Here is a 132,128-nt window from a genome sequence, read left to right on the forward strand (position 1 = left end):
GAGATAATCACTTAAACGTTATGCCGATAAATTGATTGTAGAGTGAAGATTGATCTGTAGGTACGAACACCTCCATTTGTTTATAATCACAGTTTGGAAAACGCTTGGATTGTTACGTTTGATTTTCGCCGCGTCATCAACTTTCAAACTGGCGTAGGGGAAGCAACTCGTATTTAAAAAAAAGGCATTTCATGTAATTTTAAGTATTAAAACGATTAAAGTTATTTTTACACAAAAATTAACAAGTATATATAGTTTTACGGTAATGAAGTGGTATATTTAGTTCAAGATAATGTGTTTAAATTTTGAAGCGAGGGCGAGAACCGCCATATTGCACCATAATAAAATCTACTGACCCCCTATAAAAGTGATAGGGGGTCACCACGTGACGGCTCTCCGCCAATCATTTGGGGACATTTCGGTCCGAGGTGCGATAAAATGTGATATCAGCCCGTTAGTATTTATTTACACCATTGTATAGTGCATTCTTCCCAATAGTTTTGTATGTTTACGGATTAAAATGCATAAAATTCATAAAAATTACAAAACATCCAGTTCGGAGTTTATTATATCAATTCTTGATTAATTAAGCCTATAAAATTGATTTATATGATATCGTGTACTCAGTTTATTCATATATGACATATAGTATCTATTAACACACTCATGAAGTTTTATCCGTATGTATTTTATTGATGACGTAACGTAAAAGCAATGAGATACAGACATATTCAATGTAGCGCTAAACATGTAGAATATATCTGTATCCCATTACATGAGTTCACACCACTTTTAACGCAATCAAAACACTGTTCAATCAATATATTTACATAAATAAGTCTATTTTGACATGTTCGTGATCAAGTTTTAAACTATGTCGGTTGCTAAGCTGGGTAACTACGGAAGTCAGTATGGCCATAGCTGATATAGTTGTATGTTATAGCTGCTGTTTGATTTGAAATAAAACAATGACGCCTTTCAATCATTTTTAAAATATGTTTTTTTTTTATTTGATCATAGATCAATAATGTAAATTTCGAATAAAAATTGAGATAACCTAGCCGGAAAACTCCTGGTATGTATCGTTGCCTTGTTAGTGATGCGGTTCGAAGTGGAGCGAGCCGCCATATTTGATTTTCAACTGAGGAAAGTTACTGTATAGTAAGTATAATATAGCTTATTGATGGCATGGCCGTTGAGCTGCTGATTGTTTGTCATGTATGTATAGGTCTACGAACGCGATATAGACTAAATTCTTTATATTTGTAACTTTTATTTTATTGCACGGAGGATATAAAAGTGTTTGCAAGGTGTGTGTAGGCCTATTTTGAATGCAAAGACGGGGGATAACGCTGATTATACTGTTTTGGATAGGCTACCTGTAATGTTTTCTGGAAACATGTACATGATCTGTTAATCTATTGTTCGCTTAGACGCACCCAGATTTGTTCTCCGACAATCAGATGTTCTGTATATTTAGGTGAGAGTAGTGACCGTACACACATACCGACGTAACTATGGAATTCCACGAACATTCATGAGGAAAGCCCCCGTTTGTAGCCCCAACCAGGGTTTCATTTTGTTGTTTATTGCCGTTAGAATGCTTGAACACATATTCTGTTTTGATGACAAATACATATTTAATTGGATCTAATAACAACTCTTTATTGTTATTTTGAAACCCGTCAACTAGGACTTTGTTTACACCATATACAGTCGGCCTACTGTCAACCGAGTACTGACAAGCATATTGTCTGCGCCGCCTAAGGATTAAGACCAAATGAAGACCGATATCGTGTTTTTAGTTTATTATCTATTCAGAGAAAATCTGTCATCTATAAAAAGGTAAAATGTAAATTAAGCAATTAAAAGTTTAATTAGATTATCATATGACGCATTGCGATTACGCTAATTTGAACGCAACTCCCCTCCCGTTGACTATATAGGGACAAATGTAAAGATAGGAAGTACCAAAATAAAGACCTGGAATAGAAGGAGTTTAACTGCTATTGGCAGAGTTCATATTATCCAATCTCTGCTTATTTCACAGTTTAATCCTCTCTTTTTATTCCATTTCCAAATCCTGATAAACAACGTCTTTCAACAGTAAATTCTATTCTAAGACTTTTTGAATTCCTTTGGAACAGTAAAACAGATAAAGTTAAAAGAGAAGTTGTCATCCAAGACTATTTAAATGGTGGCTTAAAAATGATCAATTTAAAAGCATTCATAGACCCATTAAAGTTGTCTTAGATTCGAAGGCTTCTTCAAACCAAAAACAAAATCGCAACTTATTTTGAAAAAAACTATGTGACTATTGATTTACTTGTTTATTGCAGCAATAATTATGTGCAGAAATGTCTTAAAAATTGTAGTAATCCTTTCTGGGTAGATGTTTTTAAGGCCTGGTTCCATTTGATTTTTTTAATTGAAAAGAATAGTCTTAATGATGATTCTGTGTGAAAATATACTCATTGACCACAAAACAGTCTTTCTAAAAAAATCCTGATTACAAACGACTTAATATCAGACCATTATACTGGAAGTTTTTACAAATTCCAGGAAATCATTCGTTTATGTAAAGTAAAATCTAATTTCTTTCAGTACCACAGCATTGTGTCAGCAGTTAAAAAGTTCATATCATCAAATGAAATCACTAAAAGTAAAGTGCCATATCCATACATACCGATAAACATTGAACTATTTTGTATGCTAAAGACTTTTATGATATTTTCATCAAGAGCAATACTTAGCCAACTGGTAAAAAGAAGTGGAATGAACTTTTTGATTTGGATGACACAGAACGGGCTATGATATACAAAGCTCCTTTCACTGTCACAAAACATACCAAGCTGCAGTGACTTTAATACAGAATCAATCACCATATCCTACATTGTAACTACTAACTCCTTTCTCTTGAAATCACATTTAGTTATATCGCCTTTATGTATTCTGTGCAACTCTGAGAATGAAACTGTTCCACTTGTACTGTGGGAATGTGGTGAAGTACAAAGTTTACTTAAAATCATTAGAATTTTATGATACGCTCTTTCTATCCCATTTACTTTCAATAAGCAATCCTTTATTTTTGGTCTGATATCTGAAAACTGTAAAGCTGAAAATGAAATTCTCCTCATTATAAAAGAATATATCTATAAAATGCGGTGTTTTCATAAGTCACTTACCATAAATGAACTTATTTGTGTTTGAAACAATTTTTTTTACGATTTGCAAAAATATATTGCAAATGGTAAAGGTGATTTGGAAAAGGAAAAATTTAAAAAAGAATGGGAAACATGGGGAAAATTATCTAAACTATAGATGATATTCATCTATACTATAATTACTATCCAATGCTACCACAGTGTTGCTGATCCATCTTTTATGAATAAGGAAAGGTTTATTATAAATTATGAAGTTAAATTTGTATATATTAATATTGATAGTACCATCCTCTTTTTTCCTTCCTTCTCCTCCCAGATTTACCCCCCAAACTCCCCTTCCTCCCCCCTTTTTTTCTCTTTCTCTCTTCCCCCTCTATACTCTAATATACAACCAAAGAAATGTAATTAAAGGAGTAAGAAATGATGATTTTACTTTATAAATTATATATAATTACTTCTCACTACAGGAAGAGGAAAGTAATAGGTTAGGTGAGGCATTCTTGTCAGCCAATAAATACATTGTCTGGAATTTAACTGTAGTTGAGAGGTAAAATTGTGTGTCCATGTATTTGTCATATTTATATTATACACAACTGTATTGTACAAACAAACATACCGGTATTCATGTGCTTCTTAAAACAGGGTTCAAGCAGTCAAGAAAAGGCAATTAAATTCAGGACATTTCATATTTATACAAACCTTTTTGAAGGATAGTTAGTTCCATAACAGTCCAAAAATTAACATTTGTTTACGCTTAACTCTATCTCAGATCATCTGAAACATTATAGCTTAATATGCCTCAATTTAGAAATAGGCCTGGGATTACAAATGCAGTATTATGAAGTTTCAAGATTTTCTTGCTTTTATTTATTTTTCTTCTGCTTGAACCCTGCATTTTACAACGTGCCTTTTAAATCTAAATATAAAAGCGTAAAAGTTGCTAGTTGAATGGATCACATTCACGTGTAACAATGTACTGTACACATACATTCACATGCAACAATGTGTATTGTATTCATTCACGTGCAACAATGTGTACTGTATAATTCACTTGCAACAATGTGTACTGTATACATTCACGTGCAACAATGTGTACTGTATACATTCACGTGCAACAATGTGTACTGAATACATCCACGTGCAACAAAGTATACATTCATGTGCACCAGTGTGCTGTATACATTCACGTGCAACAGTGTAATGAATACATTCAAGCGCAACAGTGTCATGTATACATTCAAGTGCAACAGTGTACTGTATAAATCACGTGCAACAATGTGTACTGTATACTTTTACGTGAAACGGTGTACTCTATACATTTTCGTGCCACAGTGTACTGCATGTTATCACTGTATAGAAGTCTGGCCCGCCCACCTGAAGCCAGTGTGTGCTACAGTGACGAGTAGATCATTACCTGTAGCATGGCTACAGTACCCTCTTCCTGATACACTGCCTGTCAGAGCCATACCTCTCAGCTTTATTGAATGAAACAGAGATGATCATGGAATAAGTTTCAACTGATAGATATCACTGGACAGGCCGTCACCAATACAACTGATTGGACTAGCGGATCTACGCTGTATCGGAGTTCGTCCGCACGCACTGCCCGCTCGAACATTCTACATCACTTAATGAACCAAAATAAGGAATAATGATCCATAACCCTGATTGACACGTCCCCCACTGGACTGCCCTCACATTTCTATTGACGGTAATGTGTAAGTTCATGGAATTGGTCGGTGTGGTAACTGAAATCGTTAAAAAAAACTAAAGTTATTCTGGTTCTGTGTTACCAATTGGACATTTCAGAAAAAAAAATTCAAGTCGCGTTTGATCTTTCTGCGTTTGTGTGTTTTTATAGTTTTACACAGCAGCCAAGAAACACAATCATGTAAAAACAGTGAGAGAGGCAAGTGTCACGACTAATTAGAAGGAAGTAATACATATCTGACGGAACACACGCCATGTTGACACAGGAGTCCATTCATTCACAGTATCAAAACCAACCGGAATAATTACACAGTTGTGAATTGTTAAAACAGTTAGTGTTTGCCTTCCGAGGGGACATCGATACTAGGGATTGTTCTCTTGGTAGTGCTGTGTTTATTCAGCATCGGTTCGTCAATAAACTACATCCTATTGTTGACGTACTCTCAGGAGAGGTTTCCAACATTACCTCAAGGTAAGCAACAGTATAGTAGATCCATACATCTGTAGTACGAACCGCCATCTTGATCACACTTAATGGTTATAAATCAAATATGCATCAAGCCTGGCGGGATCATTTCAGGTATTTGTGCCGGGATGTCACTCGGACATGTCGTGTTTCCGTGTGAATACACTAGTTTTCTGTACTTTCAGTGATATTTATACGAATGAGCAAAAACAATTGATTTAACCTTAATAATGTTATAGAGATAGAGTGAGTGTCACCTCCATTGACCAGACCAGTCTAATGGGTAATGAAACGTTGACCAGAGACCTACTCGCCATCCTGAACAAAGTATGTGAATCAGGTCGAGGGAGGAAGGAATTAGATTTCATCAAGGGCCAATTGAACCTTACTCAAGGTTCCATTCTGATTACACATCAACTAAACCTCACTCGGAACTCCTCGAATTCTTCCATGTGGAACTCCAACAATGACCACGGCGCGGTGATGTATATTGTGGCAGTACTGGTGTTCTATTCTTTAGGAATCGTGATAATGATAATCAAATACTCTAAAACAGAGAAAAAGGAGATGGACGAGGAGACAGCCATGGACCATTACTTCAAAGGTATGCCCTCTGGGAAGAGCATTCACGAACATCGGGTCAACGATATGGCCATCAAAGCATTCCATACCCTGACAACATCATCGTACGAGAACAACCGGTACCATCACCATCACCACAACCACCAGGACAGCAATGGCAAGGTCAAACTGCTAGAGACAGATCTATAGTGATAGCTATAAGGTGGTTGCCAGGGTTACAAGTGCCGAAAAATGAAGTAGCCATCCCTAGTACATTTCTGTTTAATTTTGGTTTATCATTGCAAGTTGTGTTTATTTTGGTTACCACCATATATATCAAGGTATATTCCACACTCACAATAATTCCATACAACTTAATACATCGCCTATTAAATCATTGTGACGTGGGATGAAGCAGTATTTTAGTGTATATGGTGCCGAGAGAGACGATAAAACATTGGAGGACTGTGTAATGTAATCAATTGTCGATTTATTTTTGTTACGAATTTGAACCCTGAGAGGATTGTAACCATGGAAATATATTGTGATTATATGTTTGTAGGCAAGTGATTATTTAATCAGATTGGAAGTACGGGATGCTCGCCATTTGTCTTAATTACAATGTGTGTGGACGACTGCCGCGAGACGTGCGACATGTACCTTGTCACGTGACCTGTGATGGCGCGGGGGATTTCCGCATTCTTTGTGATATATCTCCCACAGACATTGGGCGTCACGGAGAGCCTATAGATGGGGGTTTAAATTCAATTTAGCCAAGATCATAATTAGAATCCTGGACGTAAAACATAGACAGATGCATGTGGGTTTCTGTTAGAAAGTCAGGACGAATATGACGCAGTTTAACTCAATGTTTTATAATGTAAGCGTTATATACCGAGTTACTGATACAAACGATAATCACATAACAGGTTACTTACCTTGTGTTGCCAGGGTTACTTTAAAGAACATTATAAGTTGTCTTAATTTTCCTCTGGCCTTTATCAATTGATTTTCAGACCTGAGGCGGCTGAGAACGATAATTAAATCGGAATGAGCGAGAGTTAAGGTGAAGACTTTCACTAGTATGCAATCAGACCTGGGTCTGATAAATGGTCCCCAGTAAACAACACTACAGTTAAACAATCGATGCCCTATTTGTTTATATGCACGAGTGAATGTTGGTTACGAGTCTTGTGTGTATTGCTCCTTTCTGGAATCACAATGCCATCATCAATGTTTCACGTCATATTCACCTGTTTCGATTACGTTGAACAATACGCGTGGAAGGAAGTTGATCGGAACATTGCTTGATCTGAATATTTTATCATTATGTTAATTTCATATTTTGACACAAAGTGTTTCAATTTTTTCACTTTGTAATAAACTTTTCTCCGACAATTTTGCGTTTTTACTTATTACAAAAGATGCTTGCTGAAATGTGAATATGATATGCATATAGGACAAGCTTTTCTCTTTGTTTATAGAGGACTACCAATAAGCTGTTTTATGTTGGTTTTTTCCGTCGGCTACATGAACCAACATGACGTAACCGTCTATAATGTCTTCCTTGCTTTTCCAAATCAGCCCCTTTTTGCCTACTTTTTTTTACAGTACAAATATTTCATCCCCCCCCCCCCAGTTGTAGAGTGATGTGTATATACATTTGTGGCATTGCAACAAATATATATATACACACATCAGTGTACTTTTAGTATTAAATGCGATGCAACAACCCGTAAATATCACCCAGGATGGGTAAAATATTTAAAATATCTACGTGTAATTCTTGCATACTAAAAACACTTTGTTTTTGCGTTATTCACGTCTTATTTATTTTTAACATGTTCGGGAATATATAAATTCGCGATTAAGGACTCTTACCGACAATCATCCATACATCTACTTTAGGTATATTACAATTATTCGGGAAATATCAAAATTGGTGTTTGAACTCTATCGTAAAATGATACGAAAATTTGTATCTCGCAAAAAAGTGGTTTAATTAATTAATTAAACATAACATACATGTACTATGTTGCTATCATAGGTTATGCAAACATAATTCAAATTACCGATATCTAAATGTCTTGGATAGCTTATTTAAGTCATATTTTTCACCATCACAAACTGTCATAAAACACACAATGTGTCTTATGGATGCTTATATGTAGTGGGTTCTGATACATAAAAGAATACGTATGTTTCAAACTTTCGGGTAATATCGGAAAACAGAGTTACATCACGTGACTAACATCGACCAATAACCCTATAGATCGGAATAGATCGGATTAGTTCGAGGATCCCCGAGCTATTTTATACGTGTACACGTGAAAATCAATATTTTAATGTGATTATTCAATAAATTTGAAATGCGTTTTCTATGACAAAATGAGAAAAAGGGATAAATTATACAACTTTAAATGTGACGAAACATTATATGATGTCATACAATATTGTTCAAATCAAATCAAATTTAAAAAGACAAACGTTCTTGAATTTAATATGTAGACAATCCTACAAAACAAAGATTATTTGGTGTCATCTCTGATTGTTAAAATCAAATTCAAACGTCATATAGCAATATAAAATGACATTTAAGAATGGTGCCATCACATTTACAAGACTTGGTTCTAACATAGAAAGCATCAAACAATCTATGATGCTCTCTTCTAAAGATGTTAGTTCTAAAGACGTTTTTCCTAAGATATTCAAAGGCGATATAATGTTTTATAATATCACGAAATTCCCGTTGAATAATAACGTCAAAGTCATCGGATGGTGGGACTATTCGACGGTAAATTGTACTTTACCCACGTCGTTTTGGAATCTCAAAACCCCCGTTTTGTTTCTGATGCTTTTCTTTGATGTTTTTTTTATGAAATTTACTAAATATTTAAAATGTCATAATATTTAGCATTTTAGAATGGTGTAACCATGTAAACCATTATTTCGATAACAAAATATCATCAAAATTTATCAAGTATATAATTAATGATCGAATGTTTCAAATACAATAGCTTAAGTTCTAAAAATAAAATTAGTACATATTTTGCGACTCAAACCAAATTGATCCTTTCAGGCAAACATCTATCACCAAGAATTTTGTGCTGGATTTCTATATTTGGAAATCGTTTGTAATTTGCACAAAATATTAGGATTCATCAGATTACCATAGCAACAAGAACCCGGATGTCAACAACGGGCGTAGGACCCTCGCTGTTTATCAAATGTGAAGGAATATTGAGACTGTGTTCTTGTCACTGTTAATTACGTATCTCCTGCTGACAAGCCCGATAGTTAACTACAACTTCGTGTGGAAAGCTGCGATAGATATCAGTTAGACGCCTGGCAGAAAAAAAAAACATAAATAAAATAAAATCAATACCAAACCTACACGGAGACAAAGTCATGATCGATGCAGCAGTCGTTAAAAAAACACTTCTACGTTTCAATATTATACAAAAAAATTCATATCGTAAAAATAATGCAAAAAAAATGTACAATCTTTTATCTGGAACAAAAAAAGAAAGATAACCTTTGAGTGTATTTTAAGGAAAAATGTTAGTTACTGTTATGATATGACATTATACAGGTCGTGTGTTTATTACATTTGTGATAAAGGTTCCTCCTGATTCGTGATAAAATGTACAATGTTTTACTTCCATTGCGACGCCACACGTGAGGGTTCCTCTCGCGCTGTAGGGAGGTAACGGACGCTGGCATTTTATCAACATTATATCACGTGATAGAGTGTAGAGGTTTCGGAACTTCCTCATTACCGCCCGGATTTAAACCTTGTGAATTAGGAAGGATCGCTGGCATACCTGCAGAGATGATTTGTTTGGCAGCTGTCGAGTGTCTAATAATAAACTGGCATTCATTCTGTTTCCCCGAGTGTAACGAAGGCTAGGCGGTATTAACAATGATGGCGGGGAGAACGCTGCTCATACCGGAGCAATGTACCTTTAGATCTTGATATTGGAGATAAAAATACGGAGGCAACCATTTGGTAACGACGTAAGCATAACACGGGGATAAATACAACGATCAACTCGTTTGCACTTTAACCCTTCGATGATTCAGACATATCACCTGCATTGCAGCACGTGAACTATAAGAATGCGTTAACTACCATTGTATATGGGTATTATAATGAAATATCTCGGTTGTGATATAAGAATATATATGATTGATGTAATATGGAGCTATAACACAAACACAAAGGTTTACATTTATCCGCTGGTTTATGTTGAGAATGATGTTTGTGTTATGGAAAGAGTTCTAGTCACGTTAAATCTTATAAAGTATCAGCTAATTAGAAGCGAGATAGCCGATGAGTATGCTCGTCAAAGGGAAGATTGTCTTATAACCGTGGGAATTTAATGTTTCTTTCAGCTGATTTCATCAGTGAAGAAGTACAGCGCGTGTCATGGCAATGGTTTTTTTTTGCTGTTTTTTTCTGTATATGTCAAAAAGTTGTACAAAAGCCCTTTTAATCAGAGGTGGTAGCTATAGCTCAACACACGATATTGCTATGTGGTTTACGTATTCTAAATACAGCGGCTGGTTGTGTGTTGTACTGTATTTCATGGTGCAAATTCAATTTTGTGAAAAAGAACTTGAATAAATGCGTCGACTCTGAACTTTTTCGTTATGTAGGACCCTTATACAGATATGCATATGATTTGTATTTTTAGGTCACCTGAGACGAAGTCTCAAGTGACCTATTCTAATCGCCTTTTGTCCGTCGTCTTCCATCGTCCGTCGTGCGTCGTGCGTGCGTCGTCCGTCGTATGTCCGTAAACAATTTACATTTTCAACTTCTTCTCCAAAACTGCTGAAGCAATTTCAATGAAATTTTGCACAAACCTTCTAAGGCATAAGGCCAATCAAAATTGTGAATTATATGATTCTCACCCCCCAGGGAGCTATGGGAGGGGCCAAAAGGGGTAAAATTTACTAAAATTTCAAAAATCTTCTTCTCCACTCACAGATGTTATGGAATTAAATTCTCTTCATAGATAGAAAGGTCCTAAGGTCCTTTACAAAAATTGTGAATTATATGACCCTGGGATCTCAGGTTTCCCCCTGGGGAGGGGGTTAAGTTTACTATAGTTTATATAGGGAAAACACATTTTTGAGTATTATTTGATCATTTGTAATAGGAAATGAGTCAAATATTGTCAGAATTATCAGTATGAGATGGCTATTGAATCCTATTAACCAGTTTTCCATGACTGGCCCCCAGGGGCCTTAGGGCGGGGTCGGGGTCAAATAGGCTATAACTTCAAAAATCTTCTTCTGAAATTCTGGAAATGGTAGAATCACATACTCTTCATAGATGGAAAGGTCTTGAGGTCCTTTACCAAAATTGTGAATTATATGACCCTGGAGTCTCACGTTTCCCCCTGGGGAGGGGGTCAAGTTTACTATAGTTTATATAGGGAAAACACATTTTTGAGTATTATTTGATCATTTGTAATAGGAAATGAGTCAAATATTGTCAGAATTATCAGTATGAGATGGCTTTTGAATCCTATTAACCAGTTTTCCATGACTGACCCCCAGGGGCCTTAGGGGCGGGGTCAAAAGGGGTCAAATAGGCTATAACTTCAAAAATCTTCTTCTGAAATTCTGGAAATGGTAGAATCACATACTCTTCATAGATGGAAAGGAGGTCCTTTACAAAAATTGTGAATTATATGACCCTGTGGTCTCACGTTTCCCCCTGGGGAGGGGGTCAAGTTTACTATAGTTTATATGGGGAAAACACATTTATGAGCATATTTTGCTCAATTTTCATAGAAAATGTGTCAAACTTGTTTAGAATTATTAGCCTGAGATAACATTTTAATATCATATATCTATATTGGTCCTGGTCAACCCCCTCGGGGCAGAGGGGCGGGGCCAAAAGGGGCAAATAGGCTCAAACTTTAAAAATCTTCTTCTTAAATACTGGAAATGGTAGAATCTAATACTCTTCATAGATGGACAGGTCTTAAGGTGTTTTATGAAAATTGTGAATTATATGACCCTTGGGTCTCATGTTTCCCCCTGGGGAGGGGGTTAAGTTTACAATAGTTTATATAGGGAAAACACATTTTTGAGCATTATTTAGTCATTAAAATAGGAAATTAGTCAATTGTTGTCAGAATTATCCCTATGTGATGGCCATTGAATCTTATCAACAAATTTTCCATGACTGATCCCCAGGGGCCTTAGGGATGGGGCCAAAACGGGTCAAATAGGCTAAAACTTTAAAAATCTTCTTCTGAAATACTGGAACTGGTAGAATCAAATACTCTGCATAGATGGAAAGGTCTTAAAGTCCTTTACAAAAATTGTGAATTATATGACCCTGGGGTCTCATGTTTCCCCCTGGGGAGGGGGTCAAGTTTACTTTAGTTTATATAGGAAAAACACATTTATGAACATTATTTGCCTATTTTTCATAGGAAATTAGTCAAACTGGGTTAGAATCATTAGCCTGAGATAGCATTTTAACATTATATCCATATTGTTCATGGCTGACCCCCAGGGGCCAGAGGGGCGGAGCCAAAAGGGGTCAAAATGATAATTTCAAAAATCTTTTTTTTTTGAATTCACAGATTTGATGGAACCAGATACTCTTGATAGATTGGAAGGTCTTAAGGCCCTTTACAAAAAATTGTGAATTTCATGGTCCTGGGATCTCAGATTTTCCCCTGGGGAGGGGGTCAAATTTACTATAGTTTATAAAGGAAAACACATTTAGGAACATTATTTGCTTAGTTTTCATAGGAAATTAGTCAATCTGGGTTAGAATTATTAGCCTGAGATAGCATTTTAACATCATATCCATATTGGTCTTGGCCGACCCCCAGAGGCCAGAGGGGTGGGGCCAAAAGGGGTCAAAATGGATAACATTTTAAAAATCTTTCTTCTGAATTCACATAATCTTCATAGATTAAAAAGTCTATTTATAAAATCACTGACTGACTTCAAGGGCCTGATGGGCCAATATATAGTGTTTATATGCATGTCTTTAATTTGTTTCATTCTGTATCTGAAATCAGGTGACCGTTAAGGCCCATGGGCCTCTTGTTAAAAGAGTATTCTTCAAGGTACTTCCAAGCCATAATAGTAAAAAATCAGAACATTTCACAAATTGTCACAATAAAGGGGTTATTGCTGATTCCAATCTTAACCAAAATGCAAAACCTGTTTTACTACTCCAGAAAAAAATCCAAATACATAAATGAAATAAATTAAATATATATGAAATGAAAAAATCGAATATCATAACCTTCTCTTGACTTTTGGTACATAGTGTACCGTACATGAATTTGACAAGGGATGTAGGTTAAGTAACTGATTGTTTTCAGGTTACATGTACTAAAGATAGACAGAGGTTTTCATGTGGGTAGATTTGACAGGCCTATCAATCGTCTAGACGACGTTACGTATAATTGTCTATGATAAACACTACCTCCTGATGAGTATATTATAATGCATTAGTACATCACGTGACACACTTGACACATACTGGATTCTGATTGGCTACACACATGGATACTATTTGCAATAGTGCCCGGGCAAGCGGGCACTATTGAAGTGGCGCGAAATTGAACGTGAATGTATTGTGACGTCACCATAACATGAAGTCATTAACGTTGCGGTTCGACCAAGACGTCAAGATGGCGGACAGGCCGTTGTGTGCGGGGATGGAAGCAAATGTTGCTTTTCTACAGAAGACAGTTCACTAATGTTCTACATTGTTCTACTTTTAATTTTCATGAAGCTGAATCCCGTTTTTATAGATTCCCATATTTATGCGGCAATTTATATGATGTACTTTTAATGTAACAACGTGGTGTGGAAATAAAGATAGCGTTGCGAGGTATCGCTTGCATTGACGTGCTTCTATTACGATGACGTGAAAAACGATCTCATGTCTGGATGATGTACTAAACCCATTATGGCCTGGTTGAGAGGGCACTATTACCTCATAGTATTGTCTCATGATGGGATAGTGCCCTCGCCTTCGGCTCGGGCACTATTCCATCCCTCGACAATACTATGAGGCAATAGTGCCCTCTCAACCAGGTCATGATAGGTTAATATGTCTCTGCTACATGCACGTTATCACAGATTACGTATCTGACCTACAATGATCAGTGTTACATCACTAAACTGACATGAAGGTTAAACAAAGACATATTAAACAAAAACAAGAAAAACAAACGTGGACCATTGACGTCATTAAAAATACAAAACTGATTATTATCGTAGTTGTAATCCCCGTTCGGTGGGAAATAGTTAATTTTTTAATCATACACGCGCTTCTAAAAGCGTGATGTAAGATACACTGTGAATATTTCAGGAAATATGAAGATTTTCCAATTTTTATTGGATACTCAATTACACATGGGTCCACTGTGACATTTTTTTAGGAAAGCCTCGGGATGCTTCGAATAAACACTAGTGCGTGATGTTAAATCCACTGTGACATCTTTCGGGAAGCCTCGGGGTGATTCCAATAAAACACTAGTGCGTGATGTTAAATCCACTGTGACATCTTTCGGGAAGCCTCGGGATGATTCCAATAAAACACTAGTGCGTGATGTTAAATCCACTGTGACATATTTCGGGAAGCCTCTGGTAGCTTCCCTTAAGCACTGAGTAACACGTGATGTCAGGTCCATGGGGACTAGTGACAATTTTTGATTGAATAGAAGCAGTCACCTAGATCCTGGACATCGTCAGGGAGAGGGACATAAATCTAATAAAATTGTAATGACTGCCAGGCTTGTGCCTCGCCATAGTTGATGAATCGATTAGATAAACATTTTAAAAACGACTGTATTGAATGTTTTTTAAATGTAACCATTTTTCGAGATTTTTATCGAAATGTATCATTGCCTGCAACAATTTGATTTATATCGATATTTCACACGTACATTTATGTTTAACAGTCAAAGTGTTTACAATTCATTTGGTGACATTTTTTAATTTATTAAAATTTGATTCTGCATGTTTTGTTAGAACTATTCACAATAAGAATATTGATTGTATTTAACCTAAGTAATCTAGCGGTAAACGTTCATCATTTGTAATGAAAACGCGCCTTATTTGTGTAGATGAGGCAGACGATGAAGATATTTATAGTGAAAGATCTCCTTGAGGGCACAAATAGGGCGTAGACAAATTTATCCCGACCATGTAATCCAGTGTGTGTGATTTACATGTCTGGGCAAGTATTCTAGTCCCGTTAGGATGGTAATGGAATTACGGCACAGGTACGTCTATATGGTATATGTATTTTATAAGCTATTCAAAAGTACCTAAAATAGCTAAAAATGTACAATCAATTATGAAAATGGCTATGTACGAAATCAGACAGTCTAGTATTTGTTTTGATTTGTATCGCCTGATGTATTGTCAGTAACGTTTTTCTATAATTTGAAGATTGTTTTTCCGTCCCCATTTCACTGGTAATTAATCTAGAAAACAATCCATTCCAGAACTTAACAATCGCCACTTCATGAAAATACAACGTACCAAGAATTTCACAACCTTTTCACTTCCGGCGTGTGACAGACTTCCGGTCTGTGACTATTGTCGAAACCATTGATATCGAGGCTTTTTATCAACTTCACACTTCAAGCTGTTTGATCGAGTGAGCAATAAAGTTACAGAATTAGCATGCGTTTCAGGCAATATCGATCAAAAACGGGACGTTCCGCCCCTCTTTGCATATTGTATTGAGAATTTGAATCACGGGAGTAATCTAATCTTTTTACTTCAAACGACACTGCTTAAAAACTATTTTTTGGTGTATGAAGTATTACAAATTACATCATTATCCAATGCTAATCTCAAAGATGCGTGACGAATGCAAACTATGATTGTTCGGGTATCGATTTAAGTATTTTTTGTTGTTTAAGAGCACAAAATGGATAAAAAAACATGCACTATTTTACTTCAACCATGATATTCACAACTGTTACGCAATTCTTTGACCAGGGGTAGTCAATGTAGATTTGTTGTTGACAGATCCGCCAAAGAATGTAGAAACAACACGAAATATGAGTCTTTCTAAACGCATGTGCATTAGTTGTGTGTGCGGGTCTAATGCTCTGGTTTTATAAATGTGACGAGAATACAGAATATATCTGTTGCGGTGAAGTTTCCGTCACATAGAGAACTTTTAAGTGGTGGAGTATTGGCTCAGGCTCTGCGTCCATGGCGAGCACGCAGGCATTGGGTTGTGTTGTACTGTATACCACGGGTAATTAGCGAAACAGTAATTAGTGTCCGACTAATCATGATAAAATAGATATTCTTATATTACAATAAGACGTAATTACACTCAGAAAGGACAAGGTTACGTGAAGTATAATTAAGGTTGGTAATGTTGCGGAAAAAACAACAATTATAAGCAACTCTCTAGGGCTGTGTCGACGTAATCCATACCGTAATACGTATAGGAATGATTAACTTACTGATCCTTATGTATTTACTACCTACGGGGCTACTTCCACTGGAAGGGAAGGGCGCGCAAGTAGGCCATTCGGGATTAACGGGAAATTACGTTACATCATTATCTTAGAGAAATCAGGAAAGAAAAAAAAACATGTAGTCGTCTATGCAATATCGCTCTACATGTATAAATGCTAGCACAGCAGATAGTCTTGGTTTTGTTTTTGTATTGTCTAGCAATTGCGCATTAGACAAATTTAACTAAATGTAAGGATTGGCTGAATTTGCATATCCACAGTATAGTTGTGATAGCATTATTCGTACTGGAAATGCTGACAATTCAATATGTGGTTACATTAGGTACTTTCGGTACATGACACGAGAACTAATGACGTGGGTTTACGATTTCCGAGAGCAAATCTTTAAGAGGTACACAATCAGCCAGGCTGGTAATTAAAAGTGTATTAACACACCGACAAAGAGAGTTTGTAATGGGACTACATCCTTATACCACACACCGTCGTATTACTGCTCAAAATCAGCGTTAAAATATTAATCCGCCTTTGACATAGAGTGAGATGTGAATGTGATTATGAGTCGGTCGATAAAGGACTTTCTGTAATGACACTTTAGATATCCATGGTAATAAGAGTGTGTTAAATCGTCAAGGTCAGATGTTAAAACAATGACGATCTTGGTACTTAATGTCGTCCATATTTCTTACGGTATGGCTTTGGATGTACTCTCTGCCTTTAGTGAAAGCTAATTTTCCTGCTCAAAAGCGTTTTAATAAACTGGAAAAGCAAGTTTGACTATTTTCTTCCCGAAAGTGGTATTGTCCTTTATAACAAGGCTTTTTACTTGATAAAGAGTATTATCATTAAAATGGAAAGAGTCTATGTTTCACATAAATTCAAGATTCGCATAAATGATTCGTGATTTGTTTGAACAAGGTGCATGATAAAAGAGAGCAATATTAAAAGTGAATGTCTTAAATCAACTTTATTTTATGCACGCTCTTAATCAGTGGATAACCAATCAGTTAGATAACTATCTTGAGTGTACCATTCAAATTTGTGGCGTTTTTTTTCAAGATTTTCCCAACCTTTTATACATTTAGGTTTTTAATTGATTGATTCACTGTCATTTAAAAAATGCTAATTTTTCGACAATATATGCCTTTAAGTTGTTTGTCAGCATAAAACCTAGCAGATTTCACATGTGTGCTACTCACAGGGGAGTAGAGTAAAACAAATGGTATAACCAATCAGTTGCATATCAACACAACTCATTCACATTAAGTAAGTCAATTTATCAGGACTGCCATCGGCTGAGCATTTACATCAAGTAGACAGAAACATCTTGTATGTTCAAAATGTATTTTGATGAACTCTCATGGATGTTTTTGTTTATCATTTGTGTACGAGTTGCGCTTTCGGCTTTCTGTAGACCGGGGTCATTCCATGTGTTGATAATACACGTGTAACAAAACATCTCATTGATAGTCATCCATAATAAATTTTCTTCTTAATTAAGATAAATCTGAGAAGGAACTTTTTTCTGGACTGTCTGCATGAAATTTGAATGGAGATGTCAAAACATTCGCACGAATGAAAACAAGATGGCTCTGACTTCTTTAACTATTTTTTTATATAGATAGATATGAACATAAGTGTCTGCACCGATATACAATAATTCTTAAATATGTACCTAGACCAAATATATATCGCATTATCAATGAAATTACAACCTCGGTTATATGACCGATAAAAATATCCTGGTCTGGGTAAAAAATAAAGGTCGTGACCTCTGTATATATACATAATGTCCTGATACTCATTCGGATGAGGAATTGTGACGGGTGAGATACTGTGTCGCAATGACAGTGGGTTAAGTATGCTCCCACTTAACGTCCTAGTTGTACCAGGGTAAGAAACTGTGTCGGGTGAGAGATCGTATCGTTGAAATTTCTCTGTCTATCACCAAAAGGGATTGTCTTTATACATTTTCAATTATAACCTTGTTATTACGACCTTTTTAGGTCATCTGACCCGAAAGGTCAGGATGACCTATTGTCATCATGCACCGTCCGTCGTCGTGCGCCGCGCCGTCCGCCGTGCGCCGTGCGTAAACTTTTCATTCAAACGACTTCTTCTCAATAACCGAAAGGCCCAGGGTACTGATATTTGGCCTGTAGCATGCTGGGATGAAGGGCTACCAAGTTTGTTCAAATAAATGACCTTGACCTTCATTCAAGGTTACAAAGGTCTAATAGGCTAAAAATCCTTTAACGGCTTTGTGCAGTCAAAAATGATAATTTCAGTTTATGCTGGAAATGGCCTTATTAGACCGTGTAGAAACCTCTCCGTGCCGCGCGCGACCGGAAGAACCTGTAAACCGCCCATATCGAGGTCAAATTTTCACACCGATGATTGATCATGGTGACCGCCTTATATCCCTACGGCCCAATAGTCCGAAGGCCCGTCAGTCCGAAGGCCCATTAGTCCTAAGGCCCGTTAGTCCGAAGGCCCAATAGTCCGAAGGCCCGATAGTCCGAAAACAGATAATATAATTGGGATTTGTATGCGAACAGTACTTGAAATGAAACAAACGTTTATTACAGTTTTCGATGCAAAAGATTTGTTGTAAACTTGCTAAGGTATACTTACATGTATGTGACTATAAAATTGATACGGAAAATGATATGAAACAACGAAATGTAGCGTATTTTCAAAAAGAGCATTATCTTGAAATACATAAACGTATCTGATATTAAAGAGTATTATTTTTTATATGTACAATGCAATTCTGTTTAATATTTCCCCCAAAAAATATCATTATGCGGACCATTTCCATCATTATGGGTAGAATATATTGTACAATATAACGACGTTTACAGGTATAATAAAAGTCATTTTTCGGTAAGATTTGATTGTAAGATAATCCATAGAATGTATGCTTGTGAGATATCCTATAAAATGTAAGATGCTATTTTTATTTTTTATTTTTTTTATTATTTTTTTTTTTTATTTTGATGTAATTTTGACCTGGCATTGCTCCATGAAGAAATGACAACTTGCTGTCCATAGAAATTGTCAGATCAGCAATGCCGAAAAATGTTTTCGTAAAAATATGTAAATTATAACAACTCTATAACTTGCAATATTTACTAATTTTCGGAGTAACGGGCCTTCGGACTATTGGGCCTTCGGACTAACGGACCTTCGGACTATTGGGCCTTCGGACTAACGGGCCTTCGGACTATTGGGCCGTAGGGATATAAGGGTGTCACCATTTATCATTACAAACATTGTGTTTGTGTTGTGTGTTGCTAACCGAATAAAACGAGACACATTTATTACAATACCGTAAAACGTTTCAACATGTGGTAGAAAGAATTTACTTTTGATATTACATAATTATAAAATATCAAATAATTGAGATATAAATACAAACTATTTTTTCAGACCGTGCGGTCGCTTTCAATTTTTAATCGATATACGAGTAGATACCGATATTATAGATATATAATTAGCCATGCCTTTGGTTTGAAATTCGAAATTCTTTATTTCCGTAAGTATACAACTTATTGGAATATTAACATAAAATATACATATATACAATCAACAAGGGTAAACATTAAATTATCATAGACAAATTGAAATGCACATATGTGATTAAGTGATTCTGCTGTTGTTTGCCTCAATTATGTACTTGCCTAATAAATTAAGATCTTTTATGTTATGTGTATTTAGCAATTCAATAACTTTGTAAACAGATGGCTTTACCCAAAAATAGTTTTTAATGTATTTTCTCCGAATATCTGAAAATTTTGGACAAATAAATAAAAAATGATATTCATCTTCTATTTCGAAGAGTTCACAGTTTCTACATAATCTATTATTCCTTTCAACATTTCTATATCTACCTGTCTCGATTGCAAGATTATGAGCTGAAAGACGGAGTTTGGATACAGAAATTCTACGTTGTTTTGAAAGAGACTTCGTTAAATAAAATTGTAATGTTACGTCATCTACTAGATATCTAAAGAGATCACATTTACTGGAAGTGCTTATTGTTGCCAACAACAGTTGTTTTGTCTGATCATCAATTCGTTGTTTAATTAACGGAAGTAAAATGATATCATCAGGAGACTGCCTTAACCATATATAACCTAACCCAAGTCAGATAGTTTCTGTTTAATAAACACTAAAAAATTATGTTTTGGGTGTACTTTTTCAGTTTCCTTAAAAAGAACTGATATATTTCCTTCAAAATACAGTTATTACTATTCAATAGTTTAAACCAATACTTGAAGGCTTTGAAGATTTGTTGATTTACCAAGGGAAAACGACCAAGTTCATAATAAACCATTGCATTACAAGTTGATTTTTTTACACATAAAATATTTTTACAAAATTCTATATGAACCTTTTCAACTTCATCAGCTTTAAATCCCGCCCATGTTTCACAAGCATAATGAAGGATGCTAACAATATATGTATCAAATAGATGTAATAAAGTTTTAATATTGAAATTTACTTGATTGCACTTTGCCCGCAAGGCAAAAACGGCCTTGCGAGCTTGACTAGCTACGTGTTTAATAGTGGTTTTGAACTTGTTATTAAATCGTAGTAAAACGCCTAAATAACAAAATTCATCAACAACTGAAATACCTTTTCCTTCATATGTCCATGATTCCGATTCCTTAATATTCCCACCATTTCGAAAAACTACAATTTTGGTCTTTTCAGTGTTAACAGTTAGCTTCCATTTTTTAGTGTAATCACATAAAACAATTAAGCAAACTTTGTAAACCTTCGACAGATTCAGAGAAAAGAACCAAATCATCGGCATATACAAGTAAAAATAGACTGAGATCACCGAATTCGTATGTACTTGCACCATTTTCAATAAAACTATTTTCAAAATCATTTATAAACATGGAAAAGAGTAGAGGGGATAAGATTTCCCCTTGCATCAATCCAATATGACTAGTAAAAAAATCAGAACATTTCCCATTCACAAAAACACATGATTTTACAAATGAATACAGACCCTTAATAACTTTCAAGAATTTCCCTCTGATGCCCAGTTTGATTAACTTATACCATAAACTTACTCTATCAACAAAGTCGAATGCTTTCCGAAAATCAACAAAACAGCAATATAATCTTTTTTTGGTTGATAAAGATTTGGAAATTATAGATTGTAAAGCAAAAATTGCATCAACTGTACTTAAACCCGATCGGAAACCAAACTGCGCATCCGTAAGAATTTCTTGATCAGAACAAACATTTGCAAGTCGTTTGTTAAGAATAGAAGTGAATAATTTACACAAACAGCTTATTAAACTTATTCCTCTAAAATTGTTAGGGTCTGTAGTAACACCCTTTTTATGAATAGGGACAATAAGTGCTGACGACCAGTCTGCTGGAAAGCATTCAGCTTCTAAGATATTATTGAAAAGAGTGTGTAATGATGGAATCAGCATATTTTTACAGAAGATAAAACATTCGTTGAGCAGACCATCCGGACCATGAGATTTACCCTTCTTAAGATTAGAAATTGCAAGAGTTATTTCTTCGATAGAAATTGGAGAATCTAATTAATTAAAGATGACGTCATTTTCGAAATCGCTGTTATCAGTATCGGATACGAAATTACCATCTTCATTACCGTGACCTGCTACGTTTTTGAAATGATCAAAAAGTTGATCCATTGGCATTTGAGGTTTGATGGTTATGTAATACCTGAACCAGGATGTTGTTTACCTGTACACAACGCCATTCATCGAACTCACCTGTAATTACCTGGCAATTTGCTATTCGGTGGACTGTATCGGGTATTTGCTATTGTCTTACTGTCAATCAGGTTAGGTCATTCGTTAATTGGATTGTGATTTGAATTATGGAAACCCCGTACATCTATGCTCTAGGTTTTTTATTGTCACCTCCATTTTTAAAATGAAGATGTAAAAGCAAATGGAAATAAAATATACCTTATCATACCTAGGGATATATATTACATACACATATATATATGTCGTACACAGGTAAAACTAAAATGGAAGGTGACTTATTCAGAAACAAAAATGGTTCTAAGAACTATTTCAACTAAAGGTTTAACCTTAAAAATTATTCCAGTCTAGTATTGTATATACGGAATCGTGGCATATAGCAATCTTCCGTAACTTCTAATGTATTAGTAAAATTCTAAGCACGTATTTTCACCGTTTCGAATCTAAATGCACTTGTATAGTCATACAAGAAGGGTTACAACATTATCACACTAAATATACTTATTTAAATATCACTTAGTATATTTTTATGGGTCATGTTGCTGCTGAAGATAAATAATGTGCTACTGCTATTGTAAAAAAATTATACATGTATGTGTTAAGTCTGTATTAGGGCACAACAGTGCGAACAAGTATATGTATAAATGCATGTAATATATGTGTGCTGGTATAGGAAAATGAGAAATAGAACAATTGTTTTTAATTGCACATATGTCGAGTGCTATGGATATATATGTAGTGTTTGTTTTTTGGTTGCTTTTTGTTTGTTTTTCGTAATGTCTAAAGTCATGTAGTTCATAATGTAAGTGTGCCATACATATATGTATTTTTAAGGTTCCCAATTGATGATTGATACTGTACCTAGCGTCTCATATAAGCAGTTATACTTTATATCAATTGATCCTATCTGTTTTTGGTTTGTTTAGTTTTACGTCCTAATAACAGCCAGGGTCATGTAAGGACGTGCCAGGTTTGTTGGTGGAGGAAAGCCGGAGTACCCGGAGAAAAACCACCGGTCAGCGGTCAGTACCTGGTAACTGCCCCACATGGGATTCGAACCCGCATCCCAGAGGTGGAGAGTTGTGGTAATATGTCGGGACATCTTAACCACTCGGCCACCGCGGCCCTGATCCTATCTACAAATGTTACAGACTTGTCTGATTCTTTTTCAGTGCTCAGTTCTATGTCACTAAAATTTTAAAAATTGTGATATCAAAATCAAGGAATATGTGACATAGCATATATATAAATGATTACATGTATGAAATAAAAGAGAAACCCTCTCACTTATTTTAAATTTGTAGATATATATTCGTGCTCAACTTTATGCCACAAGAATTTTAAAAAATATGATGTCATAATTAACAAATAGGTGACATAACATAAATAATATAAATGGTTACATGTATGAATACAAGAGAAACCCTTTCACTTAATTTAAAGTTATATATCTATATTTGTATTTGTATGAATGAGTTTGGAGAATGAATGGAGCAAATCAAATGTGATGAATGAAAGCGATCGAGTAAAAGGAGTGAAAGAGACCTCCTGTGAGAGGCTATATGTTGTAAGAGGGATGAACCCAGGGTCCCAACCCTGGCATCCCTCTAATTTGATGGGGAATAAAATCGATTTTGAAACCTTAAAAAAATATATTTTTAAAAAGGTACAAGATATTATATCTATTTATAATGCCTGTACAGGTAATTTCAATTTTCACTTGAACACTTTATGTTGTTTCTTTTTGGATTATACGATAAATGTTCATATATTATTGTATGTCATACTATTAAATATTGGTATTATTCAAAACGGTCGACAATGAATATACTGTAATTTAGGAACCTATATCAGAAACACCATTGATGTATGATAAAGTTTCAAAGGCAACAATATAAATATACATATTATTTTCGGTATAAGTTCGGTACTGTTATCCAATATCACATAACTGATAACCGTCCACATTTTATTTTTACTCAAAAACTGTGCCGTGTTTGCATCGTTATAGCAGAAGTTTGAAATAAAACCACGGATTCTAGATATATTCATGCTAAATTTTGGGATTTTACTCGTAAAAAGATAGTGTAACATTATACTGTTTATTTATTACATTGAAATTTACATCATATGCTATCTCAATCTCATCTCAGTCCAGACTGATCCGAACATTATTTTGATATCGCTATCAAATTGGACTGATTATCTAATCTAAAGTATAGATATATACTTGTTTGAATTTTTGAAGTGGTGTAAATGAAATGTTTTGAAACTGAAAATATCTACATTATAAAGCTAGAATAACCATTTACTCGAAAAACTCAATTTGTAGATCTAACGTATACGTATATATGCTGTATAGATGTATAGTACTAGGCTTACCTTGTGTAGCCGCGTACTACTCTGACATAACAAGACCACGTGACCACCTAGCTCATTATCTCTGAACCGTAGTCGACACTTCCCGTAAATCACGACCAAAACCAACCGATAGCGCTAAAAGCTAGGCGATTCGTTGGGTGGGACTTAATTTTCATTCATACAAAGCAATATCCTGTCGTATTATAGAAAAAAAAAATTGGCTGCACAAATCCTTTAAACAACTTCTTGTGAATAACTAAGAGGCCTAGAGACCTGATATTGGGCCCGTAACATGCTTGGATGAAGGGCTATCAAGTTTGTTCAAATGAATGACCTTGATCTTCATTCAAGGTCACAAGGGTCAAAAAGGCTAAAATATTTAAACAACTTCTTCTCAAGAACCAGTAGGCCCAGGGTACTGATATTGAGCCCGTAACATGCTTGGATGAAGGGCTACCAAGTTTGTTCAAATGAATGACCTTGATCTTCATTCATGGTCATAGGGATCAAATATGCTAAAATCTTTAAACAACTTCTTCTCAAGAACAGAAAGGCCCAGTATATTCATATTGGGCATGCAGCATGCTGGGATGAAGTGCTACCAAGTTTGTTAAAATAAATGACCTTGACCTTCATTCAAGGTCACAGGGTCAAATAGGCTAAAATCATTTAAACAACTTCTTGGGAATAACTTAGAGGCCTAGAGACCTGATATTGGGCCTGTGACATGCTAGGATGAAGGGCTGTTAAGTTTGTTCAAATGAATGACATTGATTTTCATTCAAGGTCACAAGGGTCAAAAAGGCTTAAATCTTTAAACGACTTCTTCTCAAGAACCAAAAGGCCCATGATATTCATAATGGGCTCGCAACATGCTTGGATGAAGGGCTACCAAGTTTGATCAAATGAATGACCTTGACCTTCATTCAAGGTCACAGGGGTCAAATTGGCTAAAATATTTAAACGACTGCTTTAGAATAAGTAGGAGGTCTAGAGACCTGATATTGGGCCTGTGACATGCTGGGATGAAGGGCTATCAAGTTTGTTCAAATGAATGACCCTGATCTTCATTGAAGGTCACAGGGTCAAATTGACTTAAATCTTTAAACAACTTTTTCTCAAGAACCAAAAGACCCAGGATACTCATATTGGGCCTGCAGCAATTCAATTTTTAAATGAATGACATTGACCTTCATTCAAGGTCACAGGGTCAAATATGCCTAAAATCTTAAACGCTAATATGTATTTCTAATTCATTTTACAAAATTATATGATATGCCAAAACCGCTAATATAATCCGATTATATCCGCTATCACCACATTCAAAGTCGTTTTTCCGATTTACATTTTTTTAAAATCTTTATCACTATTTCCATGTTAACTTGTTAATACGAAATTGAATTAATTTTCAAATTGGTTTAAGTCATCGTTTTGTTCTTTATGATTAATTTCAGATTCCATTTAACATTGGGTCTAAGATTCATGTTGTTTCCATACAAATTAGAAAACAAAATATTGAAAGGTTTACCCACTTATGTACTCCCGATACCCAATCAAAATAGAAAATATAGTGTTTATGTTAGTAAAATCATACATGTAGCTTTCCAGACAGAGCGAGGTTCACCTTCTTTGTTCTGTGTGTTTCTGTGCCAGGTAAATATCTCCTACGTGTAATCCACAGACACTTGTAGTCTACGTATGCCGTGTAGAATCATGTATTTTCTCAGAATTATACGTAATAGGTCTGTGGTTAATGTTGCACTACAAAGAAATATTTAGAGTGATAATTAGTTTCTCTTACATCCAGGTTTATCCTTCCAGACTTTGCCGAGTCAGGTATTTGCCGAGACATGTTTGCTATCCTCGCCATCGATCTCTGAAATCTGTCTGGTGGTTGATCATGATGGGACGGCGGGAAGCCGATACCAATCAGGGGGAAACATACAACGGTGGCTACAAAACTAACGCATCGCTCCATGATTATATTTCCTGTTAGATGCATTTTTTCATTAGGCGGATCTATCAATGGGGAAACCCTTACAGGCATTTATATAGCGAGTAAATTACAGTCATTGAAGCGGTTATTAGATCAGTGGCTATACTCAGCCAGGTATACTATCTGATAATCAAAGGTAAATGCCAATAAAATACCGAGTCATGGAATGGTATTGGTATAGGGAGGTATAACACAGCAGTTACAAATGCACCAACACTAATGAACCACTACAAATGCTCCATTCTCGCTTTCATGTGTCGCGATCATACTGTGTACTCAACCATGATAATCTCAAGGACAGAATATATTACATACAATATCAGAAGAATGGGTTTTTATCACATAATCCGCCATATGCATATATCCAGTGATTTCGCCTGTGTAATATTTTCGCATATGTCACTATTGTAATATGACTTGAAACTATTTTCATTGGCTGGAAATTCTAAATGACGTCATGAAAGAATAAAATGACATTAGAAAATGACGCGACATCATGATTTAGAGGACGGCGTGACAAAATGGCAGTCCCCTATGGATTTTTGCAATTAAGGGCTGGATCTTCCTTTGGTCGATTTCATGGGGTGATTAATTGAGATCTTTTTGAAACAAATTAAATGGGGTGCGAGAGACATAAGAAAGTTGTCCGTCATTAGAAAAATATTACAATTTGTCATACATTTATTTAGAAATAATTATTTCATCAGTAAAATGCAGATGAAAAATAAATTTAGAAATGATTACTAAAATCGTTCGCCAAAGCTGCGGAAGGAAAATGTCTAGACAGTGTGATACGCTTTATATCCCGCTTCGAATCAAATTTTATAACATGAAGTGTTCGTTGTGTAGAATTTAGATCCTGTATATAGTGTATAACATGAAGTGTTCGTTGTGTAGAATTTAGATCCTGTATATAATGTATAACATGAAGTGTTCGTTATGTAGAATTTAGAACCTGTATATAGTGTATAACATGAAGTGTTCGTTGTGTAGAATTTAGATCCTGTATATAGTGTATAACATGAAGTGTTCGTTGTGTAGAATTTAGATCCTGTATATAGTGTATAACATGAAGTGTTCGTGTAGAATTTAGATCCTGTATATAATGTATAACATGAAGTGTTCGTTGTGTAGAATTTAGATCCTGTATATATAGTGTATAACATGAAGTGTTCGTTGTGTAGAATTTAGATCCTGTATATAGTGTATAACATGAAGTGTTCGTTGTGTAGAATTTAGATCCTGTATATAGTGTATAACATGAAGTGTTCGTTGTGTAGAATTTAGATCCTGTATATAGTGTATAACATGAAGTGTTCCTTGTGTAGAATTTAGATCCTGTATATAGTGTATAACATGAAGTGTTCGTTGTGTAGAATTTAGATCCTGTATATATAGTGTATAACATGAAGTGTTCGTTGTGTAGAATTTAGATCCTGTATATAGTGTATAACATGAAGTGTTCGTTGTGTAGAATTTAGATCCTGTATATAGTGTATAACATGAAGTGTTCGTTGTGTAGAATTTAGATCCTGTATATAGTGTATAACATGAAGTGTTCGTTGTGTAGAATTTAGATCCTGTATATAGTGTATAACATGAAGTGTTCGTTGTGTAGAATTTAGATCCTGTATATAGTGTATAACATGAAGTGTTCGTTGTGTAGAATTTAGATCCTGTATATAGTGTATAACATGAAGTGTTCGTTGTGTAGAATTTAGATCCTGTATATGTATAACATGAAGTGTTCGTTGTGTAGAATTTAGATCCTGTATATAGTGTATAACATGAAGTGTTCGTTGTGTAGAATTTAGATCCTGTATATAGTGTATAACATGAAGTGTTCGTTGTGTAGAATTTAGATCCTGTATATAGTGTATAACATGAAGTGTTCGTTGTGTAGAATTTAGATCCTGTATATATAGTGTATAACATGAAGTGTTCGTTGTGTAGAATTTAGATCCTGTATATATAGTGTATAACATGAAGTGTTCGTTGTGTAGAATTTAGATCCTGTATATATAGTGTATAACATGAAGTGTTCGTTGTGTAGAATTTAGATCCTGTATAATATAGTGTATAACATGAAGTGTTCGTTGTGTAGAATTTAGATCCTGTATATATAGTGTATAACATGAAGTGTTCGTTGTGTAGAATTTAGATCCTGTATATAGTGTATAACATGAAGTGTTCGTTGTGTAGAATTTAGATCCTGTATATATAGTGTATAACATGAAGTGTTCGTTGTGTAGAATTTAGATCCTGTATATATATGTGTATAACATGAAGTGTTCGTTGTGTAGAATTTAGATCCTGTATATAGTGTATAACATGAAGTGTTCGTTGTGTAGAATTTAGATCCTGTATATAGTGTATAACATGAAGTGTTCGTTGTGTAGAATTTAGATCCTGTATATAGTGTATAACATGAAGTGTTCGTTGTGTAGAATTTAGATCCTGTATATAGTGTATAACATGAAGTGTTCGTTTGTGTAGAATTTAGATCCTGTATATAGTGTATAACATGAAGTGTTCGTTGTGTAGAATTTAGATCCTGTATATAGTGTATAACATGAAGTGTTCGTTGTGTAGAATTTAGATCTGGTATATAGTGTATAACATGAAGTGTTCGTTGTGTAGAATTTAGATCCTGTATATAGTGTATAACATGAAGTGTTCGTTTGTGTAGAATTTAGATCCTGTATATAGTGTATAACATGAAGTGTTCGTTGTGTAGAATTTAGATCCTGTATATAGTGTATAACATGAAGTGTTCGTTGTGTAGAATTTAGATCCTGTATATAGTGTATAACATGAAGTGTTCGTTGTGTAGAATTTAGATCCTGTATATAGTGTATAACATGAAGTGTTCGTTGTGTAGAATTTAGATCCTGTATATAGTGTATAACATGAAGTGTTCGTTTGTGTAGAATTTAGATCCTGTATATAGTGTATAACATGAAGTGTTCGTTGTGTAGAATTTAGATCCTGTATATAGTGTATAACATGAAGTGTTCGTTGTGTAGAATTTAGATCCTGTATATAGTGTATAACATGAAGTGTTCGTTGTGTAGAATTTAGATCCTGTATATATAGTGTATAACATGAAGTGTTCGTTGTGTAGAATTTAGATCCTGTATATAGTGTATAACATGAAGTGTTCGTTGTGTAGAATTTAGATCCTGTATATAGTGTATAACATGAAGTGTTCGTTGTGTAGAATTTAGATCCTGTATATATGGTGTATAACATGAAGTGTTCGTTGTGTAGAATTTAGATCCTGTATATATAGTGTATAACATGAAGTGTTCGTTGTGTAGAATTTAGATCCTGTATATAGTGTATAACATGAAGTGTTCGTTGTGTAGAATTTAGATCCTGTATATAGTGTATAACATGAAGTGTTCGTTGTGTAGAATTTAGATCCTGTATATATAGTGTATAACATGAAGTGTTCGTTGTGTAGAATTTAGATCCTGTATATAGTGTATAACATGAAGTGTTCGTTGTGTAGAATTTAGATCCTGTATATAGTGTATAACATGAAGTGTTCGTTGTGTAGAATTTAGATCCTGTATATAGTGTATAACATGAAGTGTTCGTTGTGTAGAATTTAGATCCTGTATATAGTGTATAACATGAAGTGTTCGTTGTGTAGAATTTAGATCCTGTATATATAGTGTATAACATGAAGTGTTCGTTGTGTAGAATTTAGATCCTGTATATAGTGTATAACATGAAGTGTTCGTTGTGTAGAATTTAGATCCTGTATATAATGTATAACATGAAGTGTTCGTTGTGTAGAATTTAGATCCTGTATATATAGTGTATAACATGAAGTGTTCGTTATGTAGAATTTAGATCCTGTATATATAGTGTATAACATGAAGTGTTCGTTGTGTAGAATTTAGATCCTGTATATAGTGTATAACATGAAGTGTTCGTTGTGTAGAATTTAGATCCTGTATATAGTGTATAACATGAAGTGTTCGTTGTGTAGAATTTAGATCCTGTATATAGTGTATAACATGAAGTGTTCGTTGTATATGTATAACATGAAGTGTTCGTTTGTAGAATTTAGATCCTGTATATAGTGTATAACATGAAGTGTTCGTTGTGTAGAATTTTAGATCCTGTATATAGTGTATAACATGAAGTGTTCGTTGTGTAGAATTTAGATCCTGTGTATATAGTGTATAACATGAAGTGTTCGTTGTGTAGAATTTAGATCCTGTATATAGTGTATAACATGAAGTGTTCGTTGTGTAGAATTTAGATCCTGTATATAGTGTATAACATGAAGTGTTCGTTGTGTAGAATTTAGATCCTGTATATAGTGTATAACATGAAGTGTTCGTTGTGTAGAATTTAGATCCTGTATAGTGTATAACATGAAGTGTTCCTTGTGTAGAATTTAGATCCTGTATATATAGTGTATAACATGAAGTGTTCGTTGTGTAGAATTTAGATCCTGTATATAGTGTATAACATGAAGTGTTCGTTGTGTAGAATTTAGATCCTGTATATAGTGTATAACATGAAGTGTTCGTTGTGTAGAATTTAGATCCTGTATATAGTGTATAACATGAAGTGTTCGTTGTGTAGAATTTAGATCCTGTATATAGTGTATAACATGAAGTGTTCGTTGTGTAGAATTTAGATCCTGTGTATTTATAGTATGTATAACATGAAGTGTTCGTTGTGTAGAATTTAGATCCTGTATATAGTGTATAACATGAAGTGTTCGTTGTGTAGAATTTAGATCCTGTATATAGTGTATAACATGAAGTGTTCGTTGTGTAGAATTTAGATCCTGTATATAGTGTATAACATGAAGTGTTCGTTGTGTAGAATTTAGATCCTGTATATATAGTGTATAACATGAAGTGTTCGTTGTGTAGAATTTAGATCCTGTATATAGTGTATAACATGAAGTGTTCTGTTGTGTAGAATTTAGATCCTGTATATATAGTGTATAACATGAAGTGTTCGTTGTGTAGAATTTAGATCCTGTATATAGTGTATAACATGAAGTGTTCGTTGTGTAGAATTTAGATCCTGTATATAGTGTATAACATGAAGTGTTCGTTGTGTAGAATTTAGATCCTGTATATAGTGTATAACATGAAGTGTTCGTTGTGTAGAATTTAGATCCTGTATATATAGTGTATAACATGAAGTGTTCGTTGTGTAGAATTTAGATCCTGTATATAGTGTATAACATGAAGTGTTCGTTGTGTAGAATTTAGATCCTGTATATATAGTGTATAACATGAAGTGTTCGTTGTGTAGAATTTAGATCCTGTATATAGTGTATAACATGAAGTGTTCGTTGTTGTGTAGAATTTAGATCCTGTATATAGTGTATAACATGAAGTGTTCGTTGTGTAGAATTTAGATCCTGTATATAGTGTATAACATGAAGTGTTCGTTGTGTAGAATTTAGATCCTGTATATATAGTGTATAACATGAAGTGTTCGTTGTGTAGAATTTAGATCCTGTGTATATAGTGTATAACATGAAGTGTTCGTTGTGTAGAATTTAGATCCTGTATATAGTGTATAACATGAAGTGTTCGTTGTGTAGAATTTAGATCTGTATTATGTATAACATGAGTGTTCGTTGTGTAGAATTTAGATCCTGTATATAGTGTATAACATGAAGTGTTCGTTGTGTAGAATTTAGATCCTGTATATAGTGTATAACATGAAGTGTTCGTTGTGTAGAATTTAGATCCTGTATATAGTGTATAACATGAAGTGTTCGTTGTGTAGAATTTAGATCCTGTATATAGTGTATAACATGAAGTGTTCGTTGTGTAGAATTTAGATCCTGTATATAGTGTATAACATGAAGTGTTCGTTGTGTAGAATTTAGATCCTGTATATAGTGTATAACATGAAGTGTTCGTTGTGTAGAATTTAGATCCTGTAGAATTTAACATGAATCGTTGTGTGAATTTAGATCCTGATATATAGTGTATAACATGAAGTGTTCGTTGTGTAGAATTTAGATCCTGTATATAGTGTATAACATGAAGTGTTCGTTGTGTAGAATTTAGATCCTGTATATAGTGTATAACATGAAGTGTTCGTTGTGTAGAATTTAGATCCTGTATCTGTATTAGATCTGTATATATAACATGAAGTGTTCGTTGTGTAGAATTTAGATCCTGTATATAGTGTATAACATGAAGTGTTCGTTGTGTAGAATTTAGATCCTGTATATAGTGTATAACATGAAGTGTTCGTTGTGTAGAATTTAGATCCTGTATATAGTGTATAACATGAAGTGTTCGTTGTGTAGAATTTAGATCCTGTATATAGTGTATAACATGAAGTGTTCGTTGTGTGTAGAATTTAGATCCTGTGTATATAGTGTATAACATGAAGTGTTCGTTGTGTAGAATTTAGATCCTGTATATAGTGTATAACATGAAGTGTTCGTTGTGTAGAATTTAGATCCTGTATATAGTGTATAACATGAAGTGTTCGTTGTGTAGAATTTAGATCCTGTATATAGTGTATAACATGAAGTGTTCGTTGTGTAGAATTTAGATCCTGTATATAGTGTATAACATGAAGTGTTCGTTGTGTAGAATTTAGATCCTGTATATATAGAGTATAACATGAAGTGTTCGTTGTGTAGAATTTAGATCCTGTATATAGTGTATAACATGAAGTGTTCGTTGTGTAGAATTTAGATCCTGTATATATAGTGTATAACATGAAGTGTTCGTTGTGTAGAATTTAGATCCTGTATATATAGTGTATAACATGAAGTGTTCGTTGTGTAGAATTTAGATCCTGTATATAGTGTATAACATGAAGTGTTCGTTGTGTAGAATTTAGATCCTGTATATAGTGTATAACATGAAGTGTTCGTTGTGTAGAATTTAGATCCTGTATATATAGTGTATAACATGAAGTGTTCGTTGTGTAGAATTTAGATCCTGTATATAGTGTATAACATGAAGTGTTCGTTGTGTAGAATTTAGATCCTGTATATAGTGTATAACATGAAGTGTTCGTTGTGTAGAATTTAGATCCTGTATATAGTGTATAACATGAAGTGTTCGTTGTGTAGAATTTAGATCCTGTATATAGTGTATAACATGAAGTGTTCGTTGTGTAGAATTTAGATCCTGTATATATAGTGTATAACATGAAGTGTTCGTTGTGTAGAATTTAGATCCTGTATATAGTGTATAACATGAAGTGTTCGTTGTGTAGAATTTAGATCCTGTATATAGTGTATAACATGAAGTGTTCGTTGTGTAGAATTTAGATCCTGTTATATAGTGTATAACATGAAGTGTTCGTTGTGTAGAATTTAGATCCTGTATATATAGTGTATAACATGAAGTGTTCGTTGTGTAGAATTTAGATCCTGTATATAGTGTATAACATGAAGTGTTCGTTGTGTAGAATTTAGATCCTGTATATATAGTGTATAACATGAAGTGTTCGTTGTGTAGAATTTAGATCCTGTATATAGTGTATAACATGAAGTGTTCGTTGTGTAGAATTTAGATCCTGTATATAGTGTATAACATGAAGTGTTCGTTGTGTAAGAATTTAGATCCTGTATATAGTGTATAACATGAAGTGTTCGTTGTGTAGAATTTAGATCCTGTATATAGTGTATAACATGAAGTGTTCGTTGTGTAGAATTTAGATCCTGTATATAGTGTATAACATGAAGTGTTCGTTGTGTAGAATTTAGATCCTGTATATAGTGTATAACATGAAGTGTTCGTTGTGTAGAATTTAGATCCTGTATATAGTGTATAACATGAAGTGTTCGTTGTGTAGAATTTAGATCCTGTATATAGTGTATAACATGAAGTGTTCGTTGTGTAGAATTTAGATCCTGTATATAGTGTATAACATGAAGTGTTCGTTGTGTAGAATTTAGATCCTGTATATATAGTGTATAACATGAAGTGTTCGTTGTGTAGAATTTAGATCTGGTATATAGTGTATAACATGAAGTGTTCCTCGTGTAGAATTTAGATCCTGTATATAGTGTATAACATGAAGTGTTCGTTGTGTAGAATTTAGATCCTGTATATAGTGTATAACATGAAGTGTTCGTTGTGTAGAATTTAGATCCTGTATATAGTGTATAACATGAAGTGTTCGTTGTGTAGAATTTAGATCCTGTATATAGTGTATAACATGAAGTGTTCGTTGTGTAGAATTTAGATCCTGTATATAGTGTATAACATGAAGTGTTCGTTGTGTAGAATTTAGATCCTGTATATAGTGTATAACATGAAGTGTTCGTTGTGTAGAATTTAGATCCTGTATATAGTGTATAACATGAAGTGTTCGTTGTGTAGAATTTAGATCCTGTATATAGTGTATAACATGAAGTGTTCGTTGTGTAGAATTTAGATCCTGTATATAGTGTATAACATGAAGTGTTCGTTGTGTAGAATTTAGATCCTGTATATAGTGTATAACATGAAGTGTTCGTTGTGTAGAATTTAGATCCTGTATATATAGTGTATAACATGAAGTGTTCGTTGTGTAGAATTTAGATCCTGTATATAGTGTATAACATGAAGTGTTCGTTGTGTAGAATTTAGATCCTGTATATAGTGTATAACATGAAGTGTTCGTTGTGTAGAATTTAGATCCTGTATATATAGTGTATAACATGAAGTGTTCGTTGTGTAGAATTTAGATCCTGTATATAGTGTATAACATGAAGTGTTCGTTGTGTAGAATTTAGATCCTGTATATAGTGTATAACATGAAGTGTTCGTTGTGTAGAATTTAGATCCTGTATATAGTGTATAACATGAAGTGTTCGTTGTGTAGAATTTAGATCCTGTATATATAGTGTATAACATGAAGTGTTCGTTGTGTAGAATTTAGATCCTGTATATATAGTGTATAACATGAAGTGTTCGTTGTGTAGAATTTAGATCCTGTATATAGTGTATAAATGAAGTGTTCGTTGTGTAGAATTTAGATCCTGTATATAGTGTATAACATGAAGTGTTCGTTGTGTAGAATTTAGATCCTGTATATATAGTGTATAACATGAAGTGTTCGTTGTGTAGAATTTAGATCCTGTATATAGTGTATAACATGAAGTGTTCGTTGTGTAGAATTTAGATCCTGTATATAGTGTATAACATGAAGTGTTCGTTGTGTAGAATTTAGATCCTGTATATATAGTGTATAACATGAAGTGTTCGTTGTGTAGAATTTAGATCCTGTATATATAGTGTATAACATGAAGTGTTCGTTGTGTAGAATTTAGATCCTGTATATATAGTGTATAACATGAAGTGTTCGTTGTGTAGAATTTAGATCCTGTATATAGTGTATAACATGAAGTGTTCGTTATGTAGAATTTAGATCCTGTATATAGTGTATAACATGAAGTGTTCGTTGTGTAGAATTTAGATCCTGTATATAGTGTATAACATGAAGTGTTCGTTGTGTAGAATTTAGATCCCTGTACATGAAGTGTTCGTTGTGTAGAATTTAGATCCTGTATATAGTGTATAACATGAAGTGTTCGTTGTGTAGAATTTAGATCCTGTATATAGTGTATAACATGAAGTGTTCGTTGTGTAGAATTTAGATCCTGTATATAGTGTATAACATGAAGTGTTCGTTATGTAGAATTTAGATCCTGTATATATAGTGTATAACATGAAGTGTTCGTTGTGTAGAATTTAGATCCTGTATATAGTGTATAACATGAAGTGTTCGTTGTGTAGAATTTAGATCCTGTATATAAGTGTATAACATGAAGTGTTCGTTATGTGGAATTTAGATCCTGTATATAGTGTATAACATGAAGTGTTCGTTGTGTAGAATTTGTATATTTTAACATTGTTTTTATGGTTGCATTTGACCTGATATAAAACAACGATAACATGTATGTTCGTTATGTAAATTTTCTATCTGTTATTTATATGCAAACCACGAATATTTCTTCTCACGAAATGAAAGTTCCAAACCACGACAGAAAGTACCTACGAATATTTCATGTTATACAGTATGTATGTGGTCCTATATCATTCTTTGTGAAGTATCCATCATGATCATGATGTCGAAGTTCCGAATTCGTAGTCAGATATAGATATTTCGATTTTAAGTGATCGTCACTATTTTAGTGGAAGGGTTGAATCATACTTTCGCGTGCGATTAACTTTCGCGAATTTCGCGATCCAAGTCAATTAGCGAAGGTTCATATCCGCGAATTAACATCTACATCACTAATATAGATAGGAAATTCCATGAAATGTTTAATTCCGCCATTTCCCTTTTTTTTTTAATGGAAATCGCGAAATTAGGTAGCCGCGAAAGCAAATTGGTTTATTGTATTGGAATCGAAAACAAAACTATTATCAGGAAATTCAGCCAGAACTTAGATTAAGTGATACTAATTCCAAATGAGGATATTGAATGTTTAACTCCTAGTCTATGTGAGAATATTCATGTAGATCGTGTAATTCTATACAGACTGCAGTATATTTACAATGCAGTGACAAGGCAATTAATCCAATGGCATGAAAATGTCGGAACACTTTATCAAGTCAGCTTGCAGTTTCCGATCGACAAAAGATAGCACACCAGCTCCAAAACAAAACATATAAAAAAGATACCTAAATTATTTTAAATTTTATTACCGACGGGCTCTAGGATATGTGGATATTTTCTTACCGCACAAAAAGAACGCGTACCTACCATATCATAAACCCACAGCAGGGATTGATACTAGCGGTGGTCCTGTGGCCCGAGGCCACAAGACAAATGGAAGGACCACTAAGTCATTCTTGATTGGTGGTCCGTTGGACTACCTAAAATATTCATGATATTATTACCTCTTTCAATCGTTTTTCTAATTCACCATTCCAAGTTGATAGTTTTTTTTTTGTTTTGTTTTTCTTGTTTTTTTTCTCTCTCGTAATTTCTAATATTGACCAATGCCGTAAATCGTAGTACCGGAACTCTCTAACGGATGGAGAGTAAAAATATGTCCTTTATGCCAATAAACGGTCATGAAGACAATGATGTTATGTATTTGTGCTTTTTTTTTTATTACATGTTGGAAGGACCACCTGAAATTCAGAAGGACCATCTGCGCTAATAAAAGAGGTATCGTTATGGAAATGATATCCGAAGAATTTTAGTGATATAGAGATTTATTTAATGCGTCTACTTTAGATGAAAACGGATAACAATGTAGCATAAAATAGCCGTCGAATGGCTCAACGGCACCCACTGCTAACATTTACGGCCATTTCGCCCATTTCGATGTAGGCGTATAGGAATATAATCTAGACGATCGAAGTCAAATTTGAGCTTAAATTGTCATTTTATACTTGTATTTTCATATCACAATAGTATAAATAACAAAACACAGTAACTAGGATTTTAGAGGGAAAAACCCTAATTTTGTACCAAAAGGGGTCGTGTACCAAATGGGGTACGGCGACGTTAGAAAAAAATAGTTGGTGGTCCTGCTGACCACCTCCTAAAATAAGTTACTATTTAACCCTGCCACAGATAGATTCATCATTTCTAAATATTTACAGTCAGTGGTGAATTGATAATATAAACCCGTTGATTTCAACCAAAGGCTACTCAACTTTATTTCTCGATAAATTGAGTATATCACGCGCAATTTGGAGCCGCGCGGATGAATTTATGATGGTCCAAATCAGAAACTTTTGGTGTTTTCAGTACCGAACGTACGTTCGATGAACATGTACATGTATCAAAATAGGTTTGAACACATATATACATGTACGTGTGTAAATACAAATGTAGAAAAGCTACATTGTTTGTGTTACTAACGTACCTCTCCGTGCGTATGATAAATAAACAATGTTGTACAATGTACAGTTTTGCACATTCCGATGACGTCGCAATGTTTACATGTTGTGTGTCGGTGAGTCTGTGTTGTTCGCTACAACATGTAGATCTACATCCTATTTGTATTTTTAATATCTTTGGTTGTACGCAAATGGATAAGATATTTCAGGACAACACCAGTCTTTGAGTTGCATAAGTTTAACCAAAACGACCTAGCACGATAATGCATTTTTGTTCGCCTCGTAGCTTAACAATACTTGTAATAGATATCTCTAATATTTATTGAAGTGTTTGAAACAACAATATAAATATATGCTAACATTTTGAGAGCGGTAAACGTTTACAGTACTTAGTGGGCCTACCTGTGTTTGTACATGTTCCTCGAAACGACGTCCGATACATTTGAAAATCTCCAAAATCCGGAAATAATGACATGGAACTATTTAAACATCCGTGTATTCAAGTAATTTCAAACGTGAACTGATTAAGTAGAACTCAAGTGATCACAAATTTGAAGAAACTCTCAGTTTGTCACACCTCCTTGACACAGGCGGTTTGAATCGGACGCCGCGTCACAACTACGTTAAATATCCTGCCACGTTATGAATTGTGTAAGCGTGTGTAATCAAACGAAGTAAAAGATAAAACTTAAGTGCTTTGCACCATGGTGTTTTTAACAACAGATAAATAAAACGAGTTATAGTTTCATACCGGGAAATCCCCAGATATATGCTTCATGAGACGGAACTCATTTTATTTGTATGTTCATTGATAAATTGGCGGGAATTTCCGCCACTTCGAGTGGCTGTTCCAAATGCCTGTCGGAACCAAACGATATAATTCAATTTTAGTCTTATAAATGCCATAAACACTATTAAGGGTAAATTTTGAGCTATGAAAATAATACTTAAGACTGTAAATATAAGGATTAAAGTCTCTTTCTGGTGGTTCTATCGAAGGATAAAGTTGAGTAGGGTATCGATATTTGGTCGCGGTCCATTCCTCCAAATATCGATACCCTACTCAACTTTATCCTTCGATAAAACCACCAGAAAGAGACTTTAATCCTTAAAAGTATTATTGTTTAACATAAAGAAAATCATACGTTATCACTGATGACATGATAATGTAGCGTTCTACCATACTGTTAAATAAATATCCACACCTCCAGAGCACTTGTCTGTAAATAACGAGTAAATCAAGTAAATACTGGTGTGGCTTTTCTATCCACATTTGTATGGATGTCTGTAACAATCAGGTCGGAACCATACACTCCGTACAATAGTTTATTAATAAAGCATCAATGTTCTTTGTATTGTCCGTGTCTACTTTACTACTCATGCCTTCGACTCATTCGGAAAACGTTCGAGCCAGGCCCTGATTTCGTGCGGTTTGTAGTTCTGTGGTCCGACATCTCCAAAGAACACCACTGTATTGTCGTACAGTATATAAAGTCGTTCTGAAACTGCTGCAAATTTAAGTCCGTTCTGGTTATCAATGGGATCTACCAGTATTGGACACTTGAGATCGAATTCCCTGAGCACTTCCGCGGCCTCCACCCTGTCCTCCAAGGTAGATCAAACAAGGTCTGTTACCTTGGCAACATTTTAGACAAGTAACTTTGATTTCTCTTTTAACCTTTCAGGAATGTTATAGTTTCATTGCAATTTTCTGAGAAACAAGGAAATAAATAAGTATATATGTTGTCATGAATATGTCAGAGATGTCAACCTTTGAGGAGAAGGAGGGATTGTTCAGCTTACACTTACTGTAAACCATTTAATTTCGCGGCTATAAAATTTCGCGATTTAAATTTCAAAACAAGTTTGCGAAGATAAATATTCGCGGATTTAACAATTGAATGATAATTCTAATCAATATAAATGACGTAGATATTGATTCGCGGAAAAAAACTTTCACGAATTAACTTGGATCACGAAATTCGCGAAAGTAAATCGCACGCGAATAAAGTTGGTTTCCAGAAAGTTTTTTAAACGCCTAGCACTAAAGGAAACTGAGGGGAATTTAGAGGGTTGTCTGCACTGGCGTGTGGGTATTGTTACGTCATGGTTTTTAGTAACGTCAGATTTTTCAGAGGAACTGATGTAAATTTCCATCACATATAAGGATTTTACAAATCAATAAAGGAAATATTTCTGTATTTGTATATAAGGAATAGATACGACCCTATATACTTGAAGTATTTCTTCGGGTAGGAAAATGTGCTCTACATGTAATTAACGTTTCGCGCCACCGATTTGTTTTTCGCTTCGGTGCACCGTACCTACACCAGAACAAAGAGACTTTGTACATACAATTAATAAACATGACCATATCGCTAAGAAATGAAAAGTCATTTGGTATGTTTAAAGATGGAGCTGCAGTAAGATATAATTATAGATCAACTCTGTCGAGGCTCTTTATCAAGGAGTTGTCAATATGGCTTCATGATCAACAAATGGTCAACTATCTTGATAACAACAAAAACACCAAACAAACAATAATAATCAACCGAAACTTTATAACCACAGTCGAACCGTAAACATTCATGCATATTGTCTTATCCTTAAGCAGGATATTAGGCTACCATTAGCATACCACACTAATAGATTCATCATTTCCATAGGTGTTATATTTTAACCTAAAGAAAATCATACGCTATCTGTGTTGTCATGTTTTTGTAGCAAAGCCTACCATTGTATTGATAAAACATATACATACATCTACGATCACGTGAAGTTAAAATGTAACACTAAAAAAGTCACTCTCCTGATATACTAGAAATGAATTCTAATGAGTTTATAAAAAAGTACCACAACCTTCATCGTTTACATCAACATTGGCATCACTACCCTGTCTAGGACTCCTTCCGAAAACGTTGGAGCCAGGCCCTGATTTCGTGCGGTTTGTAACCATGTGGTCCAAGACCTCCTAAGTACATCACCGTATTGTCGTACAGTATATAAAGTCGTTCTGGAACTGCTGCAAACTTAAGTCCGTTCTGGTTATCCATGGGATCTACCAGTATTGGACACTTAAGATCAAACTCCCGGAGCATTTCCGCGGCCTCCACCCTGTCCTCCAGGGTCTGGTGATCCTTCATGTCCTGGAAACGGTGTCCGAAGATCTGCCATCCTTCCACGGGATGTGCCTCCCGGATGTAGATGGTCAAGAAATCGGCCACGTCAGCAAAGTCTCGGACGATCGTCTTGACCTCCTCGACCTTTGCTATAAACGGAGGTCAGGAACAGCTTCCAAAGTTCAACACCAGAGGTCGTCCTGCCTTTTGGAAATCGTATAGGTTCTTGTAAGATTTCGTATCCATGTCATACAGACTAGTGTTTGGAGCTTTACGACCTAAGTATGTCTCCCGGCGTAACATGTCCGCCAAAATGCTCTGGGAGCTCGAGATGATTGCTTTGGTTGATACATTTATATCCAAATTTTGAGTTCCAGGTAGAGAATCACGTCTCTTTGTCATACGTCGTGTGATAACATTTTTTATGAAAGGAATTTTTGAGAAGACTATGATAGTGCCAAAAAGAAGCACATATCTCAAAAGACCCAGCAAGCTGCCTGCTTTTTTCACCCAAACAAAAGGGACTTGGTCTGTCCAGAGTGCATCTGGCTTCTTCATGGTTTATCCTGAAAAAATAACAAGTACATTCACAAAGGCTGATCCGGACATTATGCTTTCTACTGATAAATAATTGGAGCCATTAACTCGACCCCTACAATGATAAATACTATTCTTCACTAGTATGTGCTACGTAAATGGGCTACGTAAATATGCCGAGTGAATTTCACTTGATTAAGTTGACGCCATCCCATTTTTGGATCGGACTACATTTTACAAGGCAATATGTTTGTATAAATGGTTAAAGGGAGGTAACCTAGTGTTCGGAGAGTGTTGAAATAACACTCTATTTACCGAGTAACACAATTTAAACGTATTCATTTTAAAATTATTGCCAAAAATCTTAAATCAACTAGTTTATATTAAAAATAAAATGTAGCAGAGTCCAAGTATTCACCCAATTATGATAACTTGATTTGCTTTGTTCTTTTGTCCGGTTTGCACCTTATAGTATTAACTCTAAGGTCATTCAAGAATGTGCATTTTAAGTTGTTATGGCAGACAGCTCAAATTATTAAATAGATTCCTACTTTCGATCAGAGTATACAGCGTGCATTGACGAGAAGATTCCTTTTTAGGTTTAAAACAATCATATATCACCTTGTGTTCGCCTCAGTCGGTACAGAATCCTGGCTATATTACACGTGCAGAAATCTGTCACCTTACCATTGATTCTACTTACTGACATACGGGGCGTTAAGGTTTTTAAACATATTCTGATGTTTTGCTTAGAAAAAATACAGCGACTTATATTGACTTGCAGAATATATCAACTAAACCAAATAGATTTGTTTAACAGGGCTTTATTAATATCTTTATAATCGTTTTCTCGTACTTGTTTTACGAACATTTAGATTATTGCGGAATCTGTCTTTTTTTCTACGCTCAGTTGTAAAAATGTATGTAACCTAATGAACGACGACCAAACACACTATGTAAAAGGGGAAAGCGTAATCAGCTTCCATCCAAACTAATGAAAATAAAAGACTAAGGTTTTTGTTCACTTGATCTGAGGGTGGTCTTCACACAGGAATTAAATGAAACAATACCTAAATGAGCATAGCATCGAGTAAAGGGTATAGAGGGAATGGTCATCACTTTCAATGTTGATGTTTAATGTTTCATTGAATACCATTGCAGTTTCACACACACACACACACACGCACACACCCTCTCTCTTACACACATACCCACACCCACACACACACACACACACACCCTCACACATATATATATATGAATATATATACTCTTAAACATTGCAAAATATCAATATATCTCTGCAAAACAAACATGCTTAGTGAAAATACAGATTAAAACGATGTTATAGTGCACAATGTGTAATATTTATGCATTCTAATTTCTGACACTAACCTAACCATCATGCTTGACAATACACGGGGACGTATACGTAGATGTATGTCACACGGGTATCCATAGCAACGTATTCTACATACCAAGCATAAACTATAACGAGAACATACACTCAATTATCACAGTTACTCATCTACCGAGTTCTCGAAACAAACAATACAGACCTAAGTCAAAACTTTTTCTCTTTATGTATTTGACTTCAGTTTGTTTCGAGAAATCAGGGGCTGATTTCCACCACACATTGCCATTAAGAATAACTCAGATGGACACTACTAGTGTCTCGTCAACATACCACCATATTCAATAACAATGCCCTTCTACATTTTAACAGGAACTACATCTAGTACATATTAATCCCCTCCAGGTGAGTAACGGACCTCTCACCATAAACAGGTGAGTAACGGACCTCTCACCATGAACAGGTGAGTAACGGACCTCTCACCATGAACAGGTGATTAACGGACCTCTCACCATGAACAGGTGAGTAACGGACCTTTCACCATGAACAGGTGAGTAACGGACCTCTCACCATGAACAGGTGAGTAACGGACCTCTCACCATGAACAGGTGAGTAACGGACCTCTCACCATGAACAGGTGAGTAACGGACCTCTCACCATGAACAGGTGAGTAACGGACCTCTCACATGAACAGGTGAGTAACGGACCTCTCACCATGAACAGGTGAGTAACGGACCTCTCACCATGAACAGGTGAGTAACGGACCTCTCACCATGAACAGGTGAGTAACGGACCTCTCACCATGAACAGGTGAGTAACGGACCTCTCACATGAACATGAACCATGAACAGGTGAGTAACGGACCTCTCACCATGAACAGGTGAGTAACGGAATTCTCACCATGAACAGGTGAGTAACGGACCTCTCACCATGAACAGGTGAGTAACGGACCTCTCACCATGAACAGGTGAGTAACGGATTCTCACCATGAACAGGTGAGTAACGGACCTCTCACCATGAACAGGTGAGTAACGGACCTCTCACCATGAACAGGTGAGTAACGGACCTCTCACCATGAACAGGTGAGTAACGGACCTCTCACCATGAACAGGTGAGTAACGGACCTCTCACCATGAACAGGTGAGTAACGGACCTCTCACCATGAACAGGTGAGTAACGGACCTCTCACCATGAACAGGTGAGTAACGGACCTCTCACCATGAACAGGTGAGTAACGGACCTCTCACCATGAACAGGTGAGTAACGGACCTCTCACCATGAACAGGTGAGTAACGGACCTCTCACCATGAACAGGTGAGTAACGGACCTCTCACCATGAACAGGTGAGTAACGGACCTCTCACCATGAACAGGTGAGTAACGGACCTCTCACCATGAACAGGTGAGTAACGGACCTCTCACCATGAACAGGTGAGTAACGGACCTCTCACCATGAACAGGTGAGTAACGGACCTCTCACCATGAACAGGTGAGTAACGGACCTCTCACCATGAACAGGTGAGTAACGGACCTCTCACCATGAACAGGTGAGTAACGGACCTCTCACCATGAACAGGTGAGTAACGGACCTCTCACCATGAACAGGTGAGTAACGGACCTCTCACCATGAACAGGTGAGTAACGGACCTCTCACCATGAACAGGTGAGTAACGGACCTCTCACCATGAACAGGTGAGTAACGGACCTCTCACCATGAACAGGTGAGTAACGGACCTCTCACCATGAACAGGTGAGTAACGGACCTCTCACCATGAACAGGTGAGTAACGGACCTCTCACCATGAACAGGTGAGTAACGGACCTCTCACCATGAACAGGTGAGTAACGGACCTCTCACCATGAACAGGTGAGTAACGGACCTCTCACCATGAACAGGTGAGTAACGGACCTCTCACCATGAACAGGTGAGTAACGGACCTCTCACCATGAACAGGTGAGTAACGGACCTCTCACCATGAACAGGTGAGTAACGGACCTCTCACCATGAACAGGTGAGTAACGGACCTCTCACCATGAACAGGTGAGTAACGGACCTCTCACCATGAACAGGTGAGTAACGGACCTCTCACCATGAACAGGTGAGTAACGGACCTCTCACCATGAACAGGTGAGTAACGGACCTCTCACCATGAACAGGTGAGTAACGGACCTCTCACCATGAACAGGTGAGTAACGGACCTCTCACCATGAACAGGTGAGTAACGGACCTCTCACCATGAACAGGTGAGTAACGGACCTCTCACCATGAACAGGTGAGTAACGGACCTCTCACCATGAACAGGTGAGTAACGGACCTCTCACCATGAACAGGTGAGTAACGGACCTCTCACCATGAACAGGTGAGTAACGGACCTCTCACCATGAACAGGTGAGTAACGGACCTCTCACCATGAACAGGTGAGTAACGGACCTCTCACCATGAACAGGTGAGTAACGGACCTCTCACCATGAACAGGTGAGTAACGGACCTCTCACCATGAACAGGTGAGTAACGGACCTCTCACCATGAACAGGTGAGTAACGGACCTCTCACCATGAACAGGTGAGTAACGGACCTCTCACCATGAACAGGTGAGTAACGGACCTCTCACCATGAACAGGTGAGTAACGGACCTCTCACCATGAACAGGTGAGTAACGGACCTCTCACCATGAACAGGTGAGTAACGGACCTCTCACCATGAACAGGTGAGTAACGGACCTCTCACCATGAACAGGTGAGTAACGGACCTCTCACCATGAACAGGTGAGTAACGGACCTCTCACCATGAACAGGTGAGTAACGGACCTCTCACCATGAACAGGTGAGTAACGGACCTCTCACCATGAACAGGTGAGTAACGGACCTCTCACCATGAACAGGTGAGTAACGGACCTCTCACCATGAACAGGTGAGTAACGGACCTCTCACCATGAACAGGTGAGTAACGGACCTCTCACCATGAACAGGTGAGTAACGGACCTCTCACCATGAACAGGTGAGTAACGGACCTCTCACCATGAACAGGTGAGTAACGAATCTCACCATGAACAGGTGAGTAACGGACCTCTCACCATGAACAGGTGAGTAACGGACCTCTCACCATGAACAGGTGAGTAACGGACCTCTCACCATGAACAGGTGAGTAACGGACCTCTCACCATGAACAGGTGAGTAACGGACCTCTCACCATGAACAGGTGAGTAACGGACCTCTCACCATGAACAGGTGAGTAACGGACCTCTCACCATGAACAGGTGAGTAACGGACCTCTCACCATGAACAGGTGAGTAACGGACCTCTCACCATGAACAGGTGAGTAACGGACCTCTCACCATGAACAGGTGAGTAACGGACCTCTCACCATGAACAGGTGAGTAACGGACCTCTCACCATGAACAGGTGAGTAACGGACCTCTCACCATGAACAGGTGAGTAACGGACCTCTCACCATGAACAGGTGAGTAACGGACCTCTCACCATGAACAGGTGAGTAACGGACCTCTCACCATGAACAGGTGAGTAACGGACCTCTCACCATGAACAGGTGAGTAACGGACCTCTCACCATGAACAGGTGAGTAACGGACCTCTCACCATGAACAGGTGAGTAACGGACCTCTCACCATGAACAGGTGAGTAACGGACCTCTCACCATGAACAGGTGAGTAACGGACCTCTCACCATGAACAGGTGAGTAACGGACCTCTCACCATGAACAGGTGAGTAACGGACCTTCTCACCATGAACAGGTGAGTAACGGACCTCTCACCATGAACAGGTGAGTAACGGACCTCTCACCATGAACAGGTGAGTAACGGACCTCTCACCATGAACAGGTGAGTAACGGACCTCTCACCATGAACAGGTGAGTAACGGACCTCTCACCATGAACAGGTGAGTAACGGACCTCTCACCATGAACAGGTGAGTAACGGACCTCTCACCATGAACAGGTGAGTAACGGACCTCTCACCATGAACAGGTGAGTAACGGACCTCTCACCATGAACAGGTGAGTAACGGACCTCTCACCATGAACAGGTGAGTAACGGACCTCTCACCATGAACAGGTGAGTAACGGACCTCTCACCATGAACAGGTGAGTAACGGACCTCTCACCATGAACAGGTGAGTAACGGACCTCTCACCATGAACAGGTGAGTAACGGACCTCTCACCATGAACAGGTGAGTAACGGACCTCTCACCATGAACAGGTGAGTAACGGACCTCTCACCATGAACAGGTGAGTAACGGACCTCTCACCATGAACAGGTGAGTAACGGACCTCTCACCATGAACAGGTGAGTAACGGACCTCTCACCATGAACAGGTGAGTAACGGACCTCTCACCATGAACAGGTGAGTAACGGACCTCTCACCATGAACAGGTGAGTAACGGACCTCTCACCATGAACAGGTGAGTAACGGACCTCTCACCATGAACAGGTGAGTAACGGACCTCTCACCATGAACAGGTGAGTAACGGACCTCTCACCATGAACAGGTGAGTAACGGACCTCTCACCATGAACAGGTGAGTAACGGACCTCTCACCATGAACAGGTGAGTAACGGACCTCTCACCATGAACAGGTGAGTAACGGACCTCTCACCATGAACAGGTGAGTAACGGACCTCTCACCATGAACAGGTGAGTAACGGACCTCTCACCATGAACAGGTGAGTAACGGACCTCTCACCATGAACAGGTGAGTAACGGACCTCTCACCATGAACAGGTGAGTAACGGACCTCTCACCATGAACAGGTGAGTAACGGACCTCTCACCATGAACAGGTGAGTAACGGACCTCTCACCATGAACAGGTGAGTAACGGACCTCTCACCATGAACAGGTGAGTAACGGACCTCTCACCATGAACAGGTGAGTAACGGACCTCTCACCATGAACAGGTGAGTAACGGACCTCTCACCATGAACAGGTGAGTAACGGACCCTCACCATGAACAGGTGAGTAACGGACCTCTCACCATGAACAGGTGAGTAACGGACCTCTCACCATGAACAGGTGAGTAACGGACCTCTCACCATGAACAGGTGAGTAACGGACCTCTCACCATGAACAGGTGAGTAACGGACCTCTCACCATGAACAGGTGAGTAACGGACCTCTCACCATGAACAGGTGAGTAACGGACCTCTCACCATGAACAGGTGAGTAACGGACCTCTCACCATGAACAGGTGAGTAACGGACCTCTCACCATGAACAGGTGAGTAACGGACTTCTCACCATGAACAGGTGAGTAACGGACCTCTCACCATGAACAGGTGAGTAACGGACCTCTCACCATGAACAGGTGAGTAACGGACCTCTCACCATGAACAGGTGAGTAACGGACCTCTCACCATGAACGTGAGTAAGGACCTCTCACCATGAACAGGTGTAAGACTCACATGAACGGGAGTCTAACGGACTCTCACCATGAACAGGTGAGTAACGGACCTCTCACCATGAACAGGTGAGTAACGGACCTCTCACCATGAACAGGTGAGTAACGGACCTCTCACCATGAACAGGTGAGTAACGGACCTCTCACCATGAACAGGTGAGTAACGGACCTCTCACCATGAACAGGTGAGTAACGGACCTCTCACCATGAACAGGTGAGTAACGGACCTCTCACCATGAACAGGTGAGTAACGGACCTCTCACCATGAACAGGTGAGTAACGGACCTCTCACCATGAACAGGTGAGTAACGGACCTCTCACCATGAACAGGTGAGTAACGGACCTCTCACCATGAACAGGTGAGTAACGGACCTCTCACCATGAACAGGTGAGTAACGGACCTCTCACCATGAACAGGTGAGTAACGGACCTCTCACCATGAACAGGTGAGTAACGGACCTCTCACCATGAACAGGTGAGTAACGGACCTCTCACCATGAACAGGTGAGTAACGGACCTCTCACCATGAACAGGTGAGTAACGGACCTCTCACCATGAACAGGTGAGTAACGGACCTCTCACCATGAACAGGTGAGTAACGGACCTCTCACCATGAACAGGTGAGTAACGGACCTCTCACCATGAACAGGTGAGTAACGGACCTCTCACCATGAACAGGTGAGTAACGGACCTCTCACCATGAACAGGTGAGTAACGGACCTCTCACCATGAACAGGTGAGTAACGGACCTCTCACCATGAACAGGTGAGTAACGGACCTCTCACCATGAACAGGTGAGTAACGGACCTCTCACCATGAACAGGTGAGTAACGGACCTCTCACCATGAACAGGTGAGTAACGGACCTCTCACCATGAACAGGTGAGTAACGGACCTCTCACCATGAACAGGTGAGTAACGGACCTCTCACCATGAACAGGTGAGTAACGGACCTCTCACCATGAACAGGTGAGTAACGGACCTCTCACCATGAACAGGTGAGTAACGGACCTCTCACCATGAACAGGTGAGTAACGGACCTCTCACCATGAACAGGTGAGTAACGGACCTCTCACCATGAACAGGTGAGTAACGGACCTCTCACCATGAACAGGTGAGTAAACGGACCTCTCACCATGAACAGGTGAGTAACGGACCTCTCACCATGAACAGGTGAGTAACGGACCTCTCACCATGAACAGGTGAGTAACGGACCTCTCACCATGAACAGGTGAGTAACGGACCTCTCACCATGAACAGGTGAGTAACGGACCTCTCACCATGAACAGGTGAGTAACGGACCTCTCACCATGAACAGGTGAGTAACGGACCTCTCACCATGAACAGGTGAGTAACGGACCTCTCACCATGAACAGGTGAGTAACGGACCTCTCACCATGAACAGGTGAGTAACGGACCTCTCACCATGAACAGGTGAGTAACGGACCTCTCACCATGAACAGGTGAGTAACGGACCTCTCACCATGAACAGGTGAGTAACGGACCTCTCACCATGAACAGGTGAGTAACGGACCTCTCACCATGAACAGGTGAGTAACGGACCTCTCACCATGAACAGGTGAGTAACGGACCTCTCACCATGAACAGGTGAGTAACGGACCTCTCACCATGAACAGGTGAGTAACGGACCTCTCACCATGAACAGGTGAGTAACGGACCTCTCACCATGAACAGGTGAGTAACGGACCTCTCACCATGAACAGGTGAGTAACGGACCTCTCACCATGAACAGGTGAGTAACGGACCTCTCACCATGAACAGGTGAGTAACGGACCTCTCACCATGAACAGGTGAGTAACGGACCTCTCACCATGAACAGGTGAGTAACGGACCTCTCACCATGAACAGGTGAGTAACGGACCTCTCACCATGAACAGGTGAGTAACGGACCTCTCACCATGAACAGGTGAGTAACGGACCTCTCACCATGAACAGGTGAGTAACGGACCTCTCACCATGAACAGGTGAAGTAACGGACCTCTCACCATGAACAGGTGAGTAACGGACCTCTCACCATGAACAGGTGAGTAACGGACCTCTCACCATGAACAGGTGAGTAACGGACCTCTCACCATGAACAGGTGAGTAACGGACCTCTCACCATGAACAGGTGAGTAACGGACCTCTCACCATGAACAGGTGAGTAACGGACCTCTCACCATGAACAGGTGAGTAACGGACCTCTCACCATGAACAGGTGAGTAACGGACCTCTCACCATGAACAGGTGAGTAACGGAATTCTCACCATGAACAGGTGAGTAACGGACCTCTCACCATGAACAGGTGAGTAACGGACCTCTCACCATGAACAGGTGAGTAACGGACCTCTCACCATGAACAGGTGAGTAACGGAATTCTCACAATGAACAGGTGAGTAACGGACCTCCTCACCATGAACAGGTGAGTAACGGACCTCTCACCATGAACAGGTGAGTAACGGACCTCTCACCATGAACAGGTGAGTAACGGACCTCTCACCATGAACAGGTGAGTAACGGACCTCTCACCATGAACAGGTGAGTAACGGACCTCTCACCATGAACAGGTGAGTAACGGACCTCTCACCATGAACAGGTGAGTAACGGACCTCTCACCATGAACAGGTGAGTAACGGACTTCTCACCATGAACAGGTGAGTAACGGACCTCTCACCATGAACAGGTGAGTAACGGACCCTCACCATGAACAGGTGAGTAACGGACCTCTCACCATGAACAGGTGAGTAACGGACCTCTCACCATGAACAGGTGAGTAACGGACCTCTCACCATGAACAGGTGAGTAACGGACCTCTCACCATGAACAGGTGAGTAACGGACCTCTCACCATGAACAGGTGAGTAACGGACCTCTCACCATGAACAGGTGAGTAACGGACCTCTCACCATGAACAGGTGAGTAACGGACCTCTCACCATGAACAGGTGAGTAACGGACCTCTCACCATGAACAGGTGAGTAACGGACCTCACCTGAACAGGTGAGTAACGGACCTCTCACCATGAACAGGTGAGTAACGGACCTCTCACCATGAACAGGTGAGTAACGGACCTCTCACCATGAACAGGTGAGTAACGGACCTCTCACCATGAACAGGTGAGTAACGGACTTCTCACCATGAACAGGTGAGTAACGGACCTCTCACCATGAACAGGTGAGTAACGGACCTCTCACCATGAACAGGTGACTAACGGACTTCTCACCATGAACAGGTGAGTAACGGACCTCTCAGCATGAACAGGTGAGTAACGGACCTCTCACCATGAACAGGTGAGTAACGGACCTCTCACCATGAACAGGTGAGTAACGGACTTCTCACCATGAACAGGTGTGAAACGGACCTCTCACCATGAACAGGTGAGTAACGGACCTCTCACCATGAACAGGTGAGTAACGGACCTCTCACCATGAACAGGTGAGTAACGGACTTCTCACCATGAACAGGTGAGTAACGGACTTCTCACCATGAACAGGTGAGTAACGGACCTCTCACCATGAACAGGTGAGTAACGGACCTCTCACCATGAACAGGTGAGTAACGGACCTCTCACCATGAACAGGTGAGTAACGGACCTCTCACCATGAACAGGTGAGTAACGGACCTCTCACCATGAACAGGTGAGTAACGGACCTCTCACCATGAACAGGTGAGTAACGGACCTCTCACCATGAACAGGTGAGTAACGGACCTCTCACCATGAACAGGTGAGTAACGGACCTCTCACCATGAACAGGTGAGTAACGGACCTCTCACCATGAACAGGTGAGTAACGGACCTCTCACCATGAACAGGTGAGTAACGGAATTCTCACCATGAACAGGTGAGTAACGGACCTCTCACCATGAACAGGTGAGTAACGGACCTCTCACCATGAACAGGTGAGTAACGGACCTCTCACCATGAACAGGTGAGTAACGGACCTCTCACCATGAACAGGTGAGTAACGGAACCTCTCACCATGAACAGGTGAGTAACGGACTTCTCACCATGAACAGGTGAGTAACGGACCTCTCACCATGAACAGGTGAGTAACGGACCTCTCACCATGAACAGGTGAGTAACGGACCTCTCACCATGAACAGGTGAGTAACGGACCTCTCACCATGAACAGGTGAGTAACGGACCTCTCACCATGAACAGGTGAGTAACGGACCTCTCACCATGAACAGGTGAGTAACGGACCTCTCTCACCATGAACAGGTGAGTAACGGACCTCTCACCAGTGAACAGGTGAGTAACGGACCTCTCACCATGAACAGGTGAGTAACGGACCCTCACCATGAACAGGTGAGTAACGGACCTCTCACCATGAACAGGTGAGTAACGGACCTCTCACCATGAACAGGTGAGTAACGGACTTCTCACCATGAACAGGTGAGTAACGGACCTCTCACCATGAACAGGTGAGTAACGGACCTCTCACCATGAACAGGTGAGTAACGGACCTCTCACCATGAACAGGTGAGTAACGGACCTCTCACCATGAACAGGTGAGTAACGGACCTCTCACCATGAACAGGTGAGTAACGGACTCTCCAATGAACAGGTGAGTAACGGACCTCTCACCATGAACAGGTGAGTAACGGACCTCTCACCATGAACAGGTGAGTAACGGACCTCTCACCATGAACAGGTGAGTAACGGACCTCTCACCATGAACAGGTGAGTAACGGACCTCTCACCATGAACAGGTGAGTAACGGCTCTCTCACCATGGACAGGTGAGTAACGGACCTCTCACCATGAACAGGTAAGCAACGGACCTCTCACCATGAACAGGTGAGTAACGGACCTCTCACCATGAACAGGTGAGTAACGGACCTCTCACCAAGAATAGGTGAGTAACGGACCTCTCACCATGAACAGGTGAGTAACGGACCTCTCACCATGAACAAGTGAGTAACGGACCACTCACCATGAACAGGTGAGTAACGGACCTCTCACCATGAACAGGTGAGTAACGGACCTCTCACCATGAACAGGTGAGTAACGGACCTCTCGCCATAAACAGGTGAGTAACGGACCTCTCACCATGAACAGGTGAGTAACGGACTTCTCACCATGAACAGGTGAGTAACGGACTTCTCACCATGAACAGTGAGTAAAGGACCTCTCACCATGAACAGGTGAGTAACGGACCTCTTACCATGAACAGGTGAGTAACGGACCTCTCACCATGAACAGGTGAGTAACGGACCTCTCACCATGAACAGGTGAGTAACGGACCTCTCGCCATAAACAGGTGAGTAACGGACCTCTCACCATGAACAGGTGAGTAACGGACCTCTCACCATGAACAGGTGAGTAACGGACCTCTCACCATGAACAGGTGAGTAACGGACTTCTCACCATGAACAGGTGAGTAACGGACCTCTCACCATAAACAGGTGAGTAACGGACCTCTTACCATGAACAGGTGAGTAACGGACCTCTCACCATGAACAGGTGAGTAACGGACCTCTCACCATGAACAGGTGAGTAACGGACCACTCACCCTGAACAGGTGAGTAACGGACCTCTCACCATGAACAGGTGAGTAACGGACCTCTCACCATGAACGGTGAGTAACGGACTTCTCACCATGAACAGGTGAGTAACGGACCTCTCACCATGAACAGGTGAGTAACGGACTTCTCACCATGAACAGGTGAGTAACGGACCTCTCACCATGAACAGGTGAGTAGCGGACCTCTCACCATGAACAGGTGACTAACGGACTTCTCACCATGAACAGGTGAGTAACGGACCTCTCACCATGAACAGGTGAGTAACGGACCTCTCACCATGAACATTTGAGTAACGGCCCTCTCACCATGGACAGGTGAGTAACGGACTTCTCACAATGAACAGGTGTGAAACGGACCTCTCACCATGAACAGGTGAGTAACGGACCTCTCACCATGAACAGGTGAGTAACGGACCTCTCAACATGAACAGGTGAGTAACGGACTTCTCACCATGAACAGGTGAGTAACGGACCTCTCACCATGAACAGGTGAGTAACGGACTTCTCACCATGAACAGCTGAGTAACAGACCTCTCACCATGAACAGGTGAGTAACGGACCTCTCACCATGAACAGGTGAGTAACGGACCTCTCACCATGAACAGGTGAGTAACGGACCTCTCACCATGAACAGGTGAGTAACGGACTTCTCACCATGAACAGGTGAGTAACGGACCTCTCACCATGAACAGGTGAGTAACGGACCTCTCACCATGAACAGGTGAGTAACGGACTTCTCACCATGAACAGGTGAGTAACGGACCTCTCACCATGAACAAGTGAGTAACGGACCTCTCACCATGAACATGTGAGTAACGGCCCTCTCACCATGGACAGGTGAGTAACGGACTTCTCACCATGAATAGGTGAGTAACGGAATTCTCACCATGAACAGGTGAGTAACGGACCTCTCACCATGAACAGGTGAGTAACGGACCTCTCGCCATAAACAGGTGAGTAACGGACCTCTCACCATGAACAGGTGAGTAACGGACCTCTCGCCATAAACAGGTGAGTAACGGACTTCTCACCATGAACAGGTGTGAAACGGACCTCCCACCATGAACAGGTGAGTAACAGAACTCTCAACATGAACAGGTGAGTAACAGAACTCTCAACATGAACAGGTGAGTAACGGACCTCTAACCATGGACAGGTGAGTAACGGACTTCTCACCATGAACAGGTGAGTAACGGCCTTCTCACCATGAACAGATGTGAAACGGACCTCTCACCATGAACAGGTGAGTAACGGACCTCTCACCATGAACAGGTGAGTAACGGACCTCTCACCATGAACAAGTGAGTAACGGACCTCTCAACCTGAAATATTTCCTTTCCTCCATAACGCCTTAGACATCAGAAAGTATAAAATCAATTCCGAGCGGCGCTTAACACATAAAACGAAATCCTAATGCCGATTAAAGGTTAAACAGATTTATATATTCAACAAATTCAAAAAGAATAACGGGGATATCTCTGTTGACGGAGTACTTGGTATAAAACGCAGTACTACCACTTGATTATAACATGTCAGCAATTACAAAATAGTAAGTTATGAAACGAATCCCGCTACTAATCGATTGTATGTTTCTCAATCTTACACCGAGTCATGCTCGCTCATAGAAGTAACATGGTTCGATGGAATGCTGATCAATATACACAAATCAATTTAAAAATCTTTCAAAGTGGACATAATTTAAATATAGAATGCGACATCGCTCTAATGCATTCAACGCTTACCTTTTCCGTGCCTTCGATGCAGATTTAAGCTTTGTGTGTGTGCTGTTTACAATGACAGTCCCAGTTTGTCACCTCGCACACAATAACAGTACAAATATAGCTAAGGAAGACGCGTTGTATGCCGAACACAGGGGTCAAAATCTAGCCTTACAAAGTTGAACAGACCAATTCAGTACGAGATACATATAGTACTATATAAAATGAACAACAGCGAATCCGTCGAAGGAATTATTCCAGAATTATGACACCGAATAAAAGTAAAATGCATTTCAAACAAGGTCTGTTACCTTGGGATCATTTTAGACAAGCAACTTTGATTTCTCTTTTAACCTTTCGGGAATGTTATAGTTTCATTGCAATTTTCTGAGAAACAAGGAAATAAATAAGTATATATGCACGTAGTCATGAATATGTCAAGGATATCAACCTTTGAGGAGTAGGAGAGATTGTTCAGCTTACAATAACTAAACCATTTAATTTCGCGGCTATTAAATTTCGGGATTTCCATTTCAAAACAAGTTCGCGAAGATAAATATTCGCGGATTTAACAACTGAATGATAATTCTAATCAATATAAATGACGTAGATATTGATTCGCGGAGAAAACACTTTCAAGAATTAAGTTGGATCACGAAATTCGCGAAAGTAAATCGCACCCGAATAAAGTTGGTTTCCAGAAAGCTTGTTAAACGCCTAGCACTGAAGGAAACTGAAGTAAATTTAGAGGGTGGCTGCACTGGCGTGTGGGTATTGTTACGTTATGGTTTTTAGCGTAACGTCAGATGTTTCAGAGAAACTGATGTAAATTTCCATCGCATATAAGGATGTTACAAATCAATACATGAAGTTTTTTTTCGGGTAGGAAAATGTGCTCTACATGTAATTAACGTTTCGCTGCACCGATTCGTTTTTTTTTTTTTTTTTTTTTTTTTTTGCTTCGGTGGACCGAACCTACACCAGAACAAAGAGACTTTGTACATACAATTAATAAACATGACCATATCGCTAAGAAATGAAAAGTCATTTGGTATGTTTAAAGATGGGGCTACAGTAAGATATAATTATAGATCAACTCTGTCGAGGCTCTTTATCAAGGAGTTGTCAATATGGCTTCATGATCAACAAAGGGGCAAGTACATATATATCTTGATAACAACAAAAAAAATCCAAACAAACAAACGATTATAATCAAATGAAACTTTATAACCACAGTCGAACCGTAAACATTCATGCATATTGTCTTATCCTTAAGCAGGACATTAGGCTACCATTAGCATACCACACTAATAGATTCATCATTTCCATAGGTGTTATATTTTAACCTAAAGAAAATCATACGCTATCTGTGTTGTCATGTTTTTGTAGCAAAGCGTACCATTGTATTGATAAAACATATACATACATCTACGATCACGTGAAGTTAAAATGTAACACTAAAAAAGTCATTCTCCTGATATACTAGAAATGAATTCTAATGAGTTTATAAAGAAGTACCACAATCTTTATCGTTTACATCAACATTGGCATCACTACCCTGTCTAGGACTCGTTCCGAAAACGTTGGAGCCAGGCCCTGATTTCGTGCGGTTTGTAATCATGTGGTCCAAGACCTCCTAAGTACATCACCGTATTGTCGTACAGTATATAAAGTCGTTCTGGAACTGCTGCAAACTTAAGTCCGTTCTGGTTATCCATGGGATCTACCAGTATTGGACACTTAAGATCAAACTCCCGGAGCATTTCCGCGGCCTCCACCCTGTCCTCCAGGGTCTGGTGATCCTTCATATCCTGGAAACGGTGTCCGAAGATCTGCCATCCTTCCACGGGATGTGCCTCCCGGATGTAGATGGTCAAGAAATCGGCCACGTCAGCAAAGTCTCGGACGATCGTCTTGACCTCCTCGACCTTTGCTATAAACGGAGGTCAGGTACAGCTTCCGAAGTTCAACACCAGAGGGCGTCCTGCCTTTTGGAAACTGTGGAGTTTTCTGTAAGATTTCGTATCCATGTCATACAGATTGGTGTTAGGGGCTTTACGACCTAAGTATGTCTCTCGAAATAAAATGTCCGCCAGTAATCCACGGGTGCTTGAGACTAGTGTTTTAGTTGAAAAATTCAAATCTAATGTTTGAATTCCTGCGATTTTACTTCTTTTTTTGAAGTTAGTCATTGTGAAGTTTTTTAGGAATGTAATTTTCGAGAGGGCTATCAATGTTCCAATAAAGATCACATGGCTCAAGACCCCAATCAAGCGTCCGGCTCTTTTGACCCATATAAATGGGACGCTGTCTGTCCAAAAAGCATCCGGCGTCTTCATGTCCGGGTCTGTAATATAATGCCAAATACACACAAAATAGTTCAGTGATGGATATTAGCTGAAAATGGTCTGTTATGGGTAACTGAATCGTCAATGTGGTGCTAGTGCCGAAAGCTGATTTTCGTTAAATAGACCAGTTTAGTTGTGACATTATAAACATTTTCGTAACGTCTGGATTATAAATGAGAAATATGTTTTACTGTAAAATGAAAAAAAGAAATATAACAATTAAGAATTGTTAGATTGCAATAATTGGAGACATAAATGCAAATATGGATGATAAATATTTGCATTTATTTGCATATATAAATTGCTTGCAATCTAACAATTCTTTAATTGTTTGATATATGTCACCTTCTACATTAGTATATTAGACTAGTAAAGGCTATTTGTCTAGTATTAACTATTGAACTAGTATGAATAAGTATTAACTATTGAACTAGAATTGGATATTGAATACGATATGATGAAATAAGATTTCAAATTAAGCCTACATTTAATTGATTTTCATTTCATTGCATATTTCATGTTGTGAGTGAAATCATTGGTGGAATCAGTGTAGTCTTATTTGAATTTCTTACACGATCAGATAAGGAACGAAATTATTCGCGAAATAGCCTAACTTGCACAAATGATTAACATGTTTAAATGTTTAAGAGTTTGTCTTTTCACATAATACCGCTCTTATCTTTGTTAAAATGAATGGATTGAAAGCGTAAATATTATAGATCAGCCATTGATTTTGCTCACCAAAAATATTGCTTAAAGTAAAAAAAAATGAAAAAAGATATTGAAGTTTGAATACTGAAAAAAACCCAGGGAAAAAAGACGCCATATCTGTTAGACACACAGCATTAAATTGGAAATTGTAAGTGATGTTCAAACATCTGACTGATGGTAGTCAATGTTAGAACAACGCTTGATGTTCCGGACTGTGTTAAGGGTAAGGAGTTTTAGTATATTTAACTGGGAAGCATCGAACAAAATTGAAGTGAAAGTTAGATTAAACTGAATTCGCATTAATATAAAAATTCTGTTCTAACAAGGCATCCATCAAACAGAAAAACTGAAAATAGGAAAATCAAAAGAATTTAGAATAAATTCCGTTTGAGCCTTTTGACCAGGTTAAGTGCAATTTAAAAAATATTAGTTTTGATATGGTTATATTATATTGCTCTACTTTGCTTACTGTAAATGTACTTACTTTATTCTTGCTTTAAATCCAGATTTACACTTTGCCGACTTGACACATTACAGGTCCTGGTGAACTGATATGTGCTGTATTCTGCTAATGCTGAAATACGATCAAGTGACCCAGGTAGTCACCTCTAATGTAAACACAACGGTCGCATTCTATAACGATAACAGGTTGTCAAAACGTCGCATTCTATTCAATATTATATAAGGCATGGAAGGTTAAAAACCAGACTGACAAAAGTTTGAGAATTCAACTTTATACCATATATGACCTTAGAGCTAAATATTCCAGATGATACCGAATACTTTAAAACGTGTGTCTCCAGGATACGTATAAGGGCCTACTTGAAAAGATATAAATGGGACCGTGGAGTTCTTTTGGTTATGTGTAAACAAACGTCTACGATTGCCCCATTTTCAAAGCATGGAATATATCACTAAGACAGTATTATCTCCGAAAAAATAAAAACATAACGACATTTATTTATTTAAGCATTGATGTTACTATATTTTAACTTCATGGGAGTATTAAAGAAATTGTGTTTGCAAACTGTGTGTTTTGCCCACCAAAAATATTGCTTAAAGTAAAAAAAAATGAAAAAAGATATTGAAGTTTGAATACTGAAAAAAAAACAGGGAAAAAAGACGCCATATCTGTTAGACACACAGTCTTAAATTGGAAATTGTGGGTGATGTTCAAACATCTGACTGATGGTAGTCAATGTTAGAACAACGCTTGATGTTCCGGACTCTGTTAAAGCTGACAATGCAAGTTAAAAACATGCATTTGAAATTAAAAAAAAAAATATTAACGAAATATTTTTTTTCAAAAATTGTTTCTGAGACATCCCCTAGCTATGACAGTGTGGTATCTAAGGAAGTGGCAGCCATTTTTCTTTTGCTCTGCTTAATAACCTTCACTGACCAACCCCCGATATAAATCACGGGACACTTGACACACGTGTGTCATTCTAAACATGTCTTGTCTCAGATACACATGCCCCGATATTGGAAATAACAATGTCAAATTGAAAATAAACTTTCCACTAACCTGCCAATATTTCATTGAAGTAATAGATGAATGTGTTGTCAGCTATATCCCAACATAGGTCCAATACGAACTAATAAAACACTTCAATATACACCAAGTTTTACACGTACATGTACATCGACACGTGTGTGTCCTTGATAGTTGTCGCTCGTTCAGGTCAGGTACGTAGTCAAGTGTATACGGTCAGTTGAGTGCATCGGGTACGATGACATACGTGGAGATATGTGGACGGATTATTGTTTGGATTTCTATTCACTTGCGTTGAAATTTAATTTTGAGAAACATCTAAATGACAACTTAGAGGAGTTGAAATGTGAATTGCTAAAAAAGGTCCCATATAGTTTTACAGGTAAGGGTTTTGTTTACCTATTTGTAGGTGATATATACTGTGGAATGCTAGGTGTATAGGTACATGAATGAGCGCACGTGTGTCGATTCACGCGCTTTATATAGGGGTCGGCGAGTCGTCGGAATGTAAAACAAAAATGGCTGTCCTCAACCGGGAAATGTCTCATAAACGATTCTTGAACAACGAGTATACTTATTTAAAAAAAAATCATTTTAATAATTTCAACTTGCATTGTCAGCTTTAAGGGTAAGGATTTTTAGTATATTTAACTGGTAAGCATCGAACAAAATTAAAGTGAAAGTTAGATTAAACTGAATTCGTATTAATATAAAAATTCTGTTCTAACATGGCATCCATCAAACAGCAAAGCTGAAAAAGGGAAAATCAAAATAATTTAGAACAAATTCCGTTTGAGCCTTTTGACCAGGTTAAGTGCAATTTAAAAAATATTAGTTTTGATATGGTTATATTATATTGCTCTACTTTGCTTACTGTAAATGTACTTACTTAATTCTTGCTTTAAATCCAGATTTACACTTTGCCGACTTGACACATTACAGGTCCTGGTGAACTGATATGTGCTGTATTCTGCTAATGCTGAAATACGATCAAGTGACCCAGGTAGTCACCTCTAATGTAAACACAACGGTCGCATTCTATAACGATAACAGGTTTTCAAAACGGCGCATTCTATTCAATATTATATAAGGCATGGAAGGTTAAAAACCAGACTGACAAAAGTTTAAGAATTCAGGTTTTTATCATATATGACCTTAGAGGTCAATATAAAGACTAACGTTATAGTGGTTATATTCCAGATGATACCGAATACTTTAAAACGTGTGTCTCCAGGATACGTATAAGGGCCTACTTGAAAAGATATAAATGGGACCGTGGAGTTCTTTTGGTTATGTGTAAACAAACGTCTACGATTGCCCCATTTTCAAAGCATGGAATATATCACTAAGATAGTATTATCTCCGAAAAATAAAAACATAACGATATTTATTTATTTAAGCATTGATGTTACTATATTTTAACTTCATAGGAGTATTTAAGAAATTTTGTTTGCAAACTGTGTGAATCCACGTAGCAAACAAAATGTTAGTATTTGATTCCACCACATATGTGAGTGGCGAAGAATATTTTTGAAATTTTAGTCAATTTTACCACCTTTTGGCCCCTCCCACAGCCCCCTGAGGGGTGGGGACCATATAATTCACAATTTTGATTAGCTTTATGACTTAGAAGGTTTGTGCAAAATTTCATTGAAATTGCTTCAGCTGTTTTGGAGAAGTCGAAAATGTAAATTGTTTACGGACATACGACGCACGACGACGGGCAAAAGGTGATTAGAATAGGTCACTTGAGACTTCGTCTCAGGTGACCTAAAAAGAAGGTGACAATACAGAAAATTTGTAAGACCCCAGATCTTATTGCCGACATTTATCGCGACGTTCATTCAAATCTTGTTTTTAATTTGAGTTAAACAGAGGTCGGGCACTTCCCACAAATGGATATCTACCAGTGAGGATGTCGCCAAAGATTCCCTACATATCATGGATATTTTTTGAAAAGAAAGCAGACACAACAGGTTTTTTTCGTGTTGAAAATAGGTTTATTACATTTTTGTGATAGCAACATTACGACTAAATCATTCATAAGTTCACCATTAGCACCATAGTAACTGTTTCTAATACCATTATATACTATACATGTTCACGAAAACAAAACTACAATTGGTAGTTGTGTGCTACAGCTGTAATTTTACCAATGGAGGATGCAGAATGTTGTTTATGTTAAAACAGAGAACCCTCCCAATGAAGCCATCGTTTCAAAAGGTATTACATTTCACCTAAGGAAATTCATCCGTCATTGGTGACGATTCTCTATGATAGCAAACTGTCTTTCAGACATTATTTAAATCAATCACGATTGCACTTTCATCACGTTCATTAATTATAAATTATAACTATAATTACTTATAAAATACAATTTCTTTGTTCAGTTCAGAGAAAATGTTTTCGCTTTCGCTTGAAATTAATAAAACAAAGTATATCTGGTCTTTAAAATCCACTAAATACAATGTATATTATATACCCACTATAAATATTGTTTACTAGCCCCTCCTCCACTTCTTCACCGATTTCACCTAGTTTCCGGTTCCTGACTTACAGTTCAGTTTCCGCTCAAGTCTAATCACATGGCCTGTCCATCTAGTTTGATCTAGTTTCTAATCTCCTATCATCCGTGTACACCTCTATTCTGATCACCATCCCTCAATACAATTTCCACTATAGTTCAATATGTTTAACCACATTACCAACTCCTATCCCTTGTCTACACCCCTACCCATCCAATTCTATATCATGGTTCTTTCCTAAAACCAATATCCACCCTAAAATTTCCAATGCCTTGTCCCAAGCTTCTTACCACTCCCCTCCCAGATATCTCTTTATATATAGCATGAAAGAAATTATATTTTTTTCCCTGCTCCAAGGCCTAAGTGTCATTATATTCGAGTTTTCTTTATCACTTGTCCTTTATAAAATGATAAACCACTCGTCGTTCTCTTTTTCATAATTTACATATTGTGTTTGGCGATAGACCTTACATTCTCTACTCTCCTTATACTGTGCTTAAAATTAATAACAATTCTTCCCTTGTCAGTACATATTAAAAGATTTGTTTTACATAGTTTACACATTGAGCCCAGCGACAAAATTCTACGCATTTTTTCGGAATTGCTCTAACCAGGCCCTAACAGCGTCTGGTTTGTAGTTCTCCGGCCCCACGGCCCCGAAGTACATCACTTTATAGTCATACAGTATATACAGTCGTTCTGGCACTGCTGCATACTGGAGTGCGTTCTGGTTATCCATGGGATCTACCAGTATTGGACACTTAAGATCAAACTCCCGGAGCATTTCCGCGGCCTCCACCCTGTCCTCCAGGGTCTGGTGATCCTTCATATCCTGGAAACGGTGTCCGAAGATCTGCCATCCTTCCACGGGATGTGCCTCCCGGATGTAGATGGTCAAGAAATCGGCCACGTCAGCAAAGTCTCGGATGATCGTCTTGACCTCCTCGACCTTTGCTATAAACGGAGGTCAGGAACAGCTTCCGAAGTTCAACACCAGAGGGCGCCCTGCCTTTTGGAAACTGAAGAGTTTTCTGTCAGATTTCGTATCCATGTCATACAGGGTGGTGTTCGGAGCTTTACGACCGAGATATGTGTTTCTTATGAAAGCATCTACCAACAAAGTTTTTGACCTTGCTCTGATTGATTGCGTCGATAAATTTAAATCTAACATTTGTGTTCCAGGCGTTCTTTTTAAACGGGAATTCGCCATGCGTTTGAAGAAACTAATTTTCTGAATGAGCACCACTAAAGCGACAAAAAGGATTTTGAACAAGACCAGGAATAATGTTCCTGTTGTTTTGATCCATCTGAACGGTATTTCGTCCGTCCATAGTGTCCTGGACTTCTGCATGACAATCCCTGTAGAATAAGATATATTTAATTTTACTAGAGTGCGCAACAGAAAAACATTTTAATAAAACACATATCAATATAAACTACTAATTATGAATAAACAAACAATACAACGACAAATAATAATTAAATAATAGAAATGTTGCAGTTACCAACGTTTGGTTGTGTTAATGTGTTGTCTAGATAATACGTAGTACCTAAAATGTTGGATACAAACAGAAAATAACAACATGAGTGCTGTAAATGGGTTTTTCAAAACTTTCAAAATTTTTCGCTCATCAATTTACTTTCTCTGTGAGTTTATTTCCCCGCACGATGATATTAAGTGATATGTTTTTAAAGATTGCCACTGTAGACACATATTTTCGATAACAATACGTGACAAAATGTACGTATATAAGTATAAGTAATAAACAGTCTGAAGAGCTCCCTTGAATGGAACGAAAGCGTTCACGTAACTAGTCAGTCGTTATTGTATTTATTTATAGATTTCGCCCGTAAAGTTTTATTTTTCTCCAAATTTATTATAAGCATCAGTACATATACAGTGATGGAGAGAAACAGATTGATGGAGAACGAGAAAATGTAGAGGTCGATATTATGATTTTTTTTTTTTAATTTTCTTTATTAATTATATGAATATGTCTTATACATGTTGTTCCGTTTAATTCATATGAGACCTATTCTTGACTAATATGGCTATTTTTATTTAGATATGAAGAAACGTAATGTTTCATGTTATTTAAAGTCCTATTATGCTTTTGACAGCATGAACGAATGCTCTACAATCTAAACATCAATATTCATCATGGAATGTTTGAACATATTTATAAATAGAACATGTAAATACGCGTGTCTAAAATTAAACTTTGACGTCCCCGAATTATCACCTGATAAGTCTGACCGACAGCAGGGGAAAATTTAGAACATGCTCTAATTGATTCGATATTCTATAATGTTCATCCACATAAACAAGTTTTACCTATGCTTCAAGTTAAAATTTTTATATTTTAGTACAATTATAATCTCTGTTATGACCACATATTTGCATTAAATAGAAATAACCCAGATACCCCTGAAACGGGCGTGTGGACGTTTACTGGCTGTAATGTACTACCTGTGTTGTGTTCATTACATTGTAGGTCACTTGCAAAAGATATGTATTTACTCAATACGAAGGCATATATTGAACAATTAATTAAATGTTTACGTGTTACTCAGTTTCCAAAATAATTTCCTTTAATGATTTATATGACTGAAAGAGTTTCTGATATCATTAGTCCTTAATGGTCCTTGTAAACATAAGATGACTATGCGATAGGTACGGAGTATGTTATCTTAGCTCGGGAATTCCCAGGTATTTCCTCTTCTTAATTACAAGCCTGATTAATTTATGTAATTTCCATTAATTAATATCGTCATTAGAGTATTAAGTACTATCAGTATGCAAAATATGATATTATTTTACAATAAAACTATAACAAGCTCATACCTTAAAATATATGTAAATATGGTTCATTACAATTAGATTTTCCGCGGAATTTCCTTTTGATATGTAACACTAAGTCTTGTAATGTCTGTGATATTTGTAATACACTTAAATTAAAACTCACCTTACACAGATGGCGTCACACAAAGTCCTGTATTCTAACAGAATAGGTATAAATATGTCCAGCACAGGTAAAGCAAACTCGGGTATCCCACATCTTGTGACCCCATACTGGTCGTTTTGTAGATCGACTAAATGTCAGAATTTAGAACATGTTCATGATCTAACTCACGTATTTCATACCTAAACAGATCCTAGATGTATTATGATGAAATATATGAAATACCTTAATGATTAGACTGGAACAAACTAGGCTCGGCTTCATGACCATCCCTTAACATTATATTGTACAGGGGAAACATTGCGGAAGTCTAGGAGTATTCCTAAGAGTGTTTTCCTAAGATATGGAAAGTTAATAATGTTGATGAAATAGGGTACTGGGCAGGAATAGAGTGGTCGACAAACTAGACAAGTCAACTAATTCATGAGTGAATTCATATTTAACTTGCCTATAGATCATCACAGGTTTAATGCTGTTTGATATCACTGATAACGCTGTTGTACTTTCCAAACCTCATTTTGAGTGTGTATGGGTTACTTAAGTCAGAAAAACTTTGTTATATCGATGAGTTATATGTCCAATCGGTATCTAAAATCAATTCTTTGCATTTAACTGTCAATCCAGAGTCTACGCTTATGTTTTATGAAGAAAACATTGGCTTAACAAAATATAGGAAGGCACGCTGTGGAAGCTAATGGCCATCGTTTAATACTTATTCTGTTATGGAGTCTACGTATGGTCATTTAGAGCTTTCAGTAGCGCACAATATGAACAGAATGTCTGCAAAATTCTGGCATCTCTACTGACCACAGATGTCATTAAAATATAGATTACTGTTTATATCTATATATCAATCATTCATTTAGTTTAAACCATAAAAACACTACACCCATAATGAAACGGTCATATATGTATTGATTGTCATATTTTTACATATATAGGTGTGTAACATACATTGGGTGTTCTATCATACTAATACATCAGAAGATATCTAATCTGGGCTATCTGCTGATACTAACTATCTGTGAAAAGTATTGCCGAATTCGAAAAAAAATATGCGGGCCATACGTTGTAATCTATTTCCACTACACACAAAACTGCTGCCCCTACTACGCCAAAATATTTTCACGTGAGCTTCTCTTGCATTTGAAACCTATTTCAAACAATTAATATGCTAATGGTGACTTCACATGTCTTTAAATAAACCTATGTCTTGCCGTTTTCAAATTTAATCACATTTGCATATAGACTCACGTGCTATTAAAACCAAAATAATTAACAAACAAAAAACTTACCAAACTTCATAAATCATCAGTATCATACAACTACGAACTAGTGCCAACAAAACTTACCTTATAGGACATGTTGGCTGAGTGGGAAGACACTTTTCCCGTTATAAAATAAAAACGTCTGAACAGAGGAAGACTATTTAATTAGTTTGTATAGAGAACGTAAGAGGCGAATGTAAATCTGATTATTTGATCCACAAACTTTGTGTGATCTGAACAAGTTCTGAAACAACAAAATTACAGGCACCTAAACAGTTTACAATCCAAAAGCAAGATTAATAGTTATAACGCATACAGATGTAAAATAAACAAAAACATATAAAATGTATAAGTGAATTACACTAGGGATTTAAAGTCTAACAACACATTAAAGGATTTCCTCATAACATGAACCTTAAATGCATTGGTTAATTCGTTGCCGGCTGAACTCTTGTCCAGTTAGTTCCACTCTCTACTTTCGAACAACAATATCTTTATTCAGTAGTAAAAATTATATTTATTTATCACGTAAGTGACCCGTTCAGCCATGTCTTACGGTCCTGCCATAAATATCGTAAGACACAAGTGCAATAAAAATAATCAAAATATGACATTGCACGATTGTCTTGGTAGACGGAAACGTCAAATCCGAGTATGATTTCGCCACCCTTTTCTAAATATTCATAAATACTAGTTATGTGATAAATAGAATCCTACACTCGTATACTCATAGCTACTCATATAAAATCATATATATATTACATAATAAAACTGGTGTTCCCTATCAGTTATACTTATACGCGAGTTAGACCACAAAACAGCAATGTTCTAATTTTTAACATTGAATCGCACCGGAACACGACCAGCCAATAACACGTCACGTAAGGCGAGATACTCGATCTTTACCTATCCGAAAAGTTACTCACACAACATTTGAGAAAACTGGTCTATGTATGAGGTCATATATGTGAGGTGAGTTGAATTCTGATATATTTTAACATTATAGTTTATATACATGTATACTTACTCGGATAGTTTAATTGAAATAAATTCAAATATAATCAAAACTTAAAATCGGAAACAAAAATGAAGAGAACACAATGAATATCACTATTGTTAAACTCATCTCGGGTCTTGCTGCGCCATTGTTTAAGGATATGCATTTCATTTTACAGAGACCGTCATGCAGACAGCATCAACACTGTGGACGGACGATGTACCGTTCAGGTGGATAAAAACAACAGGAAGATTGATTTCCATTCTGTTTGAACTCTTGGCAATATCCTTCATGATGGTTACTACTAAACTTGGTTTCTCCAAACGAAGGAGGAAGATAGGCAAGAAAAACATTCCTGGAACTGAAAACTTAGATATTAACCTATCAACGCAAGCGATCAAAACAAGGGGAAGAGAGTTGTTGGTAGATGCTCTCATGAGAAACACATATCTCGGTCGTAAAGCCCCGAACACCAGACTGTACGACATGGATACCAAATCTTACAAGACTTTGTACGATTTCCAAAAGACAGGACGCCCTCTGGTGTTGAACTTCGGAAGCTGTTCCTGACCTCCGTTTATAGCAAAGGTCGAGGAGGTCAAGACGATCATCCGAGACTTTGCTGACGTGGCCGACTTCTTGACCATCTACATCCGGGAGGCACATCCCGTGGAAGGATGGCAGGTGTTCGGACACCGCTTCCAGGACTTGAATGATCACCAAACCCTGGAGGACAGGATGGAGGCCGCAGAAATTCTCCGGGAGTTTGATCTCAAGTGTCCTATACTGGTTGATCCCATGGATAACCAGAACGCACTCCAGTATGCAGCAGTGCCAGAACGACTTTATATACTGTATGACTATAAAGTGATGTACTTCGGAGCCGTGGGGCCGGAGAACTACTTCCCACATGACGTTAGGGCCTGGTTAGAACAATTCCGAAAAAGTGCGTAGAATTTTGTCGCTGAACACAATATGTAAACAATGTAAAACAAATCTGTTATTTACTGGCAAGGGGAGAACTATGTTTAGTTTTAGGCACAGTATAAGGAGAGTAGAGAATGTTAGGTCTTTCGCTAAACACAATGTGTAAACTCGAAAAAAAGGGAACGACGAGGGGTTTATTATTTTATATAGGAAAAGTGATGTGAACTGTGACAGTGCTGAGGGCTGGAAATGAATGAGCTGAAAAAAGCTGTAATTTGTTATTGGGGAAGATTAACTGAAAACAATTGTATTTGATTAACAAAATGATATGTGGATATTACGATTGCTACAGACGTATAAGAAATTTTTTAATTAATGACTTTATTGAATAATTTTTAATAAATTAACTAATCGAATACTACTATCACGATTGATTGAACAATGTATGGAAGATTGCTATTATGGAGAATAGTCACCAATGACGGATGAATTCCCTTTGATGAAATGTAATATCTTTGGAAACGATGGCTTCATAGCGATGAATCTCTATTGTAACAATCTGTCATACTTCAATTGACGGTATACACAACACTTTGAATGATATATAATAGTCGTTATATTCCTAACGTGTAATGTAGAACCATAATAGTATGGTGTGTATGGCGGTTGCTTTCAGTTAAAGTTCATTGATCTAGGAAGGGTAGATACATCTAACGATTACTTCAAAATGTAAGAAAGATTTTGTATCATTATAAAGAAACGGCAATAATGATGGATGACTTTCCTTAGATGAAATATTATATCTTTGGAAATGATGGCTTCATTGTGAGCGCTCTTTATTTTAATATAAACAATCTGTTATACGATCAAATGACATATTACAGCTTTTGATTAGTTTCTAACTCGATACTCCAGGGGTTACTATCACTATCGTGATATCCACCCAGACTGTATCATAGCAAAACTGAAGGTTACGTCTTCGGCAACAGATTAATCAGATACTTTGATGTAAATCATGGTACACTGTACGAAAAAGGAAGTTGGACATTGCTCTCTATAATATTCAAAGTAACTCTCTGTCGATTAGTCATGTTTTTCCCCTGAATGCCTGAAAGTTTTTTTATGATATATATATTGTGGCACAGTCGAGGGCGGTTTTGACGACAGAGATATTAACCCCTGGAGTATTGAGAATGGATATTGTTTCGTTTTCGTTATACGTCTGTAATTGCAAGTTATTATAAATAATGGTTATAACTTTTATGCTATTATGTTCTAAACGTAACATTTATTCTTGTCACGAGTAGACCCGCTTGAATCATAGTTTGCTAATAAAACAATTTTCAAAGTGGAAACATTTTGTTGCGTTTTTTGTGTATAAAGAAAGATACGACAATGAAGTGTTGTATAAATATATATATCAAACGACTGGGGATATTTAGAAGTTATTGCACCGTTTTTGAGTGTGTGAAATACCGAGAGAAGAATGTTCGCTTAATTTTCTCTTTTGGGTGTACAATGTAGTTGCATTGTTTATTTATTTAAGGTAAAGAACAAATGAATCTTTCGTTTATCACATAAGCATGCAGAGAAGCTTTCCATGTCAAATTATGTTCTAGTACATATAACTGTTACAATCAAAGCTGACAATGTTAATATTTCAAGATTCAAGATTCAAGAAATTTTATTTTACGTCGCATATCAGACACAAATACAACATTAGCACTGTAGTGCTATTCTCGCGACAAACATAAGTATATTGTAATTTAACAATTAAATGGCTGACAAAATATCACAGACATAATTATACACTGATAGACCTTACAATGACAATGACACAGAAAATAATATAACATTTGAAGTAAGCATAGTCACATGGAGTAAAAAGTAAGTTAATATGGAACACTAGTATATCACACTGGTGTTACTATAGAGTATTAAGACACTGCAAGAGTGTAATATACATATATGCTGATATGGCAAAAAGTAAAAATTGACAGAATAAACACTAACATAGTGTATATTAAAAGTAATATCAATCAAAGAGATATGTAAAAAGTTTAGCTAAAGATAACAGATAACATTTCCTCTGTTCGTTCTGTGTGAAGTAAAAGTGACATTTAACCACGTGCTAGAAATTGAAAGCATGTTGCAGTTACTTGTTGCACCAGAGTTATTTTTCCTTTTCAAACATTAATCAGTCTTCATCGACATTACAGTATTGTACTTCATTTTCAACCAATTAAAACAAGTGATTAACAAATAATGATTGAAAGATACTACACCGCAGCCGAATTTTGTTTTCTTCATCAATAGTTACTTACTTTAAACTATTACTACCATCGAAATGTTTGAGCTTCTTATTTTACTTTCATATAAAATATTATAAATAATTAATTGCGTTCTGGAAAAACTCCTTGGCACTATGCCTTATATGGAATCATTGTGCATGCACCAAAAGCAAAACAAACTATTTTATATTTATTTTTGTGTTAAATAGAGACATATATACACTGTACATTTATTAAACATCATTTATTGTTCAAATAATGAATATCATTTATGCTCTGTCGGTGGTGGAGCATCTTTAAATAAAACCCACAACTTGACCCAGAAGATAATATCAGTAGGTTTCCAAATATTAACATAGCAGTAAGCATCCATATTTCTGCATATTTTTTTTCTTCTTTAATTCAGACAATTTTAAGACTCGTTCCAGTCCGATTTACATTATAGGATGCTATCTGTATAATGCCACTACTGGCCGTGGTAAGTTACGTCAGCGACATACAATGATATGTTTGGAGACTCATCCAATCTCGATGGAACATCATTGTGATACAATGTATATTGTATAATATAGCCTTTCAATCAACGATATTTTTGCAGTACTATAAGAAGGGGTGCAACTCGTTTTTATTTATCACACATTTTTACCAAGAGGCGTTACATCGAATGAAAAAGATATGTGCTGTGCTAGTTTAACAACTCACAATTAGTCACTGACTCGGAATAGAAACATATCAGTCGGCAGTTTATTTATCAGGTCTGATTTTTTCTTTGATAAATTGGCTACCTACGTTGTCCGTATATTGATACACATGATCTTCGGATCCTGTTGTTGACAACATCTATTACAAAGTCGATATTATATTGGATCTAACTGTATATAAATCAATATATTCCTAAACCTCATAATGATAATGAGGATGTCATTTCATAAAAGAGACAAATCGCGATAAACAAACTCCGACTCAGGCTTTGGTCGTATTCCGAATCGTGTCAGCCAATTAGATAAGACATTAGTAGATAAGTCTAACAGTTGTACGACACACATTGCTTACTTCAAACGTATACGTGAGAAGTTACTCCTTTCAATCTGTGTATATGTTAAAACCAGGCCTTACTAAGCTACTCGACCAAACAACGTAAAACGAGTTGCTTCCCTTTGTATAGAACGACAGATACAATATATCAAACATTGAACAAACAGAATAAATGTCAATCCTAACAAATGGTTTTATGTCACTACTCACTACGACTGGGGTTATTTTATCAAAGAAAAATCCGAGTTCATAGGGCTCCGATTAATGCTTACTACTCTAGAAATAGTTAGGAAATACTACTGGCGGGCGTCCAATTCTCGCCTAGTACCATCGATATCGCGCATGTTCAGACAAAATTTGGTGGAAATCAGCATGGCAGTGTCTCCTATCAGGCTTTATTGACGTAAATTATGTGGTAATCGATCGGTCGAGCAGTGAGATTTGGTTAAATCAGTATTGTTTATCAGCTGTTTCAGGTACCTGTTGTTCAAAGGGTGATTAGACTTACATGTAGCACAGTGTAAACGTTAGTTTTCAAATTAAGATAAAATGGTTTCTCAATATACTAACTTTACAAAATTTCAAAAACTATATCTTTTATTTACTTGCTATAAGATAAGATATAATGCTGTGCAGTAAACGAGAAAAGAAAATTTCACGATTATGTGATTAAGCTAATTATCTTTTGAACAACTGCTCCCTGGTGGTTATGTAGACTCCAGGATGGGATGTATAGAGACAACAATAACAGAGCACATGATCATCATTTTATTTTGTTGTCCGACTTTCTGTATGATCACATATTATTTCCTAATTTTTACTGTCGGATGGTCAGATAATAATGAAACACAACAACATGGAAAATGCTGCATCTCAATGGAAATGGTACAACATGGTGTGAATATAAAAATGAAATTCACCGACATCATCAGTTCCGATAAGGTCCTTATTATTGTATTGGATCAGCCATTCAGTTCATATTGGCAAATTTGTGTAATGGAAGAGAAAATGGAAAATACAGAATATTGTAAAGCCATTGATTCTATAGATACCATGTTTCATCTAATGAAATGCATTCGGCATTAGTGGCGTTTTTCTGTAATAAAAGATATATTTCTTATTCAGCTGAAGGTATCTCAAAAAACGGATTCTTCCACGATTATTGAAATATTTTGAAAATTAAAATCCTGTCAAGTGTTAAACAAATATTTCAGTCATATAAATCATCAGTCTACATTATGCCCTCAGTTCCCAATTTCCTTGATCCACTTCGTTCCTAATCTACAGTTACCAAAGTTACACCTCGTGTACTCAACACCATCCCCCAGTATACACGTCATATCTCAATCTATGGGTTCATTCCAGTATATACCCTGTTGCTAGTCCCAGTTCAGTCTCCATATTTTCACAGTGCCTGAACCTCATTGTAAGCTTTAATTATCGTGCCCCGAGTCCATTTAACATTTTCAATCATCAAACCCCGTTAGTTTTGTCCTAAATGCCACATTATTCCAGTTCTACTTCACGTTTCTAATCCCTTACTAGATCTATTCATCTCGTATCCATTCTACATTCCTATTTTCTAACCTACGGTCCCCCACACTTAACCTCGCCTCAAATACACTTCTTTGAATGACCCTTAATATGATCCGTCACTAATGTTCAGTCTCAACAATGTACTCCCTGCTCGGAATTTAAACTGTCATAAATTAACAATCAGTCGTTCCTTTTATAATTGTCTGCAAATCATCTTTTACTTAAATGAAATGGAGGTGCAAGAAGTCTAATATCAATGGTAACATGGATACGGATAAATTAGCCTTACTTTGATATCTGCTAAGAATCGTTGTTCATATACTATAATCATAATTATATATAATACATGTTATAGGTTATAACGACTTCTACGTAAAATTCAATACTGATATACACACAGTAGTCAATTGATCGATGTATGACACTTTTTTTACAATAGAGATGCATACCAATGAAACCATCGTCCCCAAAGATAACATAGTTCACCTAAGGAAATCCATCCGTCATTGGTGACGATCGTCATCCATCACAAACGATTGGAAACATTACTGAAACTCAAGTTTGAAATCGACTAATACAACTTCAAACGGGTTGCTTCCCTTTGTATATTGAATCTGGAGGTACCAGTAAACTTACATATCCGTACACACGAATTTCAATGTTGTTTACGTTAACGTAATATCATCAAAACCAACAACGGCCACACGTTAGTATAGCGAGATCTGGCAGGTAAAAATAAAACTTCGAATTTTAAATTCCATACGAAATGAAAACAAAGAAGAGCTATCACTTTCGACAATTTTACTGTTAAGTACGGAAGCTTATTAGGCTCGCATAGGAAAATGTTTTTCGGGATAACGAAAATGTTTTATTTGGCGGCCGCCAGATAATAATATGGTGGCCGCCAAATAAAATAATTTCGTTATCCTGAAAAGCATTTTCCTATGTGAGCCTAACAAGCTTCTGCAGTTAAGCAAAATGTTAAGCATAAAGATATCTTAGTGTCAGCTTTATATTGTGTGATGTTCATAACATTTCCGGCATCAAAGGTCAAAGTGATGTTTAGATTAGTCCTAATCAATTCAGTATTAGAGTAGACATTATGATTGCTTTGTCACAGTAAAAATTTTGCGACTTGGCTATTGGTTCTTTTCTTCCAGCAAATTTTACTGAGTATTTTCTCATTATGTATAATGACACAATATTCAGCAAACTTTGCAGCAAGATTAGGACCAAAATTTGGGTCGAAAATTCACTCAGCAATTTTACTTTCACAGGATAATATACTTTGACAAAATCATGTATTTTAAGCATTTGTTCTATTTTAGCATAAAATTGTCATTTTACCGTGGTTTGTAAAGTTGACATTGATGTTTAGCACTTGATGTTGATCTTGGCATGCCCGGGTTAAGGTAACAACATCCTAGATTCCTATTGCCTAGGTGTCAGATATGAACTACATGTAGGTCATATAGAATGAGCCGTATCTTCTCCTTTTCTTTTTCGTGATTAAAGTATTTAATTTTGTTTTATATTTAAGCTTATTTATCCGATAATTTCAAGCAATACTTATACTGTTAATAGGATGTTAAAATTGTGCCTGCTGCGCCATTGTAAGGCGACTTAATCTGGGATCTAAATCCTCCCGGCTACAATGTATCTAATTAAAAATACTGTATTTTCATCTCATGCCAAACATCTCGGGAATATTTTCATGTCACTGCACATCATTTTTTGATCAAAGTTTCGAAATGAATGATAATATTCAATCTGTATTTTTTTTTTCTATAAAATTTCATTTATATTAAAGTACGTCATGACAGAACACTTTAAACCAGGAAATTGTGGTTAAATAGAGAGAAAAGCGGATGTTATATTTCCGTGTTTATATAAAATCAAGGTCAGTGGGAAAACACACTGTATATAATGTACGCAATGCTTTTGTTAGGTTTTTTTTTATATTTACCATCATCATTTAGTAGTATACTTGGAACAAATCATCCTAGGATTTCTCTTGATATATTTCATGGTGGGACCATCTCGGGAACACAAATTTGGAGCATTCTTATATATGGAACACATATTTACCCTTTATTCTTGCAATGGAAACGCAAAATTATAATATGATAATAATATAATAATTTTACTCAGACAGAAATATTTTCAAGAACAAGATATTCCAGAGGTTTTCCTCGAGTATATACTTTCAAGGTTTACGCTAGGAACACAACATCAAAGACACTTTCCCGGATAGATATTTCTAGGATTTATCGTCCAAATACACAACTCTGTAGAAACACAAAGCTATAGAAATTATGTTGTTAACACATAATTCGAAGATTAGATTCTGGAACACAATTGCTCTTGGGAACACAATACTGTGATTTCTCTTGGAAAATACATCGTTTTATCTTTGGAACATATAATTCTTGGATTTATCCTGGGAACATATAATTCTTGGAGTTATCTTGGGAACATATAATTCTTGGAATTATCTTGGGAACATATAATTCTTGGAATTATCTTGGGAACATATAATTCTTGGATTTATCTTGGGAACATATATTTCTTGGATTTATCCTGGGAACATATAATTCTTGGATTTATCTTGGGAACACCAAGCGTGGCAATCGGGAACCGTCAGTGCTTCTCGTTTACGGATATATTAGTGCTGAACGTTCCCGATTGACGACGTGATCATAGTTAAAGTTGTATGGTCTATAACTTTCGCTCTTTTTGTCATAGTGAAAATTGTTTAAGTGTTATACATATTTTTCTCCGTCTGTCTGAGGTTCAAACTTTCTAATTTTACCACTTTTTATAAAGTTGCAGCACTGGAAGTATCTTTAATTATAAAAGTAAAAAATCTTTTTAACGTGTACACGTGAAAAATAGGCTCGAAAGATGCCGAATCATTCCGAACTCTTCCGAACATCGTCGCGACAATCTCGAAGTAAAACGAGAGTTGTGAAACCAAGAGAAAATATCAACAATCTTTCATAAACAAAATATGTGGTCGACCTCATCAGACTCTATCTACAAAGAAAATAATGCTCGCACATTACAATATTTGATACACACAACATTTTACGGTAATGTGTAAATTGGACATATACTAGCATGATTTGCTCATATAGGCCAGAAGGAAAACGTAAACAAACACATGTGTGCTTACGCTAGTTACCTGGCTCACCACGTGCAGGTCGTGTCGAACGTCAGTCACGTGATACGATTAGGAATCCGACAAAACCCGAAGTCACTGAACATGGCGGTGATTGAAGGCGCTTTATTCAAAACCAGGAATATATGATTCCTAGATTTCGGCTCTCTTATAGGCCGACATATGCTTTTGGGGAGCTGAATCATCAAGTTACATGTCAATGTTTAAATATCAAATGTTTAAGTTACATATCGTTACAGCGAAATTAGCAGCAATACAACTTTAAGACTAGTTGTAGTGTTTGTTCCTGACATGCACTTGTACTATCATAATCGCTATATAAACGGATGTGTCAGCACAAGGCAGTTTGTCGTCATAAGGAAGAATTTATCAACATAAACCGTTCGGAGTCAGTCAGGTATGTGTATTTGATTATTTTATTTCAGAATATTTATTGTGTGTTGTACAACAGGTCAAGCTTATAAAAGCCATGTCCTTCTAGATCAGTATATACATACGTACAATACAGTGGTACAATTGTACAATACAACACATGGATTTTATTATGGTTAACGTAGAAAACTAAATACTAAAAATACTGAATACAAACAAATGTAGGATTTATATGTTAAATGTTAACGACCTGGTGGATGAATTTGATCAACATTATCAATGGAACCATTGAAAAGAGTTTGAACAATAAAGGGTTCCTGGTCATTGAGAAAATAGAGATGCCTTTTATCATTATACGATGAACAGTTGATAAATAAAAGATTTTACATGAGTGGCTATGTAAAATGAAATTTATTAATCGGGTTCAATAGTTTGATATGCCATGAGACTTTAAAATTCGTTCTAACTTGAAGAACATTAATTTGATTACATGTATTTTGTCTTAGATATTGGTTCCTTATGAGGTCTTAATTTCCATCTATGATAGTTTCGGTAGCGGACCGTGCTTACTCTTGGAAGTAAAATCCCATCCTATGCTCTTGTGTCCGCCCTTTCCTATATGGCTCTACACTTTCCAGTGTCGACCGCATTCATCAATGGTCATACTATTTTAAAGGATATGTCACAGATTTCCCGTTCTTATTTATTTTTACCAGTGTCATTTCATTGACTAACGTTATTGCCTTGATTTTGTTCATTTGTAGTCGTTGACATTGTGATAATGACGTCACATATAAAGAAAGCGAATGCCAAACAACCCAAGCAGGGATCCGCAGACCAGAGTGACAATCGAGCCAAAGACTGCGACGTTCCCAACTCGATTGTCTGCAAGGCAAACGACTATGGCAATATGATGTTGCCGGAAATGTATGAGATGTGGAAGAAAGGTTTGTTCTGTGATGTCAAGTTTATGGTGGATTCACAAGCCTTTTTCTGTCATAGTCTTGTTATTGCTGCTGTGTCCGATTTCTTCGATCGCTTATTGAAACAAGTGAAGAGACGGAAGGGCAGACAAGAGGGTAACCGAATGGACAAAAGAGTCATTCGGATACGTAACATCCGGGAGGAAATATTTGCTGATATTGTTCAATATGCTTACACAGGCACGATAACTTTAAATAAAGACAATGTATTCAAATTGATATTTGCGGGTCATTATTTCGAAATGACGTCACTGGTCCTGATATGCTGCAATTTCGCAAGTACTTTGGTGTACCTTGGTAATTGTTTTGAAGTGCTAGATTTTGCTAGACAACAAGATATCCCCTGTCTATATAACAAAACTATCGAATTCTTAGAACAAAGCCAGGACATGATTTTCTCTAATCCGGAAGTGTGTAACAATCGAATGGAGTCGTCGATGGCTTTCTTCACAGACAGAACAGTCATGATAAAACGGAATGGCCTACCTATAACTCCACAGAGACGCGAAGAGTATTTTATGAAATTTCTGATCACATCGTTGGACAAGTCCCCCGAGCTGCAAGACGAATTTGCTGATTATTTGAAGTTAGTCAATCTTCCGTTGCTTCCGAACTCAAGATGGACGCAGATGTTTGTATCACAGCGCTATCTACTTGACAACGCTCTTGTCGAGCACCTGCTAAAGTCTGCCCAGTTGTTCCGGAACGGTGAAGTTCACAGCGATATACCGGCGATCTGGAAGTTAGTACCAGATCCAAACTGGAGTTTATCAACTTCTGAACCGATGAAACACCCCAAGATAATGGACAGTCTTCCCCTGAAATCTGCTTTCAACGACGGGTAAGTCTATAGTGTCATTCTATGTTTTATTCATTATGATATTGTACAGATTTAGCAGACATTACTGTTCAAGCTTTATTGTCTGTTTAAAATATATTGATCAGATAGCTCGGTTATTCTTGGAATTAAAGACAAGTTCAGTATTATATGAAGCAGCGTTAAAAAGTAAAACACATTACCATTTATCCTCCAACTCTGGGGCATTTGTCAGATTCCAACTGTTCGGTGATGGTTTAACTCGGGCACCATGGCTTTCATCCACTTCTTAAACCAGGCACGTCTTCAGTTGGTAGTGACGGTTAGTAGTCCAGAAATAAACATAATAGAGCAGATATTTCAATATATTCAAAGTATTCAAATGTGGCACCCTGGTAAATGAGAATGTTTATTTATTATTTAATATGTTATTAATTTATTATGTTAATTGAATTTGTCAGTGTTTTGTATTTCTTTCCGTAAGTCCGCGTCTACTTTCGGTTTCGTCGCGTGTAAGTTTGTATGTAGAATAGTGGATAGTAGGCCCCGATTAGGCATACTGGACATACTATGCATATAGTATATATGTACATGTTACGGACATTGACCACTTGACCTCGACATGCGCGTTAACTCTTTCTTTCCTTTCCCGCCTTACTTCATTTCTTTTCTTCACTTCTATTTGGGATTCTTGATAGACAGGACGATTATCTTTGTCGTCGTTGCTATAATTGATTGAAATTGTTCAATAATATTTGAATTCTCCGAATCTAAATGAGAGTTTTGTAAGTGTGAGTGTACTCACTTGGAGTGCGTTCGATTGTGTGTTAATTAGTGTTATTTGTATATTTTATAGGGACTGATTAGAACCAGAAATCCGACAATAAAAGATGCTAAAGATATCAATATCTTCCTGGTCGTATGTTGAAGCCGGTCCTCCAAGCGGAACCCGCTGAAACTCCCAATTTTACACAATACTTGTCTTGGAAAGCAAAAATTACTAAATCTATCTTCATGTTAAAGTGCGAAATAATGCTAAAATCTATTTTTTTTGAGGTCGGAGATTGAACCCGATGTTGCGGTGACGTCAATTGAATTTCATTTCGTGGAGGTTATGAAGTTACCACACCTTGCTGGGATAAAAAGCATCTACAGCGATGGTCAAATAATTCAGCATGGACAATGCATATCCTCATCTAGCCAACCGAAGCAATTCATGTCCGTAGAGACTGCGATTCTCGAGGACGGCGAACTCATTATGTCTGTCTGTGTGTTCCACAACGGTTCAATTAATGCGATTTCCCTTCACACAACCAAGGGGAGACAACTCGGGCCATTTGGTTATAAACTTCCATGTCCAAGTCGGGCATTCATACACACCCGGTACAACGCCCCAATACCTGGAACATACTCTCATTTACACGGGTTTGGTGGGAGAGTGGTGTTCTGCATTGAACAAACAATGATCCTCAATTTGACGGCGGTTTGGGCTAGCTGTTGCGAACTCAATAGCCGTAACGATAGCACTGCACAGGGAGACTGATTTTACAATGTATGACCTACACACTCTGAAGAGTACAGAGAATGTAGATCTACACACTCATTACCGTACGCAGAATGTAGACCTACACACTCTGTACCGTACACAGAATGTAGGCCTACACACTGTGTACTGTAAACAGAATGTAGACCTACACACTCTGTACCGTACACAGAATGTAGACCTACACACTCTGTACCGTACACAAATGTAGACCTACACAGTCTATACTGTACACAGAATGTAGACCTACACACTCTGTACTGTACATAGAATTTAGACCTACACGGTCTGTACCGTACACAGAATGTAGACCTACACACTGTGTACCGTACACAGAATGTAGACCTACACACTCTGTACTATACATAGAAAGTAGACTTACACACTCTGTACCGTACACAGAATGTAGACCTACACACTCTGTACCGTAAACAGAATGTAGACCTACACACTCTGTATCGTACACAGAATGTAGACCTACACACTCTGTACCGCACACAGAATGTAGACCTACACACTCTGTACCGTACACAGAATGTAGACCTAAACACTCTGTACCGTACACAAATGTAGACCTACACAGTCTATACTGTACACAGAATGTAGACCTACACACTGTGTACTGTAGACAGAATATTGACCTACACACTCTGTACTGTACATAGAATTTAGACCTACACGGTCTGTACCGTACACAGAATGTAGACCTACACACTCTGTACCGTACACAGAATGTAGACCTACACACTCTGAACCGTACACAGAATGTCGACCTAACTACTCTGTACCGTACGCAGAATGTAGACCTATACACACTCTGTACTATACATAGAATGTAGACCTACACACTTTGTACTGTTCACAGAACGTAGACCTACACACTCTGTACCGTACACAGAATATAGACCTTCACACTATATATCGTACACAGAATGTAGACCTGCACACTCTGTACTTTGTACTGTACACGGAATGTAAACCTACACACTCAGTACAGTACACAGAATGTAGACCTACACACTTTGTACCGTACACATAATGTAGACCTACGCACTTTATACTGTACACAGAATGTAGACCTACACACTCAGTACTGTACATAGGATGTAGACTTACACACTATGTACCGTACACATAACGTAGACCTACACACTTTGTACTGTACACAGAACGTAGACCTACACGGTCTGTACCGTACACAGAATGTAGACCTACACACTCTGTAACATACACAGATTGTTGACCTACACACTCTGTACCGTACACAGAATGTAGACCTACACACTCTGTATCGTACAAAGAATGTAGACCTTCACACTCCGTACCGTACACAAATGTAGACCTACACAGTCTATACTGTACACAGAATGTAGACCTACACACTCTGTACCGTTCACAGAATGTAGACCTTCACACTATATACCGTACACAGAATATAGACATACACACTTTGTACCGTACACAGAATGTAGGCCTACACACTGTGTACTGTAAACAGAATGTAGACCTACACACTCTGTACCGTACACAGAATATAGACCTTCACACTCTGTATCGTACACAGAATGTAGACCTTCACACTCTGTACCGTACACAGAATGTAGACCTAAACACTCTGTACCGTACACAAATGTAGACCTACACAGTCTATACTGTACACAGAATGTAGACCTACACACTTTGTACTGTACACAGAATGTAGACCTACACACTCTGTATCGTACACAGAATGTAGACCTACACACTCTGTACCGTACACAGAATGTAGACCTACACAGTCTGTACCGTACACAGAATGTAGACCTACACACTCTGTACCGTACACAGAATGTAGACCTACACACTCTGTACCGTACACAGAATGTAGACCTACACACTCTGTACCGTACACAGAATGTAGACCTACACACTCTGTACCGTACACAGAATGTAGACCTACACACTCTGTACTGTACACAGAATGTAGACCTACACACTCTGTACTGTACACAGAATGTAGACCTACACACTCTGTACCGTACACAGAATGTAGACCTACACACTCTGTACCGTACACAGAATGTAGACCTACACACTCTGTACCGTACACAGAATGTAGACCTACACACTCTGTACTGTACATAGAATTTAGACCTACACGGTCTGTACCGTACACAGAATGTAGACCTACACACTGTGTACCGTACACAGAATGTAGACCTACACACTCTGTACTATACATAGAATGTAGACTTACACACTCTGTACCGTACACAGAATGTAGACCTACACACTCTGTACCGTACACAGAATGTAGACCTACACACTCTGTACCGTACACAGAATGTAGACCTACACACTCTGTACCGTACACAAATGTAGACCTACACAGTCTATACTGTACACAGAATGTAGACCTACACATTGTGTTCTGTACACAGAATGTAGACCTACACACTCTCTACTGTACATAGAATTTAGATCTACACGGTCTGTACCGTTCACAGAATGTAGATCTACACACTCTGTACCGTACACAGAATGTAGACCTACACACTCTGTACCGTACACAGAATGTAGACCTACACACTCTGTACCGTACACAGAATGTAGACCTACACACTCTGTACCGTACACAGAATGTCGACCTAACTTCTCTGTACCGTACACAGAATGTAGACCTATACACACTCTGTACTATACATAGAATGTAGACCTACACACTCTGTACCGTACACAGAATATAGACCTTCACACTATATATCGTACACAGAATGTAGACCTGCACACTCTGTATTTTGTACTGTACACGGAATGTAGACCTACACACTCAGAACTGTACACAGAATGAAGACCTACACACTTTGTACCGTACACATAATGTAGACCTACGCACTTTATACTGTACACAGAATGTAGACCTACACACTCAGTACTGTACATAGGATGTAGACTTACACACTTTGTACCGTACACATAATGTAGACCTACACACTTTGTACTGTTCACAGAACGTAGACCTACACGGTCTGTACCGTACACCGAATGTAGACCTACACACTCTGTAACATACACAGATTGTTGACATACACACTCTGTACCGTACACAGAATGTAGACCTACACACTCTGTACCGTACACATAATGTAGACCTACGCACTTTATACTGTACACAGAATGTAGACCTACACACTCAGTACTGTACATATGATGTAGACTTACACACTTTGTACCATGCATAGAATATAGACCTATACACACTCTGTACTTTGTACCATACACAGAATGTAGACTTACACACGTTGTACCGTTCACAGAATATAGACCTACACACTGTGTACCGTACACAGAATGTAGACCTTCACACTCTGTACCGTTCACAGAATATAGACATACACACTCTGTACCGTACACAGAATATAAACCTTCTCACACTATATAACGGACACAGAATATAGACTTACACACTCTGTACAGTACACAAAACATAGACCTACACACTCTGAACCGTACACAAAATGTAGACCTACACAGTCTATACTGTACACAGAATGTAGACCTACACAATCTGTTCTGTACATAGAATGTAGACCTACACAGTCTATACTGTACACAGAATGTAGACCTACACAATCTGTTCTGTACATAGAATGTAGACCTACACTCCGTACAATACACAGAATGTAGACCCACACACTCTGTACCGTATAGAGAACGTAGACCTACACACTCTGTACCGTATAGAGAACGTAGACCTACACACTCTCTACCGTACACAGAATGTAGACCTACACACTCTGTACCGTACACAGAATGTAGACTTCCACACTCTGTACCGTACACAGAATATAGACCTACACACTCTGTACCGTACACAGAATATAGACCTTCACACTATATACCGTACACAGAATATAGACTTACACATTCTGTACTGTACACAGAACATAGACCTACACACTCTGTACCGTACACAGGATGTAGACCTTCACACTCTGTACCGTAGACAGAATGTAGACCTATACACTCTGTAGTGTACAAAGAATGTAGACCTACACACTCTGTTCTGTACTCAGAATGTAGACCTACACACTCTGTACCGTACACAAAATATAGACCTTCACACTATATACCGTACACAGAATATAGACTTACACATTCTGTACTGTACACAGAACATAAACCTACACACTCTGTACCGTACACAGAATGTAGAACTACATGTACATACTCTGTACCGTACACAAAATGTAGACCTATACACTCTGTATCGCACACAGAATGTAAACCTACACACTGTGTACCCTACACAGAATGTAGACCTACACACCCTGCACTGTGCATAGAATGTAGACCTACACACTCCGTACAATACACAGAATGTAGACCCACACACTCCGTACTGTACATATAATGTATAATTACACACTCTGTACCGTTTAGAGAATGTAGACCTACACACTCTGTACCGTACGCATTTGTTGACCTATACACTATGTACTGTACATAGAATGTAGACTTACACAGTCTACCGTACACAGAATGTAGACCTATACACACTTTGTACCGTACACAGAATGTAGACTTACACACTCTGTACCGTACACAGAATGTAGAACTTCATAATTTATACCGTTCACAGTATGTAGACCTATACACTCTGTAGTGTACGAAGGATGTAGACCTACACATTCTGTACCGTACACAGAATGTAGACCTTTACACTCTGTAGTGTACGAAGGATGTAGACCTACACATTCTGTACCGTACACAGTATGTAGACCTATACACTCTGTAGTGTACGAAGGATGTAGACCTACACATTCTGTACCGTACACAGAATGTAGACCTTTACACTCTGTACCGTACACATAAAATAGACCTACACACTGTTTACCGTACACAGAATGTAGACCTATACACACTCTGTACTGTGCATAGAATGTTGACCTTCACACTCTGTACAATACACAGAATGTAGATCCATACACTCTGTACTGTACATATAATGTATAATTACACACTCTGTACCGTACACAGAATGTAGACCTATACACTCTGTACCGTACGCATTTGTTGACCTACACACTCGGTGCTGTACACAGAATGTAGAACAATAAACACTTTGTATCGTATACAGAAGGTAGACCTATACACACTTTGTACCGTACACAAAATGTAGACTTACACACTCTGTACCGTACACAGAATGTAGACCTTCACAATTTGTACCGTTCACAGAATTTAGATCTACACAATCTGTACCGTACACATAACATAGACCTACACACTGTGTATCGTACACAGAATGTAGAATTTCACACTCTGTACTGTACATAGAATGTAGACCCACACACTCTGTACTGTACATAGAATGTATAATTACACACTCTGTACCGTACACAGAATGTAGACCCACACACTCTGTACCGTAAACAGAATGTAGATCCACACACTCTGTACTGTACATAGAATGTATAATTACACACTCTGTACCGTATAGAGAATGTAGACCTACACACTCTGTACCGTACACAGAATGTAAACCTACACACTCTGTACCGTATAGAGAATGTAGACCTACACATTCTGTACTATACATAGAATGTAAACCTATACACTCTGTACCGTACACAGAATGTAAACCTACACACTCTGTACAGTATAGAGAATGTAAACCTACACACACTGTACCGTACACATAATATCGACCTATACACTCTGTACTGCACGCATTTGTTGACCTACACACTCTGTACCGTACACAGAATGTAGGCCTACACAGTCTGTACCGTACACAGAATGTAGACCTACACACTCTGTACCGTACACAGAATGTAGGCCTACACAGTCTGTACCGTACACAGAATGTAAACCTACACACTCTGTGCCGTACACAGAATGTAGACATAACCACTTTGTAACGTACACGGAATGTATACCTACACATTCTGTACTGTACACAGAATGTAAACCTACACACTCTGTACCGTATAGAAAATGTAAACCTACACACTCTGTACCGTACACATAATATCGACCTATACACTCTGTACTGCACGCATTTGTTGACCTACACACTCTGTACCGTACACAGAATGTAGGCCTACACAGTCTGTACCGTACACAGAATGTAGACCTACACACTCTGTGCCGTACACAGAATGTAAACCTACACACTCTGTACGGTACATTGAATGTAGACCTATACACTCTGTACAATACATAGAATTAGACCTTCACTCTCTGTATCGTACACAGAAGGTAGACCTACACACTATGTACTGTACATTGAATATAGACCTATACACTCTGTAACATCGACGTTGAACTCTGAACTATAAACGATTGGATTTGTACGCTTTTTAACAGTAGGAACGGATCCTCATTTTGGCGTTATAAAGCATCTCATTTCCGTCTGCTGATTTAAGATGATCAACCTTTGACCTAATTAAGTCATTAGCATGTAATAAGAAATTCTGAGTGCATTAACTGTCCATTATAAAGGTAAGCATTGACAACAGTGGCATGATTTTGATTCAGTATCCACACCACTTCCGGTAGCATAACCTCGATCACCAAGATGTTCAGCTTCCGGTTTGGGCTTAATTTAGTCCCAATCAGAGCTATGGCTGTACAAAGGAACGTCAATAGCGAATTCCAAAGCAATTAGGCGGTGTTTAGATGACAGGAACTGTACATATCAGGCGCCGGACTATATCGTCAGCACGGTATTATTTCACACCACTACGTCCTGTGGGACAATAGACGAACGGTATCCTTGGTGACGACAACAGATACCAGGCGCCTTAGTGGGAAATCTTTTAAAGAATGGCAGATAAATGTAATTTTATATATTTATAATCAATGGGCCATTCATCGTTAATTCTAAGCACATACGACGCATTAGCTTATTATGTATAGATTTTTTTCTCACACGTAATATAAAGGTGATAGACACTACCAATAAAACGTGTATTGTTTCAGTGAGTGTATGAAGAACGTTGAACCTTACCGGATATCAACAGCCGTTTATTTGTTATGGTTTTGATGTACGTTTGTATTCAATCGATCGATTCCATTAAAACTGCAGAAGACTGATGTTATATCACTTTTCACATTTATTATATTGTAGAACATGTTCATTAATAGAGAATATCTTACAAAGCCTTGTCATCTCGCCTTTCCTAAATCTCGTACCAATATAAACTCTGTATTGCAAAATCCTTACCGTGTATTCTCTGTTTATTCTGTAACCCTTTACTTGCAGACAATAGCAAATTGAAGGTTATTTACTCCAATTTGGCTGTAAGATATACTAAGTTTCGTGTTTCATGTTCATTCTTTTACCCTGAAGTAAAAAACGAAAGTCGTATTTAATACATTTGGAAATGTAATGAGAAACACGAAAACGCAATTCTATTTAATTCATATTCATTTTTTCGGTGGGTGTTCTCTATATAACGTTACCAATATGAGGTTCATTTCTTTGTGAACGTCACTTTGACGCGTGCGAATACAGATTCGGCAAATTTTGCAAATAAACTCATTCCAACAGATCCAAATCTATTGAATATAATTTGAAAGTTTATTTTGGAAATATTTTTAGATATCGGTTAAAAATAAAGACGACGTCATTGTAGAACTCCTTTTGCTATGCTCCGAAGTTAACACAGTTTCCCGCGAATATTCAATCATTTCTATGTTTGTTACGTAAAAAATATCTCATTGGAATCAAAGGTATCGTTATAAATGTCGAAATGTAAATATAAGATATATCTGTCATTTGTTATTGTCACAGGGACCTGGCACGATTGTTTTTTTACCAACAATCTATTTTTAATAAACGGGCTCTATACACCATACACCCGTGAAGAACCAAGGGGGTAAACAGAGTTTCTACAAAATACGGGGCATGACACCTTCAAAGAAGATTGAAGATGAACACAGTTATGGGCACTGTTAACCACCACAAACAGAAATACTATCAATATCGGGGTCGAATCTAACTTGACATTTTGTTGATAGTTTCGTATAGGAGATTTCAGAAAAGATGGCGTGACGTCACAGAAAGTTTACATCCGGGTCCTCAAAGGTACAAACACAGTATGGCGACTAATAAAAACAACAGATATTCGTACATCCCTGCTACACAATCGATACTTTGACAAAAGTATACACATTCATACTTGCAAATTCCGATTTTAAAATTGTTTCTTATTGTTTCAGAGGTTACAGACATTTATATTTTTGCATTTACAATTGTTTATTACTAAATATATTTGTGTAGATTTCGTGTTGAAGCCAGCTTGCCAAGCGGTCGGGTCGTCACAGTACCCGTTTTTTTTCTTCACGGGTAGAAATCCACGTTGTGAAAAAGTTATGAATAGATAATTGATTATATTGAGTAACTTTCAGTTATGCATGAAAAAGCTGTTCACAACACTGTTAAATATAACGAAATGTATAAACCATCTTGCCAGACCACGGCCGCTCATGCATGGCTTCGCTGGTACATTTGTAGATCACCTCATGCCACATCTTATAGTTGGGAATTTAATACTATAAATACGTAACTACCAACACGTATCTCAATAAGTACTTGTACAAGATATATATTTCGTTCTTTTCCATGTATATCTTGCTTTAAAGGAATGCTATAAACCACTGTGTTACACTTATACAATGTATGCAGATCTACGCAATGTACATGGTTACGTAACGTAAGGCTGCCGATATCTCGAAAAATAAAACGGTGAAATCGTTCAGTTTTAATGCTGTAGAGTTCATTTTTTAATTTTTTAATTTCATGCGCTTTTATTCCATGAGTTACTAAGTGAAGTCTTAAATTGAAGTGATATTACTTTAAAATAATTTGAATACATGTTAGATAGACTTCATTTAGATTTATGAATACAGATCGTAATACTGTAAATGCCGACCAGGACACATTGCGCACGGCTTAAAAATCCTAAAATACTAAAAGTTTTGTTTAAAAATATGATAAAAAGTAACTATAAACTGACTCATTTGTATGCCAAAAACTAAAATCCAAAATTTCTGACGAAAAAAATTTATCCAGAATACGTAATTTTGTGACTCTGAAAAAGGACGAAATTCGAGATCTCGGCAGTACTGTACGTAATGGCTGCCGTGCGCTTGGGGTGATCTACGAAAACAAACTTTAATTTGGTGATAATTACACATCTTAAGGTGTTTTACAAAGTAAGACTACGTAATCGCTTATTAAAATTAAAGTACGATATTAGCGTAAATTGGAATTTAATTTGTAATTTCAAGCTGATATTTGCAATATTCTGTCATAGTTTATACATAATGGCGACCGTGTTTTTTTCTCGTGGCGGTCGAAAATGGAGTAAAAGCATCGTAAAATATATGAATACCATATATTTATATCTATATATTATTGTTACATATTTTTATTTACACCTTTTGAAATTAAGATAAAGCAACAATTGTCGGATTGCCGTACTATTTATTACAATAAGATGTAAACAAACATCGAAGCGGCTGTGTTCCCACCATGTTAATGTGTACAGATACAGTGTATACGGAGTTGTACCTTTGAGCGCCCGGATATACCTTTGTGTGACGTCGACATCGCCATCTTTTCTGAAATCGCCTATAATGTGGCTTTAAATGAGTCTCATAAGATTCGGGGTCAAGTGAGCGTGACCTATACACAGTATGTCGTGGTACCTTCAGATGATCAGTCATATAACAATGGAAAGCATGAACAGATGCATTTAATCAAAAGATACATTTTTTTCATGAGGTCTGAAAACGGTGATACAGACTCTCGAAATAATGAACGTGGTGTCGTTTCATTGATTGTGATTGGGCTATAAAACAACTTTACATTATAAAACAGTCGTTCTCCAAGAGGCCGAAACTTTGTAAAAGATGAGACATTTGAACTGCTTGTGCTCTCGGGAAGTCATCAATCGTATATAAACAACACCATTTTACTACCTCAAAACCACAATACTGATCATTTTACGATTGTTTTAAAACATTTAAATAATTTGCGTGTCTCATGTGAAAGAAATCGGATTGACTTTCACTACTTACGACATGGATTTACCCAGTTCAGGGGTGAGTTAAAAGTATTCCCGTAAGATGTGAAACGTACCCGCCTATATTTACAGATAAAACAAAAGTTTATCTGACAGTATTTATAGCTCACGGAAGATGTCAACTGTATCTTATGTCAGTGATGTTTTTGTGTTGTGTCTATATGTCTCTGTACTCTATGGCACCTGTTTGAGTTGGCACACCGTTATCCTTACGTTGTATTTTGACGTATCACTCGTTGTATGTTAGTAGGATTGAATAGCGTGATCCTTAATGTATCGTGACGGTTTACGCGTGGAAATCGTCCGTGAGCACGTGATGAGGATACGGGCTTTACAGTACTATTTAATTGGTCGATGATAACGACAATACGGAGTACACAGTAGAACATGTAAATCTTCCTCTCCGGAGAAACAATACTATTAATAGACAGTACGTGCTACCATGCTATCCTACAACACAGTAAGACCAATCAATCGTGAACTCTGAGCAATGCTGACGGACGGGATCTGTCTTCATCACATACAGGTAAGTACTTCACTAAGTTATAACATACAGGTGTACCATATATAATTACAAAGACATCGTGAAGTGGTTCTTTACGAAACCTAATTAACATGGCTTCCAAAGTTTCAACGTCAATACCGCGTTACCCGGTTTCATAAGTGTTTTTTACCATTGATGTGGACTACTGATGATGTAAAATCCAAGATGGCTTGGCTATTTTTTCTCTCTCCTTATTCTGTATGATGTTTTAGTGTTCAATGTCAAAACATAATTACAGGATTTCTGATTATTGGGTATGGTAAGTAGTATTAGGAGCGTGTGACCGAAGGGAGCTCTGATAACTGGGGACGGTTTATACAATCTGGCCATAAAATCCTTAGTCATTGATAAGATTTGCTCAGCAGATTTCTAACATCCCCTAATTTGAAACTAAGGTATGTCGCAGTGACAAAAATATCAAGAAAATTTAGAGATTATTGGTCAGTCTCAGTTTGGCACAGTAGTGTTAGACGCGAGTAACCGAAGAGTCTTCGATCATGCATCATTCGGTGTGATACAGTGGTGTCAAGGGAGAGTAACCGATCTAGAAGAGACGTTCGATTATAAGGTGTGATACATTGATGGTAGATGATTGGGTGTGACAAAGAGTAGTGTTAGGGGCGAGTAACTGAAGAGACATCCGATTATAAGATGTGATACAATAGTGTAATGGACTAGTAAGCAGATGAGTCCTAGTAACAAAAGTAGACGACACATTTTGTTGTTAATTATTTACGGATATTCACGCTCTACCGGTGAAACTGTCAGCAGTTCACACAGGTATAGGGTAATCATGTGCTACATCAACGGCTGTTGTTCATTTATTTATCATGTTAGATGACAGGATCCAGTTGTTCAACTGATCATAGTTTTAACGACAAACTTCAAATCAAATCATATCATGCCGTGTAATGTTCCAAATGTTAATACGATCCGTAAGATCTCCACTCTTTACCTAATTGCTGATTTTGGTAAATCTAAAATATAATCACAGATTTTGCAGCAAATGTAAAATGAAAATTTCACTAATTAAGTTATTACGTTCGTCACTTTTTGACCATAAGGCCACCTCACATTTTCACAATGTCAATAAAGTGAAGTTTTGCCTTATATATTTTCATTATTCATCAGTTAAAATTCCTGAATCATTTGATATTTTGGAAAGAAAGACCTAGAAGGTAGACTTCACGCCACGGTTTTCATTCAATTTTGTATAAGTAGCATACAGCTTCTAGGAAATGTAGATAAACAACAAAGGTCGTGATTTTAAGCTTATTAAAAAACAATATGAAATTGCATACAACAAATCGTTGTGTAACTTTTATATCTTATACACGTAGATAAACAACAAGGGTCGTGATTTTAAGTTTATCTTTAAAAAAAACAATATGAAATAGCATACAGGAAATCGTTGTGTAACCTTTATATCTTTTACACCATTCGTACGCTCGAGTTCTTAGCTGTGTAGCCTGGCCTAGTGCGAGCCTCGATATGAAACCTTGATGTTTACACAGAAGAACCCTCTTGTTTTGAAAGTTCTAACACCCACGTGTAAACATGGCGACGCTTTGTTGATAGCTTCACCAGGTTTTAGACGATCCCGACATATGGGACTACTTTACTTGTCTCCCGTGTAAACATTTGGGTCGCATTTCTCTTTCGCATGGAATTAACAGTGTTGAACAACTGTAATTTTATAAACAGAAAATCAGTAGTCAGTACTATAACCGGATATTATAGAAAATACCTCTCCTCTCAGCTAGTTGTACATTTGTGAATACTTACATTTACACTGGTTTGTCTCCGACATGTAGACAAGTGCAAAACCTGAACTATATAAACTGTTTTCGGATTGAACAGTGAATTCGGTATGAGTATGACACCAGTGATTAGAAAACCAAAGATGTCTAGAAGCAGAATTACTTAAGATCAGGTTTATTTGACGAAATGCTTCGTAACTTTACCTGGCGATTATTTAAACCTTACGACACAACAGCAAGCGTGGTGTGATGTAAGAGGTGATGATATTATACTCCAGACTACATTCTGTTTCTTAATCAGCTTATGTCCATGAAACGTCTTATATATCTAGATAATAAGCTAAATTATTTCAAATATTTCAATGATTCTCGGTTTAAAAGTTGTAATTGCTACATGTATATAGACATATTTGACTATTAAAGTGGACCAACACATTAGAGTGCCAATAATTTTCCCCGATCCGTCTCCTCCTCGACATGTCTTCCCCTTCCAGACCTTTCTTCTCGACCTATCAACCCCCTCCACGATCTGACTTCCCCTCCCCGACCCCCCAACCCGAACTTTCTCCCCGACACGTCTCCCCATCCCCGACCTTTCTCCCCGACATGTCCCCCCCTCCCCAAACTTTCTCCCCGACCTGTCTCCGCCGCCCCGACCTTTCTCCCTCTCCCCGACATTTCTCCCCTCCCAGACCCCTCCCAGACCTTTCTCCCCATGGTCACCTTCGCCTACCAAGCGATACCGACAAACGTCGATGATCCCTTGGCCTCTTGACCCGCGTTTCCGGTGCCTGGGAAACCAGCGCGCTGATTGGCTGCGGTGAGAATCGACAGCACAAATCAACAGCATGGCTGTCTGAAAGCGAAAGTACATGTAACGCTAAAATTAGCGACCTTCAAGAAAGAAACGAGCGCTCTGATTGGTCCGAATTTCCATCATCAACCAGTTGGGGACTGTAGTGAATTTTTTTGCTACCACATGGCAGCAGTAGTAAAGCAACGTAAAATTCTGTCAAGGCGAGTAAGGAGTTTATTTGGATTATCTTGCCTTGACATATGAAGATGCCTTCTCCACGACCTGTCTCCCCCTCCTCGACCTTTCTCCCTTCCCCGACCCCCCTCTCCGACCTTTCTCCCGCTCTCCGACCTTTATTCCTTCCCCGACCTTTCTCGCCGACATGTCTCCCCCTCCCCAATCTGTACCCCTCCCGACCTGTCTCCAATTCAAATTATTAATATTGTTATGATAACGATGATATAAGGCCAAAGCAGCGATATCATGTACATTTATTTATCATACTTGACTACACACTTTCTCAAATCGATGTTGTTACAATGTCACCTTATCAATAATTCATACATACGATTTGTTTCACCAATCAAGTCTTTCAACTGTTGCAAGTGTACAACATTAAGTTCGTCTAGGTATTGCAGTCCTTTTCTACAAGGACAGTGACTTATTTCTGACTGCTACGTTTGGTTGACATTGGATGAATAATTAAAGGCAAGCCTGACTGCTATAAGACACGGTCTGGTTAAGTTGTCGGTTCAACACACAGGGATGCGATGAGTCATAAGGATACATATTGCGGAACATTTTTAAAATTTCCACACTCCAGTACCGAAATCAATGATAGAGAAAAGTATAGGTTGTTAAGATGAAAACGCTCACGTTGACGATAAAGTGGTTATGCTGCCGCCAGTCGTCTAAGTATCAACTGGTGCCTATGGTAAACAGCCAATCAGAATAGCACTTAGGTGCTCTCTATGACGACATCGCAAGTGAAAACACACTAATGTGACGACGGAAGGACAGTAATTGGATTCCCAAAGGGAGACAATCACAGAAGCTTAGCAGTTGTATATGGTGTTGAAAACCCGCTGTGTGGCTTGTATCGATTCTGTAAGGTTTTTTCTCTTGCAGTCTTTTCGGTGCACACCTCTAATATCAGGAATTTTTATCAACTCTGAAGTTGACCTTGGTGCTAAGATACGATTAGGTGATAGAGAGCATATAGAACTGTCTTAGTTTGTTATTGACGTGCTGACAACCAGAGACATGTCAGATGCTTCCTTAACTTTTGTCACGGCGACAAAATAAGAGGATTTAGTACATTATATGGTGATGGGAAGCTCGGACCTTCTTAGGGCTGTCTCAAGTGTAGAACGTTACACTTTCTCAACCGTGACCGAGCCAATCGGAAATATCATGTACAATATTAAGTATAAGATCGCCAGTTATGTTTGTTACACAGATGATGCGGTGTATACGGCGTTGATGATAGTTTCCAAATAGATACATAATTTTACTTGATTTAGCTTGTTTTATCGGTAGGAATATATAATACCTGTAAATATCGAGTAAATCAAGAAAGGTGTCTAAAAAACTTGTCCCGCCTTGTTCCCGTCAAAAACTTTTTTGTTTCTTCTTTAAACGATTTAGACTGTGGTTATATTTTTCACATAGAGTACGGCTGCCTAGTACTTCCGATATTGATGGCTGTTATGTTGAGTGTTGGCCTCTGTGAGAAAGAATCCTGCTTCTATCTCCTGGCCGAAAAACATTATATAATGTCTAAAAGTGATAGTGTCTGCTCCTGCTTAGCGCTCAGCATACATGGAGCGGAACGACTGGTTTTCCCGTGTCAGTATTATGTGTACGGGTTGGGTGTTGGCAATATGCTTCAGTACGATAGCACTATAAAAAAGGCAAAAATCCCAATGTTAGAAAGAGGCACAACATGAACATTATTATAAACTGCAAACAAAACAGTAAAACCAATCAATTTAAAGTTCAATAAAACAGTAAAACAAATCAATTTAAAGTTCAATAAAACAGTAAAACCAATCAATATAAAGTTAAAAAAACCCAGTAAAACCAATCAATATAAAGTTCAATAAAACAGTAAAACCAATCAATTTAAAGTTCAATAAAGCAGTAAAACCAATCAAGTTAAAGTTCAATAAAACAGTAAAACCAATCAATATAAAGTTCAATAAAACAGTAAAACCGATCAATTTAAAATTCAATAAAGCATTAAAACCAATCAATACAAAGTTTAATAAAACAGCAAAACCAATCAATTTAAAGTTCAATAAACAGTAAAACCAATAAATTTTAAGTTCAATAAAACAGTAAAACCAATCAATATAAAGGTTAATAAATCAGAAAACCAATTAATTTAAAGTTCAATTAAACAGTAAAACCAATCAATATAAAGTTCAATAAACAGTTAAACCAATCAATTTAAAGTTCAATAAAGCAGTAAAACCAATCAATTTAAAGTTAAATAAAACAGTAAAACCAATCACTTTAAAGTTCAATAAAACAGTAAAACCAATTAATTAAAAGTAAAACTAAACAGTAAAACCAAACAACATAAATTTCAACAACACAGTTAAAATCAAACAAAAGTTCAACTAAACATTAAAATCAAACAATATGAAATTCAATCAAGATCAAGCTCATTAAAACATTAATATCAAACATTATCAAGTTTATTAAAACATCCATATCAAACATTATTAAGTTCAATAAAACATTCATATCAAACATTATTAAGTTCAATAAAACATTCATATCAAACATTATTAAGTTCAATAAAACATTCATATCAAACATGATCAAGTTCAATAAAACATTCATATCAAACATGATCAAGTTCAATAAAACATTCATATCAAACAATATTAAGTTCAATGAAACAGTTATATCAAACATTCTTAAGTTCAATTGAACATTCAAATCAAACATTTATATTAAACATTCTTAAGTTCAATAAAACAGTTATATCAAACATTATCAAATTCTATAGAACAGGTATATGTATATGTTGGAAAAGAACTGTATCGAGGCCCGTTAGGGCCGGGATCTGTTCGTTCTTCAACATATTGTACAGTTTGAGGCTTATCTCTAACTTAAAACATAGCAAGTCTTTGTGTTAATAAATTGCACTTTTATTTCTAATATAAGCCAGTTTTTTGCCTTTGTCTATGAGTTCAGGTAACTCTACCAATGTGCATTCAACCATGACAAATCCAATATAGACAATGGCAACATAGAATTACCTTTACCTGTGTTATATGTGATGAATAGCATTCATGAACGGAATGCATGAAGCATGCTTTTGGGTTGGACAACTATCTGTAAATTCACTTTAACCATGTCCATCGACAGTGATGCAGGGATATTACTTTCTTATATTAATTTATTTCAGTAAGCGATAAAATAAGGTGACTTTAGTGACTTTTATTGCTAACAGGACATTTCTTGCCAATGTCTGATGTGGTCAAGAAACGACATATGAAACAAGACTTACAATTTGGGCGTTTGTTTGAAAGCGTCTTGCTAAAATGATCGCATATAATAGTGATTTTCCAGGCTAGTTCAAAAGTGTCGGTGCCCCCAGAACGTACATTGAATTTAGAGGATTTAAAGTTTCGAACTCTCTAGGGACAATCTTGGATTTATTTATACCATGTGCAATTTCATTCAACAAGCCAATGGGATTTAGGTGAAATTCTGAAATATTGTTGAAACAAAATCAAAATAAGTGTAAAATAACAGTGTAGATGATTTTGAAATTTAAAAGTGGTGTACAAAAACAAGGTTTTCAGAAAGCAGAAATTGGAGTTAATGCTGTAGATAAGTGCTTAATGGTGAATTAATAATGAGGAAAACTCGATATGAGATATATACAGAAATTCTGTGGATGTGTTTAATTCTGCATCTATAGAGGATTAAATTCTCTTCATATTCATTGTGTGGGATTTTATTCATAATTTGGATTTAAAAATCAGGGAATATTCCGGCAGGTTATGTGTTGTGTGTTGTGTGTTAACATAATTATGGGATTAAGCCCTGAGACATATACTCACCCTCATTGTGTAACTCTCCCATAAGTTACCTTTGACTGTCTTATAAGTGACTATCTTATATTAGAGTCACATATAAGACAGTAAAAGGTAACATATATGACAGTTACAGGTAATGGTCCAATAATCCTGGAGTTTATAAGTACAGAAACATTAATAGATGACATCACAACTATGTTCAACATACAATTTATGTTCAAGTAACAGTTATATCAAACATTATAAAGGTCAATTAAACATTCCTGTCAAATATTATCAAGTTAAATAAAACAGTTATATCAAGCATTATAAAGGTCAATTAAACATTCCTGTCAAATATTATCAAGTTAAATAAAACAGTTATATCAAGCATTATAAAGGTCAATACAACATTTATATCAAACATTTATTATTGCCACTGTATCTGTATCGATAAACTAAGTTGGGGCAGATCTGTTTATTTCCCAATAACTTGAATGCAGAGCGTGACCCGATTCAGTTCGTATGAATACAATTTGTACATGTAAACATTGGCGGACTTCTTTTGACATTCTTCCAAATCACGTGTCGATGTTTATAAATAACACATGTACAAACAATCGGAGCCATACAATAAAACATATTTAATTTTTTAAATCTATTATTGCTATTTGACCTGAATAAAATAACTTAAATATAGGAACTATTTTTGTCATGTCATGGAGAATTGGGCGGGATTAAGCTGCAGTCAACAGCGCACTTTTCTGAATGGCTGTTATGCATGGAGAAAACATGACGGCGGTAAAATTTTGACTGCGAATAACACACGGTAAATAGAGGTTATCCAACGAGTGGTTGTTTGATACGGAATTTATTCCTCACTCGTGAGTTATTTTTTTAATACAAAAGACACGAGCTTTAGCGAGTATCTTTTGTAACTTTAAAAAAATAACTTATGAGTGTGGAACAAATTCCATATCCCATAACCACGAGTCGTGTGACCTGTTTCTACCAAAATTATATTCGTTTTTAGCCAATACAATTTACTCGATGTGTAGTTTACACATACCGATCAAAATTTACTTTATGTGCAATTTACACATACCGATACAAATTTAGTCTATGTGTAATTTACATATACCGATACAAAGGACCTCTTTCACGAACAACGGAAATTTGCCCACGAACCAATTTTATTAAAACTAAATGTTACATGTAGCAACAATAATGCAAACCATTGAAATACGTTTGAAAGATTCTACAAAGTATCACTGAATGAATCAATTTGAAATCATATCAAGCGTTACAGATGAGAATTGGATTATAAATTAATGTTGACACCGTTAGATTCGTGATAAATGATCAAAAATAAGCATAATCATATTTTTATGTAACGTTGATAAAAATAGACCTTGCCATATTATAACCTTTAAACGACAAATTTACCGGTCCACATTTTTCTGAAATATTAACAATATTTACTTCAGGTAAGGAGCCAACTTTTTAAAGAAAATTTTTGGTGCACTCAAACCGGAAATGGGTGAATCTCCATCGTTAAGAATTGACATGGCCGAAAATAACACCCAAAATTTCAACATTTTCTGTCTTAGAAATGTAGCCAAAATTTTATTTGTTACATTTTGCCTACAATTTTGTGATCATAATATGTAATTATTTATACTCGTTAGAAAATATTACAGTTTAATGACAAAAAACATTATGTTGATACCATTTTGGATCAAACAGAGAACCCTGTCATACTCTTGTACTAGGCAACTTTAATTTGGCCATAGCACAGGCCCCTAGGACCTTTTCAATTTTTAAACGTATTTCAAGGGTTTGCATTAATGTTGCTACATGTAACATTTAGTTTTAATAATATTGGTTCGTAGGCAAATTTCCATTGTTCGTAAAAGAGGTCTTTTACTCGATGATTTAGGAATGCATTAAAATAAAATAAGAATTACAATGCTGTAATTGAAAATTACAAAATTTCTAAATCAAATCCTATCTTAGTGCAATTCACTGCAAACATACGTCTGATTAAAATAATTGTATAATCCATTCGAAACCGCTTATCCCAAATGATTTCATCTATACGAATTGAATAAGACAATTCAGGAAAAGAAAACAGTTCTAATGGTTATATAAACAGTGACCTAATTGTACTTTGTTGGATGATGTATAAGAGGCATACGGTTTTATCCTATTGTTTTTATCCCTATTTTATCCTATTGTTTTCCTTCCTTTCGATCGAATGTCAGGGCCAATGGTACCAACCTCCCTACAGCCCTTACTCACCCTGGGTACTTAACACGTACCGTGATAGGACTGAACCCGGGCATTCGACATGGGATCGGATTTAATCATAAAAAGTGTCTGTACCTCCAATTTAACTGTTCCAATAGTGTATCAATATCGCTCTACTATAGTCGGCACTGGCGAGCAAGAAGTCGATATAATGTATTGTTTTCGGAATTGAAAATAAAGTCCAACACTGAAGACTGTGCGTGGTCGTAGATATATTGATGTTCACGATATGAATCTGCCATTGAAATATGATTTCATTATCAGGGGTAGCAGCGCTGGTACATGGTGTATCGAATACTCAAGTGTTATAGAGCGACCTGAGTATATATAACATTTACCGATATACCAGAGTCAGCGCCATACTCAACTTATACATACGATGTACTACAGAAGGTTTTACTCGTACTAAGTCACACATATATGATAGTGATAGGTAGCTGCCAAACTGTACCCAGGCGACGAAGTTGATGTCAGTTTAGACTGTGTTTATGGGACGTTTAGTACGACATTCCTTATGGTAATCAGAAGGATGGTGGCACTATGGTACAGATGGAGTTAATACTTTCCGCACACACAGGTAAGTCTAATCAATATACACCTGTTCAGGGAGAAGACAAAAGTTGTAGTTTGGAATTTTATCGTCTCAAGTGTTCCGGTATTGTTAAGCCAGTTTGGTGGGATGGGACATTTTATTATGTGCTGTATGACAGGCTGTTATCTACCTGTTCACTGCTTGCCTGAGAAACGTTAATTTATATCATACTAACCGAATGTAAGGAATTTGAGAAGCAGAACGTCACCGGATCGATAGTAGTCAATTGTAGTATTAGGTTATAAAGGACAGCTGTCACGTAACAGCTGTTTGTCAATATACCGAACTGAAATTTACACGTACATTAAACTATTAACATAGGCAGAGTGCACGTGGAATGAATTTGGAATAAGGTATTTTATTAATTCATTAATCCAGAAACACAAATGTGCTCACTTTTTTTAACGGGTCATTTCCTTGTCTTTTTCCGGATTCCGTAAAGGTCAAAGGGTATTTTTTGTTGATATGCTTCAATTGTCATGGAGCAACCGTGAGAAATGAAATAGATCTGTTATGAATGATAATATTAAATTTAGTTTATTGCGAACTATGACTTTTATTATACTCTCACTGGGTAGTGCATTGGAAAAGCAATCGATTCATGACTTTCTGTTTTCTATTGGGAAATTTTATAATATTTGTTAGATTATGTTTCATATCTATCTACAACAAGATATATAGCAAATGATTAAAACAATACAAAACATTATATAATGGCTTCGATCGATATGATATATAGATTTACACACAAATTAAAAAAAGATAAACTTGCAAAACAAATAAGAATATATTATGATACGTTACAGAATGTCATGGATCTTAATGATAGATAGACATACAAACAAATATAATATATTGCATCGTACAATACGCGTACATTGAAATATATTGGATCCTTAAAATGAATATACTTCCTAACAAATATAATATATTACAATGCATTAAAATGACTTAGATTGAGAGAACATGTATACTTAAATACAGAATATAAATAAGTTTATAATGTTTTTGAATTTGTTTCTATTGGATGTGTAAATAAAAGTCCATATAGATTTTATAAATTCCTTGAACAACAAATTACACGTTACTAACCGAAACAATTTTTTTTTATTTGCAGCCAAATATGATAATTTCAGTTTATTCTGAGAATAACTTTCTAAGCTTATGTAGATCACCCGTGATTGGATTAACGTATAATCTGTCGATATCAAGGTCATTTTTTCTAGCTTTTTACCGAAAGTTTGTAGATGTGCGATATTTGATACTAGAACTTAGTTTGATAACATTTACTTGCCTTACAGAAGTGTTAGAATCAATGTGTTTCGAATCATCATCTTCTGAGCTCTTCCAAAAGCACTATAGCTGCTATTGGTGGAGCACGCACAATACTTGACAAATCGCTACCATTTTAACGTTTTATGAAGTTATATGGTCCTGAACGGTATCGACGTTTAAATGCGATGCAATTAGGGAAATAAGAATATAAATGTAAACAGGACCATGCATATGGTACTTAAAAAGTTCAAAGGTCACCGATTCTATGTCAATACACTAAATAAAGTAAAATGCTGCATATGAAACAACTTAAATGTAAATATATTTAGAAAAAACTTTTCGACAATTCATAATTAATGGAAAATATAAAAATATTGTAAATTGTAAGCATGAAAACCTATAAGCATTTTGATTTACCAACTTTTAGACAAAATTACCCAACATCATATTTGTACCTGTATGTCAGAAATTAAACTTTCCATGCATTACACATATGAGACCTAATGTCTTTATCATCAATAGAAAAAGCACAACCAATTGATGTTCGAGTGATGTAGTATTATCAGACTTTCCGGAGCCATCTGTACACACACTAGAATATACTTTGTACTGCAACGATGACTTGGTAAAGAAGCAATTCAATGACAATTTAACAAAACATGTATCAATAACGTCATATTTAATCAAGCAAAAGCGTGACCCCGTAAGACAAGACAAGAATTAAAATATATCATAATCAAGCGAGGATGCATCAATAACTTAACTTTCGGCAAAATATTGAGAAATAGTTTAATCATACATATACATACATATAATTTTATTAAGACAAATCGCAAAATTTTAAAACCTGTTAAATTTTAACTCGTGGTATTATACTGACAATGACTTGTAAAAGCAAGAGTAAAACGATCACGATACAATCCGAGGATATAGCAAAAGCTTGACACATCATGAACATAATGCAACTACTACAGTAATAAAAAGCAACACATTTTCATTAAAATTATACTGTGTATCAGTATGAAGTTAATTCACACCAATCATTACAATGCCTAAATGTTGAAACATTAATCTACTTGATAACGACACGGAACGTTTTTTTATCTTCTAACCATAATTTAATTAAAGATGCTCCACCGCCGACAGAGCATAAATGATATTCATCACTTGAACAATAATGGGTATTTAATAGTGTATATATATGTCTAATTAACAGAAAAAGTAATATAAAATAATGTATTTTGCTTTTGGTGCATGCGCAATCAGTACTTCATTCCTTATAGGATATAGTGCCGCGGAATTTTTTCGGGATGCAATTAATTATTTTTTTGTAATTTTAACTTGAAGTAAAATTAGAAGCTCAAACTTTTCAGAGGTTATAATGGTGTAAAGTAAGTAACTTTTGTTACTGAAGAAAAATACTAAATCGCCTGCTCCTGTTTTTGATAGTGAAAATATACCATTTGTCAGCGGTGGAGCATCTTTAACAGAGTGAATGAGATTGTCAGAGAATGTATTCTTCCCAATACGTTGTTAATCAGTATAAGAGGTATTCTATTGGGATGGCACCGGGGCCAAATGTCTGTTACTTCCACGGTTCTAACGTGTTATATTTCGGTTAAGGGTTATACGAGGAGATCGGATGTAGAAAAAATATTTGTAAGGAATGATCGATAATCGTGCGTTCTCATTGCATGTGGCATTCTGCATACGTATACATTTTAACCGTTAAAATCACTAAAATGTTATCGAGGTATCATGACATAGTTTCATTATTGTTCCTTAACTTCAAAGTAATCCTAATTTACATAAAAGTCTCTCTTAGGAAAGAAATGCTGAAGTCACGGTATGATTGTCCTCTGAACCTTTGTAATACGCTTCTATTGAAAATTTTAGGTGAATGAAAGTTAAGGAATGTTCGTGAGACTGGACCAAGTAAATTTCCAAGCCCCTGAACCTGTAGGCCTAAGAGGAAAATAGGTTCTATAATTAGAAGTTATATACTCAACCTAATCTGGACCACATCCTTAATACTGGCGTGATCGTAAGATACATTAAGGATTGAAATCAATAAATAGTTATTATCTTAAAATCACGACACTACTTTCAATCCTATTCTGTCCAATTTTACCCTAAAATCAATTTCATTTTATTTCTAATTATCTGCTGACATTCGTGATAATTTACGGTAATAAAGGATATTTTGTTATAGCCACTATTTTTGGACATCAGCTTAAATATGATCAGAAATTTAACGTTGTATATTAGATTAGAATGTGAGAGTCGTTCCCAGTTCACTCTTAGTCTATAATATATTGTTCTTGTGTCCAAAACCTTGTTCAATTCTCTTCGGGTTGCATAAGATATATATACATGTATTATCTAAGCATTGATGTCACTTTTTTTTAAAAATTTTATCGGGGTATGAAAAAAAAATTGTGTGCAAACTGTGTGAATCCGCGTAGCGGATTTTAACAAAAAATAGTGACATCAATGCTTATAATTAATTTTATACTCTATTTGATAAAATGAAGTATGTTTAAATGTAAAATTATAGTGGTTTTTCAAGGGATTCTTTTTTTCCGAATCAATACGCAACGTCAATGCCTCTATTGTGACGTCAAGATAACGTCGGGGTTTCGCGCCATTCTCGGATTTTTTTTTTCATAGTGGTATGCAAAAAAAATATTGGCCAATCAGAAAGCCAGATTTGGTATGGAAACAAAAAAAATTAATTATTGATTATTAAACTTAAAAATATAGTGGAAAGATTGTTGATAAAAAGTTGAATACCAAACATATATATTCTGTATTTCTATATTATTCAAACGAAATTTGTGTATATCTTCTAAAACCACAATTATAAAATAACTGAGTAAAATAGAAAGTCACTTAACAAACTAACACTATAAGTGTTATAGTGCGAAAACCCTTCTAAAACCTCATTACAACTTCTTTATATTTCACAAATTAAAAATGTATTGGTACATATCTTTATAAAGATTTCTTATGGTTGAATTATACATTTTTGATATTTTTTCGTGTTTTGGATAGTATTTCAAATGTTTTTGAATCAGTTTTTTAAGTATTTTTTATACCAAAATCAAAAGATTCCGAAAATGAATGATTGAAGAAAAGCAACGGTTTTTTTTTATATTAAAATGATAAATATATACCACATCGAGTAATGATCTCACAACATACAGTAAGGTTTATGTACAGGGCCAAAATTGTTTTAAAAAAGTACTTGCATGGATTGTACCTAAATTGCTTCACAAACATGCTTACTTTTTTGGTATTGCACCTAAATTGATTCAGAAAAGTGCTTACCTTTCATTTTCAAGCGGAATTATTTTCATGTTCAGGGCAAACTTGCTTCGGAAATGTGCAGTCTTTTTACGTACAGTAAATACTTAAAACATATATTTACAAAAGGTTCCTTTATTTACAACATTGCTAACATCAGAGAAAACTGGAACAGTTTTAGACTATCAGACCAGGCTACAACTCTAAAACGCCAACAAACACCTTTTACAAAATTAAATAAATTATTTTTACTGCTCACATTTATATTGGTTGAACAATTTGGGTCTTTAGTGGTTTTCATCCCGCCGTTGTTTACACAAAATGATATTCTGTGTTGATAAATAAGTTATACTATTCTCCGTTCCCTCGCGCCTCCATCTCAACAATTATATTGCGGTAAAAAAGTGATGGATCTCTGTTTCAAGTATGTTGTCATTTGTTGCAAGATGACATGCCTCCTGAATTGACGATAATTCAATTTTACTTTCAAAATCGATTTATAATCGTTGGACTAGAGCCAACTACACAACTCGGCACGATTCTCTCTCGTAACGCAAACAGACAATTCTAAAAATCGAATTCAAGAGAACAAGATTTTCAGTGATTCCGATTCATTTATGTTAAACTAAGATGTTTAATTGTTTTGCATCACTGTAAAACTTCGAGATGGTTGATGATAGGTCAAATCAAATCAAATGAATAAGACACAACTGATCTGCTTTACTGATCTGGTTTCTCATATTTAGTGATCGTGAGCTGATAGTGTAGTTGATAGTCTTTCGGTTTTTTGGTCACTCATATATGGTCGCTGATATTACGGTTGCTTTTTGTGTAGCGCTGTTTCACTGATATCATGGTCACTGTATTTCGCTATTATTATCAATATCTTCCTTTTGTGGTCGGAACATATGTCCTCTTTAACGGCCTTGTAGAGACTGTAGGGCGTACATAATCAGCTATGTGGCGTTACTTAGATTGTTTAAAACGCGGAGCAACTGTTATTTCCCCCCCAACTGTCCATTGTGTTAGAGTTGTAGATGTCGCCCAAGTCCACGAAATGGTGAATGTAGAACGAGACCTTACTGCTACTGATATTTGCTAGTCATTGTAGGAATATGTTATACAGTAGGCGTTTTGAAATAGATATGAGTATTACGTCACACTATACTGTATATTTTATATGTATGCGTGTAGTTCATATCGCAATGTGATCTAGATGAGTCATTCGATGAATAATTGGCGGGATAACAAGCGGAGATTTGTCTAGAACTGTACCAGATAAGTTAACGGCGATATCAGAAATAAATATGATGTTATAACATCCGAGTTACAACGTCTCTAGTTCGAGCGCCAAACAGTATACATACGTAATTACATTGCTTAATGCAATCAGCCATCCTTTAATCACGTGACGAAAACCTTTAGAAACGCCTAGACTTGACTTTATTTGACCTATAGTAAAACTGACGCCATTACGAGGGGTTAATTTACATGTACAAACTAATTTCCACTATCTGCGTCTAAGCACATCCGAACCAGTTGTCGCTATATCTTTAAATGGTGTATTTTCTACATCTGACAACATTTGCATCCTAGCCTACATCGTGTAATGGGTAGCCCATGGCGTAGGAATACGTACTGATTGAAAATAATTCGACATACATTGTATTTGTGTATGATGTTCTAAAATGTACTTTACTACACAAATCTTTTCTCCTAGAGAAATGCTTAGTGTATAATCTACTGTATTTCACAATTAAAGAATGATCGTAGATGTTTTCAATTTATTTTAATACACAAATTGTTTCCTGATTGTGGTTCTCCATGAGTTATCTTCCCCCAAATCAAATGAATTTCTATTTCATTACGGTATAGATTTTTGTTCCGTGGAGTAAAATTCAATTTGCCTTTTACTGCATCAATGATTTTATCTCAGTACTAGGGCAGTAGTATGAAAGGGTACAATTTCTGAACATTGTTACGCTATTCCTAGATACGAGTCACGTGGTTCTTCATAAAAAATACCTAATGCGTGTTTTTAATTACATGTTCCAAATCAATTTTTTTCCTATTATAGAGTAGAGGTGGTATTGACACTATCATGCTTACAGAAGAGGAAACGCTTGATAGTGCTGAGACATAGAAATGTAGTCGATTATATGCGTTATAGAAGAGTACTCAACAAATAGGGTAATGGAAGATTGGCGGGGATAGGATGCTATTCTAAGTCAATGAGCACATGGTTTTATCGATCAATTCAGCTTTAAGCTTGGGTCTGGGATCTTTAAGACGCTTGATTACTGGTATGTCTTTTATATATTTTTGCCAGCGCTATGGATAGATCAGGTCAAATCTGTAAAGGTCCCACAAGTTGTACAAGGGGCAAAGTGTGCACACTTCACTCACATGTACAACGGGAGAAAGTGTGCACACGTCACTCACATGTACAACGGGACAACGTGTGCACACGTCACTCACATGTACAACGGGACAACGTGTGCACACGTCACTCACATGTACAACGGGACAAAGTGTACACACGTCACTCACATGCACAAAGGGATAAAGTGTACACACGTCACTCACATGTACAACGGGACAAAGTGTACACACGTCACTCACATGTACAAAGGGACAAAGTCAGCATACGTCACTTACATGTACAACGGGACAACGTGTGCACACGTCACTCACATGTACAAAGGGACAAAGTCAGCATACGTCACTCACATGTACAACGGGACAAAGTGTACACACGTCACTCACATGTACAAAGGGACAAAGTCAGCATACGTCACTCACATGTACAACGGGACAAAGTGTGCACACGTCATTCACATGTACAATTGGACAAAGTGTGCACACGTCACTCACATTTTCAACGGGACAAGGTGTGCACACGTCACCCAATATTTATATTGCAGATATATTACAAAAGAACGAAAACTATTATCATCATTTGATATGGACGAAAGGAATAACGATATCATTAGGTTAATCGTCATTTCAAATCATCAAAAATTGATCCTGAACGAAACACTATTCATCTTAACAAAATTAAAATATGTTGGCTAAGTAGTGCTGGTGATATCTCACCCAAAGTGATAACTGTGTGGCAATACCTGTTTGTTAACTGTACTAAGTTTGTCCAATTTCTGCAGATAGGACGTTAGAATATACACACCGTTGTCTGTATAATGTGACCGAATGGTGTATGTTGTTTAGTGCCTTCGGCAGCATACTTCAGTGATATAGCACTATAAAAAGGGCATGAGTTCCACTTTATAAGAAGACACAACATGAACATACCATAGCTTCCCAAAAACACTCATCCCACATTACATACACGCTATGTACCGCATACGTATACATGGGGGCCATCTTTACATGACTCTGACTGTTAAAAGTACGTTGATCAATCAAACAAACAAATAAACAAATTCAGTGCTGCGTGGGTTTAAAGTATATAATTTTGGTGATAACCAATTATGCATCGACATTCGCAATTCAAATCATTTTCCAACTTTCTTCAATACACAAGACGCCAAATAATTGAGCAAAATATTTTCCTATCATATGCAAACCAATTCACTTTTACGCGTGATTCGATTTCGCGTATTTCCAGTCGATGAGAAATGATAATTACGCGTCGTAAAATGATTTCAAAGACAGGTAAAATGTATTAAACTGTTATTGGCGAGATTAGATTAGATTTTGCTGTATCAATCAATAGGACACCAATTGACATTCCTAATAAAAAGCAAAGCTTGTTTTAATCTAACAGTATCCATTCCTAATGTATGAAGCGATGATTGCTTCAGGTCTGAACTATCGTGTGTGGTCTTTAAAAGGATTTACGAAACTAATGACAATGCTATTTTGCATGATGACTTTTGTTTTCTATTCGAGTTTCTGGCATCGTTACATTATTTTTTGTTTGTTCAAATTCAAATTCAGGTTTATCACTCCGCCCTATGTATATATAGTCCACTGTCGAACCTTATAAGTACATGATTGAAAAGGAATTTATACAATGTGTTTGGTTGTTGAGTAACATGTTTGCTTCTTGACTTAGCATTGAAATGTGTGTTATGTACTAACCGTTCGTAGTCGCATGGAGACGTACTTTCTGAGAAGGTCTCTGTTGTTTGCTCAGGATGGGGTCTGTGACTCGCTTCAGATTATTTCGTAAGGCGTCTACAATCTTATCACAGCACCAATTATACAGCAGAGACTTTGCTGTAGAGTGATGACCTCTTTTGTAACGTTATTTTTACTATTGATCCATGACCGAATTCATCCTTTAGAAATAAGGTCAATTACATTTCTTAATATAGTTGAACATTAAAAAATACTCCATACAACGATAATCGTCTTAAGTATTTTTTTAAAGAATTCAAATCAAAATAATTGTCTCAAACCAGAGGCAAACCTTGTCAGTATGAGGATGCTAGTCTCAGACCAAAGCATTATATTGTTACTATGAAGATAAAGTCTCTATAACACACTTCACAAACATATTATAAAAATTAATAGAATATACCATTTATGCAGATAAAATAGTTTTAAACGAACATAGAACATAAAATAAAGTAAGAATTAAAAAACCCAAAAATGACAAAATTAACCATAGACGAATATCTATATTTCCATTAAACGCAGACTCTATGAACATACTAAAGCTACTGGAGTCATTTTTCTATGACCTCATGGAAATATAATTGAAAATTTTAAAAGGTGTAACTTTCACTTCAAAAGAAGATTTTACCTCCATTTTAGAAGAAGATGTAACTTCCACTTTAAAAGAATATGTTACTTCCACTTTAATAGAACGTGGTACTTCCACTTTAAAAGAACGTGATACTTCCAATTTAATAGAAAATGTTACTTCCACTTTAATAGAACGTGATACGTCTAATTTAATAGAACGTGATACTTCCAATTTAATAGAACGTGATACATCTAATTTAATAGAACGTGTTACTTCCACTTTAATAGAACGAGTTACTTCCACTTTAATAGAACGTGATACTTCCAATTTAATAGAACGTGATACTTCCAATTTAATAGAACGTGTTATTACTTCCACTTTAATAGAACGAGTTACTTCCACTTTAATAGAACGTGCTACTTCAACTTTAATAGAACGTGTTACTTCCACTTTAATAGAAGGTGATACCTCCACTTTAAAAGAACGTGTTTCTTCAACTTAAAAACAACGTGTCACTTCCACTTTAATAGATGGTGTTACTTCCACTTTAAAAGAAATTGCTACTTCCACTTTAAAAGAAGGTGTTACTTCCACTTTAAAAGAACGTGTTACTTCCACCTAAAAACAACGTGTTACTTCCACTTTTAAAGAAGGAGTTACTTCCACTTTAAATGATGGTGTTACTACCACTCTAAAAGAACGTGATACTTCCACTTTAAAAGATGACGTTACTTCCACTTTTAAAGAAGGTGTTACTTCCACTTTAAAAGATGGTGTTACTTCCACTTTTAAAGAAGGTGTTACTTCCACTTTAAAAGAAGGTGTTAATTCCACTTTAAAAGAACGTGTTACTTCCACTTTATAAGAAGGTGTTACTTCCACTTTAAAAGATGGTGTTACTTCCACTTTAAAAGAATGAGTTACTTCCACTTTAAAAGATGGTGTTACCTCCACTTTAAAAGAACGTGTTACTTCCACTTTAAAAGAAGGTGTTTCTTCCACTTTAAAAGAACGTGTTACTTCCACTTTAAAAGATGGTGTTACTTCCACTCTTAAAGAACGTGATACTTCCACTTAAAAACGACGTGTTACTTCCACTTTAAAAGAAGGTGTTACTTCCACTTTAAAAGATGGTGTTACATCCACTTTTAAAGAAGGTGTTACTTCCACTTTAAAAGAAGGTGTTAATTCCACTTTAAAAGAACGTGTTACTTCCACTTTAAAAGATGGTGTTACTTCCACTTTAAAAGATGGTGTTACTTCCACTTTAAAAGAATGTGTTACTTCCACTTTAAAAGATGGTGTTACTTCCACTTTAAAAGAACGTGTTACTTCCACTTTAAAAGAAGGTGTTTCTTCCACTTTAAAAGAACGTGTTACTTCCACTTTAAACGATGGTGTTACTTCCACTCTAAAAGAACGTGATACTTCCACTTAAAAACAACGTGTTACTTCCACTTTAAAAGATGGTGTTACTTCCACTTTAAAAGAAGGAGTTAGTTCCACTTTAAAAGAAGGTGTTACTTCCACTTTAAAAGAACGTGTTACTTCCACTTTAAAAGATGGTGTTACTTCCACTTTAAAAGAACGTGATACTTCCACTTAAAAACAACGTGTAACTTCCACTTTAAAAGAACGTGTTACTTCCACTTAAAAACGACGTGTTACTTCCACTTTAAAAGATGGTGTTACTTCCACTTTAAAAGAAGAAGTTACTTCCACTTTAAAAGATGGTGTTACTTCCACTTAAAAACAACGTGTCACTTCCACTTTAAAACAACGTGTTACTCACACTTTAAAAGATGGTGTTACTTCCACTTTAAAAGAAGGAGTTACTTCCACTTTAAAAGATGGTGTTACTTCCACTTTAAAAGAAGGAGTTACTTCCACTTTAAAAGAAGGTGTTACTTCCACTTTAAAACAACGTGTTACTTCCACTTTAAAAGAAGGTGTTACTTCCACTTTAATAGAACGTGCTACTTCAACTTTAATAGAACGTGTTACTTCCACTTTAAAAGAAGGAGTTACTTCCACTTTAAAAGAAGGAGTTACTTCCACTTTAAAAGAAGGTGTTACTTCCACTTTAAAACAACGTGTTACTTCCACTTTAAAAGATGGTGTTACTTCCACTTTAAAAGAAGGAGTTACTTCCACTTTAAAAGATGGTGTTACTTCCACTTTAAAAGAAGGAGTTACTTCCACTTTAAAAGAAGGTGTTACTTCCACTTTAAAACAACGTGTTACTTCCACTTTAAAAGATGGTGTCACTTCCACTTTAAAAGAAGATGTTACTTTCAATTTAAAAGAAGGTGTTACTTCCATTTTAAATGAACGTGGTACTTCCACTTTTAAAAAAGGTGTTTCTTCCACTTTAAAAGAAAGTGTTACTTCCAGTTAAAAAGAACGTGTTACTTTCACTTTTAAAGAAGTTGTTACTTCCACTTTAAAAGAAAGTGTTACTTTCAATTTAAAAGAAGGTTTTACTTTCACTTTAATAGAACGTGTTACTTCCGCTTTAAAAGATGTTACTTTCACTTTAAAAGAAGATGTTACTTCTAATTTAAAAGAAGTTGTTACTTCCAATTTAAAAGAACGTGTTACTTCCACTTTAAAAGAAGGTGTTTCTTCCACTTTCAAAAACTATTTAACAAATTTTCATACATTGGTATGTGGTTTTTTAAATGATATATTTTTTTATAACTTGATTTTCGATGTTAGTCATGCACATTGTCCTTTTTGTCCAGAACATACAATTTACAAAATATTAATATAATGATTGCCTGCATTTGTACATATATATGTGTTTCTGGGGATATAAACCTAAAAAGGTCTTGAGACAAATTTATTTTGAATTGCATTAACCTTCTTCATACGGTATCAGCAAAGCATATGCACATTTTGTTGCATAAGCAATATTCGTTACGTTTAATTTTTTTTTGATTCCCTGTCTAAAACATTTTGTTTTGTATCAAAGGCCGCTGTGTATCTGTTTGGTAAAGTCCCTGCTTATAAACTCTGTGCTAGTCCTTTTTTCTATTAAATCATCAAGTTTGAATAAAATCAGCCATACAAGGTATTCGAGAGCGATTGACATGATCTCATAAATTATATTCACTGTTTAATTCATTGGTCGTGGTTCCTTCCCTTTGACCTACTCTCTACCTGAAATAGTCGATAATCAAGAGTGATAATTATCGAGTGGTAGTGTATCTCCCACTATAACAGCTTTAAATGTCAAATAAACATCCCTATGGTTTCTTATTCTTTATTTTCCCAATTGTTATACATTAAAATCGATATCTACATTTTAACGACTGCTAGGGTGAGCGTAGTAACGGCACAATCGTTGTTGTAACACAATCAAGCTTGGGGATGAAAAAGGTCATCATTTTAATGTTCATTGATCAATTGTTTTCAAAATTACATGACTATGCTTCATATATGAACAGTGAGATGAAGCACGACAAGAAATGTCGACGTTTTATTTCTGACGCAGTAAAGCTGAGCAGTACTTAATGGCAAAATATGTGTCGCGGGAGCAATATGGAAAGTAATAATAATCTGATACAGTAGCACCTATCTCAGAGACAGGCCATTATTATGTCACAATGGGCATCGATATATTCTCGATCCAGACTTCAACATTCTGTTATCAGGTTTTGTTAAATTTAAAAACCGAACTATTCCACCTGGCAGTAGAAATTCCTAAGACTTTATCAGAAATCCATTTGCACGTTCGAGTTTTAAAATCAATTACTTGTCACAAACACAATTACGTTTAAAGATTGAGCTGTGTCTCCGACTGATTCAACGCGTTTCAAAGGCCACCGTATACATCGCCTCTAAAACTTCTGAAAAATTAATGTTTTTAGCGTTGAGGGAAGTTTTAGCTGATGAAAACTTAACACAATTGCGACAGTGTTAAATCCCAATTACGACAAGTAAACAGAGCCGCATTGATGAATTGCTGTAATATATATATAACAGGCTGGGTATCAACTCTGAACACAGATCTACATACGTGGGCATCAGGAGGTTTTAATAGAATGTACACAATATAAAATACTCCCCGAAGAAAACCAAAAATCAATATACATTGATAGTAGTTTTGTTAAGGTTTCGCGTGGAAGATGAATTAAGGATTCTTCTTTTTACGGTTGTACGAAAATTAAGGTCAATTATTTCGGTGTTACATTAAAGGCGAGTAGAAATAAACACGTTAAAAATGCAGCTGAAAATATTTTGGGGATTTATTGCAATACCAACGGAAAAGGAAATTTACACAAGATGTCAGGAATCCATGAATAGGATCACTTGATAGTGATTAATTTATCACTAATCATAGGATACAGTGTCGCAACCTATACATTACTTTGTCTCTAGTCATACATTATAGAATTACAAGCCATAGTTTGTACCTTATTGTAACTACATAGTCATACTTTGTTACTTATTGTAACTACATAGTCATACTTTGTTACTTATTGTAACTACATAGTCATACATTGTAACTTATCATAACTACAGTCATACATTTTAACTTTTTGTAACTACATATTCATACATTGTAACTTATTGTAACTAGACAGTCATACATTGTAACTAACTGAAACTACATAGCCATACCTTGCAACTTATTGTAACTACATAGTCATACATTGTAACTTATTGTAACTAAAAAGACACACATTTTAACTTATTGTAACTAAAAAGACACACATTTTAACTTATTGAAATTACATAGTCATACATTGTAACTTATTGTAACTACACAGTCATACATTGTAACTTATTGTAACTAAAAAGACACACATTTTTACTTATTGTAACTACATAGTCATACATTGTAACTTATTGTAGCTACATAGTCATACATTGTAATTTATTGTTACCACACATTCATACATTGTAACTCATTGTAACTACATTGTCATACATTGTAACTTATTGTAACTAGATTGTCATACATTGTAACTTATTGTAACTACACACTCATACATTGTACATTGTAACTTATTGTAACTAAAAAGACACACATTTTAACTTATTGTTACTACATAGTCATACATTGTAATTTATTGTAACTAAAAAGACACACATTTTAACTTATTGTAACTAAAAAGACACACATTTTAACTTATTGAAATTACATAGTCATACATTGTAACTTATTGTAACTACACAGTCATACATTGTAACTTATTGTAACTAAAAAGACACACATTTTAACTTATTGTTACTACATAGTCATACATTGTAACTTATTGTAACTACACACTCATACATTGTTACTTATTGTAACTAAAAAGACACACATTTTAACTTATTGTACTACATAGTCATACATTGTAGCTTAATGTAACTACAAAATCATACATTGTAACTTATTGTAACTACATAGTCATACATTATAATTTATTGTTACCACACATTCATACATTGTAACTCATTGTAACTACATAGTCATACATTGTAACTACATTGTCATACATTATAGAGTCACTAATCATGCATTACTACATAGTCATACATTGTACTTTATTGTAACTACATAGTCTTACATTGTACTTTATTGTAACTACATAGTCTTACATTGTACTTTATTGTAACTACATAGTCTTACATTGTAACTTATTGTAAATATACAACGTCATACATTATAGAGTCACAAGGCATACGTTGTTACTTATTATTGTAACAACAATGTTCATATTCATACATTGAAGTCTGACTAGCCATACTTTGATAGTTATTCTAACTACAAAGTCATACATTGTAGTCATAAACTATAACTAGTTGTAACTTTATTTTCCATTTTAGTTTCTTTATCTCTTTATCTCTATTATCAGAATCGTTAAATGATATTGCTTTAAATAGCACCGTATATATAACTAGGTTTTCGGTACGCTTGAATTATATTCATGTTTCATTAGAAACCTGAATAACCTCGAACGTATTCCATAAGTATATCCTCCTTCGTGACGATAAATCACAGAGTGAGATGATGTGCCAGGGGTGTGAATTATCCTGGTTATCTACCATGATGGCCATTTTAGGATATGACATAGAGCCATTAGCCACGCTACGCTTCTCTGTCTCCCTGAAATATTCAGGAGGCTGAAAGGTCACGTGACTCCCCACGGATCTATTGGGACATGGTGTAATAAGATTGTCTGGCGGATTTCACGTCATCTCATCCCGTACACTAATGTTGACTGGAGGCGAACATACTCAATAGTTGTCATATCCTCTACCGGAGACTGATCGACTTCACCATACCTACCCTGTACTGCCACGGGTCGAAATGGGTTCGGATTTCATACAAAGGAAATGAATGCTTGTTCAACGGGGTCGAACACTTTTTGCGTGCTGATGATACTATCGGTATGGAATAAGTCATCCTGACAAACCATTTTATGGTACTGCATTACTACATAACTAAAGTATATGTATTACACCGATTAGTTTAGGAAAATATCCGTTTTCTTACAGGCGTTCGTGTAAAGTCCTCGTAAACATATACAGCGAATTTACAGCAGATTATTTACATGCAACAAACAAACTTCTTTGTCAGGCAATGGTCTCATACCCTACAAATGGTGGCAAGTGGATATAGAACCAAACTTACCGATGTTTTACCGGCCTAACCTAAACTTTGCAAGGATTAATCTTATCTATGTGATGTCCATCACCAGTCCATACTTATATATGATATTATTTCCACAACGAAGGTTACCCAAACTAAAACTGATATTGCCTTTGTATTTTTCAGGAATCATATATTTCAAACAATTAATACTTTATATATCTTAGTTACTCTTGGGTGAACCTTTGACTACTAAATAGTTCCAAAGCTGTAGTTATATAAACCTTCAAATTTTGTCTATTTTGTATAAGAAGATGAAAAAGATATTTTAGAATTTACTAGGTCAAATCAGTTTCGCCAGCATTCATGTTGTAGCTATCAGTATTGCCGATTTCCCCTGGTTGACGCGTTTTTTTAGACATTTTTTAGAATACGTGACACGAACGAACTGCCAGATCATCAAATAACCCGATTTTAAGCACCAGGACCCAGATGTAAAAAAAAATCATAACAAGTGACATGTCAAATCAAGACATAGCACAATTTTAATTACATCTAAAGCCATATCAGCCCTTGTATAATACAGGCAGTAATGGTGTGTGTCCACAAACTTCAATAAAGGTGTGAAATTGTAAAAGTTTATCTATTCAGTCATGCATCACGATGTCAAAATCCATGATCTCTTTAGCCAGAGACGGCTTGTAAAATAAGACATGGCCTGCTATTTGTTTCTTTTCGCTTTCACACTTCCATTCTTTACCTTCTTGCCATCTAATGATAAAATTCCAGCAATATTTCGCGAATGGAATGATAGAGCGCTAATCATCTTTTGAACACCTTGTTATGTGGAACAAACAACGAAGTAACCCTGTCCATTCCTGGATAGGAGATAAAATATGGTTATTTTGCAATGTGATCGTGAGAGGGTTAGGTCTATTATTCCATCATGGCGGCAATACTATTAGATAAATGTCCAGTTTGTTTTATTGTATATTTGGTCGATAAGCACAGGCTGAAAAAAAACCATGAGTATGATATGCATTTTGTTTCATTTTTTACTGACTGACTGTAGAAGATTCACTGATAACTATTGATAGATTATAATTTCATACTGCTGGGTGACAACTCCATTAAATAATGAAAATGCTACCGCCTCCTGGTAAATATCTATTCTACGAATCCTAGAAAGTACGTCTTAAACATATCAAGGTATGGTGCCCTTCCTTTTCAGAGCTTTTATCAAACGATCTAAAAATACCAGATAAAGACACAATTCTTGTTGTTTTCAGGCTTAAATGTTTTAATCAGATAACACGGAACTTTCGAATTGTACCACTGTAGGTTGGTGTGTGTCAATATGTCCTCTGTCACACAGACAAAGTCAGTGACCAAACACATGGATCTATGTCCTAATTAAAACGCATTTTCTAATACCATTGATATTGATTTGTCTGGTATTTATCTTCTATGAGCGATTCTTCTCCGTTATCGATCAGGGCAAATCTAATATTACAGATACGTTTGTGTGTCTTGGTCTTCTCAACTAAGTCTTGCTTCGTGAGGAGGGGGTCAGTTCGTACGAACGATCTAGTACAAGCTAGTACGGGTCATATGATGCGAATATTTTTTATCCTTTCTTTAAACGTAAATAAATCTCTCAAGGTAGCTTAAATGTTATTTCGGTTTTATCCTTTGTTTTTTGCTTATGAAATGGTTATTACTTAATGAGATAGTATTTATTCAGTCCTTTAATGATCTGCCACCAAAAGACAAATTTGCTTGTAACGAACGTAATTGTTTATTGACTAAAACGTTGTCATAATCTCCTAACGTAAATGACGTAGCCATATGGATCGGCGTATCTGATTGGCTGTAACGGCGTAACGATCTGATTGAAAAAACGTCCCTGTGGATTTTATTGAATTATATATATTAACATGAATAGGTTTTAATGTCATGGAATGCTTACAAATGCATTACATCTGTGGTATATGTTAGTAGATATGATAATCGGAGGTTTATTTGTCTGATGATGTTAAATCCTCTAACAACTTCCCTCAGCCCTAAGTACTCTTCTTTATCATATCAACAACACCATTATTATTTGTCTTCTTTAAGTACTTCCGGTAACGGTTTTCTCTAGTCACTTCCGGATGTTTTATCGACTGAGTTTCCCGATTCGGTGATAAATATGATCACCACTTGCTATAATGATTTGCTGAATAAATGGATATCCATTAATCCGTCTATAAAACTGTGAAATCTCGTCTTTCTTTTCCTGAAAGCTGTTACACTGGTTGTTTACGGTAGCATTATTGACTTGTTAATTAGTCAGCAGACATTATGTGTTCCGCGTAAAGATCTGATCCAGACGGAAGTAACGTCATCGATCACGTGGTTTCATTGATTAATAATCTGAAAGTTAAAGAGTGTTGCTGCTATGAACTTATGAAGGTTGTGTTATCTTTTATGTTGGTATGCTATTTCCCAATAAATATAAGTTTTACTCACTGTATATATGGCGTAATGTTACTGTATCAGTGTATTGTCTACTACTGTTAGTTTTACTATCTCTAGATATGGCCTAATTTTATTGTAAATGTAACTATCTCTATATGTTGCCTAGTAATACTGTCTCTAAATATGGTCCAGTTTACCAAATCTATGTACGGTCTAGTTTTATGACTTTTATGACCTAGTTGTATTGTAATTTTTAATATCTCTTTATATGGAATATTTATACTATCTCTAGGTATAGTATACGTTTTACCAACTCTATGTATGGTAAACTTTTACTCTCTATTTGTATACGTATATATGTGTAGTATTGGTTTGATCAATTTTTCGCATGGTATATGTGTTACTCTATTTAGAGCAACATTTACAGCGGTGCCTTATTCGATTTCTGATTCATCGGTCCAATGTGCCTCCCTTATTGCCGGTTTTCCACGATCGTCATACATTCATTTTCGATCGGCAAATAACCCCGACCAGACCGTCTAATCGGAGACAGTGTGGAGTGAGAGAGATATAAGATAGTCGCCGATCGATACTCCAGCCCAGCACCCCACAAACCTGAACCCAGCTCCAACATCCCCACAATCATCAACCCTTACATTCGATTTTTTTATCGAGCACATAGTATTTAAATGTTTCCTGTAGACTGAGATAAAAATCGCATCTCGTCATGTATCATACTCTAGGGTAGTATGCTGATTAGCACTAACGAACAAAGTTATTTCATGCTAGTTACACATCATATCACTCTGCTTCTTTAAAACTATAAATAAATCTACAACAGACACAGAATCTTTATGTCTGATTATCAAATTAATGTTATCATGTTTTGGTTTTCAGACTAAGCTGGCAGCGGACAGTGTGTAGCGATGCCCGCCGTAAATGTGTCTGACTGTGTGCAGGCTTTACTAGAACAGATACTGTCACAGCAAACCCCTTCACCGTGTAGTGCCAACACCACCTCCGCGCCCAGTGAACGCTCAGAGTCTCGAGCTCTGTTGTATATCGTTGTAACACTACTGTTTTACTCCGGAGGAATCATCATCGGTATCATCACTTACCTAAAGCGTGAGAGGAGAGAGATCGAGGAAGACAGAGAGTTTGATGAATTTATTAATACATACATTGAACCGGAGACCCGGACTACGTTCCATAAAGTACAACAAGTCATTGCAAGGCTTAAATATCTCCAGGAGGAAAAGGTAAAGAAAATGGGCAGTAAAGGAACCGACGCCAAGTCTGTTACAAATGACAACGAGCTTAAAAAAGATGGCGTAGAAAATTATGTAGACAATGCTCTTATAAAGACAGCTAACTCGTGGAACGAAACAGACAATACAAGACTTGATAACACGATTGGTGAGGACGATGAACCATTGTCGTCTATCGTCGCTAAACTCATCGACCCAGACAAACGACGCTCGTTTGACGAAGATTCTGATGAAGAGGAATACCACGAGGGTGGTTTAACAAAGACATCATCCATGCAGTCTATCAAGGATTACACCGAGGAACCTGGGAGAAGCGCGCGCTCATCTCTCATCGACAATGACAACGAAATGCTAGATGACGACTCATCGACGTCGATCAGCAATCAAATGATTAATAAAAAAGAAGATATACAGCATTGTAAAACTGTAAACAAAGGTTGTATAGTGACGAATGTGTAGTGATGTTGTGTCATCCGTTGTGGGAAATAAGTCTCTACATTGAAATATGCAAAGCAATTCAAAAATCAGCAACCATAATGGAATATGGATTCACACATTTCCCATGCATGTTTCAGTTGGAATGTTTACGGTAACATCTATACAGTGCCGTCGTGAATGAGTACGTGTTCGACGTCATCACCTTAGCAACACCGAAGGAGTTACACTTTAGGACTCTACCAGATTATAAATCGAGAACACGCAAGCTGAAGGTTATCTGTGTTTCATGTGATGACTGAATTCATATCAGCCCTTTTACTGGGAATTTATTAGGATCTGTTTGAGGATGTTGTAAGGAACCTTTTTGTACGCCGAGCCGTTCAAGAGACCACCGACACCGTGTGTTGTAGTGTATGTAACGTTTTTGGTAAGATTAGATTATTTTGTAAACTGACACTATAGACATACGTTTATATTGATTTACACTGATTTTGCGATTTCCTTTTCTAGATGGTTATAATTAATATCAAGTATTAAAAAAATCCTATCAAACTTTTGTTCAGTGAATTTACTTGTACGTGTTAATGTGTAATTGTGTCTTTTGTACGAACTGTTATCCTACACTTCGGATACATTATGTACATATTTCATAAGGTTCCACTGGTCCGAATATCCAATAATCCGACAACCTGTTAGTCCGAAAACGGTTCCCATTTCATGCATTGTGTCTTTTTTTATATTTGCCATATCATTTTCATTATATGAAAGTATCATTCGATTTTAAAACAACTTTTATTAACAAAGCGGTAGGTACATAACCTATTACAGGAGAAATTTGCGTTTGTATGAGGGAAATCAAACATTCTATTGAAATAATTGATAAATATGTTGTATGGTAAACTGTGAAACGTGATTTAAAGAAAGAGAATTAATTGATGCAAGCAATATTACTTCAATAATAGATTGGTTTGATTCTGTGATCACGTCTATCAACTAAGCCATCGCTTAATTTTGCTATGAAATTATTGAATTGATTAAACTATAGACTTTATGAAATTATTTCATTGATGAAACTATAGACTTTATGAAATTATTGAATTGATGAAACTATAGACTTTATAAAATTATTGAATTGATGAAACTATAGACTTTTTAAACAGTTGAATTGAATTGTTATTATGGTATTGTAAAGTAGGAAATATTAAATAGCAATAATATGGCAGTTGGAGAAAACTTAATAATTGTCTTTGTTAGAAAACCCACGGGGAAATAATCCTACTGGATGCTCCACATGTTACCAGATATGGACGTAACCTGAAACTTCAACCGAAAATTGCGACGATGTTGCTTATTTGTTTTACGAAAAAGATGCTACACACAAAAACTGACTTTTACCATGGAGTCAGGACGTGATGTCGATCTTGTTTACCACAGTCCGAAGATGCTACACACAAAAACTGACTTTTACCATGGAATCAGGACGTGATGTCGATCTTGTTTACCACAGTCCGATGGCTTTAGCAACGTTGTCGGCAAATATCTTAATGAGTTACTTTTAATCTTGTTGATGGTGAATATTGATTTATTTCAATTTTGAATGGTATGATAAAACAATTATGTTCCTATGTGTCGGGATACATCTAGAATTGTGGAATTGTGGAAATTTTTATTTCGGGAAGATAATGCTAGATGTATCCCTCTACAGAGGACAATAATTGTATAATGCAACCTCACTTAAAATAGATATAGTGTCTGTAACTTATATCCTATTCATAGGACTATCAGATGTTCGGACTAGCAGACTTACATCGATATCAGAACGGTGATTAACTTTTCTACAGTCTGTAGCACATTACCAACAACACAACCGTCCTACGCTGTCGCCAATTGAGCAAATTATAGCCAAGGTTTCCAAACAAAGTTGAATTATTTACGGTGATGATGTAGGCCTAATTTGAGCGACTTATTTTTAGGTGACGTCACATTGAATGGATTGCTGACACCCAGTTTCCATAGTAACGTAGAAACTAATGATGTTTGGTGGTGGAATGAGGTCTTTAGCTGCTGACATTTCCATACATGGTTTCCAATCTTCGATCCGACAGTATGTGAGACAGTTAATTACATCGTTTCCAACATTCTACATTTAAACTTCTTTGGCAGTAGTAGATTAGGCTGAACATCACATTCAACGACACATTGAAAATATCAGGTGTTCGAGTGTACCTGGTTAATATCATTATGAGGAAACTAATTGTTATTAATTGTTTTAACTAATTTTTATATTAAGTATTAATTGAATACCAGAACACATTAAGGGTTTTCACCTCTATCACAACAATTCTAGGGCAGTGTTTGTATTTTGAATCGCATACTACATTATAAATATAGATATACTAACAAAGGACCGATGTTATATACTTAGTGTTTATATCAGATATACTAACAAAGGACCGATATTATATACTTAGTGTTTATATCAGATATACTAACAAAGGACCGATGTTATATACTTAGTGTTTATATCAGATATACTAACAAAGGACCGATGTTATATACTTAGTGTTTATATCAGATATACTAACAAAGGACCGATGTTATATACTTAGTGTTTATATCAGATATACTAACAAAGGACCGATGTTATATACTTAGTGTTTATATCAGATATACTAACAAAGGACCGATGTTATATACTTAGTGTTTTTATATCAGATATACTAACAAAGGACCGATGTTATATACTTAGTGTTTATATCAGATATACTAATAATATATCAGATATACTAACAAAGGACCGATGTTATATACTTAGTGTTTATATCAGATATACTAACAAAGGACCGATGTTATATACTTAGTGTTTATATCAGATATACTAACAAAGGACCAATGTTATATACTTAGTGTTTATATCAGATATACTAACAAAGGACCAATGTTATATACTTAGTGTTTATATCAGATATACTAACAAAGGACCAATGTTATATACTTAGTGTTTATATCAGATATACTAACAAAGGACCAATGTTATATACTTAGTGTTTATATCAGATATACTAACAAAGGACCAATGTTATATACTTAGTGTTTATATCAGATATACTAACAAAGGACCAATGTTATATACTTAGTGTTTATATCAGATATACTAACAAAGGACCGATGTTATATACTTAGTGTTTATATCAGATATACTAACAAAGGACCGATGTTATATACTTAGTGTTTATATCAGATATACTAACAAAGGACCAATGTTATATACTTAGTGTTTATATCAGATATACTAACAAAGGACCAATGTTATATACTTAGTGTTTATATCAGATATACTAACAAAGGACCAATGTTATATACTTAGTGTTATATATCAGATATACTAACAAAGGACCAATGTTATATACTTAGTGTTTATATCAGATATACTAACAAAGGACCATGTTATATACTTAGTGTTTATATCAGATATACTAACAAAGGACCAATGTTATATACTTAGTGTTTATATCAGATATACTAACAAAGGACCAATGTTATATACTTAGTGTTTATATCAGATATACTAACAAAGGACCAATGTTATATACTTAGTGTTTATATCAGATATACTAACAAAGGACCGATGTTATATACTTAGTGTTTATATCAGATATACTAACAAGACCAATGTTATTTATGACAATATAACAAAGGACCATGTTATATACTTAGTGTTTATATCAGATATACTAACAAAGGACCAATGTTATATACTTAGTGTTTATATCAGATATACTAACAAGGACATGTTATATACTTAGTGTTTATATCAATATACTAACAAAGGACCAATGTTATATACTTAGTGTTTATATCAGATATACTAACAAAGGACCAATGTTATATACTTAGTGTTTATATCAGATATACTAACAAAGGACCAATGTTATATACTTAGTGTTTATATCAGATATACTAACAAAGGACCAATGTTATATACTTAGTGTTTATATCAGATATACTAACAAAGGACCAATGTTATATACTTAGTGTTTATATCAGATATACTAACAAAGGACCAATGTTATATACTTAGTGTTTATATCAGATATACTAACAAAGGACCGATGTTATATACTTAGTGTTTATTATATCAGATATACTAACAAAGGACCAATGTTATATACTTAGTGTTTATATCAGATATACTAACAAAGGACCAATGTTATATACTTAGTGTTTATATCAGATATACTAACAAAGGACCAATGTTATATACTTAGTGTTTATATCAGATATACTAACAAAGGACCAATGTTATATACTTAGTGTTTATATCAGATATACTAACAAAGGACATATGTTTATATATACTTAGTGTTTATATCAGATATACTAACAAAGGACCGATGTTTATATACTTAGTGTTTATATCAGATATACTAACAAAGGACCGATGTTATATACTTAGTGTTTATATCAGATATACTAACAAAGGACCGATGTTATATACTTAGTGTTTATATCAGAATATACTAACAAAGGACCGATGTTATATACTTAGTGTTTATATCAGATATACTAACAAAGGACCAATGTTATATACTTAGTGTTTATATCAGATATACTAACAAAGGACCAATGTTATATACTTAGTGTTTATATCAGATATACTAACAAAGGACCAAAGTTATATACTTAGTGTTTATATCAGATATACTAACAAAGGACCAATGTTATATACTTAGTGTTTATATCAGATATACTAACAAAGGACCAATGTTATATACTTAGTGTTTATATCAGATATACTAACAAAGGACCGATGTTATATACTTAGTGTTTATATCAGATATACTAACAAAGGACCGATGTTATATACTTAGTGTTTATATCAGATATACTAACAAAGGACCGATGTTATATACTTAGTGTTTATATCAGATATACTAACAAAGGACCAATGTTATATACTTAGTGTTTATATCATTAAATGATTCAATCTCGTTTTTTCGACTGTCTAATTAATATTATAACATATATGTAACATGAAATGAGGCACTATATGTAATGTAACATATAAGAAAGTAAAACCACAGAGTAGGGAGTTTCTTCTCTATATGGGAATCTCACTGGATTCAGTTTAACCTGACACTATTTTCATGTCATGGAGCTCTAACATTATAACCCTAGAACATTAAGATATATTCAAGTTAATCCTTAAATATAACATTATTTTTCGTTTCATTCTATAACACAATGTCGTACTGAAAAATTTCATAGTAAAAGACTTTTTTCACACAGTAGAACTGAAAGATAATGATGGAGTTCAAATAGCAGGCTAATTGGTTTTAGCATAACCATGTCGATAATGATATCATAAAGGTGACGGACACCAAAACTTCATGTTGTGATTATTATCTCATTGGGAAGTTTTATTTATTTTAACTTTAACAACTCACTATAAGCGTACGTTGTTCAGATATATTATCAAACCTTTTATTGGAACTCAGAGGCCAACTTCACAGGTTGTACAATAAGCAAATTAAATGAAAATAATGACAGCTCCATTGGCTTGACAAGGTAAACAAAGGACTCAATGTGTATGTTTTGGTGGCGAATCATGTTATAGACACTGGTAAAATGACATTGTTATTTGGTAAGATATGTACTGAACCTTTATGTACTTGTTTGCCTCAAATGAGTAATGTTTGCATAGTTTAGTAACATTAACAAACTACACAGCAATTTACGAGTCAACAGTAATACCTTGTGTTAGGCCCGTTGCATACACACTTTTCATCAACTTAACAAGTGGTATACAGGTATTCGAAATAACACTAGTTAATAGGGGCTAATACCTTAACCTCTAGTCTCAGAGCTGAATTGACTCACACATATGTTATCCTAATTACCAGTGATTACTATTTTCAATTTTTGACTATATTTATTTCTTATTTCATTTACCTTTTATGAAACATAAAAATATACTATAAAAACAATACATATAACTTACATGAAAATACCTTCTCTTCCCTTACTCTAATTTTCACTTGACTCCATTTGACAGACTTCGTTTTACCCAAGAAGATGTTTATGGTCGCTGCAATTGCGTATAATTGAATTCAGAAAATTAATCTCGTTTTTGATTAAGACACAGGATATTGCAATTTCACTGTAATTAAAGACTAACTTTTTTTTATCGTAATCCTCGCTTCAGGGTTCGCATACCCCCTTTTTTTAGAAAAGGACAATCATATTCATTATGGAAGATTTTGCAATAAAAAGTAATGATGATTCCGTAATAAACACAGTACAGGTTTACGAGAACCCAAATCTTACAATGTGTTAGTATAAGTAGCGAAAGTTCCGTATTAAAAATACTGTTTGTGCAAATAACATGTAATATCATCAGCCTGGTTTCTCCCAAAAGACACAATGATAGAATTTACATCAATAAAGATAACATAGGGATTATCAGGGAAACATATTTTAATTGCTGATAAGATAACGAATTAAATAGTTTAGCCAAGCATGAAAGAAAGCTTAATAAAGGGAGGCTACTCCCATGTCCCTAGAACTTTGAAGAGAAATAGTGAGAGAGCTTAACACTTCAAAATAAGGTGATGTGTGTGATATACTAGAACAGAGACAAATATCAATTAACGTTTTAACGTTACATTCCCTTTTCCATATCCATAACGTAGTATGTGTCGTAAATGGACGAAAATTTTGAAATATTCAATGTTCTTCATTAGTCTATTGAAAACAATAAGTGTTGATAAATTAAGCTGCTGCCTTGTAAATATTAGTCCCAACACAAAATTGATGCATTGTATTTCTCGATTTTTATGCATGTATGTTTAGATGAAAACACAGCGCATTAAAGTTACAAATAACACTGCAAATTGGAAAACGAAATTATAGACCATAACAAGGCCTCATGATCTGATCATATTACATAGTACATGACCTAGTCACTATTTCATATTATTATCTTTCGGCGAGGTAAACAATCCCTGTGTGCATGCGCACCGAAGGAAATCTCATCTGTCTGAAGGACATATCGGCTATCGACTGAAAATACCAATTTATCAGCTACAAGTTCCTGATTTCTGGTTTAAATCTAATAAACGTTGAAACGTATGCAGAAGTTTTGTGAAAAGTTTCTAAGTGTAAATATTCATATATTGTACAGGTTTTTGCAGCTATAAAGAAGAGTTTTCATTATATTATATGGTTTTATACTTGCTTCTACCATTATTTTATTTTCATTTGTCATGAGTAGGTACTAGTCCGCTAAACCTGCCAATATTATTAGTTTAAAAAAAATTGGCCTAATATATAAATTTATCATAAGGAAAAACTAATAATATAGGCATGTTTAGCGTACTAATGAGATACATGTATTTATTTTATCATTATATCAATATTTGACATTCCCTATATATCCTTAGTTATAATGTCTATTAGTCTAATGGACATTCCATATATATTTCTAGTTATAGTCTCTACCATTCGAATGGGAATTCCCTATTATACAAATATTTCATGGGTTTCTGTGTTCTAGTTCATAATATTTAACCCGAGGTGGTGGTAATCAACAAATGTTCTTCGGCCTCGTGCAATGTAATATTTGTTGATTACCACCACGGAGGGGTAAATATTATGAACTAGAGCACAGAAACCCATGAAATATTGGTTTTATTACATCATTACTTTTTTTAGTTGAATATTTTATAAAACGAATACGACAATCACTTAACAAAATCACCAGCACCGTCCGTACGGAGAAGCTTCAAGTCCTATTGAAGATTGACGTATTACCCACGTACGTCACGTTATAACTCCGGTTTGAATGTCTTATTGTCTTCTTTAACATTATTAGACCTGTATGCAGCCTTTTAATATAATATTTACAGTTTGCACTGACATTGACTCAATAACAATGCTTTCTAGTATTATCATTATCAGTGTACAATGTTAGCACAACACGCGCGGCGATTCTATTGTTACGTGAATAGATAATGTCTTAGCAACGTGGGGTCATTACCCCACTTTTGGCGGGAACATATGAATGAATCGATTCCAATCAGCTGTTCAATCGAATTCGTTGACGATGACGGGAGAGAAAAAAAATATGGGTATCTTAATAAAAAATATGCAACTGCCGCGGGAAAAAATGATATTCATTTACTTGAAAAACTGTAAATATGAGGAATAGATGTTTATTTTGTTGAGGTTATGTTACATAAAATTTACACGTGCTTCATTATCATTATACCCTCATAACCTCAACATCTATTCCTTAAATACATTCGCCGTGTCCGTCCTCTTCTCGATAAACGTCTACATGATGTGCTTGATTCGAGATCTATAAATCAATATAACATCTGTTGATTACCATCACTGATCAAAATTTCACCATCGGACGGGAAGGCTTCAAATCTTATTGAAGATTAGCGTCTAGTCCACCTATTTCACGATGTAACTCCACATTCGTCGTGTTCGTCCTCTACTTGATAAAACGAACTGTCAAGAACAGAGAGCAACGTAGACGACGTGCTTGATCCGAGATCTATAAAGATAGCGCGAAATTGAGCGTGAACCTTTGTGACGTCATAATAACGTAACCCACCGTTACGCGCGATTCCTCGAAGGTTTCCTACAAAGCTAGACATTATCGGCGCGGTGTTCCAGATGCCGTGCAATATAACATCTCGAACCGTGCAATATAACGTTTCAATGGAAGCGTGCAATACAACTCCGAACTGTGCAATATAACAAGGTTTCATTGAACGGTCGGGATAATAGATGAAAATAGTATATTTCCTCAAATATAAATTGGTGTAAACAAATCGGCTATTTCACTGAATCAGACCAATATAACCGATAAAATATAAGTGCATTAAGTGGCCTCTTATAGTGGTGTTATTACATCTGTATTCTTTAGCCGGATGATATTTTCAGCGATCCCGATTTTGAACTCAGAGCTGCACTCGGTTCTTTATGTTATAAACAGACAATGCCGACAGAAACAGTTTCTTGTTGTGTTTGGCGATATTTCAACGTTGATAAACATTGCCAATATTTCAAATAAGATGTTGTAATTTTGAAAACTTTCTAATTTCAGGTATAAGAACGTTTGTTAGAAGTCAAAAACCAAAAGAAATCTATGTAAATCTAATGATTTAGTCCCTTTAAAGATTCGCGTCATACATGTATCAAGTTATTACACTTGATTTTAGTAACTTAACATAACCACTCATATATATATGTAAGCTTCTTAATTTATTTAATATGGTGAAACGCAAGAAACCAAGGCTCAACACAACCCATATACTTTTGTTATCTGAGTCTCAATATACTCAATATAAATATATATGAGAACACATCATATGTTGTTGACGACTGTTTTTGCATGAATAAACTGCATCAGCAGGTATTTGCTTTCAATGACCTCTACACGTGCACCTCTCTTGAATATTTGATGAATGAACAGAAAAAATAAAATTCTAAATGGTGGTCCTTGCTGATATCGTGCTATTCACTTTATCTATTAGTATTGAATTTCGCGTTTTGTTATATAACTCATGACTTTTTGACTACTACCAGTCTTTTACCCAACAGTCTTCCTTGATATTACGTCGTCACTAGCCGTTCTTTTGACATTTCTGCTTTCCTATCCCCCTGGTATTCTCACCACTGGTGAGTTGTATCATTGCGGACGGATGGGACTACTTTAAGAACACTGACCAAGTAGTACCATGGTCTCTAAGTACACATCACCTGTAGGGACCAATGTACTTATCTCTGTTTTAAGTACTTTATTTATTGGTCGAATGTGTGTGTTAGGAACTTTCTAATTTCCGTTTCTGATTTTATGTCAATACTCGATTTACTGAACAAACAAGTATATGAACTGGTAGTCGCAGGTTCCTATTTAGTGTTCACAGAAAGTTCGAATCGCAACGATCAGTATATTTATACAACTGAACTTGTAAATTTGCAGAAGTAATTACTTTACGTCGTAAAACTTCTTTCGTGATGTTTCCTTCGACACGTTTTTAGATGTCACATGTTGATATTATTGGTATATGTATGGCGCATGTATATATGTAATTGAATGAGGAAATTAAGGTAGATTCCCCCGCCATGATTTGGTAGGTTTGATCACCTGCAGTATGGGTACGGATACCCCATGTAGTGCCTGATAACAAGGACATTTACAACAGAGCCCTACCTGTAAATTGGTTACATACACAAGGTAGACTGGCATATATAGATCGGAAGTGTTTGATATGGGTTCCTTCCCAGCACCTCGAACTACTTTTTTCTTTTTACATTTCCATCAAAATGTGAAGTCATACTGCGGTGTTTTACCCCCACTTGAAGTGCAAACTGTTTGTCAGGCTTTTTATACGTTGTAAGATACAAAAGGAAACATTTTGTTTATTTCGTTTTTGGGTTTTATGCCTACATATCTTTTTTACTGTTAAGCTGCTTATGATAATTTTACTTGGGTCATAAATATGAGATATACAAACATAAATGTAGAGTTGTATTGCATATTGCAGTGAATACAATTGTTGTGCGTTTTAGCCATCTGCATATTTTATTTATATATTTATTTGATCATCATTTATTTATATCTAATTTTCTAATTTTGAGTTGCATAATTATATAAAATAAATTTTCACTCGAAGCCAGGCTGCATTGCCTTTAAAGGGACAATTTAGTGAGGCTAATTCGTTTCATAACAACGAAGCAAAATATGACATAAATGTCTTGTTCTACATTCCTTATGAAACATATGACAAGAAATAGTGACAAATTCCACAACATTGTTAAGTATTTTGATTAATACCATTGAAATTTCAAATCGTTGATCAATAAGATTAAGCAGGTACAACATGTGCGCTGTACCCTTACCCGAGTCAAAGTCACGCACGTTAAACAAATGCAATACATAACCACTGAGGAGTTGATGAAATTATTTTTAGACAAG

The 132,128-nt window shown here is 36.3% G+C and overlaps 3 protein-coding genes and 4 pseudogenes across 4 annotated transcripts; 4 read left to right on the plus strand and 3 right to left on the minus strand.

Annotated features, from left to right (window-relative positions):
- Positions 1–5,180: 5,180 nt before the first annotated feature.
- Positions 5,181–7,299, plus strand: LOC138325939 (uncharacterized). Its single transcript, XM_069271959.1, has 2 exons — positions 5,181–5,346; positions 5,580–7,299. Exon 2 carries the CDS (start codon positions 5,620–5,622, stop codon positions 6,109–6,111), a length of 492 nt encoding a protein of 163 aa, XP_069128060.1. The 5' UTR covers positions 5,181–5,346; positions 5,580–5,619; the 3' UTR covers positions 6,112–7,299.
- Positions 7,300–19,922: 12,623 nt separating this feature from the next.
- Positions 19,923–21,219, minus strand: LOC138326527 (uncharacterized; annotated as a pseudogene).
- A 19,648-nt stretch (positions 21,220–40,867) lies between these two features.
- Positions 40,868–61,551, minus strand: LOC138325941 (type I iodothyronine deiodinase-like; annotated as a pseudogene).
- Positions 60,786–70,566, plus strand: LOC138325940 (type I iodothyronine deiodinase-like; annotated as a pseudogene).
- Positions 62,516–66,223, minus strand: LOC138325944 (type I iodothyronine deiodinase-like; annotated as a pseudogene).
- Positions 70,567–76,056: 5,490 nt separating the features above from the next.
- Positions 76,057–82,730, plus strand: LOC138325945 (kelch-like protein 8). Its single transcript, XM_069271961.1, has 3 exons — positions 76,057–77,658; positions 78,398–79,457; positions 80,490–82,730. Exons 2-3 carry the CDS (start codon positions 78,415–78,417, stop codon positions 80,974–80,976), a joined length of 1,530 nt encoding a protein of 509 aa, XP_069128062.1. The 5' UTR covers positions 76,057–77,658; positions 78,398–78,414; the 3' UTR covers positions 80,977–82,730.
- Positions 82,731–91,354: 8,624 nt separating this feature from the next.
- On the plus strand, positions 91,355–121,692 carry LOC138325946 (uncharacterized). 2 transcript variants are annotated; one of them, XM_069271962.1, is made up of 2 exons: positions 91,355–91,578; positions 120,327–121,692. In XM_069271962.1, the coding sequence occupies exon 2, from the start codon at positions 120,356–120,358 to the stop codon at positions 121,154–121,156; it is 801 nt and encodes a 266-aa protein (XP_069128063.1). In that variant the 5' UTR covers positions 91,355–91,578; positions 120,327–120,355; the 3' UTR covers positions 121,157–121,692. The 2 variants fall into 2 exon arrangements, with proteins under 2 accessions (XP_069128063.1, XP_069128065.1); XM_069271964.1 differs by lacking the exon at positions 91,355–91,578 and adding an exon at positions 100,792–101,076.
- Positions 121,693–132,128: the final 10,436 nt, after the last annotated feature.

This window comes from Argopecten irradians, chromosome 6 (assembly GCF_041381155.1).
Source record: "Argopecten irradians isolate NY chromosome 6, Ai_NY, whole genome shotgun sequence".
Taxonomy (NCBI): Eukaryota; Metazoa; Mollusca; class Bivalvia; order Pectinida; family Pectinidae; genus Argopecten; species Argopecten irradians.

Excerpts from the sequence above, each read along its gene's own strand:
- LOC138325939 (XM_069271959.1), top strand. The coding sequence starts at position 5,620 with ATGGGTAATGAAACGTTGACCAGAGACCTACTCGCCATCCTGAACAAA.
- LOC138325946 (XM_069271962.1), top strand. The coding sequence starts at position 120,356 with ATGCCCGCCGTAAATGTGTCTGACTGTGTGCAGGCTTTACTAGAACAG.
- LOC138325945 (XM_069271961.1), top strand. The coding sequence starts at position 78,415 with ATGACGTCACATATAAAGAAAGCGAATGCCAAACAACCCAAGCAGGGA. Across the intron at positions 79,458-80,489 it reads AAATCTGCTTTCAACGACGG|GTCGGAGATTGAACCCGATG; the intron begins GTAAGTCTATAG and ends ATTTTTTTTGAG.